Raw genomic sequence first — 118,208 nt, forward strand, 5'->3', positions numbered from 1 at the left:
GTTTTGGGGGTTCATAAACAGCAAGCTTGAAACAGACAGGGAGTTCAAGAACCTTAAGCCAATCTATTCAGACATAGCCTTTGTGGTATTTTTTTTTCCAGAGTACAAGAGCATTTCATGTATTTATCACTTTTTTTCACCTTGAATGGTCCAAAAATCCAAAATCAGTTCTATGGATAATGCATCTTCATTTAACATGGAGCCACTTCTGAGGCAGAAAAGCACATGCACAACAGCTAAAAGCAGGCAAGGAAAATGAGCTTTTGATTCAGGAAGCTAGATAATTTATGTATGGTGCTGTGGGATATTAAATATTCAGAAAAACTGTAATTATCTTTGTTTCATCCTCACAATGTTAATAACTTTAATTTTCATAAATTATTTGGGGGGCTTTTGTTTTCTTGTGGGGTGGAAAAGACCTTCACAGTGTTTTGTTACAATAGGAAAGACCCCTGTACCCAGAGGATTCTGATAACTCAGGAAGAAACACAAAACTTGAGTTTCATGACAAACTTATCTTCACACACACACAGTCAGAGCCATTGTTAATCTGTCCTGAATAGGAAGAATAACACTTGGCACCTCCGCTAGAGAGCCCCTGACAGAATAGCACGTGTGAGAGGCAAGGCATGCAGCAGCCTGTCCCTCTGCAGCCTCCAGACTCTCTAGGGCTCCAGGGACAGGTCACGCAGCACCTGTGGGTCAGCCCCCAAGCCATCAACCTTGTGGTGCAGTTTCGATTCCAACCCCAAGTCTTCACTGATTATTTTTTTTTTCCATTTAGACAAAGGTTGAGGTTTCTCGTGTGAGGGGAACCCCTGTCCGCCGCTCTGCTCTTCACCACCTCCACCGTTGCCCCGTGCAGGCAGGCCGGCGTGGGGTGCAGGCTGCCCCACCACCAGCCTCCTGCAGGGCTGTCCCCCACGTTTCGTGTGGGCTGGTCAGGGGGTGTCAGCCTGGGCGGGGGGCTCTCCTTGGGCCAGGGCTCCCCCCTTTGACAGGGCTTGAGAGCCTGGGACTTCTCCCCCTTTCCCTGCCTGAAGGGTCACCCCCCACTACCACCTCTCCCCCTGGAAGGTGCCCCTCACCTCAAGGCACGGGGCCCTCCCCTCCTTCCACAGCTCCCTGGGCAGGGGGCTCCCGACCCGGGCCCCTTCTCCCCCTCAGCCAGGAGGCGCTCCCCTCCCGTTCCCCAGAGAGAAGGGCTCCAAGCGAGGCAGGCCCTCTCCTCCCTCTGCTGCCAGCAGCAGCCCTCACCCCCTGCAGAAGGGAGGGTCTCTTCCCCTCTCCCCCCACCCAGGCGCCTGCGGCCGGCACTGACCCGTCTCTGCCGTCCTGCTCCTCTCCGCCATATTTGTTGTCATCCCCCCCGCATCCCCCCCCACCCGGCGCGAGACGCTGCCCGCGCGTCGCCATGGCAACACACGTCACCGCCAGGGGAGTCCCGCGCCCCCCCTTCCCTCCCTCTCTCCCCAAGCCGCCCGCAGGCCGCCATGTTGCGGCGCTGACAGGGCCCGGCCCCGCCCCGCCGCGGGGAAAGCCTTCCCGCCGCCCCCGGGGGGAGCCGGGCCCTGAGGGGAGCTCGTTACCGAGGTGCGCGGCCCCCGCCGCCTCGCCCGGGGAGCAATTACAGCCTGGAGGCCCCGGGGAGAGCGGGGCACAGAAGGGGTTAGGGTCTGGGTCGCCCCAGAGGGGCAGAGCCCGCCTGCTCCTGCTTTCCAGGTGGAGCGCAGGCAGTACCTGGAGGCAGCCTTCAGGCAGGGATAGATGTGTGGCCACCCCACCCTGCCCCAAATTCAGTACATGAGTCTGATCATGGGGAAGTTTTTTTTTTTCATTTTTTTAAAGCAGCCCAGTGGGGAGCTTCATTATGTGTGTGTGTGTTACCCGTCTGTTTCCATCCCCCAGACCTAGCAGGTGAATCTGACCATATGGCAAATACAGTGAGGCGTCCAGGGGATGGGAGGGTTTCTGCCCGTGTGTGTGTTCGCAGGCGCACTGGGTGACACTCACCATGTGGTGAATACAGCGATGAAGTCTTTGGTGCAAAGGGGCTAATTATGTGTGTGTTTCCCAAAAGACCCGGCGTGCTGGGTTTGATGATGCATGTCTCACTAATGCAAGGCTGAGATGGAAGCTTCATGGTATGTCCTCAGCACATACAAACTCCAAGTTCTCAGAAGCAAGGCTAGCCATCAGATGAGCATGGTGTTAAAAGTGAAAGCATCAGGTCCTAGAATCATGTATATTTGCATACATGGACAGACATTGGGGGAGATCATAGAACCATAGAATGGCGTGGGTTGGAAGGGACCTACAAGATCATCTCATTCTACCCCCCTGCCATGGGCAGGGACACCTCCCACCAGACCAGGTTGCTCAAAGCCCCATCCAGCCTGGCCTTAAACACCTCCAGGGATGGGGCCTTCACAGCTTGTCTGGGCAACCTGTTCCAGTGCCTCAACACCCTCACAGTAAAGGATTTCTTCCTAATAGCTAACCTAAATCTACCATTTTCCAGTTTGAAGCCATTCCTCTTTGCCTATCACTACACCCACTGAAAAATCCCTTCCTCAGCTTTCCTGCAGGCCCCCTTTAGGTACTAGTAGGACACTATAAGGTCTCCCCGGAGCCTTCTCTTCTCCAGGCTGAACAGCCACAACTCCCTCAGCCTGTCTTCATAGGAGGGGTGCTCCAGCCCTTTGATCATCCTTGTGGCCTTCTCTGGATTTGCTATAATACGTCCATGTCCTTCTTGTGCTGGGGGCCCCAGAGCTGAATGCAGGGCTCCAGGTGGGGTCTCATGAGACCAGAGTAGAGGGGGAGAATCCCTTCCCTCGACCTGCTGGCCATGCTGCTTTTCGTGCAGCCCAGGATATAGGTTGGCTTTCTGGGCTGCAAGCACACATTGCCAGCTCATGTTGAGTTTCTCGTCATCACCCCCAAGTCCTTCTCCTCAGGGCTGTTCTCAATCCATTCTCCTGCCAGCTTGTATTTGTACTTGGGATTGCCCTGGCCCAGATAACAGGATCTTGCTCTTGGCCTTTTGAACTCCATGAGGTTCACACAGGCCCACCTCTCAGACCTGTCCAGGTCCACCTGGATGGCATCCCTTACCTCCAGCTGCACCACACAGCTTGGTGTCATCAGCAAATTTGCTGAGGGTGCACTCAATCCCACTAGCATTGGGCAGGACTGGGACAGGACTGTGCTTATGGCTATGTAAACTTTTATGTGTCTGTTTATTTACATCTAGTAAATTAACATAACCACAGAGACCAATGACCAATTAGTGAAACACTCCAAGCCTAAAAATCAAGGGAAGTAAATTTCTCAATCTAAAATAATCTGTATATTTCTCAATCTAACGTGTTGTTATTTAAACATCACTTCACCTCCCTATCTTCCTGTTGGGTATGTGCTTTTTCTGCTCCAATGTAACTCCTCTTAACAAGGTACTCACTTGGGTAATCCCTGCAGGTTCTACACACCTATATTTTTCTGTAGAGTCTGTTACCTCCTCATCATTTTTGTCTCTCCCTGCCTTTTGCAGCCTCACAGCCTTCTTTCAGTTCATGCTTCTTTGGTTGTTTTTGCAGCATCCATTTTTTTCATTTCTCTTCTGCTGTTTCCTTTCTTTTTCAGTGGCACTTAGGTCTCTTTCCTTCATCTAGTTCTTTTCACTCAGTATATTTCTGTATGATGGCCACAGTCACGAGTTTTCAAATATAGCCACGTTCTTATGCCAATGATTTGAAACACCTATCTAAAGTATTGCACTAAGGACACTTTGTGATGGTGTCAGAAGATTTGTTGGAGCAAGGATATTGTTCTTTGCTTTGTGCCAGCATTTAAAAGTCAGTAAGGGCCACCTTTAAGCTCTGGAAAATAATTTTTATACTTTTACCTCTACAGCCTTCATAGGCTATGGGTGGACACTAGGATATTGCAAAGCCTGATTTGTCTCACAGCTGACAGAGAACTATGGTGAGCCCCCCATCCTCTCCCTCATACTGTTTCCCCAGGCTAGCTGATCACCCAGGCCTTGTTTGTTGCTTGGCAAATGATCCTGGGAGACCTTTCTTCAGAATATGCTGCACGTACACTCTTCTGTTCATTCACACCTCATGGCCGATTGTTTATATTAAATGTTCTGCATATCCATTGAGAAACATCAGCACCAATTCAAGCTTAAGACAGACAAAAACATCTTTATGTTCTCTACTGGAATCTCTCTGTGTATGTGCATCACAGTACCTCCTGCCTGTCTGTCACAAAAACTACAGAACTAACATGATTGCTTGTCTTCCTCTTTATTTGCCTAGCTGCTATCAAGTCTGGCTTTCTCTTTGTCTATGAGAATTTTACAGACCATATCTATCTTAGCAATTAGGATGCTTTTTTGTTTCTGGTCATCCTTTACCATGTCTGTTACAACCCCTTTTATTTAGGTAGCCATGTCTGAGACCTTAAAATATTTTTTCATAATACTCAGCTGTTCATTGTTTTTATCTAAACTTTCCTTTTTTCTTTTTTTTTTCTTTTTTTTGGCCAGGTCTTGCACAGTTTTGTCCAAGTCTGTTACTCTAGTCTGGTTTCTTATCATGTCCCCAGGTTCCCTTTCCCCTTTGTTCTACTTGCTATTCCAGCTTCAGTGTCCCCTCATCCATATTTCATTCCTATCTATTAATACTCTTAGAGCATTTTTCATCTGCAAATTTCCAAGAATTAAGTGCCTGTGGAGAAACCTTCCATTTCAGTTCTTCATATGACCTCTTTATTCACATTTTTCTGAGAGACTTCCTTCTATGGTGACCACAAATATTAATCCAAAGGCCTTTTCCATCCAACTGCCATTCTATTAACTCAGATACCTGCAAGAAAGTGTCTTGAATTCAAAGACATCTGGGGGAAAGCACTTTTTTTCAGTCAAATTAGCTCTTCTGAGTTAACACACTTGAAAAACCTAGAAATGCCACAGTCGGGTTTTTTTTAGTCTGAGTTTAATGCTATGTTATAGTCACCTCACCAAGCTGAAAGGGTGTTAAATATAGATGATATGTAGTCTTTCCAAAAACAGTAAGCTAATTTGACTGGAGAAAAGAACTGGAAAGTTCATATAGAAAGTTCTTCAGAAAAGAGAAGGATACCTGAATGGTGTAACTTAAAGAATAAGGACTGAAGAATGAGGGAGAGAGTGATCAGGAGAAGCACTGCCAATTTTTATTTGCATGTTTTTAGAGCATCTAAAAAGATGTTAGGGTGCTCTTGATTACATAGATGTCTTTGGTCACTGCCCTTCCAGAGCTAATAATCTAATTTTGGATATCACAAAGCAACAGAGAATAACAGAACACCATTACGAAAACACTGCTGCCCTGGTTATCTTCACATTCATTGTTTCAGCCATATTTCTTATTTCAGTGTATCCTTCCTCCTTCAACATCTCAGCAAGCAAAAGCTGCTTCACTTTTATGGCTCTTCACATCTTATTCCCACCCTATCATCTTTTAATATCCTATAGAGAAATCAACGTCTTCCCCCCACACATTTCATTCAGTAATAACTCTCTACTTGTTACATTTTCAAACCAGCACCTTCATGCTTTCCCTCATTGCTGCTTCTCACTCCCACTCACCTAATTTTCCTCCTTCAAATCCCTCCCTAAAAAATCTCCTATGCTGTGATGTCTACTGAAGGAATGATAATGAATAGTCAGCTGTGTGCCAAGATTACTGTCTGTCATGGTGACTAGTGTTGTCTTATTCTGATCTCTGTCTGTCTCTTGCATCCACACCTTGTGCTGGACTGAAAGTGACTTGAGTCAGGCCCCCTCTTTTTGCCGTGTTAGGTATGGGTTCCGGAGTGGACTCTTAAAAACCATTATATAAACAAATAAAAATAAATTGAGATAATGGAAATACAAATGGAAATGCTGGCCAAACCCGGGAAGATTAAGCAATTATTCAGTTATGATTAATCAGCTTAGACAAATTTACATAAAAATTAATGTGACTGACAACTCCATTACAAATATTGAGAAAGAAATTATTTTTCTAAATATGGATTTGTGCTATCTTTATTTATTTATAATCTACAGGGACTTGTGAAGCATATTTTACTTTTTTATTCTTGCTTGTATTTAAAATATTAGGTATTCCATTGTTTTGTTTATCTTTTGTTGCAGCCCATAAGAACATAAGAAAACATAATACCACGAGAGCAAAGGCTGACAGGAAAAAAAAATCTGATCCTTTTTTTTTAAACATGAGGATAATTCAAATATGTTGACGATAGATTTATTTGCATTACGTATTCAATACTTTCGATTCAACTAGAGGTGGCTGCTGTCAATATATATCTGTTGAAACCTGAAAGATCTTCCAGGAAAATCAATAAAAATCCAATTCTACAATCCTGATAATTTCAGTGTTTCAAAAATTTGCAAATAAAAAAGAAGGAAAGAAAGAAAACTTTTTATACATAACAAAAAGCCCACTAAGTTGCATTATGGATTTTTCACGAATTGTTTTTAAGTGACTGCTAAGGCTGGATTAGAATAGAAAGTTAAAGTATTAATGCACAAGTTTTTCATGCTTTTCACACGCCACAGATATAGTTTGGTGTATGATACAGTAATGTTCTTCAAAGTAGGGATTTAAAAATCCAGGTTTAATTATGTCATATAATACTTCTTCTACACTATTTTCCTAGTGTAGAATAAAGCAGTGCATGCATTTGAGTACATACAGCACTTCAGCTTTGAGTTCTGTCAGAAAACAGGCCTCAGGAATGTTTCTGATAGAAACAGGCCATCAACATTGGCTGTGGAGGCACAGTAGAGTAGGTGCAGTCCAAATCAAAGAAAGAAAGAAAAAAGAAAAAAGAAAAAAGAAAAAAAAAAAAAAAAAAAAAAGGATGTTATGGTCTGCAGGATTCAGACAGAAAGTATAATTTGATAATCTGATTAAAAAATAATAAAAAAAAATAGAGTCAAAATGAAAAATCAGAAGCTAGATTGAGGTAACAAAATTGAAGTGAATTTTAAAACATGCATACGTGGTGAAGTGCTGTAATCTTATCATTTGTAAACTCAATCCACTCTTTCTGTTCCCCTAGCATTTATTGGTCCCATTTTTATGTAATGTACAAAAACAGCCTGTAATTTCTTGTATCTGGACAGTATCTTTAATCTATTCTGAGCATGCCTAGTATATCTTTAGATGTTCTATCCAAAAATAATATCACCTCTTGCGTTTTTCTGTAGTATTTCTAAGCATAGGAGAAATTAATATGCAGCTCGTCTGTATAGGTCAGAGTGGGTCTCCCCTCATTCTATGCATGACTAACGAAATAATCAAAAAGTTACCCTGAGATAACTGATGTGAAACATGAGACATCATGATCACAAAACTTGGATCAATTTGTGCCCCTGCTGGCAAAGCACCATCTCATTTCACTCCTGAAAATATTTTTTAATTTTACATTTTATGGATATTTTGAACTATTTGTTCCTAATGATTGTCCTCAAGGATGTGCATCAGCATCATGTAATTACATGGGGAAACAGTCTGCCTGAAGGATCCCACTCTGTAAATTACAACCCTCCTGTGTACAGACGATGAGCAATGCGTGACTCCGGCATTCTTTTCCATTCTTCCACAAGCACTTTTGAGCTTGTAAAAGCAGGGTACCACCAACATGTGGTACCCTTTCTCAAACATACCTTTTTACTCTTTCACTGTCCCTCTAAGTGGTGCAGAGCTATGTGAGGGGTTGGTGTGAATGTATGCCCTGCATTTGATGAGAAAAGGATAGACTTCCAAGGGAAAGGCCAGTGCCAGACACTTGGGTGCAGAACAGAATAAGAAATGTTACCCAAGGACAGGAGCAAACCCTTATTATTGCAAGATCGATATTTTAAAATTATTTTCAGGAAATAAAGAACCTTAATTTTTAAGTACCTATTGGAAAGGTATATTAATATACACAAGAAAAGTGAACTTTATTTGGGAAAGATGAAAGGTTGAGACAGTTCTTTTGGCATCTGAACATTTGCATAAAGACAGTTGAGAAATTTTCAACCTGAAGTGTAATGTATACTCTGGTACTTTGTCGATGTTTCCAAAGATTTGATGTGATTCTGATACAGTCCTTGGAGGAATTTACTTAAGACCACAATAACCTTATGTTAGCTAAAGCGTGGCAACAAATACACAATAAAATCCCAGTACAAGAAGGCCATTTTTAGTTTTCACATTTGTGAAATCTACCAGATCATGGTAAACATCTGACTCACCCCAAAGTGCACTTGTCTTCCCTAGGATTTTTTTTGACATGCTAAGTGACTAGGAACTAACATTTTCTCCTATCGTATAGGCCTATGAGTACTCACATAGCCGTGAAGTAGATCTATGCTAATGCAAGCCACGTGGACTAGCAATGGTCTTTTTTTATTATTATTTTATTTTAAATGAATCCAAGGAAGGAATCCAAAGGCTGCAGGTAGATTGCCTGTGGTAGTTAAATTCACGTGTGGGTTTGAGATCAGTGCACTAAGAGATTCAAGGCTGTCAGCCACCAAGCTCCTAGTTCACCTTGTGCTTTGTTTTTGTGCTGTACTTGCGCAGGAACATTTTTGGTTTTATTCCATAAGTCATGCAGTGCCACCTAAAGAAGTCTTTTTAGTGCAAAATATTATTAGTGTTGGCCTTAATAAAGAAAACTGAAGTCCATAGCTGCACTCTAAGCAGCTTAGAAACAGGGAAATAGCAAGTCAGAGCCATTCCCTCTGGAATCCAGGGTACAGACTAAAGCAAAATATGGGGCCTATCAAAGCTAACCACCTTCCCTCAAGAGTACAGGGTATAATGTTCTCTGGTTAATATAGTCCTAAATACTATCTGCTATGGCAGAAGAATGTGAACTCAAGTGAAAAAGATCATTATGCCTCTAAGGACAACATGGTAAGTGATGATAGTTAGCAAGATAATCAGGGATTAGTGCCCCCATGCAGACTCCAGCCTGACCATCCCCAGATAGGTAAAAATCTGGCTTCAGAGTCATGGGAGAATCAATTACACCAAGACCATGTCCGTAATAACATTTTAAAATCACTATTTTATGTGTTTCAAGATATAAATCATAGAACATCTTTTCTTTAATTTCTTGGTATTTTCTCCAGGTAATATGAAATTCTAGGTATTCCTGAACGCTTCGATTACCAGAGTTGTTTCCCTTATTATAACCAACAATAACCAACAATGCTGAGAAGTGGATATTCGGCAAAACATAATCACACTCTATTATCTGCCTTGAGTATAGAGTCTGGGAAAAAAAAAAAAAAAAAGAGCGAAAATAAAAGAGAGAAAAAAAAAAAAAACTTTTTAAAGTTTGCATCTGTGATACCTTCTACAGTTCACCAAGAGGGTGGTCAGGCACTGGGACAGGCTCCCCAGGGCAGTGGTCATGGCACCGAGCCTGCTGGAGTTCAAGAAATGTTTGGACAACGCTCTCAGACAGATGGTTTGGTTTTGGGGTGGTCCTGTGTGGATCCAGGAGTTGGACTCCATGATCTTTGTGGGTCCCTTCCCACTTGGGATATTTTGTGATTCTATACCCCTTCTTCCCTGAAAGATTTAGTGGCCCTATAGAAGAAGAAGATCCTTAAAATAAGATCTTAAGAAAATGACCAGATATGTAAGTATTTGATCAGAAGCTGCTATTATTTCATGTAATTACTACCTAATGCATCTAAAAATAAAGGATAATTTCAAAATGAAGACATTAGTAATGACATTAGAATGACTTCAAGTTTGGATGGAGGAAGCACACAGTAAAAAACAAAATAAAGTAGTAGTTTATTTCCTAAATGATTTGGTGAAGTGCAGATGTGTTACTCTATTTCTTAATCTTCTGACCCATAAGGATTGGCATTGAGACAGCGTTCCCATTACTACATCTCTCTCTTCTACTTTTTTTACACAGCATTGAGATAATATGTTTGGAAACTCACTGATTCACCTAGGACAGAGGCTTCTACACCTTTCCATATTTTGAGCACACACAACAGTGGCAATTTAGCTCTTAAGAAACAGCACCTGGAATATAAAAGCTCTTAAAATCCTACCTGAAAATCTGACCTAAAAGTCAGAAAGTAAGATTTCACTATACAGGACAGATCAAGTCCAAATATACTGCAGGTCTCATTAAGGGGTGGAGAGAGCACTGGTTGAGACAGCTGACGCTGACAGTTCCAGAAACTGTACCAAAATCAGAAAGGGTGGCAGAGTTGCTCATAAACCAAATGCAGTATCTGCAATGTGGCATTCTCTATAGAGGAGGGTTTTCAAGTCAATTCCATTTTTGTTTAAAATTCTGAACTGAAAACTGCAGGACTGAACAGCAAGTAACCACACCAGCCACTCCATTATGCCATCCTGACAGGGGTCATACCTGACTTTGCATCATTTGAGAAGCCTGCTGTATAGCAAAGAACTGGTTTGGTTTCCCAAGTCTCAAGTTCACCCCACAAACATCAAGACCTTCCTGATGTATAGTTCTGCTGTTTGTGGGGTAAACTTGAGATTTACAGTAAGCAAAAACTTTTAAAGGAGTAACTGCAACCAGTCAGCGAACCAGAAAGTGATAGAAATGTTGCTAAATTGTCCCAGTATAGCATTGCACTCTTACAGAGATTTACACAATAGGCAGGATTTAAAGCAAACACAAGAATAGATGCTATTTAATTAGGACCTTCACAGAAGAACATCTGGTATAATTGGTTAAGGGGAAGTCTATACTCAGGCAACATTTATTAGGATATAAACAATGTCCAATTGTAAAAGCTAATTGAACAGCAAGCTAAGGTAACAGAGTTTGCCTGCATGACTGGGATATAAGGTTTATAAACCATGCTGTTACGGGACAATAGCAAGAACAAATAATTGTCTATCCAAAAAGTCAATTATGCCCTTCTCTTAGTAATAACATGCTCCAGAGGTCAGAGAATACTTTCTTCTTTAAGTAATATAGCCAGTTTTCCATAGAGATTGAAGCTTGATTACTGTTCAGTGTTTTCGAGGAAGCTGAAAGCAGCAAAAACAGCCTGATGGATATTCCATGCTACTCTGAAGTACATTATTAGCCTGTCACTGTGAAGCACTAGGCACCCTCATGCCCTTTGTTCTCACAGTGCAAGTTCTCTGATTTTGAGCCATCTGGCCTATGGTAGATTCTGAGGAACTGGTATCAGTGACCACATATTGTCACAGAGTTTCCTTTTAATGAAAGTTCATTCACAAGTAATACAGATATTTATATATCTATGTATAAATAGATAGATATTTTGTTAAGCTAATGTGAGTTTATTGGCAGTTGCATACACATCCATGTAGCTGCAAATTCATTGACAAATGCATCTTGCAGAGCTTCTTCAGAACTTTTGTAATTGATGGCAGCCTGGGCTTACCTAAGCCCCATGGATTGCCTCCAGGTTATTTAGGAAAGCCTCAAACTTCTGCAGCATCTCTGGCTCTGTTTCTGCTAGGCAGCACCACACCTGCCACAATAACCCCTTCTAATGCAACCTCCATAACGAAGAAGCTTTCTTCTTGCTTATCTTCTTGGTACCAGTGGCATGATAACATCTCTGCAAACTGCAGGGAAAAGAAGAGGTGTAGAGGCCAGGCATATACTCTTCTGTGAAGAGAGGGGGATATTTTCCCCTGAATGTTACTCTGCCCTGATATAATTCATGGGGATTGAGAAGCACCATTTGTACCATGAAGTACCATGAACAACTAATAACAAATTATCTCCCAAAAAGTCCCCTTCCAAACCAATGATGTCCATGAGGGCTTTACCATCTTTCATGTGAACAGTGTTAAGACATTGTTTTTTCTTATTAGCTCTCTTGACTCAGTATAGGCTAAAGCACGTTTGCTGTACTTTCCAACTATTGCCATCAAACAACCTCAGTCTGTGAGAAGGCTGCATACCAAGCCATTGTACGCAGAGGCACAGAAACCTTAAACAGGTTAACAGCCTTTAAAAGCACACATAATTTTCTCAGAAACCAAGTTTCTACAGCAACCCAAGTGGAAAAACTAACTTGAATATTTTTAATGCTTTTTTAATCCACAGCCTCTAGTCATATGAACAGCAGGTATAAAACTATACTCAAAACCATAAATGTTTTCACAATAATTTTTACTTTTAATAATTTAATTTGCTGCATTTTAAGTTTGAAAGTAGCAAGGACAATTTCAAAAGAAAACTTCAAAAACAAGATACAACCAAAGACTTTTTCAGGATGAAAGAACACATGTAAGGAGGATCAAGACCTTACAGTGAGATCAGCTATTAGCTAATTAAATATGTGACTAAAATTCATCATTTTAAATAACAGACATATTGATGGTGAGCAATCTGGTAGGCAAACAAATGATAGTGGATTTTTTTTTCATATCTTCAGAGAGAAACATTTATCTTAATAAGATTCACTATGCCATAATACATGTGGAGTAAGTCAATGTCTACTAATTAAAGGACACTGTCAACCTGATTTTATAAACAGCTAATTAAAATATGTAGCATCTAATAGAACACTTCTTGCAAAGTATGCTCTGTTTAAAAAATACATTCCTGTAAAAGTTACTTGTTTTTTCCATTCCCTTGTGTTTGCTTTTTAATTGGTTTTTCAACATAGAAGGATCTGCTGAACTAAGGGTCTATTTCTGTATCAAGTTCCATTAATGCACACCCCTGTACTTATGCAGAAGCCGAATGATTTGTTGGTCTAAATGGCTATATAAGAAAACAATGACACTAATCCTAAGGATTGCTGTTGTTGCTTTTTCAAGGATGACAAGGTTTTCACTTTCTGTTTCTTTTTTTTTTTTTTTTCGGGGGGGGGGGATTTTAGATAATATAGGTGTTACCTGAAACTGTAAAAAATTCAAGAAGAAATGTGATTTTCATACTGGTGAGGAATCTTTAACCTTCCATTTTATAAATTAAATTAGCTGCTCAGAAAAAGCAGGCTTCTCCATTTCTTATTCTTATTCTGTATGTAGCTTTTTCAAGAGAAAGAAGTTGTTGCAGATCTGTCAGCAAGGCTCTGGGAGTAGGAGGATGTTTGGATTTCCGGCATATTGCAACACAGTTCTTGGCCACCAGCAAAGCTATGTGTGTGAATCTCATTTTATATCCGTTGTTTGCAATACCACATATTTTAAGAGACATTTGAAACAGTGTCTGTACTCCTAACTCTAGATAAGTAATCACAAATCATTCCCTAAAGGAAGCTGAGAAGGCAGAATAAAGATACCTTCATATATCCCATGTCATGAGAGACTGTGGATGACTGATACTGTCATAGAAATAAAGTAAAACCTGTTGTATCTTAAACAATTTCAGCCTGTATTTAAAGTTCTTAGTTCAAAGCAGCCTCTTGTTTGCAATGCTTGCTTCCTCTTTCCAGATTCAGATTTAACGGTATTTTCTATGACATACTTTTTGCCTTAAAACATTATTAGCCAGCTAATCTTATTAGTCCATTCTTAAACCTATTTTAAAATGTGTCTTTTTGTGGTACAGGAATCTAATGCAGTAAATTATTAAATTAGAAATCTGGGTTTGCCAATTAGTTTTATACCTAGAAGTATAAATATGGAGCTCAACTTCACATTTGCCTTTTATTTTTCTCTAGAGATCATCCAAGGCACCACTGCTACCACTTCCCCTTCTCATCTGTCTCCAGCCAATAGATACAAAACATCACCTTTCCAACCAAGGCATATCTAACATCCTTCAGAATACATCACAGCAGGTCCTTAATCAGCTGGAGGAATCACTGGGAAGAGCACAAGGTCCTTCCTGCCCTGGGCAGCATGAAACAAGCTTGGGATTTCCACCAGCAAAGAGGTGATTTTAGCAAGTGTTAACATGCTAACATGGAGCACGTTAACTAACGCATTATAAACACACCGTTTGCTGTCATGTAATATGTGCCCTTTTGTAGGTAAATGCACAACGCATCCTGAATGATAATGAAAGTTCAGTGGCTGACCACCAAGGCTTTGAAAACTTCTACACAAGACAGTAACTTGAAACCAATCCTCCTCATTGTAAGTAATTCTAAAATAAGAAATTAACGGAGAGTTGTATTGCCAAAGGACTTGGGGTCTGAAAAGGGGGGTCTAAAATTCTTTTTACTCTTGTATAACTGTAAGCATTCTGCAGAGTTAACAGGAGTAAAAACTTGGTTTAGTCATTAACATAATCAGGTATGAATCAAAGAAACCTCGGGAGATGCTTGTGTTGCAAAAGAAAATATTATTTTCACACAAACAAGCATTTTTCTCATCCCAACTTCATCTTAATGCATGATGATCTTTAATAAACAAAACCATTATTTTGAATTGTATCAGGAAATTTCCATCTTTCATATTGCTCAAACAAAATATACTAAAATGCTAAAAGCATTTTGTTTTTTTTATACACATATCTAACATGTTCATTGCCACAATGCAAGACTGGAAATGCCAAAAAAGTGAAGTAGTGATCTATAATTTTAAAATGCCAGTGCTTTCCAAGCTGTCACTGATCTTGGAAAATTTCCCCAGTAGCATGTGGAGATCAATAACTGTTTACAGATTTTTCAATCCCAGTTTATAGGGAGTATGTAACTATGGACTATGTCAAATCTCCTAACTATGACGTGAAAGTCAGGTTTCACGCTCAAATCCACCCAAAAGCCCATAAAGCTAAAGAAAGGCAAGAATGATGGCAAGGATGATCCAGAGAACTATTGGCCAGCCAGCATCTGCAACTGTGGGAAAATAATGGTGCACATCCTCAGAAGCAATTTCTGGAGGAGAAGGAAGAGAAGTTGACTAGAAACAGCAGTCAGCATGGATTTGCCAAGGTTTGCCATGCTTGACCAAGCACAATTGCCTTCCACAATGAAATGACAAGATGTGCAAAGGGAAAGCAGTAGACAACATCTACCTTGACTTCAGCAAGGCTTTCAGCACACTCTCCTACTGCATACTTGTATCCAAGTTGGAACATTGTAGTGTAGATGGGCAGACAGACTGCCAGATGGGTGAACATCTGGCTGGACGTTCCTTGGGAGCCTACCCTTAGACCTAGGCCATTGAATATCTTCATCAGTGGCCTGGAGGAGAAGACAGACCAGAATTTTGTCGGGCTTGTAGAGGGCATCAAGTTTAGACACAAAAGAAAGTAAACTAACATTACCATCCTCATACCTCAGAAGCAACTTTAGGATCAATGCCCTGTGCATTCCGATTCTAAATTCCACTGCAACTTAAATGTACCCCATTATCAGAATATACCTCTTACTTGTTTTTTGCTTCCTCACACTTGTACTGCATGTACCCATGTGAAAGTGGGTAAAGAGTTCATTGCACCATGGAACTTTCTCTTCTGGAAATCCAAATGGTTTTCTATTTGATATTTTACAGAAAAGTAATTTTATCTTTATTTATCTTTACAGCTTATTCATCAACATCTTTATTTATGGTAAATGGATTCTCTTCTATGCCCATCCATTTCTCAGTCTTCTGTTTCACCTATTTTTTTATCAGCTGAGTATTTCCCCTGCAAAACTGAAATATGAGTTATGATCTCGTGTACAATGCTGCGTCCATAAATCTGCAGTTCCTGAACATTAATTGGATCAGAAACCATGATGCAAATTGGTAACAAAACATGCTATATCCCAGCACCATAAAGAAATGCGAATTTTGAAATGGTCTCATGAAAAACAAAATCAACTTATATCACTTCATTTCATGAAGTCAAATATAAAGGAGCTATCGTCCTCTTACAGCCTTAGGTTTCATCTCTTTACAATTACGTTCATATTGTAAACTCCCTGGTTAGCAAGAGGAGTCCTCAAAATGAACAATAATACCACAGTAGAGTCACTTGTTACATAATTGAACATTCTAAATGTGACAGTATTTAGCAAATTGTAGAAACATATACTGGAAATGAATCATATATTTTCTTCCTAATTCCTTTAGTAAGAGTGTGTAAACATGTTAAATTGTGCAGTTTCATATCCGAGGTCTGATTTCCAGTATTACCAAAGACTGCTTCAAGGTATTTAAACACTCTTTGTGCTGTACGATCATGAAGTAAAAACTCAAGCTATAATAGAAACTTGCATACAAAATTAAAGTGGACACTGGAATTCTCTAAAGCTTGTCAGTGAAAATGGCATAAAATGTGATCTATAAAATATGATAAATATACAAAATAATTAAGCATGAAGTTATTGCCCATTGTTGGGCAACTATAGAACATGTTGGTGGCCTTTGCCACAAACTAAAGCCAAAGACCAACTTCTTTTAATCACACAAGATTACCACATTCACCTTCCTTTGGTGCAGTACCATGCATATCAACAGAGGAAGCAGTTTGAACCTATTCAAATGAGAAGGAAAAAAAAAAAAAGAGTCCAGAAAGGCAATAAATAAGGAATTTATTTATCCTTGTTCTTTGTCCCTTTGTCCTTGTTTTTCCGCTTCTGTGCAAATCAGAAATTGCAGAAAGTTGGGGTAGGAGTGGAAGACTCACCAAAACACAGTTCAAAAAGGAAAGACATTTAAATTTGTATAAAAAATGAAAAAAGACAAAAAACTGTTATACTGACTGCTGAAGGCAGAGTGAATATGAAGTCATGTGGCTCTGAGGCCTGATCTTTTAAGCTGCTCCTAATTAAATGTGGCTTTGCTCCTACTGGATGCTAAGAGTTTTCCAGGTTACTGACTGTATTAAATGAAAATTAGATACTTATTCAATGTGTCTGTATGAATGTTGCAAAGTTGATTGAAAAAAAAAAAAAAAAAAGATAATGTGTGAAGTCTGTGTTAAAAAAGAACGTTGCTGATTCATTCTAATGTGCTTAGGAGTTCCTGAACTCCTATGTTTCATCAGTACCTCATAGCATAGGTCATAATCCTTAGCAGATAAATGCTTAATCCCAGATAAATCGTAATAAATCCAAATGAGATTAGACCTCTACCGAAATATTCAATGAATGGTGTAAAAACACGTCTGAGTGACTGTGATAAATCAGTGGGAGTTGCTGACTAAATTATGTACAGAACTTCAGAGAAGGTGCAATATTAGTTAACAGAAAAGCAGAAATTTACCGATAAATGCCACTTGGGGGGCGGTGTTGAGTGTTCTTAACCAGTCTCACTTCACAACAATATTCTTCTGATCAGCTAAAGGACTGATCAGAGATGAGTCTTCATGGTTTAAATCAATGTCCTGACAAAGTCACCTACTTTCTGAAAAAAAATGGTTTATTTATCTCTTCCTCTCCACTCCTACCATTCTGAATCTGAGTAAAACCAGCAGGAACCTTAAAGCTAAATCATTCAGCGGGACCCACTGGCATTTTCATCCGCTCTGTACTCAGTAGGTTGCAATAACTGGATGTCTTAAGTATCATAGTGAGCCACATCTTCGTAAAGTATTTTTAAAAATCAAAAAACATTAACTAAAACTGATCGTGCTATGATTGACTATGCATTATGGCTAGAGCTGGACAAAAAGATAACAAAAAATGTTTTCTTTTAATATCTGAAATTGGTATGGAAGTCTAGAATCTTTACTTTCTTTACCTGGAAGAAATTTCAGCTATCTTTGCTTCTGACACAAGTAAAACCTCTTTTCCTGCCCACTGTAAACAGAAAGCTGCTGTCCTAAAGGAGAGGGATATATTTCAGTGGTGTTTTTTTACAGGTTTTCTCTTCTGTACTAATAAAACCTCCAAGAACCTCCAAGAAATCCTATTCTAAAAATCTGTGTTGCCTTACATTCAACATCTATTAAAAACAAACAAACAAACAACAACAACAAAAACACTACTCAATAAATTGTTACATGATGAAGCTAGCCATGGAGTTAATTAGCATTACTGATCAAGCTCACTGTTGTGATCTTGGGATGCCAGCTTCATGGGAGTTTTGACGGTGTAAAGAATTGAAGTTTGTATCTGATGTTCTCAATGCCTTTGATGTGTTTATAGCTTTTATAGGTCAGTTGCAAAGATAAGCTTTGTAATGGGTTTCTACATTTACCTTGAAAAGGAATTGTACTCTCTTTCCATTGCTTAAACTACATAGTTACCTCTGACAACATTAGCTATTTATTCTAAAAATGGTGGTATTCACTAACAATATATTGATTTAGAATGCTATGTTTTAAATAGGTAACTTTATTACCTATAAATATAGATAAGCTATGGAAGCTGTTAGATTTTGTCACCGTCTGACTTCAGTCTTTCTCTTTCATCATAAAGCAAAATTCTGCATTTGGTGTAATGATTTCAGCAGTGAACTAGGTAAGCCATTTGTCATTAGCAAATCACGCCCCCTCCATTCAGTGCAGGTTTCTAAACTTCTGTAGATCCTATTGTTGTTTGCTCAGATTAGACAAAGAAATGGGGCGGATTGTGGGAGGAGTAATATGAATTAGATGCTCAGGTAGATGCGCATAGACAAAGCAACACAGGTGCTCGTCTAATTCACGTGTAGAATGAGCCCTCACATCCTCTGAGTTGAGACTACACACCATTTTCATTGCCTACAACGTAGGACTCATTTTTCTGAAGGAGAAACGTAAGTTCTTATTTTAGAAGGCATTTTTGTTGTTGGGTTTGAGATGTAACTAAGAGATGTAACATGAAAATGAAGTAAATCTTTTCCTCTGCATTGTACATATCTAGATCATGCATTAGCAATATTCAGTTGTAAGAAACATGATTACAATTCACATCTCTTCATATTTGAACAGATCTACTTAGAATTCTCTTTTCAGAATAGCAGTATCAGTCTGTACTCTTCGCAAGAGTACAGAACACTTTCCTATGACTATTTTCTGTTATATTTTTAAAAGGCAGTGAGGAATATCATATGAATCTAAACTTGTATCATCAAGCAAATGCCATATAAGGATCATTAATTGTACAATGCAGACCTTTCGCTAGGCTTGAGGAGAAATATTTGCACTGTAACCAGATCCAGTAGGAACTATTAAGCGGTAGATACAAGGTTTTAGAGTATTAAGGAGATTATTTTTTTTTCAGAGACTTAATAAATCACGGGAAATAATTGAAATACTGAATAGTGTAGGCCCAATATACATCAAATAATAATAAATTTTCCAAGAGATGTCATTTTCTACAGGTATACAGGACTTCAGAATGATCTGATTATAGAAAAAGCTGTTTTCTAATGCGGTGATGCCTTATCATTTAATCGATTGATGATGATCTTTTCTTGGCTGTTGTTTGGAGCTGTAAGTTTGGCTGTGGTTTTGGAGTTGTAAGAATACCAATACCCCTTGAAAACAAAGCTGCATAGTCAGGAAGGACTTCCATAATTCTGTCAGAATATACAGAAAGAAAAGGCACAGTGCACCTACAAGTACAGCAACTCAACTCTGGTTCAGAGAGAAGTATTTTGTTATCAGTATACGGGTAAGGGGTAGAAGATTGTTCATATACTAAGATTGTTAGAATGTACTGAAAAAGTCAAACTTGTTTCCAGAAGGAAAAAAAAAAAATAATAGTAATATCTTAATTTAGCTTTGTCAGTTTTTCTGATAATTGCATTTTGCATCTCCACTTTTTAGGGTATTTATGTATTTTAGGCCCACATAGACAGTATCACAGGTCTTTTCTGTCTGCTAGTTTCTCTAAAACAAGGATTTTGACCAAACTAATAGACAGATGAAGCCAAACAAACACATTGACGCTATGCTAATTTCTGAAACAGATGGATCTGATCCAGTATTTGCTAGCAAATGTAATTCATTGTCAATCTAGCACAGAACCGTGTATGTCTTTCTTTCTGTATGTATAGCATATAGGGAAAAATCTGGCTCAGGATACCCCACCCACAGCTATATTTATACACAAAGAACTGAAAATCGAAGTGCATAAACAAGTACAAATTCTGCCATCCTTCGTGGAAGCAGAGATTAGACCCCCGTTTTGAAGTTTCAGGTACAGATCTTCAAACGGCCTGAGATGTTAGGGCTAGAATTTCCTCACTGTGTGGCAGAAATACCCTTGAAATTAATGCAGGTTGGATATATGGTTTGCAGCACAATACCGCACTGTAAACTTTTAATTTTCTAGAGACAAGATATTTTATTTAAATGGCTGAGATTTTATTACCTTTAATCAAGCTCCCTGAGAAAAAGTCAATAAAAATGTAAATAGTTTTGCATCCAGCCTCCTGACCAGGCCATGCAATGAGACTGTGGGCCTGTTTTCAGAGGCAGTCTGTCTCTGCCGTTGGTGCATCTTCGGCTAAATTTAGCCTAATGTTAAGAATGACCTACACTGCAAGGAAATAAACTGTTTGAAAAAATATAGGACAAAGCTTATGTTTAAGGGAAAGCTTCCCACAATGTTCTATTTGTGGCACACGATCATACATTTGTGTCACATCATCTTATCCTTTCCTTGAGCATTGATTGAAAAAAGAGGCTTTTTAACCTACTCAGAATTCTTCCCTGCACATCTTTATTGGAGGGGGTCACGGACCCGGTGAGAAACAAGGGAAGCACCTCCAAGCAGGGGGTACACACACACTGTATCCTGCCGGCTGCATTTTATTTATTGCCAGTTCCAAACTGCGAGGCACCTGCGTGCGTGACGGCCCCGGGAAGGAGCAGAGCCCACAGACCTGCCGGGTACGTTACCCCCGCTGGCTTCCCTCCTCCCCTCACCCGCCCTCCACGGTCCCCCTGCATGGATCTCACACCGCCCCTCTTCCCCACCCCAGCTGCCCCCTCGAGCTCCCCCGGCTGCTGCCGCCGAGCGCGCAGCTGATTTTCCACGGCGCCTGACGGAGATAAAAAGCCCTTCCCCGCTCCCCCGAGCCCCGTCTGCCCGGGCGCTGCCGCTGCCAAGATGGCGGCGCCGCCTCACGCCGCTGCGTAGTGCCGCGTCCCGCCCCGCCCGGCAGAGCGGGAGACCCCGTCGCCGCCACGTGCTGCCGTCGCGCGCGGTGCTGCTGCTGCCGCTGCTCCCGGTGCCGCTGCCCCTGCCGGTGCTGCCTCGGCCGCCGCCGCCCCCGCGCCCCCTGCACCCCGCGGCGGAAGATGCGCGTGCAGTGTGCGGTGAGCCGAGGGGGGGTGGGGGGGGGGGGGGTGTGATTAAGTCGCTGCCAGCTCCTGCAGCGGTTTACTCCAAGCTCAGCAGTGCTTTATTTCAATGTAGTGTGTAAAGAGGGCAAAAAAAGCAAGGGTGAGGCTTCTGTTGCCTCCTTATATTAGTGGAAGGCCACGTAGTTCTATTTAACAGTGAGGCTTAGTGTGCCAGCGCTTGGCCTGTTGTTGCAAAAAGAATTGGGAGAGCACCTGAGATATATATATATATATATATATACACACACACTAGTAAAACTAAACCTATTCCCACTTATTTACTTAAAACCTCCTGAATACTGGAAACCCTAAATGAGAGCACCTTGCTAGTGGCTGAGCAGCAGCAGCTGGGATGTATTCAGAGCAGAAATGAAACCGATAGTCTAATTTTACTCTCCACCCTGAGTGACATACAAAATAGGAGCCTAAATGATGGGAAGTAAATTAGATTTTCAAATTAGGTAATGTTTGAAGGTGTTAGAGTATTACTATGTTTATTTCATTGTTAATATTCTGAGATGTTTGAAAAAAGTAAGGAAAGATAAATCATACCAAAATAATTTAAATGACATTTAAAAAAAAATCAATTACCAGGTAAGGCTCATTGCTGTGTGGAGGAAGAACCCTTTGCACAGACACAAACCTTTTGCTGTACTCCACCCATGGAACAGAAAAACACAGACTGGGGAAAAGTGTCTGCCTGGCTTCGGTGGCAGGGGCGCCTCGGGGCGGGCTGAGGAGATGGAGGCTCTTGAACCGTGGCTCAGGACCACTCTGGTTGTGTGGCACCAGCATGCGTGTTCCTGCCTGAAGAGGTTTTTCTAAATGTGGGTAGCATCTCTTGTCCTCGTACGGAAGGGACTATATACAAAATTAAACATGTATAAATCTGTATATATGATTTTATGTACTTTTATATATTTAGTCCTCTGCTGAGGAAGAAATCCCTGGAATTCAGAAGCTTAACGTGACTGGTGTTAAGACATGCTGTAGTTCTGCTTGAGCCAAGACCGCTGCCAGGCTCTGGGCTGGCCAGGCCATGTGGCAGGGGGAAGGGGACAGTCCCTGGCCTGAGAGCACGGTGTGCCCACGCTGCCTGGGGCTGCTGGCTCTCCCCAGGCAGCTGAAGGCTTGCATTGGGCTGATGCGTGGAGATGGGCCCCAACAGGGCAGCCCTGGAAAGCCTGACAATTTCTATTGAATATAAGAGTGTGTTTTAAGATGTATAATCCTGGTTCTGCAGCATGGCCGCAGAAATAACTTCCTGAAGAGTGGCTCCTGCTAAAGGCTTGCTACACAGAAACAGTCGGCATTTGCCTAGGCACAGCATGGGGTTTTATCAGCAAGGTTTTGGGGAGACATGGAAGTTGTTAACAGCAGGTCAGTTGGGTGTTTGCATTCAGGCACTGTGGGATCTCTTATTATACCTTTTTTTATTTTTCCCGTGCATACCTGGGGTTACTATGGCTGGGAGTCAGTAAACTTGATTAATTTTCTAGAAATAGTTGCATGGTAAATAAGTTCTTAAATAACTCCATGTCAGCATTCTTCTTGGCTTGTTTCTATCAGCATTAGCCAACTCTTGCTGTTCAAATCAGCCTGGTAACAGTTTTGAAGAATTGCAGAAGTAATCCAAGCAGATGTATTTCCATGGAAGGGTAGTACAGGAGGAAAGAAGTAAAACCTTAATACTGCGAGTTAGATTCCTATTATCTGTAACTGCTTTTTGGCCTTAGGGGAAGTTCATACCTAACAGTTAAATCTGTGTGAAATCACATCATATTTTTATATTGGTCTAGCCGCCTGGATAAAAGGAAAACAGGCGGAGTGTGGCGTTGCTGATGTGGCAATGCATCGGGATCCGTTTGCAGTTAGCTGTGGATTTGTTCAGGGTGAATAGGGGGAGTGTACAGTAATTATAATTCTGGCCTTGTGAGAATTATACTGTCCTAGGTAGGAAAGAAAGTGCCTCAAAACTAATTACAAAATATGCCTGTCATGCGGAGTTAAGTTTCTGTAGTGTTTTCTTCAGTTTCCTGAAAAATTTGGGTGGAAGAATCCTACATCAAAACAACCAAGGAGTACAAACAAGATCTAGGATTAAACAGCAAGCAGAAAAATCATGACTGAACTCTGTAATGGTGACAAAATAATTGTGATCGCTTACAATTAGCCTGTTTACTTCACGGTACCAATTCAGACTTTTCTAAGAAAGCATATACGCTTGTGTTTTTTTAATTAGCTCTCCTTGATTTTTCTTGCATATCTTAATTAAAAGTTTGGTTGTTGTTGTTAATTATGATGTACTTGTTTAGCCTTTTGTTTAGTCTTTGTTCTGTTTATGAATGCTGCCTTCGAACAGCGTTGCTCTTACTCAAACATCTTGCATGATAGTTTTCCTCTGGGGTTACGGAAATGATAATCAGCCTTATGCTTGTGCTGTTTCCAGGTGCCAGTAAGAGGCTCTCTGGAAATGATAGCTCAACAGACAGGCGTTTTGTGTTCTGCCTTGACCTAGCATGGTTTGTCGGAGACCAAATTTTAAAGCATTAAGTGCTGGTCAATGGCCTGAACTGCTGGTGAGACTTTTATGTGTCCACTTTGGTTGCATTTAGAGTATTGGTTTTGGTGGTTTTCTTTTTTTCTTGTGGAAAGAGGCTTATAGTGGAGGATCTAAATGTGTGTTATTCTTCTGTAGCCTTTTATACTTTATCAATTTGTTTTTCTCCTCAAATTGTTTGTAGCAAGTATAGCATAGAAGCACAGAAAACTCCTGACCTCTTGCAAAACAAAATAATATGTCAAATATTACAGTATATTACCAGATTCAGAAAGCAATTGACTTGTGAACTGGGCTTGATGAACCATTTTATTCACAGTGTCTTTTCATTATTTATTCAGATAATTGATGCAGTATTTGAAGTCTCCAAAGTGCACAGAAGCATCTGCAATTTCAATGACATAGTAAACTATTTTTAAAGAAAAATGTACTTTTATGTCCTCACAATAGAGAAAATACGCAGCCCTTGTTCCCATAATGATTTAAAGTTAATGCATGGGAGAGGGAGTTTGGGATTTCCATAAATTAAGGGTTTTTCCCACCTTTCAACAGTTGGTTTTAGTGCTGAAAAAAATACAGATTCTACATGGGTTTGGTAAGAATTCAGTAAGAAATAATTGTTCTGGTACCCCCAAACCCAGTTCAGGTTATCAAAAGTAGTAACTACATTGTTTGTGAAACTGTGCTTGTATGTTTCCAGTTCAAGAGTACATTGAACAGATGCCTTCTATTCTTGTCCACTTCAGTATGTTTACTGTGCCTAGGTCATGTTCTTGTTTTTGTGTTTCTAAGTGCTCCTATAGCCTCTTCCTTCTAAATGCAGTCAGCTGCTCCCTGATTTGGTTTACATGCTCTTAGTGTCTCCCTCGGGTTCTCTCCATTCACCCGTCTTTCACAACAGTCTCTGCAAGCTTTGTTAATCAGCTCATCCATTTGCATTAGAACAATTTTTTTCTCCAGTGCAAGAAAAATTGTTTGCACCCCTCAGTGCTTGCTGTCATTCCTTAGTTTGGAGCAAATCTGTCCCTGCTTCCTGGTTTATTATCAAATATATCACTTGCTGTGCTCCTAGCTAAACCTATGCTTCCCTATGGTGTGTTTTTTTTCTCCATGTGTGTCCACCTATGTTATCTGGCCCCTTGCCTGCCTTTTAAAGAAGAAAAAAAACTTTTCTTCATGATTGATTTCTTCCACTCGGTTCCTTTCATTTTCTTCACTGACTAGTAGTTTTGTCACTTTGGGGATTTCATGCACTATTTCCAACACAGTTGACTTTATGTGAACTGTTGTGCTCCATATTTCCATGCAGTGTATAGCTAAACAGTCTTTGCATCTTGTTGTTCAAGTTTGTCTTTATTTTTAGCTTTCCTTCAGTTAGGCGTACTGGCTTGCTATAAGAAAGCAGCAGGTGTATTTTTGTTTTATGGGTAATACGTAAGTAGTGGGTTTTCCAGCCTTCCCAGCAAGCCTGTTCATGGTGTATTCTTCTTGCATTTACTTCTGCATAAGAAGGCACAATGGCAAATTTCTTGTAGTGTTTTTACACCCCAATTCATGCACTTTGCCATCCTTGCCTCTACTTGCAGTAATCATGTGAAGCTACGTTTGGCTAAGCTGTTGCTCATTGCTTAAGCAGAATCCCAATCCTCTGTGGTATATAAAAATGGTTATCACTTAAGTAGAACCGCTTCCATTGGAGAGGCTTTCTAGGTCAGAAGAGATGGCCTGACACCCTGGGGGCAAGGAAGACTTGCCCACCTCAGTGCATATTGCCCACTAGGACTTTAAAACAGTGCCCTCCTGGGGTTGGTTCTCCTACCAGCTGCAGGCTCCTAAAGCCCACCACTGCTGCAGGTCAGGCTGTGGGTTACAGAAGACTGACTTGCCTCCTCATGCCTGCTGTTTTGTGGAAGTATTAACACCTGCGGTTAATCTGCTTCAGCTTGTTAAGGGATATGAGGAGTGGCTGGCTGCTCCAGTTGTGGAGGACTGATTTTTAATGAAAAAGGGATGACTAAAAATAAACTTGCAGAAAGAAGTCTTGGGACATGACTGGGTGTTTCCTGGGCTGCTGGGATGTGTCCTTGCTGTTCTGTAGTCCCTGGGATCTACATACACTTGCTGGAAAGGTTACTCCTACAGTAGCTGTGTGAGGGGTCCAAGTCCTGAGTAGGACTTGGATGCAGGAAGGGGGAACCTGCCAGAAAGCCCACTGTGCAGTTTGCAGTGGCTTGTTCAAGCTGACTGGTGTGTGGTACAGAGGAAGGAGCAAGAAGATCAGAAGCAGCAAGTGCTGTTTGTCATGCAATTCCGTGTCCTGCTGGGTGCTTTCCAGTCCATCAGTTAACTTACACTGGTTGTGAATGTCAGGAGGCTTATTTCACATGATCTGTGAAGCCTCTTTTTTTCCCAGTAAGTCAGAGCCTTGTGATGCCTTCACACTTGCAGGACAGCCAAATTTCCCACCTCATCAGTAGGACCTTAGAGGAAGAGAAGCTGCTGCTCCACATTGCCCACAGCTGGCAGTGAGACCGGAGGGGTGCAAAACTTTCTTGCTAGCCCAGACATCTTCCTCTGGTGGAGGGCAGAAAGAAACTGGTGCCAGACTTCTCTCCTCTTGTCCTCTGCTGGTATGTGGGGGAAGATATTAAGGTCAGCCCCAGGCTCTGTGTGCTGTGACAGCGTAGGTTGTTCCCTTTACACAGATGGTCTAGCTAATGAGAGTACATTGCTGAGTAGAGTTCTGAATCAGGGTTATTAGCACCCAGAACTAGCTACCCTTTATGGAACAACATAGTTGAAAGAAATCACTAATACCAGGATGCTGGGTGCAGCACAGGCACTTCTTGGATCTGTGTGCCTGTCTGCCTCTTGCTGATCTAACCCTACAGATGTTTATGGGGATGTCAAAGCCCACCCTGCCCTCCCGGAAGGTGTGCTGTCAGTACAATGGGAGGTGTGTGGGTTTGTCCTTTCCATCCATTCAGAGTGGTCTCCTCACAGACTGGGCTGTGGGGGTTTGCCCTTCCTGCACTGGCCCGGAGCTTAAAAACCCCTGGTGCAGGTGGAGGCTGCAGGTGAGGCCTGTTGGGGCTGGTGAGGCCAGGGAGCTCCCCGACAGCAGCACGACCCGAGGCTTCCCTGCTTGCTCGTCTCTGAACCTAACGCTGTGCCCTGCAGACTGTTCTCCTGGAAACCTGTTTGAAGCTTTGCCAGGCTGTGTTGCATATTTAGCATCAAACAGTGCTTCTGGGATCCTCCTGTGGTATGGGACTGTCATCGGCTGACGTGCTTTTTTCTCCTGTTAACCTGTCAGCCCTGCCGCTCAGCGGCTGCACTCTAGCAGAATGGTTAAGCTGAGCTTACGGACAGGAGAGGGAAGTGCTGATGGACAAATTAGGTACACCAGAGCATCTGGCCTGTCCATCTTAATATGAACCTTACAAGCAATCTCTTGTGTAGAAACTGAAGTTTTCCTGGGTTTTAAAAGAGCTGAATAAAGTGAAGTCTTCACTAAGTTTGGTGTTGGGGTTTTTAAAACTATTTCCCTCGGTTTTGAGGAAGCACTTGGAGTAAGATACTACTGTTCACTTTCGTGTGGCTTTTTCCCCAACATTCATTTTTAGTATCTTTATTTTGGTCCGTATAGTTGATGTGACTGTATGTCAGATGTCTTTCCTTCATTCATTACTTAAAATCTTAGGAAACATGTAATAGTGTCCCATTCTGACAGATTTTTTTTTTAAATTACTGTTATGATTTTATGATATAATGGAAGGGTTGGCCCTGCTTTCCACATGAAGCAGTGAGTGATGGGATTCGGGGCATTCCTTGCTTCAGGAAATTCTGCATCTGTCAGCAGCATGTGCAGAAGTGCAGTCTTGTCATGGGTGTTCTGGTAGCCCCTGCTGTCACAGGGTGTGCATATGAAATGTCTGAAGTCATGAACTAATAATGCCAGTGGGAAGAGGGGAGGAAAAAAGGCTTGGTGTGCTTAATGTAATCTGGGTGCTGAGGAGAGACTGCCATGTTCTGTGCTGGTGGCATTGAAGTCTTTGTGCCCTAGCATATGGTAGATGAAAAGTGACAAAGGCAGGAATAAATAAAGCCATGTCATCATCCACCAGCCTGGGATGCTCTCCTCACCAGCTGAAGTGGGTGGCTTCCTGCACAGATGACAGCACCTAAATAATTGGCCTCATTTTCAATGTTGAGCACCTCTGGTCATCAGCAATGTCAGTGGGAGTTACTGGTTAATGGTTTCATTGTGCCTTAAATTTAAATAGTGCTGTTAACCTGAAAGGTCAGAAGCTGAAATCTCTGCTAACAAACCATACCATTTTATGGTGGGCATGTGGATTTGCTATCTGATATTTTAACAGAAAGAAAAAGATCATCCAGACAAGAGAAACGGAAGGAGAGAGTCAAGGGAAAGAAAACAGTTGCATGCTATAGGACTTTTTTTTTCAGCACTCAAGAGTTGAAACTTTGAGATCTTATGCAGCATCACTGTATTTGTCTGTGTTGCCTGTATTAACAGAAACAGGACCTCTGCAACGGCAGAAAAAAATCCCATCTCTTAATTGGTGTCATTTTTTAACAAAGTAAATGTTCTTTGCTCACTAGGTATATGTTGGTCACTCACACTCTTTAAATATTTTTAAGAGATTTTTTTTACTTGATATATATATCTTCTGTTGGCGCTGGGCTATGGAAAATGGTAAAAATAGAGGTCTGTTAGCTTATTGGGTGAGTTTAAAGTTCATTCATTGTTTGATGTCAGAAGAACAATTAAGTTTTATCTGAGCAGAGCAGGGTGTCCCTAGATGCAGGTTACAACGCATCCAGTGATACTATTAAAAGAAAGATTGTTTGTTGTTGCATTGGGGAATCCTTATAAAACATCAGGAAAACTGCCTGGAAGAATATACATGTGTTCAAGCAATGGAATGAAATAACTCTTAAACTGCGGGTTGATGGCCTGTAGCTGGATAGACTTTGAGTAGCTGTTTTGATGTGACTGTTGCTTTTCTCAACACTTACAAATTGGATGTGCTGGAAATTTTGTTGTTGTTGTTGGGCTTCTGCTGCTTAGAGTTCTGGAATTGGCTTTGAGTCATGGTCCAGAGTCGAAGCTTTTCTTACTAATTAGGAAGCATCTAGATTGGAGTTCCTGAAACAAACCTCAGTGAAGATTGCTAAGTGTTGGGCTCTTTTATTTTGCTGAGGTGCTTCTGTGCTTCCAGAGATGAGCTTTTCTGAGTGCAGACCAACAGGGCCTTGCACAATTGGCTTTGTTTAGCTGATAGAGATGCTGTTAATGCAGATGTTTTCCTTGTCTGGTTCCCTAAACTGTCTGAAACTTGCTTCACATTAATTGCTCCTTGAACTTAACTGCTCTGCTGAATTGCACCAGACATTGTATGGTACTGGTCAGAGACCCCAAAGAGGCCAAAGTTGAGATAATCTGCTGTCTAGGAGACTGGACAGGACAGCAGGAACCCAATGGTCAGGCTGCAGTGGCATTGGTGTGACCAGAGATGAGCTCTGGCTGAGCCAGGCTCCCCTAGTAGTCACTGGAGATCGGCTTGATGCATTGCTGGTGAGGTCCAGAGCATGATAACCTAAAGGATGTCTAGAACAAGGTGGGTGAATTGTGCCTCGAAAGTGAGACCACTTCTCATAACTGCTTGTATGAGGAGGTTTGGAGAGGAGAGCCCAGCTGTGGACCTGCATTGTCAGGTGAGGTCAGTCCTTCTGCACTACCCCCAGGCTGCTGGAGTTGGTGTCCTTGTGGACAGATTGCAGATGAAAAAGCAAAGAGGAGGGGGGAAAGAAAGCATCCTAGCTCCTGCTTCACCTCTTTTGCCTGGCTATCAAATTAAAAGTCAGACTGAAGCAGTGAAGCACCTATGCTGATCAGAACATAAACCTGCCCTCGTGCTAACCTGCCAGCTTCTGCAGCTCAGCCCCGCGGGTCCCTGGAAATCCAAGCATGCTGTATGGATTGCTTGAGAACTGTAACCCGAGTCATTTTATTAGGAAATTAAGCCTTTAGACAAGTTTTGATAGCTATAAATTAATTTCAGATAGGTTTCTTTTAAATATATATCGTTAAAAATATCCATTGTTCATCTGCCTTAACTTAAATGAAGTTGAGAATGACCTGTTAAGATATGTCTGACATTGTAAAAGTAGTGTAATGAAGATCATAAATGCACTTGGAAACTTGTAGTGATTAGATAGGAAAGACTTAAGGCTTTTGGATCAGTGAGAGTCATCTAGATTCCCAAGACATGAGCTCCATAAACTGTAAAGAGCAAGAAGAGCCCCGAATGATTTTTCTTGAATGATTTTTCACCTTCCTCTGGCCCCTTCCTGCTTGTGTGTCAGTGCGGAGAGTTCAGAGTCATCCTTGGTCCTTTCTGCAGTTCTGTGCCTGCTTTGTTTTTTCCACCTCTTCCCCTCTGTACTTCACTGTCTTAGTTCTTGTTATTGTTATAAAACTGTCACTTCTGGAATCCAGATCATACAATAAAAAGATGAGTCATGTTCATAAGGGAAATTGCTCCTTGCAAAACTCATTCCTGAGTTTTGGTTTTGGGGTGCACTTGAAGCAATTTATTTAACCCTTAACTTTTTATCTGTAAAATGAAAGGGGTAGAATAAAATGAATGTAGCTGAGAAGCTTCCTGCAGAGATGCAAGTACAAGAGTAAGCTCCGAGATGTGAGATGAGCTTGATTTATGTAGCCAGGCCACTTAAAACTTTTTCTCCTTTTAAGCACCTGGGGTTTGGGTAGTATGGTGATCACTGCTAGGTATGTGATGGGTATGACCCAGGTGAGACAGATTTCTTTAAATGTGAAGTTGTAAGGCTTGTTTACATTCTGCCTACTGTTATTAAAATACTCTATGTAAGTGCCAGCTGTTCTAACAAGAAGTAATTGGGACAATTAATAGCTCTTGACACTTTTTATTGTCTTTATTCTCTTCTGTATCTTCCCTGGCTCTGCATCCTTCCTGTGTAATTGCAAGTTGCAGGAGACGTAACCCTTCTGTATGCTGCTTGTCAGGCTCCTTTGATTCCCACTGCACCTCTTCTCTGATCCGTTCTCCTACCAGCCGCCGTGCGTTCTTCCCCAGATCTTCTTCTGATCGCTGTCTCAAAGCTTGGAAACATCACCTCATTAATCCCCCTTTCAGCTTCTTAGCTTTGTTCTTGTTACCGATATTGTTTGGCCTGAGTGCGAGGCATATAGAGCACCATTACAGATGAGTTTAAACTAGATCCATCAACTTTTCTAAAATTAGGCAATACTGGCTGAAGGACCTTATTCACATTTTTATGAGGGTTTTTGTGCTCACACAGACGCATTAAAAATGGCTGAACTCATGTAAATCTCCGTGGTAAGTCTAGACTTCTACAGTGTCTAGGTCCTTTCATTATTTACAAGTAAATACATTTTAAAAATGCAGTCATAAATCTTTGAAAACTTCTTCATTTGTGCTCGGTAGAAACTTTGCTAACTGTATTACGCAAAATTGGCAGCACGTAGAAATGTTTTAACTCTCCGTAGGTAGGGTTGAATACTGCTTATAGCAATGGCAAAGCAAGCTGCAGAATTTATGATGTTTGCTATTGAATCCAAGTTTTAATATCTCTAAATTTAAAAGGAAGAAAACAAAATCAGGGGACCGAAAGCATTGAAATGTGTATTCCTGAGGCAAAAGTAAAGTAACCAGGGATTGGGGGGAGAAGAATTAGTCATCTCTCGGTGCTGCATGAACATAGTGTATAGGCTGCCTCTTGCTTTGTGGCACTGACTGTGGTTCTTTAAAATGTATTGAATTTTGGCCAGAGGAGATGAGCGATGTGACCGAGGGCTGCAGTGTGTTAGCTGGGAGCCAGAGCAGAGCGCAGGGCTGGGGCTGTGGGGCACTGGCCGCCTCTTCAGGTGGCTCAGGTGCTCACCCTCACGGGATGGCTTTGCTGCCATGGCAGATGCTTTTACGTGAGGAGTAGACTCTCATTTTCCTCTTGCCTTTCTCCTCTTCCTACTAGGTAGGCCAAATATTTCTACAAATTCTCCAGCTCCTGTTTTTTGTCCCCTTTCTTGGCATTGCCTGCTGTGTTCCCCTTGTCGACCCCTCCTTGTTTTTTTCCTGTTAGATTTTACATGTCAGGAGCGTGTGGGGCTGGGAGGGGTTGCTAAGAGCATCTCTGCTTCCTTGCACAACCACACAAGGAGCTCTCCCAGGTTTTCACCAGTTTCTTAGATGTGTGTGCTTATCCACTGCCATGCATGCATGCCCATATCAGTGTGGGTGCCTGGTTTCCAGCTTTGAACGTGAGATGTCTCATATCAGTGAGACTTCTCTCCTGATCAGAGCTATTTACATCTACTCATTTGGTTACCTCTGTGCTCTGCTGTGCCCTTGAGAGCTTTGTTCCAGTCTCCCAGCATTCGAACATAAGTATCCACAGTGGGATTTGCAAATACACACCTTTGGAAAATTGGTGTGTGATACTTAGAGCAGCTATGCAGCATTCAAATTACACATCTCATAAGGCATGAAAAAGGTGGGCAAGCAACATTAAATAGTATATTTGTACAAAAGGAGCTGAATTGTGACTTGTGGGAACTGGGACTGCTTGCCCAAGTTTCACGTATCAGAATTCCTCATAAGTTATAGTCTTATATGTATGTAGGAAAGTCATTTTTGTTTGTGGATTTTTTTGCAGCTTGTCTTTTTACTCCTGGCTTTTTTGAGGAGCTAGGTCTCAACTACTCCTGGATTTTTCTTTCTGGGCACAGATCAAAAAGGTGACAGGCTTGCCAGGTAGATTCATGATGTATTTAATCTCCCCAGCATCAGGAGGAATCTCAGCACAGCTGGTACTACATTGCATCAGCCCAGGGCTTGTGCAGCTTGTTGGTGGGTCCATGACAGGCAGAACGGGAGGTAGGGATGGGTTCCTGCATTCCCGAGGGGATCTTCTAATGAAAGAAATGAATAAGCTCCAAACCACGTTGGTCATCCTTTGTTTCATCTATCGCCTCAAAAAATGTGCAGTATTTCAACTGTGGATCTCTAAACTTGTGGGTAGTGTTTGATTGACTGCCATTTTATGTTTGTCATAGTGAAACCTTAAATTTCTAACTTTTTTCTTCAAATATGTGAATTCACTAACCTCAAAGAGCCCAGAGAAAATTGCAGTGTCGTGCAACATTAGTCCTGATCACACACTCCTGCTTCATTTCCACAGGGCAGCTGGTAAGGTGTCTTATTTTCGTGGTGGTTCTTTAAACTGTTCAGTAGCTAAGTAAGCTGATTTTGTTTGTTTATACAGCAGGTAGTAAGGTGCTCAAGTAAGGAGGGGGGTGAATGTCAGTGTATGTGCGAGTACACTGCTCAGTGATCAGTGTTCATCTGCCCCCAGTCCACCCCACCTCCTGTACACATGCATAGAGAATGGCAATCTGATGTGTTGGACTGATTTTTTTTTCCTGTTCTGAAGTCTGACTCTGGGCCAAATTGTCCATTGCATCTCACCCAAGCTTTTCCACCTGAATTAGGACTTCCAGCATCCCAGAATTGCATGCTTAGCTTCATGTTTCCCTGTGATTTTTTTTGTGGATGGTTTCAAAATAGTTTCTCTGTATGTTTGTAAGGGGCTTGCACCCTGATAAACTCCCTCTGTGCTCTGTTGCTCTTTTTTAGCTAGACTCACGCAGTGAGGTTTCCAGTGGTGTATGTGGTGGATGAGATTTTAAATTACTATGGGATCTGCTGATGAAAATGCTACGTGTGAGCTCAGTGTTGTTAAAGATAGTGTTGATGTGATATCTTGAACTGGAGACTGTTTCTGCAGAGGTTCTTGAATTACTGCATAGGGCAAACCCTAGTGCTTGGATCGTGTAATGTCCTTTCCTAGCCTGTTGTTTTCTATTAAATCACTTGATAGCTCAAATCCACCTCCTATTCTCCCATGCATCTCCTTTGTTCCTCATCTACCTGCACCCTCCCATCTGTCAAACAACAAAATATTCTTTGATCAGAATAAAATACTAACTTTATGATAGAGATGTCTGAGGAAAGAATAAAAACGTAGTTCTAGGCATAAATGTTTAGCCCTCTGGTAGAGTGGGAAATGAGAAGATGGAAAATGCCAGGTTGTAGTTCACAGGCAGCAGCACTTAAATGGTTTGCTATAATCATATTAGGATAGAATTAAACTGAATTCTTTATTTTGTACTGCAGTGAAATAGGACTGTTACTGATCATTTTCTCCTCCCTCTTGCTTTGATGATTAGCGTGGAAACTCGAGCAGCAAAAATTACAGGAGTTCTGCAGCAGTGCACCGAGGAACTGGTGTGAAAGAGTCGGAGTTGGAGTTTTGTGCCCTTGCACATGAGAGCTCTGGTGCTTTCCTAATAGACTGAAAATGAGACTACTGCTGCTTTTTAAGAGGTCTGTTCCAGCCACATTGCTCTACAGCTTGGCAGATGGTGGCATGTGAATGGTTTCATATTGATTGGATGGATTTGCCTCGGGGTAAGAGGAGTGTGGGGCCTTAAAGATGCACTTCTAGCTTTTTTTTCCTTTTTGTTTAGTAGGGAAAAATGTATATTTATAAAACACTTCTCTCAAAATCAGAGGAGTACATAGTAATCAAAGAACTGAAGTTACCTGGAAATAAAAAGTCTTTAAATAGATTATCACAAAGACCAGAAAGCCAAGAGTACTTATTTACTAAATGATTACGCTTTTACATTAGAAGAAAGTGACACTTTTAATTAGTGTTCAAGGCATATGGTGAATGAGAAAATAAGCTTATTTCATGCAAACAGAAATCGATGCAAATAACCTTTCTCCTTGTATAAAAAGGGATGACTTGAAACTCAATACATATTCAAGAAGGTTAAGTCATTACTGCATCACTTTAATATTAGTTAAAGGCCAACAAAGAAAATCACTACTCTGCATATACTTACTCAGCAAGGATTGCTATATATGAAAGAATTAGCTTGATGGTACTTTGTAGGGGAAAAACCCAAAGAAGCCCTTGTCTGTATCATGCTGTTATTCTTTAACCTCGGTAAACAACCTCTTGGGTTCAGCCTCAGCACAGGTAGTTGCCAGACATCTTGTAATTCTCATAGCAAGCTATCCTGGCTCATGAAGACGCTTGATTATCTTGGCTCATTGTTGCTTCTCACACCTCTGGTTTATGCTCTAATCTCATAAGTGTTGTTTCTAAATCCTTTGGTATGAAATGAGTCTTTAAATGTTTGTACAGCACCTAGCACAAAGGATCCCAGTCTCATTCAAGCCTCTGGGTGTTGCTGTAGAGCGTTGGGTGAGTTTATATATAAATATTTTATAGTAATAGAAGTATTCCTTGAGGTATTTGGCCTTAAATAAAGAGGGGAGGAGGAAAAAAAAAAGCACTTGCAGATGTGGGAACAGGGGGGAGTTCAATAAATCAGGAGGCTTACGCACTGTTGAAAAGTGTATCCTTCCCATGTATTTGTCTTGTGCTTTGATGCGTGCAACAGTGATTTCATAAGTGAATTTAAGCCAAAATACGTCATAGCAGTATCTTATCAAGTTGTCTTCAGATTTGCTTGAAGGTATAGTTCCTATTTTCTAACAGACTCTCCCCACATGTGAATTATTTGTACGCTGAATTTTGTGTTTTCGTGAAACAACACTGTCACGCTGAACTTGATGCTAATTTTGTTTCTCCTGCAGTACAGACCATTCCAATGGGTGTGCTTTCCCTTTTAATTTCATTTTGTTCTTGGAACTGATTGGATTTTACCATTTAGTTCATTTTTGCTGAATGAAATGCTCCTGCATAAATGTTAAGGTCCCCTTTAAAAAAAAAATCAATGGTAAAAGTTGAGGTGCTTTTAGTTTCTGTCTTTATTTGAGCTTACTTCTGGGGAGGAAAAACCACAGAACAGTGCAAAACATATATGTATTTTTTTCCTCCGCTTGATAAGCGTGTGGGGAGGGGGGGGTTCTGCTGTATATCACAACCTAAAGCTATTCCAAGAAAAATCTTTAAGATGGTTACTTGAATCTGTGTACACTGCCCACCTGGTGGTTATGGAGTGAACTGTTACTTTAAAGAATAGTTTAAACAACAGCCATGTTTGGGGCAGGCTAATCTTGCAAAGAGAGCAGTACATATAACAGGAGTCTACTGTGTGATAAGGGGAAAATTCAGCTCACTGACTAGATGTTTTAATGTGCGAACTCTAGGGAAATAACATATTGACTATTCTGTTGTGCGCAAGAAAATTGAAGAACCCTTTGCAGACAGAGGGCTTGCAAAGGATTCTTTCTGTTTCTCTTAACCAAAATCTGTGGCAAGATGTTTGAAATCAGCAGGACGCTTAATGCTGCTTTGTTAAATAATGAGGTAATATTTTGTCAGTTTTTCTGGGCAGCATCTGTTTTTCTCCTTTTTCATATGTTTATGAAGGATTCAGTTTAATCTTCTGAAAGTAAGAGATTAAAAAAATCATTCTTCAATTTATCATTTTTCTTTTCCTTTTGATGCTTTTGGAGAATTGGGTTGTCTTTTATTTGCGGTTTCAATCGGCTGCTGTTGCCTAGGACATTATGCCACGTAAGGCTTCTAAACTGCACAGAGTAGGTAGTTATTAACGCTGAATTGGCTTCTGGTATAGTCCATCTGGGCTCTGTATGAGAGAGCTTGCTAGCGGCTACTGATGCTAAGATACCCGCAACCTTTGGGATGTATGCGTGGTGGAGAGGGGCTCAGTGATATGAGATCACTTCTTTTAAGGGAAACTGTCATTAATGAGTCAAGAAACTGCTCATTTATGGTAAGGAGAGGGAGGGGGGGGCTGGGAAACAACCCTGGGATTTCATTTTGATATTGGATTAGCTGTTTAAGACAAGTTTTTTTTTTTGTGGGGATGGAAGATTGCGTTTAAAATATGCTTTGCTGAGGGGCTTGCTGGCTGATTCTGGAGAGGCTGTATTGAGAATTTGATGCTTTACAAATGTGTCACAACTGTGGTGCTGTGGTCAGGCACTTACCCTGAAAGATAAATGGTACTGTTGGAAACACGAGAATAAGGTTGACTTTTTCAACAATAGGATTCTGCCTTTGTCTTTACAGAGGGAGGCCTCTGAGGACGTTTGAGCGTTTGTTTTAGTGTTCCTCGGAAAGCCTGCATGTGTGGGGTGCTTTTTGGAGAAGTGGTCAGTGTGCAGAGTACCTGGATTTATAGAGCGATGAAATAGCTGGGTTTTGAGGAGAGCGGTGTGCAATTATTGTTTCAGAAAAATGGCTGAATCTTTTGATATGCATAACAAATTTATAGCAGCAAAGTAGGCTGAAGTTGGAAAGACTTAAAAATAATTTCTGGGTTCCTTCTTCAATGTTCTTAACCCAGAAAGAGACCGGGTTTAAAAAAAATTTGCATTACAAATTTAACTTTAATATTCGATATATATTTGCACGTGAATGTATGGTAATATACCAGCTCTGTAGCATTTTGATGCCAGTGTGTTCAGCCTAATAGGTCACTTAAATATTTGAGTTAGGAAATCTGTCTTCCAAACTAGTTTAATCTTTGCTAGTTTTTTGCTAAGCTACAAATGTGCTCAAAAAGATGTATGGTAAGAGAAATTCTCTGCAGCCCTTTTACATTGTTCATATTTTAATTGAATTCAGTGCTCGTACCACAAATAGGTTGTATGATGTCTTTTTAAATGCAATTTTCTCCTGGCTTGGTCTGTTTGTAGCTGGATTTTACAATCTTACAATATTTCATACGTTTTATTGGTGTGTTTAGTCTGTGTGTGTGTTTGAGCGTGTCTGTGGCTGAAAGAAATTCAAAATGTACAGAATGTCAGCTCTGAGCTGAGCAGTTCTGAGGGCATATTTGTAGGTTTAAAAAAAAATAAAACTTCTAGAACAGAGATCATATGTGATCACGTATTTTTGCAAGTGGTTTTTGTAGGTGGGTTTGGTTTGTAAGTGGGTTTCCTTTCTCTAGGAGAGAGAGCTCGGTGGGATTGTAACATGGCCCATCCTAGCTTCCTCAGCTTCTAGCTCCTAGGCTTAAAACCATTTGCAGTAATACTGAATTTTTAAGAACCATCTCCGGCTGTGCAGACGGACGCCTGAGCGATGAAATTAAACGTTTCCTTCGCGCGGGTAGCGCGGTACTGGCGGCCGTAGTGGAGGTGAACGTAAAGGCACGGTTAGTTGTGACGAGAGGGTGCCGTGCCGGTTAGTTTGGCCAGCGGGTGCCTGAGGAGAATAACTCCGGCTCGGGGAGGGGAAGAACCGAACGGGTCGCGGTGTGCGGGATCGGCGATGAGCCCGGGCAGGGCTGCGGGATCGCAGCCGGGGGCCCAAGTTGCACTTTGTCCGCGGCAGCCGGCCGAGGGCGAGCCCGCATTGTTCGGCCGGGCGCCTTCCCCTCAGCCCGGGGGCGCGGTGCCGTGAGGGGGGGGGGGGGGGGGCGGGCGAGAAGGCGCCGTTGGGGCGCCCCGGGCCGAGGCTGCCGGGCCGCTCCACGCCGCGGGCAGCGCCCACCCGCTCTGTGGGGCCACGCGGTTGCCCGGGCGGGGCGTGCCGGGCCGCGAGGCGGCGTGGGCCGAGGGCCGGCTCTCGGCTCCCTTCACGCGGGCCCGGAGCGGCTGAGGCGCGGGGCGCGGGCGCTGTGGCGCGGGGGGTCAGGGAAACCATGGGCGCTGTCAATCTGGCGGCGGCCGCTTTCAATAGCACCTGATGTTGCGGCGCCTCCCCGCGCGGCGGCGGCCAATGAGCGCGCGGGCGCCGCTGACAGATGGTGCCATAAAGGGGCGCGGCGCGGGGCCGCCGGCAGGCAGCGCCAGCAGCGGGAGCGCGGCCCTGGCCGTCCCTGCCCGCCCGCTCCGCTCCGCGCAGCTCCGCGCCCGCTCCGCGCCCCCGCGCTCCGGCTCCGCTCGCGTCCTCGCGCCGCACACGCGCTGTGCGTGGTGGATCTCTAACAAACACCAATAAAAATCAGTTCCCTGAAACCTTAGCCAGTCTGTAGAAGAGTTGAAGCCTTTCAAGACCCAATATTTGCCATTAAGAATGGTTATGGTAGGTATTGGTAGATTTAAGCTCGATCGTAGCGGTTTGCTCTAGAGGTAGCTGTAGAGGCTAACATACAGATTTCCCCAAATCTGCATCATTCTCAGTCTGTGTTTTCACATGGGTTTGGCTTGCTGCTGCTGTGTTTGTACATGATCTCTCCCTTTTTTTCCCCCCTCTCTCTCTCCTCTCCTCTCCTCTCCCCCTCCCTCCCTTTCATATTTAATGTGTGCGTGTCCTTTAATAAAGGATGTACTCGGTCGTTTTAAGGTAATTGTGGCTTCTCCCAGAATAAAGAGAAAAGCTCGTTTCTGATGCGAGGCTGGTATGTGGCTAACCGAAATGCAGAAGGAAGAAGAGGCTTTTTTTTTTTTATAAGGGGCGGGGGGGGAGTTAATTTCCACATTGACATTTTGGAGATACAAATGCGGAGCAAAATCCTTGGGAGGGGGGGAGGAGAAGAAAGGGGGGGGGAAGCCTCAAGATTGGTAATTTTCTTTTGGTGGACTGCGCAATAGGTATGGTAATTTTAAAAGCGAGTGATTTATATGAGCTTCAGTAAATGCTGCATATTGTATTTCAAAGAGTTTCCTGTCATGACCTCATAAAAAGAGGAGGAGGCTTGTGTGTGTTGCAGCGCCTAGTATATGTCGATTTTGTTGCATCGCTGGGCAGCCGCGCTGTAAGAAGGAATGTCAGCTTTTACATAACGCTCTCTTTGCTTCCGACTCGGTGAGGGGCTGTGAGGGTCCATCTTGGTGAGCACAGATGGAGTGGAATGGCTTGAAGATGGTAAGTGAGCGCGGCCGGCCGGCTCGGGGGCTCCTTTGTCCGGGGTGGCGGCGGCGGCGGTGGGGCTCGAACCGCCCCGGCCCCGCCGCCCGCGGGAGATGCGCGGCCGCGGAGCGAGGAGGCAGGGAGGGAGCGAGCCCCGGCGCGATGGCACCGGCCGGGCCCCTCCGCCACCGCCACCATCACCGCTGCCACCGCCACCACCGCTCCTGCGGGGCCCCGGCCGGCGGCGGGCGCGGACCCCGCGGTGAGGCGCAGGTAGCGCGGGGGCTTTGTGGAGGGAGGGGGGGTGGGGGGGCAAGGAGGATGGGGGGGTCTTTTTTTTGTTGTTGTGTATTTTTTCGTGATTTTTTTTTTTTTTCCTCAGTATGCCGGGAAGGAGCCCGGAGGCATTTCTGTGAAAATAGTATTTCTATTTTTAGAGCGCTCCGAGCCGCTCGCTTCGCTCTTTTGTGCTCGTCTTCCCCCCGCGGTGCGTGTGCGCGCAAAATGGCACGGGCAGGGCAGGGGCAGCGGCAGGGGCAGCACCGCTCGGGGCCGGGGGGGAGGCGGGGGGCACCGCCCGCACAGTGCCCCCCCAGCCCCTCCCCGGTCCCCTCCGGTCCCCCCCCGGCTTCCCCCCCCCCCCGCCCCGGGTACCCGGTGTGAGCGGGGAACAAAGCGGCGGCCTTCTCCCATTCTTACAGGATTGTCTTTGTCTAGCTGCTTGTTGTGATGGGTGTAAAACAAATAAGATTAGACTGAGCAGCCGAACTGAAAGCGATAGCTGGGAGGAAAAGCCAATGAAAGGTTGCCGGGGAAACGAGCATAGGGGAAGCTGAGTGGGGGAGCAGGTGGCAATCATGTGGGAATACTGCAAACAGTGTAAAAAAAAAAAAATCTAAAAAAAAAAAAAGCAGGGGCTACCTCGATTATCTTTGCTGTTCTTTGTGGCAGTCACAACTTTAATTATTCTTTATAAATAGGTGTTAATTACATTTCTGGCTCAGGCTTACAGTGATTTCTAGAAATCTGTTTTTAAGCATCTGTTCTTTCTCTGCAAGAGGGGTATCTTTTTTCCCCCCTTTTTTTCCCCTTCCCTGCTGTGAAATTGTACGTGCAAAAAATGGCAAGGAATCCTGTGAGGCAGTATAAAAAAAAAATGTAAATTATATTGAATGAAGTTGACAGAGGTATAATAGTGAACTCCCACAGCTGATAGCTTCTGCAAATCATTTCTTAGATTTTTCCAGCAAATGTCCCTATGAGAACAGTAGGTAGAATGAATTTACCCTAAGCAGTGATTTTGTGTTAAGTGATATTGGTATTTTTACAAAATCAGATGGTTATATGGCAGAATAATCAGTTCAGGGGAGTTCACCATATCCTGCAGTTTATGTGCTGAGCAGAATTTACGAAAATAACGAGATTATTCTCCTCTTCGTCTCCAGCCCCACCTTTAGCCACCGTCTATTCTCCATCTGCTGTAGCAATACCCACTTTCAATGGCAGGCTCCTTGTGGCAACTTTACTTCTTAAACTGCAGCCGAATATTTCGCTAATTGTGCTGGTCTCTCATTGTGGTGGTGAACAATGTGAAATAGCAGAAGTGCATCTTTAAGGGAGGCTATTGGTGCTGAAGTGTTAAAAAAGCGTAGTAGACTAGTAAGTGATAGACGGTAGCGTAAAAGATATAAAAATGTGGTTGCCCAGAAAATGCTTATCTATCACACATCAGGAGGCACGAGAGAAGCAAAGCAAGAATACAGAACACGCCTTTCTTTCTGTCTTCACATTTCCAGATTTTTTTTTACTTTCTTCTTTTCTCTCATGCATGATTACTCCGAATGCAAATCGGAGCAGGGATGTTAGTGCTCGGTTTAAATAGGAATGAAAAGAAAACAAATCCCCCTTCTAATTTGCTTTGTTTTATGTATAGCTTCTGCTGCAATCCTGCCTGTAAAGAAGTAGCTGAATGGCCCTCTGAAAACTGCTCTGCTTGACAATGTAAAGGGGAGAAAAATCTTCAGGGTGTGTGTGCAAGTGTGAAATTGTGTGCTTTATAGTCTGTGCATGTGCACAGATATATTCTGATACGTATAACAGTTGTACGTGAGTACAAATGATTTTCTTCCATTCTGAACAGAGGTACTGTGTTCTAAATCTGTTAACTTAGTCATGACAATAAATAAGGGTGCCTTTTATTATACACAGCTGCATTGTTTGCCTTAAGAGTCATCAGCTAGTAGTTACATTTTCATTTTCTGTTCAATTTGGTATTTTTACAAATACTTAAAAATAATGTAATCCTTGTTTTATGGCGCACGTGTTCCTGCCCCGATCTTCCTCTTTTCTTTGTTTTACGAAGATATTAATGAATACAGCCTGCCTGTACATGGTGACATTCTCTTCTTGCATGTAAGAGACCGCATTGTAGAGCCTCCTATAGAAAAAAATAGCTGTTAAGTTGGTGAAATTAACAGCTAGCTAGCTTGGAATACCAAAGAAAGATTAAGACATAGTCTTGCTTTTTAGATATAAAAAAAAAAGGTAGAGGAAGTGTAGCTGTCTTTAGACACGGTATATTTTAAGTATTGTTGTCTTGGTGAACAACTAGTCAGGATGAATTTTACAATTAGATATTGATGCAATGTGAATCCCAGCCCTCAGTTTAAAATCCTGTCTCCATGTACTTTGCTAATCAAGTTCCCATGTTAGATATAGAGATGCCTCTCTACTGTTGACTGGCTTGGTTGCCTCCTTTGCTTTCTCTTATAAATTTTGCCTTTTTGAGCTCTCTGATAGTGAGCCGAGCTGTTGTGACAAAGGATGGTTACACTGAATTAGAAGGGGTATATTTAAAAATCCCATTTGAATGGGTTTGGAATAGTCTTCCTCGTCTTTATTTGGTCCTGTTAAATATTTTGACTCTATTGAAAGAAAATCCAAATGGATCAACCTTACATATATTTAATGCATTGTTTTTGAAATATCTTCTAGGTTACAGTGATTTTTTTTCTTTTATTATTTTTCATCAACCTTTCTACTTCGTATGCTGCAAATGTATTAATTAAATGCAGGTTGTTTTGTGTGCAATTGCCTACTGTTGGTACATAACCTAGAGCCACTCTACACCCCAAGGTTTTTCAAAAGAAATAGTCTGCTCTCATCCCACGTTCTGGCAGGGGAATTTGTTTTCTTTGGGAACTTGCACTTTCAAAATATTTCAGTAAGAACCCCAGGCAAGAAATGGGCAGTGGCAGAGAGGATATTAGAGCAGAGAGGGAGAGAGATGCTGATAACTTGACAAATCCACTTGTCTGTTTCGGCAGTCTGCGTCCACTAGACAACTAATTTACATGCCTGGACACATTAAAATGTACATTTGTTTGTCTGTGGGACAGCTGACTGGATACACTTGGATGCACTGGCAAATACTGCAATGCAGTATTTTTTTCAATGTCATTGGGGTTTGGGGGGAGAAGTGGGCGCAAACAGTCTTTTTGTGAGTGAGACGATGATAAAAAGCATGGCACCTTTGTAACCGATGGGCCAGATTTTGCAAAATTTGCTAATCCGTGGTGGGAAGTCACCCCTCCCCCATTGCACTCCTCTCTCCCTCGTTCTTTCTCTTCTTCTTTCCGAGCAGGATGGAGGAAGAGATGAGTGTGCATGGATTCTGTGTGTGTGTTCATGCATGTGCATCTTCCCCTCGCATCTGAGCGGATGCTAAAGAAAATACTGGGATTGGGATGAGAATGGAAAGGGCACTCCCGTAAGGTAATACTCTTGAATCGTGCGTGTAAATGTCCGGTTACCGAAAGCATAGGACTTTGAGTAACTCAGACAGCAGGACACCTTTTTCCTTTTCTAGAGAATTTTGCAAAGAATAGGGTAATGTGTCAATTCAACAAGTAAAATAGATTTAACCATAATAAAATCGGTACCTAATGCGGACTTAGCCTTTGCATTTAAGTACGTTTAACCATTTGAGATGATGCAGAGTGAAGATGATGGAGAAATGGGCGTTCAGTTCCTATTTGCTTGCTTGCTTTTTCTTTCCCTCAAATGATCCATCTTTACTTGTTAAAATACTGGAATATTTTAGGTACAGGGGGCTTTTGTAGGTCACTAGCTTTACAGCAAGAAGAAAGGAGGGAGAAAAGGTCTCAATGTGTCAGAGGCGGTAATTGTCTAAAATTAGCCATCTAGAAAAGGAAGGGAAGGCTTGGAGGAAAGAATGAGGCACAAATACGTGAAACTGCACTGTGCTAGTCAGGGAGATAATGAGTGATAAATCTGAACTGGTGCAGTGGTGTGATGCCCATTAATTTCTCAGAACCTTGACTTTGCAGGTTTGTTACTTACTTTGTTGTTCACACCTTTAATTATAACCAGTTTTGGATGATAGCTTGGGGCACTGAAGATGAGACCTTTTTGTTTGTTGTTTACTTACTTGAGTATTCAGACAATTTGCAATAGTGTTGGAACATCACTGTAAGAAATCAAATGCTTTCAGATGAGATTATAATAAAAATGCAATTAATTTTTGCAACTACCTAATGCCGTCTCATTGGTAGCAGTTAGATTGCTTGCATGTATTCATAAAGAATTAACTCAATAGCACTGGTGGTAGGTTTATCTTTATTTTCCATATTGGTAATCCATGTTTTTCCTAACAGTTTTGGGTCTCCTAATGCATTATCATTGCTTTAGGGCCCCATAAAGTAGAGAGCAGGAAGCTGAGCATCTTTCTTACCTATTGTTCTACCCTTGATTGCGTTTCTTACGTGAGGACTTTCTCCTTCAATGAAGAGAATCCGTAAAAGTCAGGAAATGCTGTGAACCAGCAACAAATCCTTAATTAAATGGGAAGTAAAAATAGAGTATTAAGAAAAAACACTTAAGGGGAAAAAGATGGCTAAACCTTTGTGTGTCCTTTCTGGAAATGGGTTAGTTGCACGATAAAATGCAAGCCTGGCTTTGACAATATTTAGAGTCGTGATGTATATAAGATGCTGTAGTACGCCTTTGTTGCTAAGGCACACGCAATTGCGTCAGCGATGCTGTTGTGATGGGGAATTATGCGTCCTTGAATTCTAAAAAATACTTTTCCTTAGGTTCATTTCTTAATAAGAAATTCATTTTTACTGCTATGAAATCCCTCATATGTTACAGTTGGTGTTTTTCCCAACGCGCGGATTGTGCGCCAGCGTTTTTTAGGATGGGGGCTGTAGAGTGTTCGACTTCTGAACATCCAGAAGTCTTGGAGGTAAAGGCAACACGATATGTTTGTTTCAGAGCAGATGCGAATGAATACTGGAAGTTGCTGTGTAATTCCTTGCTTCAGGAAGGTTCTCTGTGTAATGTCGGTGCTTTTTGGTGTTGGCAGAAGGCAGTGGTGCCACTGGAGCCCTTCCAGTAGTGCCAGTCCTTCCTACCCTGTTGCTCCACCATGCGACTGGGTGTGCTGGCTGATCTGTGGAAGGGAAACTAATGGCTCCCACTGGGTCTCAAGTCATCAGGGAGAGTTGGTGAGGGCATGGTCCCATGTAGAGACTGGAAAAGATGGGAAGGTCACCGCACTGCGCCTGGGCCCTGTGCGCCAGCTTGTGATTGCGTGCGTGCTCGGTTGGAGGAGCTGATGGCTCTTCTGTATTCACTCCCAGGTTGAGTGCTCCTTAAAAGCTTTTGTAGGTACATGAGGGATGAAGGAAGCTTGTCCTCTTTTATTTTTCCTTCCCTTATGAATCTTTCATAATTGCGTACTTGAAAACTGGCAAAGACAACAATACTCACAATTCATAATTTAAGCTGGATCTGACTCATCCCGTAGTGTTGTGTGCGGCTGCCCAATGAGAACGTGGAATTCCAGGAGCCGACTGTCACGTTATCTCTCGCGGTGCAGATGAGTACAGTTGCCAGAAGTCCACATTTTTCTACAGCTATTAAAAGCAAAATTGGTATCTGACTCTGAGAGTTATCATTAGGCTAAATTTGCTTGGAAGATTCCACATCGGGGATTCTTTTGTTTAATAAACAGATTAATTTAAACTCTAAATGTGTGTTATGTGCTTACAGCGGGTAGGAAAGGAACCTGTTCAGAGCAGCTCAGGTTTGAGAGGTTCATAGTAAAAACCTTGCAGGCAAAATACTAACAGGGTTCTTTGAGTTGAATGCTGACTTGTGGGGAGGAGGCTGTGCCTGTTCTCTGTCCTTTGGAGCTGATGTGGTGTGGGCTCCACAGACTTCAGCAATTCCGTGCTTGATTGTACAAAATTCACCACTCTACAGGGTTAACCCATGTTTAAGCTCCTACACCGTGGTGAAGTGTTAACACATTCTGCACTTGGGAGCAGAGATCTGGGGATATGTAGTTCTTCACTCAATAGAAAGGTTTGTAAATGTGGTTATCGCCTGCTGTCCTTGTATTCACCTTCTCCTGCTGGTATACCTGGAGCTTCAGATGGAGGTCGGTGCCTCTGCTCTACAGCGTGCAGAAGAGCTGGTGGGCACAGACTCGCCCCTTTTATTTCTGCAGAGCAGAAGGCGCAGTCACGATGCCGTGGAAGTAATAATGCATGTAAACAAATACTCCTTAAATAAAAATAGTTCTAATACCGCTCCCTGTATATCTTTGTTCCAAATGAAGTTACTGGCAGTAGATGAGTAGGGGGAAGTTGATTTTTAGCAGAAAGCGTGAATGCTGGAAATTCTTCCTAATGTGCGTGTGCCAGCTATTCTGTAGCAATATTGCTGTTGATTTCCTTCCTGTAAGAGCAGCTGTTCAGGGAATTAATCTCATTGCTCGATGCAGAGGGTCCTGAAAAATGCAGTGCGCAACTGCTGTGGTGGTTGTGGCCATTTTTTAGAGTGGCCACCGATGGAAGGTAGCGCCATGATCCAGCACAGTCGCATATTGTTCTTTAGCCTAACTGGGCCAGGACAAAATTACCATTTTCTCTATTTCGTGTGCTCTGTGAGAGATTCCGGAGTGCACTTCAGAATTTGACATTGTGTTTGATAATTTATAGAGCACAGTTTATATTTAACTGTAGACACACTAATCCAGGAAAAAGAGTAGTGTATTTTTAGAATCCTTTTTTATTGTCTCTCCTTGTCATTACCCAACTACTGAAAGTGTTCATAAATGTAGATGCTCACTGGGATAGAAATTGAGCTTAATCTCCATGATTAGTCTTTGCTATATGCAAAAAATCAAACATTATTTGTGCGATGATACTTGGTTATCAAGAAGCTTTGCAGCCATTTTGGTAGGAGCCAATGTGCTCCCTTCCGAGGCTCCTGCCCCAGAGTGGACTATTGCACCTAGGCTGAATGCCCCAGCAACTGGAGATGCTTAGGTGACTTTTTTCCTTATTTTTTGCTTTTATAGTGACACAAGGTCATGTCTTCCGTCATTGTCTTGAGCTTTCCTTTGAGGTGAAACACTGGACTGGGTCCAGCTCTAAAGAAGCTTTAAGTCTGACTGGTGAAAGAAGAGAACTAGACAACAGAAATGGTGTTAGCATAGTTATTTCGTGTTTTTTTTTTTTTTTTTTTGCATTTTTATTATTTTAAAGTACTTGTAAGATGTTTTTCGTGTTTGGGCTATTAAGATGCTTCTGTCTAGTAATTTCTTAACGGTGCTGCTATTTTTTAATGGTTACCTATTGCTGTCTGGGCAAAATGTAGTGCATGAGGTTGGAGTTAGTATTCCATGGTGGCCTGGGACCTGCCCTGCCCATGAGCAGGGGCCGAGGCTGGCAGGGTTACTGGCATGGGGCATTAGCCTAACTAGGACTGCTAACCATGGACCCATTCCCTTATTTTCAGAGGGATTTTGAAATATTTTTGAGTGTGTTGGTACCTAGGGTACATTTGTTCACTGGAGTAAGAATTTTGTGAATTTGAATATGAATTTGGAAACTTCAGGAAGAATCTCCTTAACTGGGATAAGGAAGATGTTTGGTTTGGCCCGGGGTATGTCTCTTATTTCAAACACTGTTTCTGCTGTCTAGGATAAACCATTATGAAGAGTCTTTTAGCCTGAGCTGTGACAGATGGGTATGTCCTTGATATTTTGTCCTTTATTGATGAATAATGCATTATTAAACTGTGGGTAATGGTCTTTGATCTCAGCATAGGTACTTTTCTGCATGAGATCTAATTCAAATAAATATTATTATTTGTCCCATCCATACATTAACTTACTTCGTTTAAGCCATTATGTAGATACTTTGTGATACCATCAAAGTAAACATCTACCTCTGTATATTACAAGGTTGCTTCTTATCACTCTTCCACCAGAAATTTCTCAAATCCTCAACTTAAATTTTCTGTTCATGACCCTGAAGATAGCGATGGGCATATTACTTTGGAGTAATTAATTGTAACTTTGTCTACAAGAGCATGTTACAGAAGCAAGAATCCCTATTTTCATGAAAATATTGTTCCCATAAGCAACACCTGTGGTACAGGGCTGTAGACTGGCAGGTGAATTGCAGAAAAGCTGTAAGTGTTCATTTTTGTTGCTAGTCTAGTTCAGTTTAAGATCAGGTGAGGAAATTGCTTACTTTGCAGTAAGCTAACACCCCTGATGAAGGGGATGGAAATTCCCATGTTCTGTTAAGTCTTTGGGGTCTGTCTCTTAGACCTGTGAGCAGCAGTATCCATAGAGATGTTGCCAGCAGTTGAGATGTACACATGTTGATTAGTGCTTCCTAATTGCATTTACCAGTGTCTTCATTAAGGTCCTGTTGAGGACAGAGCCTAAAATACCTTGGTTGTGGTGTGTGTCTTGTGAAGCTATGAATTTCTGCATAATATAAGCACTTTTTTTGCATGAAAAATGTATGGGCAACACTTTAAAAAAAAAAAGCGTGTGTATATATGGCTTAGAAGCTGAAATCCTACTGCAGTGAACACTAATGATTCTTAAATTACTTAAGGGCTTTTTAAAATTATAGCTTTTGTTTCTAGAACTTTGCTAGTAATAACAGCAGTGGGAGGTTGGATGTTCCTGGGCTTCATGGAGAGCCTGCTCTGGCCTTGCTTTGCATTGCCTTCTGGTAAGTAGGCTTCTGTAGTGTTTCTTAATCTTGATCCAGTAGCATGGTTGTACAGTATGGCTTGTAACACAGCTTTCACTGTCTAAACTTTCAGGTTGCGAATGATTCTAGATTATTTTCTTAAAGGGAAAAACAAAGTGGAATTGTGACAGGTCTACAGCAGCTGAAGACTTGCAGCTGTCTGCTTATTGCACTTACATACACGTACCCGTGGGAATCTGTGCATGAGTACACAATATGACACACGTATTCCCAGGTTGGTTAATATAGTTCAGGTATAGATTAGCAACATGCAACTTGGTAATATGGTCAGGAAACTAAACAAGTAGGTGGTGATTAGGAAACAAAACTCTGAGCAGAAATCTAGAAAGCAAGAAAAACTATAGAAAGATTCTTAATTCACATTCCTTTTGCTTCAGTGTATTTTTAGGTTGTATCTCCTTCACACTGAAAAGCTGTTTTAGGTGTTTGTCTCTAACATGCTCTTGTATTATTACTATTATGTAGTATTGAGGTTTTTGAGAACCTCTCCAATCTTTCAGGGTTTGTCTCAAATACTTAATGTTTTTGGTTTTCTTTTCTGATCACCCTGCTAACACAGACAGTTAAATACAGTTTTTGTTTGTCCCTCTTGAAAAAGAGATGACTAGGCAGTCAGAGGGAGACCTCTTACCTTTGTGGCATCTGTCTGATAAAATGCTGTCCATGGTGGAAAAAGATGCTTTCAGCAAACTTTGGCTTGTAGCATCAATCAAAGAAACATGTCATCTTACTGTTGAGGTTGTTTGTTTTTCTTCAAATCCCTTTGGCCTTTGTATGCATCTTGAAAGAGTAAATAGTAGCTCCTGACTTAGGCTTAAAAAAAGCTAGGAGGGAATAAGGAACGATACAGAATGATTAAATAGGCCCTCATGAAACCTTAGCTTTGAGTGATCTGACACAAATTTGGCAGAAATAAGATGATTGAAGAAGTAAATGTTCCTTCAGAAGGCAGAGCTGGACTGCGTTCCCTTAGTTCTGGTTTCAGAAATGTACGGACCTTTGAGCAGAGGCCACCCTAGGGACGTGGGGTGGGCAGGAGCCATTGGTGGCCCTGTCTTGGCACAGAAGTAGGACAGCTCCCTGCCACTGCCTTTGTTCAGGTCTGTGGGGGGGGACAAGGAATCACAAGGGGTTTTGACCTGAGCTGATTGTGAGGCCCACCAAGTAGGCCAGGGATGCGTCCATTTTCCTCCCTGGGTGTTGTCTGTGACTCCTCTCTCCAAAGCTGCATGCCAGAGCTGTGGCTGAGTACGGCGAAATCAAGGCTGTATTCTCCTATATTTTCATATGTAAATCAAGTTTAATGGCAGCAATGATTACAAGCAAATTCCAGTGAAACCAGTCTAAATAAAGAAGCTCTAAGTGACAGGCTTACAAGAAGTTGGTTTCCTTTAGTGAAAGGATTTAATCTGGTGCAGGGGTAGTAGGCAACTTTTGTGGCCATTGCCTGTTACCCTAGTTACTTTTCCACCTTGCCTTCACTTGGTGCTGATAGAACAGATCCCTTCAGTTGGAAGGGACCTACAACGATGAAGTCGAACTGCCTGATCGCTTCAGGACTGTTGAGCACATTTGCTGTAGACTTCCCTAGATGTTTGGAGAACACTGAAGAATAGGGCCAGACGGTGCTGAGGCTTATGGGATGTGTGCCTTCTCTGTAGCCATCTCAACGAGCGAAGAAGCTGGAAACAGCAATCAAGCCTGGTAGAAGCTCATAAAGAGCAACAAATACTGTGAGTTGAGGTAATAAATATGATAAATCTGTAATTATATTCTGCTTCTGGAAGAACATGTAATGTTTGTCCTTAGGAATGTGCACTTTATTGTGCTTCCCAGAAATTACTGCACATGAAGTGCTTGCCTGTACGTCGCTCTCCATTTCCACGTTTTCTGTAGGCTTGGGGAGGTCTGAACGGCAGTACCCTAACTGTAACGCTCCCCCCTGCATTTCCTAGCCCCAGAATACCTGCAGTGGGAGTAAGAGACCATACAAAGTATGTACTGTTTGTTTACTGTCTCTTAGCAGTTATTGGACACGGAGTTCTGAGCATGGCTTCCTCTACTTGCACCTTAGCTATTGATGAAATGTTTGAGTTACTTCAGTGACATACCTTTTTTCTTTAACCTAGTCCCTTCTGTCATAGAAAGCAAGTCTACATGCGTCAGAACAGAAAACTTTTTTGAGTTTCAGATAAATAATGTAACTTAGTGCGTAATAATACTGTTTTGCTTTTTCTGAGGTTGTGAGGAAAGGTGACCCTATGACTAGGTCGGGTTTGTGCATAGGCTGTTAAACTACTAGAGCTGTCACAGCTTGTGATATGACTTCAGTGGTCTGCTTTCCTCTAGTTTGTCTCCCTTTTGTTTTTACCTTCTTCAAAACTTGAAATCAAAATAAGAGGGTTTGCCTTGCTAGTTCTTACTGTGCTGCTGCAGTGAAGGCCCTGCCTACCCATTTCTATAGCATCCAGCCAGCATGACTTGATGCTGGTATCAGTTCTGTCCTTCAGACATTGCTGTGATAATAGGTAATATTGCCAATAAACTTTACATTCGCTGCACTGCAAGTTGGGGAAAAATTTTGCTTCAGCATATTCATGCAAAAGCATATAATGGACTAGATCAAGATAAGTTGAGCTATTAAAGAAAATTTTCTCATTTACTTGAACTGAAGCTCGTCTCTTAAAATGAATGCATTTGTTGTTCTCCATTTGGATCATTGGTGTGCTCTGTACAATTATTGGGGCACACAACAAATGTGAACTCACTGAAAATGTTGGAACACCATTTCAACTTGAGTGTAGTGAGTGCACTCTGAGACAGATTTCCGTAAGGCTGTAGCCTTGCTGCCGGAGCTGGTGACTGCTCATTTTGAGCTGAGACTTTCAGCTATATCTATATTTAAGATATTTAATATGACTTCCCCTGGAAGAGAGGGAAAGAGTATGTGAAAGTGTATATGAGTGGGGAGTATGTCAAAATATGGAGGGTTTGATAATGATTCATTTCTGGGATATTGGATTTGCCTTCAGGCAGATTTGCTCAAAAGCTTCGTTTTCCTTCTTTCTTTCATGTTCATGATGTATTTATTAGGTAAATAATGGCAAAGCCTAGTTGTGTGGTACATAAGCTTTAATAAAAAAGTAATTGACAGTGAAATTTGACAGTTCTGTTAGAAGAAAATCTGTACTGGAGCTGCACACAGAGCATCTGCCTCTCTGAAGGTCAGTTTTGATGGAGGCACACAACGTGCCTGCAAGGTTCAGGTGTACCAATTGCTTGCTCCTGCTGGAGTTGAGGCTTTCAACCAATGAATAGTTAAAAATCACTTTTTAAACACTCCAGTGGGAAGACATGATTTGTCCTGAAGATCTTACCATCCAGCAAAAATCAACAAAAACACAGGTGATGGGCTTAATCGCACTGCAGTGAGAAGTGGCAGCATTAAACTGGGGCAGGGGCATACAGCTGCTCGTCCTGGGCTGAAGGGCCTGATTGTGCAGGTCTTTGTTCCACTCGATACCTATGGGCCAGCCTTATGGGAATAGCCGTGTCAAAGCCAAGTGTGGGAGCAGATGGGAGGCCTGTGGTGGATTTCTCAGGCAGCTCCTACAATTGGGCCTTTACCACCTGCAGGAAAGTCCTTGTGCGACCCAGACTTCTGTGCCATCCTCACTTCCTTGTGTTCAGAAGAGATGCTGAGAGGTTTTCTTAAAATTTAAAAAACAAAAACACTGACTGGTGTTTATTTTGTTGGAGAGGTTTTGTTTGTTTTTCCTTTTGTCATCGTTATTCAGGAGATGGCTGTGGGACCTATGCCATGGCACCATTTGTTTTCCCATGTAAAAGCAAACAACTTGCAATGCTAATTAAGGAGCTTTTTTAGATAAAGTAAGAGCTTTGCATTATTTATCTAAATTCTTTTTTATTGGAGAATGTTCTGAGTTTGTTCATTAATGAACACTTAGAAATAATATAAAATTAGACCTCATGAATTGTTCATGAGGTGTAATTTACCATGATCATTTTTCTTGGCATTTAGGTGCTGTGAACAGTTTATTATTCATAGATAACATTTCTGACTTATGTGGACAGCTCCATTTTAAGGACTCCTGAATCCTTCATAGACTTAATTTTATTAATTTTGTTGCATTTTCTAGGAAGACTGTATGTTTCAAACAAGTCTCTTTGGTGCCTATGCATATACTTAATTTTAAGATTTCTAATTGCTGCTGGATTTTCTTCCTCATCTCAAATTCATTTCTCTTCATTGTGGAAAATGGGCAGCAGAACATATGTAACTCGGATAACAAGAAAGGGTGTTAAATTATTTGCTGAATGCAAGCTTCTCACAGTGTATGTATGTGACAGCTTTTCAGTCCAATGTGCAGATCTTCTTTTAGACTACTGAGAACAAATCTTGTAAATATACAACATGTATATTTACATTTATGGAGCCATTGGCTATTGCTTATGCATGCAATAGGAAGATAAGACTGTCTTAATCAGTCTGTGGGTAGTTTTCTAAATGATTCATTAACTGTGCTTTGTAATGGTAGATGGATGTCACACATTCACTGTAATAGCAACTGAAGATTAATGTCAGTTATTGTGGCTTGTTTAAGCATTGTAATAGTTTTGTTTATACATACAGGTATTTGCATTATTATTGGAGCTAATACTTGAGCAGGAATAAATTGAAATTAATTGAATTGATTGGAAAAAATGTATATGAAGATATGGCAGGAGTATTTCTGAAACGTTATTTGGAATGTAGGAGTTGCTGTAATGGGTATTTGTTGCTGATATTTTGTAGGAGGGGTTATATGAAGCCTTTTGGTAAGCAGTGTTTTGCAAAACACTGGCAAAGCTTATGCTGTCTTCCTGAGCAGCAAAGCTTTTCTTTGTGAAATCTGTCAAACCAAAATACCTTCTACTTGGCTGATGCATTACCATACTGAGAAAAGTAGTACACCAAGAAGCAGTTTTTATAAGCAGCAGTGTGATGAAACATCCACAATTTGAGATACGGGTTGCCTTTGTTTAACTGACAAAATAACAGTCTTGAAATTCTGCCTAAGTCACAGATTAAAAGTAGTAAGAATAATAACGTTATGAAGACAGAATATACAAATATCGGTGCTTAAATCATCAGTGTCTAAAAACAGCAACTATTTTTTTTCTTCAGAGGCACTGTTAACCTGTATATAGAAAATAATGTTGCAGTATTGGAAGTCTAGCAAAAAGAAAAGAACCTGTGCTATATCAGTAGCAAGTACGTATCAGCACACTTTTGTTCTGCAAAATTTCTAGACCAGTAGTAGCTACCTAAATTAGGTTCGAGAAGGGCTACAAAATCATGAAAACACTGCTAATTTTATATAGCATATGTAGAGGTGTAATGTGAATCTGCAAGGAATAATAGTATATTTTAAATTTTAAAAATAGATATTTGTGTCAAACTACTGTTCAGTTTCTATATTTTGTTAGTATCCAAATAAGCTCTTGATGAGCTAGAGGTAGATTTATAGCCTCCTTTCATACTTTTTTGGAATTTAATTGCGGCACAGTATTTTTTATAAAAAACAATAAAATAATGTTATTACCAGTAATTAAAGCATAATGAGAGTGAGCTCCTGGAAACTCCAGTATCAATTTCAGAGATGTCAATGTTGTGATACAAGTATTGAATTAACGATCTAAATCTTACTGTTATAAATCAGGAAAAAGTGAACAGCATATTAAAATCTACTCTCTGAATAAATAATGTAGTTCTTACGTAGCATGCTGACTGTGGGATCAACAACACCGTAATATTAAACAGTTACCAACCAGCAGTGTCCTTGTGAATGCACGTTGAACTCCGAACAATTTGAGGTGGCTGAGTAGGAGACAAGACAGTGCTCGAGAAGGGGACTGGGACTTAACCTTTTTGTTACCATTAAGTCTTTACTAATATAATTCAGTATGCACTGCTGAAATAAGTATTACTCCTTTGAGACCACAAGAATTTTGAATGCGTGCTCCGGTACTTACCTGTTTTTACATAGAAATGACTCAGTAAAAAATCTAATAAACACTAATAGCTCTTAACAATTTCTCTCTATCCAATATTTTTTCTTACATAGCAAATCAATTTTTAGTAACCTACAACTTTGTAATAATTTGAAGGTCAAATAAGTGATTTTTTTTTTTCCTTTCTACTATTGAAAAAAAATCAGGAAAATCTAACTGGAGCTAGGAGTAACTAGGAAAAAAAACCTGGTGCAACACAGGCTTATGCCAAGATACTCAGAAGTATATGAGAATCTATTTGTTCAAGAGCAGATCTTTCCTGAGCAGCTTACCTCTAATATTCAGTATTTGTTAAATATCGTAAATATTTTGTTTATTTGCATGGAGTGGAAGGTAAGGATGCTTAAAATGCAACTAATAAGAGTTTGCAAAACGTGTAAGTAGGACACTAGCCAGCTTTGAATTTTGTTTGCTTCAATAGACTTTTTTTAAAAGATCATGGGATTTTGTTTATTGTAGGAAACTGTACATAGCTTTTGTTCCTGTTGCTAATAATAGGTGATGTACCTTTTCTCATTGAACTGTGCTGAAGTCCTGCTTCTGCTGTAACTGAAACCAGGTACAATCTTCAGTTTGCTTTAGAAGGGCAGGACCAGTCCCCAGAATTGCAGTTTGTTGTGTCGTTTTTATAATAGAAACGATCTGGTGAGATGACTTAAACACATGGCTGCAGTTAACCATATCAGCTGTCTTACTGTCACCTTCTGACTGCTGACTGTACCTTGTTAATTGCGAGGCTTTCACTGGCTAAGGGAACGGGATTTGAACACAGACATTAGCGTAAAATATGCACTGTCCTGCTGGAGCACCTAGCCTGGAAGCTACTGTATGAAATGGAGAAGGGATGAAAATTTGCTACAGCATATGAAATAATCACCTTCAGCCCGAAGGCAATGACAGCTTGGTGGTGGTGGTCAGTGGTGCAGGACAAGCCGTAGTGCTGGAGCAGGCCCGGTCCTGTGCGGTGGCGGCCTCCATCTTCTGCTTGGCTCAAGGGAGGGACACCAGGCTTCATCAGCATGGTGCTCAGGGAAAACCTGAACTGGATTTCTTTTGTTTTAATTAAACTGATACGGTATATATGAGCATGCTGAGCAGTGCCTCGCAGGATGAGCGTTACCCTTAGGGTGAGGAGAACATACCCGGGCAGCAGGTTATTAGCGAGCTTAGGATTGCAGTTAGTGTCCGCTGTAAGGCTAGGGATGCAGAGATCAAAAGATTATCTTCCAGATGGACTTCCGAGCTAAAGAGATTTAGAAGCATCCAAAGCACTTAATATGTGTGAGTAAATACATGTATGAAATCGGATTGGAACAGGGAATGTGGCTAATAGCGGGTGAGACAGAAGGCCCTGAACACTCAACGCGTGGGGCCGGTGCTGCCCCACGGAAGGTGTCGGCCGTGGTGTGAGGCTGGCCAAAATCAGCTGTGGGCTCCTGACTCGGGTATGCAGACTGCTTCTAGGAGGTTGCTGTTCCTGGGGAATTTATATTCAAAAGGATCTGGCTTTGTGGCTGAAGGCCTTTCTGTTGCTACACAATGTGGCAAGGTTTATTTTTATTTGGAAATTGCTATACCAAGTAGGTATTTCTGGGCCAAATAATCAAAAATAATAGTATTTCAAAACTTGTTTCCGTTGATTAAAGAGGAGGGTTATTCTGTAAATGAAGCTTTAAAGCAATACCAAAGCATTTCAAGTTGAAGAAAATACCACCACTGACCATATAAGCTATTTAGAAACTTAACTGCTGTGATGCAGTTTATTTTAGAAGAGACTCCCGTGTTTGAGTGCCATACACCCCCCCAAACTACAAGCCTAACTTGTTGCAATAGGTACCTCCCTGGCTTTAAAAAAAGAAAGCTAATTAAGTCATGAGTAATTATAATAATTACAGGATGAGATGAGCACGAGGCTCAGGGTTGGTCGCTCTTCTCCGTGCCCATCCCTGCAGCGCACCTTCCTGTGGCTCCAGCCTGCACTGTTGTTTGTCTGTCCATTGTTGTCTGTCTATCCCGTCCTAGGGATGGGCTTCAACAGATGCCAGTGCAGCTGCACAAGTGCCAATCTTAGAGCAGACAGCAAAAGCTGCCGTTTGCATTGCTTTGGTTCATCCACATCCGTGACTGTGTCCTTCTGTGGGCAGCCCCCGACAGGCTGGGTGCTGTGGGTGAGGCAGATACCTGGGCAGTGCCCAGGCTCTTGGCGTTTTGTCCACATCTCTGCAGCTTTGTGCTGTAGGCTGTGGTTCTCTGGCCCATATCCTGCAGACATCTGCACCCACATGGCTGAGTACACTGACAAATGGGGCCACTGTCAAGCGTCTGCTTTGCTGGGATGGGTTCTTGTGTGATGTTTTGGAAAAATCTGAGTATCTTTGGTGAAAAGCAGAGTTCTGTGTTTCAAGATAGAACTGCTTGTTAAAATTTCAGTCTGTTCCTGATAAGCTCTTCCTGATTAAACCTTTCTGGTTCCAGTAAATATCCAAAGACCTTTGTATCTCGGAAGATTGAAAATCCAGGGCTTTATTATTTAAAGAGGTGTCAGTTCGTTAGTGGAAGAAAATAACTGGAGAATATAGGTCATCACTGTAACCACTAAGTGTTATGTCTTGGGACACTGAGTTTATTAACCAAAGGCAGTCCAAACGACAACACTTTGCAGATTGACTGTGCCTGGTTAATGTTGTTGTCGTTGCACTCTGTGATACTGTTATTAAATAGGTAAAATATTTTACCTTTTCATATAGAGCCATACACTTACTTAATCTGATTTAATGGAACTATAATTTTAATTATGATTATTACCTTAAATTATAATTAAATTTATGTGGTTTAAATATACATTTGTGAAAATGGCTGTGTGATGAAAGCAGAAATCAGCTTCGCATTAACAAAAAAGAAGGGTTTTTTAAACTGCATCTTAGTATATGCTCACAGCCAAAGACTAGCATGACCTACTTTGCAACAATAACAGAGGAATCAAGCAGGGTTTTTTGTTGAAGTATCTAAATTGGCCATGAATGCTACCTACTCATTCGTTTGTAAGTATCTTTAAAAATAGCAATTGTATCTATGAAACTTAAGGCTTTTTTTCTTTTCCTCTTATTTTGATTTAGATAATTAGCACCATGGAGCCTCAGGTGTCGAATGGCCCTACTTCCAATACAACCAATGGACCCTCCAGCAACAGTAGAAACTGCCCTTCCCCCATGCAGACGGGGGCTGCCACAGATGACAGCAAAACCAACCTCATAGTCAACTATTTACCCCAGAACATGACCCAGGAGGAGTTCAGGAGTCTCTTTGGGAGCATCGGTGAAATAGAATCCTGCAAGCTCGTGAGAGACAAAATCACAGGTAAGCTCTCTAGCATCGTTCACCTTCACATACATCAGGGTCAGTTTACATCTAGGGTCAGTGAAACCCCAGTGCTCATGTTACAAGTGCTTAGTGTGGGACTTGCTGCAAATACCACCATAAATTTCTTCATATGGTAGGCCTTTAATTTTCAGTGATATACATTGGATCTAGAACAACTGTAAGAGAAGCCTTATGTTTCTAGCCTGTGCACAGAAATAAGGGGAGGAACGAACATTACCGGTGTGTATGCATATAATCCTTCCTATGTAGCTTCTTGCAGCAGAGCTCAGACAGTGATACTGCATTCCTGATCATTCATAAAACAGCCGAGCATAGTCTAAATGGCTTGAGCAAACTGACAGTTCATAATTCTGATTACTTCTTTTGAACCTTACCATCCTTCATCAAATTTTTCCCTGTTAGCAACACTTCTTTGTGTCCCTCACAGCCCACTTACCATGCCTTTCCGGAGCAGCAGTGGTCTGTAGTTGGGGGCCACTGCTCTCAATTTCTTTTGGACGTTTGTGGATATTGGTTAATGAATTTAGCTTTGTTCCTGGAAGACACTTTAATTTGTGATGACCCCTTCCTGCGTGACATGGCACCCGTTGGTAGGTGTCCTCAGAAGGAGAAACGTTTCCCATTACAGATCTTCTCTCAAAGAGCAGAGAGGTGTCTGTGCCATTGCTAAAGGTGTGCACAGGTGCCAGTGTGCCTAATCTGCTCTGTGTCTTTGCTGCCACAACCAGGAAATCACTGATGCACGAGACAACAGCAGGATGAGCAATGACTTTTTATAGCTTGCTTTATAGGTTAGTTTTATACGCTGTGTGTCTACTCGCACTGTAGGTGGGGAACAGCTGAAATTTCACTGCTGATCAGTGCATCACCAGTGTTATGTTTAGCACAAAGAAAAGCAGCAGCCTCAGGAAGGAAAGGGTTCCAGAACAGGAGCCATCTCTTCTCAAGGGTGCACTCTAGGTAGCTTGGGCATGCATCCTGTGGGAAAGGGGCACTGCAAAGATGAAGAATTTGAAAGACAACTCTTCATACCTACCCCTGTAACAGCCTGGCAGCTGTTTTATTGGCAGCATTAGGAAGATCTGCTTAGTGGTTTTAAACATGCAATGTTTCTTTTTTATTTACTTCCTGACATACAGCAATGTTCTTGTTTAATGCAAGACACATAATAAATGGCAGTAGCCCCAGGGCAGCTCAAGTCCTCAGAAGTGTAGTCCAGAAGAGCTTTCTTCTTGCACATTGACCATGATGTATCTATTTCAATATATCTTCTGACTGGGACGCGGCTTCAGGGGTATGGAAAAAAACAGATTGAAAAATGGACTTGACTTTTTATTTATTCTTTAATTTTTAATTTAAAGGAAAAATCACTCATAGTCTCCCTATCCAAAAAATTCCATGTGAAGAGCTGAAGCTCTTCACTCTTAGAAGCCTAGCTGACTCAATATCTCAGTATGACATACTGCCCTTGATACCTGCTACAAGACTAGTTTAGGTCCATATATTTTCTTTTCATTTAAATATGATCTTAGAAATTGAACCATAGGTTACTTCAGTTATTTCAGATGGAAGTGAACGACTAACCCTTGCCTACAAAAGTCTAGTGTGCCTAGCTTGAATTTTGATCGTGGCAGGTCCTATGTTTCAGTAGCTTTTTTCTTCCCATATGCCTTGAATTCATGCGGATTTACTTGAAATAAAACATCAAGATTTTATACATTCTGTGTTGTTCCCATGTAGAATTGGCAGCCTTTGTAAGTAGAACCATTACTTCATCTGCTAGGAACAGTGTTCTTCTTGTTCCATTTTATCTCCGGGCTTTTGTCTCTTCATTTGAAGATATGAGAAATTGGCTATATGATCTTACGGACGTATTCCTGGGTAGTTTTTCCCCTATATTTGTTTCCATACGATGTGCATAAATGGTTATGATCAATAAAATATTTCATAACTATTCTTAAAAATAAAAAAAAGCTTTGAGATCACCACCCCTAATTGATTTTGGAGCCTGCATGTTTTAAGAAGTGATGCAAGCAGATAAGAACCAAACCAAGTTGGGGAAGGAGGAAAAAAACAATGATAATTGTCCTCCAAAGTGTGGCATTTTTGCAAACAGAACTTAATCTGCTAAAGCTTCAGGCCTGTTATCAAGGTATTGTGCAACATTACTAAATTTCAGAGTGTGTTCCTCACACTAAATTGGAGTTACTAAATTGAATGGAGTTGTCAGCCAGAAGCAGTTAATAATCTTCTGATGTTCTTAGAACATAAGGAGTAATAAAATGGAAATGTACTGAGGTCATACCCAACTCATCGTTCAGGGTCATAATGTAAGTGAGGCTTATGGGATTTCATGTTTTTTTTTTCATTTTTGGGGGGTTGGGGCCAGCAAAGCATGCTAGCAGGCTGTTAAAGGAATGACTACCTTTCCAGGGTTCTTTGCTCCTTTTCCTTAGTAAAAATCATTGTAGATTTATTTAACAGCGAAGTTGTGTTGTAGAAAAAATAGCTTTCTTAAGTTATTTGAGCTGAAATGGTGAGGACTGAAACAATTAGTTTGGTTTTGTCTGCTTTTGAATTTTTCATTGTTTGTTCAGAAATTCTTTTAATAAATCACAGCTAAGTGTATGCTGTTTTGTGCTGCTAAACAAATGCTTCAGCATCTGTTTAGAGGCATAGAAAAGGTCACAGACCAAATCATCATGTTAAATAGCTAGCCTGGCAAAGCCATATTAGAAAAATCTTGAATGTATTTCAGAGGCTGGACTGAAACGTTTATGAGAACCAGTTAAATTCTGCATTCCCTGTCCTGATATGCAAGTTGTGCAGATCTTGTAAAATAATATTTAGGCTCTCAAAATACTTTTATTTTCAAGGAGTTCAAAGCTAAAAAAGTCTAAATATATAGGATCCCTTTGAGAGAATTTATGATCTGAACTGTTTTGTTTTTTCAAATGGATTAAACATCGTATGTCGGCAGTAATCACCTGCTCCAAATCCTTTTGCAGGTCTTTTAGAACAGTAGCAGGGTTTTTTAAGAAAATTGATTTGTGATGTTACCCCTCGCTTTGGAAAGACACATGTTTAAACAAGCATATTCCTTTACTAAAAAAAATATGCTAATTTGGTAGTACACCGTACTGAGTTGAATAGGAATGACAGCTTCTAAGACAGCCTTTAATTTGGTATTCAAAACCAAAATTGTAAACTTCGGTTTTGTTTGGTAGCTTCTCAGAACAGGCAGGATATACAGTAGCATTTTTAAAAGATGCTAATGACTTGAAAGAGGAGATAGAAGTCAGGCATACATTTTAATTATGGGGGAGGGGCTGCAATAGAAAAATGTTTTTTTTTCACTGCAGAGATTTTAAGGTAATGAGACAAGGAAAAACAGACTGAAGATAGTTGCCTTCATTTGGCAGGGGTGTTTAATAAAAGCAGAACTTGTGGTTGTAAAGTGTGCTTATTAAATTCTTCATTTACACTACCTAATTAATTCTAGCATTTTAAATTAACAGTGAAACTGGTCCCTGCTGTACCATTTCATAGCTACAGCATATTTCGTCCAACAACCCAGTTGTTCAGGTTTAATCAGCTGCTCTCAAAAAATGAGAGGAAGGAATTTGAGTTTTAGAAAAAACTAAATGACACAAACATTTTAGAACAGTTTTAGATGAAAGGAGATGACTTTACGGAGGAGGACTATGTCTTCAGATGGATGCGAGGCTCAGTTCTTACAAGTGACGTTAAACTGTATAGCACTGCAGATGCACTCCATTTCTTCTTTTGCCCAAAGAAAGCTAGTAATAAATCTCACTGACTTAAGCTGAGGAAGGGAACAGCTTGAATTCGTTAGAAAATTTTCAGAAGAAGTGCTGAGCTTCTTTTGCCCAAGATTGAACAAAAGATATAGTCAGCATAGTGTCCATCAGAAGCGTTGTCATTGCTGCTGGCCAAGTGCGTTGTCCTTGTTGACTAAATTGGCAGGTGGGGAAAAGATGCATGTTATAAACTTAATTGGTGTGGTGAGCGGAGCTCTTTCAAATTATACTTCTGTTTCTCTATAGCTTGCACAGAAATTTGTAGCCCCTGATCTTCAAATGAGCATCATCTAAAATTTTTGGATCTCAAATCTTTTGTACCTTATAATGATCCAGGCGCACTGTAAAGCAGAATATTTATTGATACAGGATTTCTGTGCATCACTTAACATATGACAGAGTTTGCATATTCCTGCTGTGTGGTGCAATTTGATGTTCTTTGCATGCATAATCAGGAACTTCATTGCTCTTCTCCCCCAAAAGCAACTGTTTTAAATTGTTCCTTTTGAATTCCTTTATGATTATACACAAAGATTTACATCTTTCATTTTCATTTCAAGTAATTATAACAGGACTGATATAGATTTAAGATTGTAGATCAGGAATAATGGTGGCATTGTAAATGTAATATAAATATTGATGATCCCTGTGAAAAGGCAGAAAAGACAAACAATCAGCTTAAAGCAGTAGCATCTGTGTTAGCACATGATGGAAGAGAAAAAGTACTGACTGCCTGTAGTCCTGTCTAGAAGTAATGGATTGTCCGTTCCTTACTCTCTGGGTGTTGAACCACATCATCCGAGAACCAAAAGCTAACAATGTTGGAATTGAGAAACAGTACAGCATTATGAGAGTGTAGGAGGAGTCTTCCATGTGAGCCGTGTTCGTTGTGTGCTTCTCCAGGCACCAGTCAATTCCTAGTCTGCAGTGGAGGATGCTCTGCCTCTGCTCCCAGCAAGCTGAGCGTGCACCCATTTTGCTCCAGAAATACGTCTGTGAAGGGTGAAGCTGGTATCTTCTGTCCCTCTGTATTAAAAATTATTTCTTCCTAGCTCCGTGCATAACAAGGGCTTACCAACAAGCACTAAGAGGTACTGCTGTAAAAATCATGGCACAGATATTTATTTAACTGAGCGTAGGCGGTGAATGGTGCTGAACTGGTGGTTCTGTCTGGAGTGTTCTGTTCAGAGGTTGCGTATCTGGTCCCTTCTGAAATCTGGGGCCTGTTTAAGCAGTCTTAATTTCGGCTTCCAGAATCAGTGACTGTTTCTGAGAGCCTTGCCTGGAGGAGGTCTGTATCCTCAAGAGAAGCCATTAATTGGCACTGCAAACTGTGGCAGTGACCCTAGGAGGCAGGAGGGAAGAAAGCCAGGTATAATCATGTTGCCTAACAGTAAGGCTCTCCAGGAGGGAAGCTTTTGAGTCTGACAAAGTATGCAGTAGCAAGAAAATGCTACTTACCTTAGTAAACCAACCTCTTCTATTATTGCCCCACTGCTTGCAGCAGACAACAGCTAAGCTTTATTTCAATGTGAGACTTTGCTGTCTGATAGTGTAGATGGGAGAGAAGTCACAGTGCCTATCTTGGCATCAAGAGGGGACTCTGAAAGCTCCAAAAGCAAAATCATAATGAAAAGTTGCAAAGCAAAATCAGGATTAATGGTTAAATTTAACTCTACAGAAGAGGCCTTGAGGTAATACAGTTCATGACAATAGGTAACAGATGATGAAGTCTATATTTGAAAGCCTCAAGTTGAAAACTTAGTTATTAGTAAAATTGTTTCTTTATCACTGGGGGGAATATCTAATTTTTCATTCAGAAAAAAATAGCTTACATATGTTCAGAAACTGCAGATAGAACATCTATTCACTGAAAACTTTACATACAAACACTTTTATATAAGTTTCTTCTAAGAATTCAGTAGAAGGGCATACCAGAAATGGTTCCTGTTGGGAAGGAAAAATAGGTGTATGACCCATATGCAGATATGTATAGCTCACTGTGAAACCCAGCTTTAAGTTACCCCATCCTAAAGTGACTAACTCTAATCTGGGTATAAACTAATCTTAAATTTGATGTCCTATTCACTGGTGGTGCTCTGAAAGTTCCTTCCATTTTGAGATACTACTGGTTCCAGCGGTTTTGCCCACTCAAAATTACATGAAATAGATAGGATTATAGAATGCAGGGATTATGTTAGATAAGATTTCTAAAATGTTTAGAAGGTATGTAAACTCATGCCTCGTGGCATAAGCCGGCCTAATAACAGGGTTTACAAGAGAAATACCTTGTAGAGGTAGTTTATTCCCTTGTTGACTTGGAAGGGTATTTTAGTAATTCTCTGAGGCAGTGATAACTAGTCACTGATCTCTGATCACTTATTTGGTACAGATCTTGTTAGGCTAGTCTGAGCATCAAAAGCAATTGCTTTGCTCCAGCAGTAGATGAGAATTAACGGAATCCTTCAGAATAGAAAAACACTTGGTACTGTGGTGTTCACCGTTTACAAAGTGAATACAGTTCTGGTTTTTGGTTCAATTTGCGTTTAAAGGCAATATTTAGTAGCACATGCACAGAAAGTGTGGCTGGATATGAAATGCCTATAAGTATTTTAATTTTCTTGTATTTCCCTTCCTTGAAAGCACAGACTTAATATTTCCTGAAATACAGGGAGAAAAATAGATAGTGCTGGCTCTGCATATATATATATATATATATATATATATATATATGGGTGGGTGTCTATACACGTTAGTTCTTTTTAGCTGGAAAATAATGCCAAATTTGGTGACTTACCTTAAGTTGTTCAGGAATTGACTTGCAGATGGGTCTTACTGTACTTCAGTAGATAAAGGAGACTTGTATGAGTGGTATTCTTGTGTTGAGTCCATGGTCAAAATGCAATGAGGAAGGAGTGGTCAGAGTAGTTTAACTGTAGCTGCAATTCAAGTGCCCAGAAAACCAGAAGTCTTGCAATAATGTGTTCTAGAGCTGAAAAAGGAAAAGTCTTCCATGAATCAGATAGAATACAGAGCATGCTTTAATTTGATTGTAATCCTTTTGTTTGGTAATTCCAATTGTGTGTGAAAGATTTAAAAAATAATAGATGGTAAAAAGACATGTCAGTCTTTTTAAACCTAAAATCTAGAATTATTTTTAAGCCTAAATATGTGGTTCTGAATGTCATTAAAGACTTTGAATAAGTTGATCTTAATTTGGTGGCCTAGTTATTTTATTTTTATAGCTTTATTTCCTGAAGTATATTCTCTTCTTGAGCAGAGAACCTAATTTCAGTGTTACATATCCTTTTGTGAGGGCTGCAGATCGAAGACGATCCCCAAATATTGATCATCTAAATCAGTGTTTGGATTAAGTACCTGAACTAAACTCATTAGCACTGTGGGGGAAGGAACATAAGAATAGTAATGAGTGCCTTGGTGGATTTCTAAAATGTTTGGTATGATTTGATGTCTCTTCTAAATGCAGAGGAAAACGATTGAATTTGCATCCGTTGTTTTCTTTATCGCCTCTCTGCAGTTGTCTGGTGCATTTTCTGCATAGGCGAACAAAAGAATTTTGATTTCTTGATTATTTGGAAAACAGCAATTGAAATGAGTGTTGGGGCAAATAGGCAGAAAGCAAGAAGGCATGGCCCTTGTGCTGAGAAAAATCTTTCTAATTAACTTTTTAGCAGTTTCAATTCTGAGACCCGTTCTGGAGAGCATTAAATGCTTTTAATGCATATTTAGTTCATCCTTCAGTTTAACTACTTGTTTTGAGTAAGTAACATTACCTTCCCATCAAGTTTAATGAGGAAGGATTAGAGGTACGGTTTTCTCAACAGCACAAGCGCACCCACAAGTCTGAAAATGACCTCCAGATAGATGGCTACTTAGGAGGCTTTTCAGTGCCTCCGCTGACATTATACTTTGAGATGTTTTCAGCCATTTGTGTCTGTGAGAAGATACTCCATCTACCACGAGAGTCAGCTGAAGTAGATCTGCTGGTGGAGCCCTCTGTTTGACAGAACATCCTTGCCTCCAGTGTTTTGCCCCTTTTCTAACCCACTGTGCCCTTCTATCTGGGAGCACAGAGCCCAGCTTCCCTTGTCCCTAACCCTTTTTCTTTTCTTTCGTTTTAGCCCAAGGAGGACAAAGACAAAGGGGAGGAAAGGAAAATTCCATGAAAGCACTGGGAGATTGGCAGCGGTTTCTACTAATAATGCTGAGGCAGGGCCTTTTGTGGCAGCAGTAGACAGCACATGAGGAGATACCTCACCTTTCAGGGCACTAAGGTTGGCTTTACCAGCATTTCATCTGTTCACTTCTACTCAAGACCTTCTTCCCTTCAACAGAGCTGTGCTGCAGCTGTTACCCCTGCCCATCTCCCTAGTTCTCTTGCTAGACAACTTGTCCAAGAACAAAAGTGACCTGTACAAAAACACTAAATGGCTTTGAAATTGGCTTAGCTTCTGCTCTCTCAGCTCCTGCTCTCTTTTCCCAAGACTGCTTTTTCCTAACACTGGTAGGAATTTCTTTTTGGCTATAAGATGGTGTTTTGGTGACCAGGATTATTTCACCTGCCTGCGGTAGCTTTTTCTCAGACTTGGTGAGCCAGAAAGTACTTGCCCCTTTCTGCTGCAGAGCGGATTCATCATGACTTGACTTCCTAGAGTGCAAGTGTTTTTTCCCACAGCCAGAAGAGCCCTGCAAGGTCTCCTTCACTTCAGCTTCTGGAAATAGTCATCCTGAGACCTTCCAATCCAGATTAGGATCTTCTGCCCATGGGAGTCTACATCTTCAGCGTTCTCATCCTCTTCTTTGTACCTTCTGTTAGCACAGTTTACATGTACACAGTGAAAGACGAAGCCAACTGCCTCTTCAGACCCCATCCACTCAGACCCCATCCAACAGATGTTCTCTGCTTTTGGAGTCTTCTCTGCTTTTGGAGTACCCTGTGTCTGATTTGAGTGAGGACCTGTTTATGTGATCAAGCTAACCTGTTTACTACATGCTTCTCAAGTGAGGGACCCTCTGCAGAAGGTAGTGTTCCTTTTGGAATACCTGCTCAATGGAGGCTTTGCCAGGCCTTACATCCTTTCCTTCTCTTTTGCTTGCAGAAAACTTCAGAGGTTCAAACTCAGTGCTTTGAAACTTAGGATATCATCATCTTAATTTAATTTACAGCTAAGGGGTTAATTTCTAATCAAGTTATGTCATTACCTGCAATAATATATTGGAGAGGAGGATTTACTGCTGTTTTCTACACCTGTGCATCCTTAATGGTGCAAAACCATCTTTTCTCATTTCTTAAAGGATAGTTTCTCTTGCTAGCTGAATCGGGTGTCCAACAACTTTTGTGTGCAGCTCAACAGTAGTCTTGTGATTGTAATCAGTGCTGATAACTCTCAGTAATCCATTGTCTGTTGGAAGTTGCTCTAATGCTTGTCAGCTGACAAAAGCCAAGCATATCTTTTGTGTTTCTCCAGACTCCTGATTCACGTCCTCTTCTCCTGGAGCAGTCCTTGGTAAGGGTATTGCAGCCTCTGACTTAAACTATGGATGGTAAAGCCCAAGTCTTGTTCAGGCCTTTCAGTATCTCTGCCTGCTATTTCAGGTTTTGGAAGGTTTCAGATTTCTGTGGTTCCATGGTCTTGGCATCCTTCTTTTCACTGTGAGACTTTAAGAATAAAAATGTAGAGAAAGTAGAAGACTTGGACTTCTGTGACATGATGCTGTTTCTTTGCCTCTGCTCACCAGTTCTGTTTTGGCTGACTCACTACTTTGGTTTGTTGGACATGTTCACCTTGAGCAGGATTTGTCACTGACTTTGCAGGTGTTTCTGCTTATGTTCCCCCCTAGGAATTTCAGCACAAGTTACTGATCTGCAGGTGCTGCTGAAGGCAGGATATTGGAGTAGGCAGACCTCTGCTCTGACCCAGTACTGCAGTTCTTACGGCTCTCACAGCATCTGTTTAATCAGTGGAATATATCAGCTTGAAGAAAAAACTGAACTCTCATTATTTTTATTCACAAGAGCCCAGAATATTTATTCAATTAGGTGGTTTTTAAGGGGTGTTGCAAAAGCAGATGGATGAAAAGCTGCATCATGCTCACCTGGAAGCAAACAAATGGCAGCATCCCCAGTATGATTAATTGTTGCTGTTCTGGAGGGGCTGCTGTTTCTGCAGTGGAAGGTGTAGTGTCCCTGCTGTCCTATACAGGTAGTCTGTGTTCGCACACGCTTTAAAGCACCTGAAATTAGCTATCAGCAGGCTTCTTGTTATGGCATCCTATAATACCTTCCTCTTCCTTAGAATGCTGTTGGTTAGATGTAGGGGGAGGTTTTACTTTCCCTGTTGGATGGTAGGTAGGGCAGGGTAAGATAGGACATATAACAAGGAAGAAGTATTCTCCAGCAGTTCCTTTTTTAGATTCCTCTGTTCTCCTGCATACTGTATCTGTGTCATTTCTATTTACCCATGCATCTCTCTTCCCCATTTTTCTACTTCATTTTTTTTTCTGCTCTGGAAGTTTCAGTCTTAAACAACCCCAGCCCCTAATGTGAAGAGCTTGGGAACCAGACTGATAGAGCATTTGCCCTGGTGCTTTCTACTGCATTGGAATAGCTGATTTGTTATCTGGACATTATTTGTAGGATTACGGTATGTACTTGCTCAAGGTTAAGTGTTTTGCCAAACTGAAAACAAAAGGAAGGAAAAATGTTTATATCCCTCATGATTACCCACCTACATGTTTAACATTGTGAAAAGTAATGTCTCCTTACCAAAGTCATGTATTGACTACGTATCTATACCATATTCTGTGGTGGTCAGCCAGCAAAAACAGCTTGTCATGATATCCACACCTGGTATGTCCAGAGCCACATATATAGATAGAAGAAGGTATTGACTGATACAGACAGTGTGCCACCTCTCAAAAGGAAAAGGTTTACTTTTCAGTATGGGAAACTTAAGTGATGAATGTGTTCATTCTAATATAATTATAATATTCTTGAGAATAGTATGTTGAAACCCGTATTTTAGACCAAAAATGCGATTACTGAGAACTGGCTGCCTTTTCAATGAAATCATCAATAAATTTAATGGATAGAACCAGTTGGTATATGCTCACAACAAAGTCATAACGTTTTCTGCTTTAAGCAGTTTGCTTTTCATTACTTCCATTATCTGCAAGTATCTATATAGAATATTATAAACACTTGAAACATCTTTTAGAAAAGTCCTGTAATTTTAAAGTTCTTGAAAGTTCTGCCTTAAAGCTGAAGCAAATTTAAGTAGGCTTGCTACAGTCCAAATACTTACGGATAGCAAAATTTTATAGGTAGTGCATTTTGGAACATGATGAAGTAGCTTCACTTTTCTCAGCATCTTTCCAGATGCTATGTGAAGTAATCTACGTAAATCTAACTATTATAGACCTAACCTTTTTAGATGTCAGGTTGCAGCTTTTATTTGTTTTTGCTGATCAGATTAAAAATGCTGCAGACACAGGTTGTGTTGTTAATATTAAATTTTGTATTCCGGTCTGTAATAAATGACTTTCCTCTGTGCATTGGAAAAACTAGTTAGTAGAGCTTAAAGAGTTTAATTAGTGGGCTGTTTGAGACAGAATAGGTATTCTGAGTCATTGTTCAGAATCACTGAGATTTCTTAGTGTTGTGGTGGCTTTTGTTTTTTGTTGTTTGACAGTCTGTTTAGGTACAAAACCCTAAACGTTGGTGAATTAAATTGTTCAATGACAAAATTACCAAGGCATTTTGAACTTGCAGTCAACCAGGTTTCACATATTGCTGCTGCATTTTATGTCCTACATAATATTCCTGTTTTGCAAAACATTCAGTTCTATGTGTCTCTGCCGTTTCCTTTAGACTGAAATGGCTGTTATTTCCACACAAAATGCTCCCAAGCTAGAAGATTCACTGCATTCTTATATTTCAGCTTGCCTTTCCTTTCCTGAGTCCTCTGGTTATGTAGTTTCTCTATAGGAGAGCACGTTCTTGCCTTCTGACAAAAACCTCTCCTGTAAACTGTGTTCTGTGTCTTAAGGCAGGATGTCCTTTGCTGTTCTGATTGTCACAAAAATTGGAAACTTCTTCAGTGACTGATCTGTCGTGATTCTCTTTCTGCCTTTCTTCTCTCCACCATGCACTGCCATTGCCTTCTACAGCAGCAGGTTTTCACCTAGACTTCACCTCTGGATGCCACACATCCACATTTTGTGCACGATGTGGTAGGATCATGATACTCTGGAGACAGTGTCAGTTCTGCTTCCAGTTCTTGCCCCCTTGCTCAGTATTAAGTTTTTGAGTTGCCATCCACTCTGTTCTAAAATTCAGAGATAAAGCTGCTGGAATGGGATGCAGGAGGGGAAGATGCATTTGCTTTGATGAAGCATTTACCTTGCTATGACTGGCTGGTTCCTACTACTGGAGTACATCTTATCTTAGGTTTCAGACCATAAAAATTATACTTTCATAGTGTTACGTGTAAGAAGTTAAGTAACACACTTTCTTCTCCAGTCATAATCTTTACACACTTGAAACATCTGTAGGCTTTTGCATTTTTTAGTCACTGTTGAACCAAGGGTTTTTATTTATTTTAATGTTGGACGCCTCTAATCTCTCATCTCACATTGTTCTCCAGCCTTAAGTCATTCTTGATTTAAATACCTGCTGGTCACTGACTCTTGTCTTTAGTTTGTTGCTGTCTTATCTCCATACATTCATGATTGCAGTTGAGTTGCATCTACTTTTAGTGTGCCACTGTCCAGCAGTGTCATAGCCTCTCTCCATGATGTGACAACAGCCTATTTTGAATGTGGAAGGCTTTCTACCACAAATAACATGTATCATCTAATTCAACAACTCCTTTAGTTGCTGTTGCAAATTTCTTTGCACACTGCTGCTTCCCATTCTTTCGTATTGATTTTTTTCACTTTAAGTCTGTTTTCACCTCTTACTGAATATTGTTATAATTTAGCCTGTACATTTCTATATTCTTGTGTTCAATTCGTCCCTTCAGCATTGAATGTACTGTTTGGGATAGATAAGTCATTGCTGCTGCTTGTCCATTCATGCCTGTCTCCAGAACAGTGGATTTTTATAGTACAGTCTCTGTTCTGTTTGGGGACAAAGCGGGGAGGAGTGCAGCCTTGCTCTTCTCAGAACAGCTGCTAATTCAGAGGCTGTGTACTCCTTAAAGGAAGGCGGAGGAGAAGATGAAAAAAGGGAAGCAGGAGATGTCAACTAGGGGGGAGAAAATCCAAATATTTGTTCAGAAATCGAACTCCGGTTGTCCTATGTGTCAGGAGCTGTGGCTTCTGAAAACAAACTTAATCAGCTGCTTGCAGTACTATGAGCCCACCCATGTTTAAAATCCATTTTTACATTTAAAGAAACTTGATAAAAGCAGGAAAACAAACAAAAAAAAAAGGCTAATACATTCCACAGCATGAAATGTGTGCGTTGTTTACAAGATATCTCAAGCCCAGCACAACGCACAAAAGCACTGAGGTCCAATAATAAGGTTACTGTCTTGGAAGGAGGTGAATACAGCTTTAGTTTCCTGTTCTGCTAAATGCTAGTCCGTCCATGGTCCAAGTTCTTTGTGAAGATCTCGATGTCTTTCAGTTTCTATTGTCATAAATAGGAATTAAAGTACTTTCCTGAAAGTGGTGTTTGTGTTAGAAAGGTGCATTACAGAGATAAAAATGCTTCCATGCTACTGTAATGGGAACCACAGAGGACTCCAGTCAAGTCAGCAGCATCTGTCTCAAACTGACACTTAAGCTTTGCATGCAGATTAGTCCCAGCCCTCAAGTACAGTAATTACACAGCTGACTTCATTAGAAATCTGTATAGGAGCAGGTAAGAGCAAGGTTCTCTTTCAGATGAGATGCAGGATATCTGAAATGGTAGAAACCTTTATAATACTTGAAGGCACTATTTGCAAGAGTAGGCATGCCTTATATCACTGTTGTGGTCAAGTTTAAAATAGAGTAATTGCGTATTCTTTTTTTGAAAGCCCTCCTGAAACTTCAGTGGAAGCAGGCTAGGATCTACTAGTGGTGCCTAGATAGTAGCAGGCCCTGTCAAAGCATGCTCCATTTTGTATTTTCTGGATGGGAATGCAGGGGCAGGGCTACCTCAGAACAAAAATGTACCTCATACCTCAGAATTATACCATTTTGATGTCTAATTTTGAGGAATGGCAACTATATTGTCAATTGGTATTTAACTTCCCTAAGAACTACTGCTTCAGCATCTCTGAAAATCAAGACAGTAAGTAACATTGTCTTGCATTAAGGGATTTGTCAGAACTACAGAGGACAAAACTGCTGTTTTAATCTTCTCTGGCACTGCCTGGTGAAATCAAGTTTTCTGACTTGGCAGAGTGTTAGCTGAATGACCTTATTTTCTGTTGTGGGGAGTTTGCAGTTGTTTTTTTTGGGTTGTGGGGGCTCTGTTTCATTTTTGAGGTCACTATATTCAGGTGCCAGTCATTACTTTCCAAATGGAGACAAGATTCAGGTAGGTACAGTAGTAGTTAAAGCAGTCAAACAATTAATGCATTTATAGGACTGTTTTCACATTTTGGGCACCAATTTTTTCCTTTCCCTTTTATTCTGCAAGGCCTGTTGTCATGGTATCTGGCACTTCCCATTCAGATATTAAAATTGAGTGAGTGGTGTCTGTACGTCTGGTTCATTTTTTCCCTCTTACCGTCTCCCCAAGGGAGAGTTTTACGTGGGATGTAGCACACCGTTTGCAAGGGCTTCCTTTGGGGGATTTCAGTCGTGTAGCAGTGCACCGGTTGGAGAAGGCCTGGTGCAGAGGAAGCCCCTTCCTCTGGGGCTGTGGAGCCCTCTGTGTGCAGGGCTCCCAGGAGTGTTTGTGTGATTCTTGATTCAACCCATCACCCCCAGAAATACTTGTCACTAGCACAAACAAGCTTTCATCTGGGTCTCCTTGGCATTGCCAGGATTAAGGCGGTGACAGAAACTTTCTCCCTACAGATCTGTAGGGAGGGCCTGGCTTTGCTAGTTGGGGATCAGGGCTTTGGGGCCTTATGGGAAGCGTTTCCTGAGGGATCTTCTCCTTTCTGAGCAGGGCAGCATGCACGTGTTCACAGGTGTTTTAGCTAGGTTTAGGCTTCAGCCTCTGTAGCAGACAGGGATTTTCCATGAGGGTTTGGGTTTAATTTTGCTTGTTTATTCATTCCAAAAACTCCAAATGTCATTTTTTGGGCTATCTGTTGCGAGGGTTTTTCCCATGCAAGTATAGAACCTGCCTTTCTTCTCTATCTTTAGAAGAAGGATCTTCCACTGGTACTCAAATTTTGTTCATAACTGTGTTTAAGAATAAATAGGGTTTCTTGACTGTAGGTGCACTGTAACATCAAGGCACATCTGAGGTTCTAGGCTAAATTGTATTTAAATGCAGCTAACCACCTAATCTAGAGGAGCATCTTTTTTGAAATAGCTCATTTTTGCTTTAAGAAAGACTCCATATTTTTCCCTTAATTCTTACAAAAGTGATTTGTGTTATGATCAGGGGCAGAGCTGCTTTCTTACTCTTCATAGACAACAGTTCCTGAATAAATCCTAGTCTGTACAAACAAAATGTCTGTATTAGTTCTAAAACTGTAGACTAGTTGGATGCTATGATAGATCTGCACTAAGCACAGGACAAATTACTTTTGTAACTGGATTATAGCAAGCTGACGGTGATGGCCTTAGTTTGACCATTTGGTATGAACAGGGCTGTGTGCTGAAGTTACTTCCCTCCTGTTTTGCGTCTGTGACTGCGGTGTGCATTGCTGGGGTGACAGCAGGTCTTTCTCTTTCATAAAGTGATGGAGAATGAGTAAAGTGGTATTCTTACAGAAAAGCATCAGTCCTATGATTAGATTACATTTTCTGTTAGCCTGAATTTTCTCTACTTAGTTTACCTCCTTTTTTTTAGGTAAACAGCTTTATTTGTTGGTAACTGTCATAGAAACTTAAAAAAAAAAAAGGCAATTCACTTGACCTTCTTTGTATATTTTAAATGCATCTTCTCAGTGGTGTTTATGTAACCTTCTCCGAAAGCCCCTGCTTCATAGAGCTTTTCATATGAGTTGCAGTCATGCTTTTGTCCTTCCAGGAACGTGTTTAAAACACTTCTGAAATGGTTTGGAGGCTTCCAAGGTTGTGCTTTGAAACAGGGCTACCAGCTGGAGTGGGACTTGCCTTGAACATCACTGAGTCTCTTCTTATGCTCTTCTTTAGAAGATGGAAGGAGTGGCAGATTTTTCATTGTGCCATCTCACTTAACTTTTCTTCTCTAGCCATACTTCCATAGATGATATTTTTAGGAACATCCCTAATTAATAAGAATCATGGGAGAAGGTTCAAGACCACACACAGATGTACACGTGTGAAGTTGTATGTAGGCTGAGCTCAACTGTTTCAATTGACATGTTCACCCTGGCAGCAGTTTCTTCCCTAAATGTTGGCTGAGGTTTAAATGGGTAAAAATTGGAGCTCGGAGCCTTGGAGAATTCATGGTGACTGTTTTATCCTTTGGTCCCAAACCTGGAGTGACTGAAGGCTGTTACAGTCTGACGGCTTCTGCCTGGCTAATATGAGATGAGCTGTCAGACTTGGCCTAGTTCTGGAGGAAGATACCATGTCACAAAGAAAAGCATCAGCACTCAGTGGCAGTCATGTTATGGCTGTCAGATGGGCAGCTTTAATTAGGTTTTACATTTGGACAAAAGACACGACAAGACCACAATTTGAGTTAGTGTTGTTACTGTCCCATTCTCTGCCATTCTCATGAGTAACTCTTTGTAGTGGGGACCACAGCTTTAATGTGATTTTACAATCTGTAGTACAGACATTACTCAAAAATAATGTGCTTCCGTTGAACACTGTTGTAGTGCTATTAAGGTTTGTCTTGACCTTTTTTGATCAGGCAGGCTGATGCCCATCATCTTTCAGTCGAGAGTTTCAGTCCTAGTCATTCCCATGGCTATCCTCTTCGCCATCTCCAAGGCATCAGTGTTCGTGAAACACGAAGCTCTGTGCCCAGGCCTCGTGTACAGCCACTAAGAATGCAGCTAACTCAGATGCAGTGACTTCTGTTTTTTCCTCCATTCAAATGCATGCTTTTTAAGCCATGAAGGATCACTTTTAATCCTTTTGGCAGCATTATAAGCTTGATGTGGTTGATTATCTGTCCCCTATATGAGTCCTTCTCTTGCAATGTAAGTCCCTGTTTGGAAAATATGCTGAGGTTCTTGGTTTGTAGAGATGTAATCTTGAGTGTGTGCTACCTAAAGGGATGTGGTTACTTGGAGTAGTTTGCAGAGGAGCTTAAATTACTTTGTACTTGTGCTTTGTCCTCTTGCTTCATTTCCTGTCATACCATTCTTCTGCTGTCTGCAATATTCGCATCTTCTGGTGATTTCCTATTCACGATTCCCAGTTTGAGATCTGTCAGATGACTTTTAATCCATTTAATGTGTACCATGTTAATTTTTAGTCAATTAATAAGCAGTACCAAATCAAGTGCTTTATAGAAGACCAAGTCTATCAATGCTATTACATCGACATTCTTAAAATTTATAAATCAAACTTGTAATCTCATCGAGAAGGTTGTCAGTTTAGTTTGACAGAATCTATTTTCCATAGAGCTAATTTGATTGACATTGATTATATTACCCGTCTCTAATTCTTTATTATTAGAGTCCAGTATCGGATATTCTGTAATTTTGTCTTGCTCAGTATTAGGCTGATGGACCTGTAATTACTTGGGTTATCCAGTCCTCTCTTCTTGAATTTCAGTGTAAAAGTTCTTTTCTTCAAGCCCCTGGAATTACCTTAGTGCTTTAAGAATTACTAAAAATCACAAGGGAGCTGTTTGCCCCTTACTTTTGAGGGCTATTCTGTGCAAGTAGTCCAGATCATCTCATTTAAACACATGCAATGCTAGGAGCTATTGCTTAATGTCCACCTGAGTTACTAGTTAGGAGTTCATACATTTTCTTTAGGTATACACTAAGCATCTGCTCTGCTATATTACTCTTACCATCCACTGGTGAGTGAGCGTGAAGGTATCTTTTCCCCTGTAGCCTTTAAAAAAAAGGAAGAAAAAAGGCTTTTGTGATAGTGAATATTCTGAACTTTGCTAGTCAGAGACTTCTCTGGGTTCATTTCTCTCATTTTCTGAGGATTTTTCTGATATAATTTTTATTGCCATCTGTTTCCTCTTCATCTCTTTCTATTTAAATGTGGAATTGGCTCAAGCAGACTGGCTGATAGAGTAATGCAGGTACAGGACTTGAACTGGCACAGCCTATTTTATAGTTGCATGTTTTGGCGCGTGTGGTTAAATGTTGTAAACACGGTATGTTTGTTTTTCTGCATTCCTTATCTTGGTGGTTCTTGATCATGTGGTTTTCAGCTCTGAAATGGAGCCTTCCAAAATACAAAATATGTACATTACAAGCTTGGACTTGTCTTTGTTTTTTTTGGTTTGTTCTAAGTCGGTCAAAACCTGTTTATTTCTATCATGTTATCACGAACTTACAGACATGTTCTTTACCAAATCACAGGAGGTCTCCTGCACGCTTTCTGCAAGTTACACAAAACATTCTGAAAGAGCAATGGTATTAGTGCTACAAAAAGGTGGTGTTTCAAGATCATCTAGAAATATCTCTTGCCTACCCTACTGAATCACAGCATGCGATGACCTATTAGATTCCAAATAACAAAATATTTACTATTTACGGTGCTGTTCCTGGGAAGTGTAGCATGGGAATGAACTTCACTGTCTGTGTAGCATCCCACTGAGAGGTCCAGCTGCTTGCTTCGTGTTGCCAGATTGCGTCCAAAGAAATGTTACCCTTTTCGAGTGCATGCAATAAGAGTACGAGGGGGGGGGATACACTGAAAGTTGATATTTCTTCACCGTATTCTGGAACAAATCCTTTTCTTTCTCTCCCAGTAACAATTTTTAGTTCTTTCACATCAAGAGTCTGTGTTTTGTCTGACATAAGGTGTGTTGCTCTTGAGAGTAATTTGAAAATAATATTTTTAGCTGGATATATCTTTTTTTGTTGCTGCTTAGCTGTAAATGTTTAGCACACTATAACTTTATGATGTCTGCCAGCAGTCGTAAAGCTTTTTCACAAAATGATTTTTTGTTCTGGGTTTATTTTCTTTTCCATTTTCAAGGTTGGGCGTGGGGGAAACAACACCTGTCTTCATTAAACATTGGCATTTAGGGGAGATGCACTGCATATTAATACCTGAGAACACGAAGTAAACCAAGCAAGAGATTTTTCTGAAGTGACACGCTCTTAACAGGAAGATTTTTCTCCCTTCAGCTTCACTGGTACAAAGTGAAGCATATGGCAACACACAGCAACAGGAATTTGCTAATTGAGGCAACGGCACCAAGACTTCAGTAGGCTGCGAAGGGTGTAGGGTTTAGATTTTTTTTATTGTAAGCTTTTTTTAATTAACAAATTCAGTGTTCAGAATGCTGAATAGACTCATCCTGTTTTCGTTTGAGAATGTAATACAGCCGTTACTGCAATTAATGTATTTGATACAAAATCACAACTGGTACCTTCTGGATCACAAACTTCCAGTTTTGTCAAGTGTTAGATATCCGTGTTCATGAGTATATACTATAAATGTAGTATATACATTTCTATGTACCTGTTACTCTAAGCAGAGCTTGATGACAACGTAATTGTGTTCTTTGTGTGCCTGCAAAACTTGGCTTGCAGACAGCTTTGGTGTAGTGTTGGTACTCCTTATCCTCCACCTTGGAGAGAAATTTGCAGTTGGTAGGGAGAATGGGGGATGGTGATAGCTGAATAACCTGAACAACGGGACTGAAGAAGTCCAAGGAAAGGAGTACAAAAAACGTTCCCCTATTTTCCTGTAATTAAGAATCCTCTATTTTAGAGGTTAGTCAGTCCCTGTGCCTTGGGAATAGCACCGTCAGGACATTGAAGCCTGTGTTCAGACAGGTTGATGTTAAGTCCCGGTGCCTCGTTGCTACTCATGTGAGCTGCGTACCTCTGAAGGTCAATATGCAGCTGAGGAGAACGGTGGGCACAGGAGGTCAGGGTATCCAGGCCTTGATCCTTGCATCTGCCTCCCTTTGTCTCCCACCAAATGAGGTTAGCCTCCTAGAGAAGGGCTCCCTTCTCCCTAGGACTGTTCAGAACAAGATACACAAAGGAAGTGGTTAAGTTCAGATGCACAGGAGTGGGGCTGTATGAAGTACCCTAGGTAGAGGAGGGGGAAGGCATAGCAGGAAAAGCATCTTTACCCCAATTTCTGCTCAGTCAGACTCCCATTCTTTCTTGGTTAATGTCGTGTAACTCGGGTAAGAATAGTTTTGCTGGGGTTAATTCAGCTCTCCAGGAGGACTGGGTATGTTTTTATACTTTGGTCTGAAGTTAAATTGATTGGATGGAATTGCTCCCTCGATATATTGTAGTTTAAAACAGCCATTTCGTACCCAAACGCCTGCATGTGGGCATTTTAGGAATGAACTGCAGTGTTTCCATGGATTTTTAAGGTATTCCATAGCATAGTTAGCAGCTTTTAGTGCTTTGATCTGATTTTGTAAGACAGAAGCGCTCCCTGTATTTGTGTTACTGCAAACACTGTATTTTTGGTGGTGTCTGAGAAAGACAGATGCTTTTTTGTAGTCCAGGAGACAAAGAAACAAAGCCTTGTGCTGGGGAGGGAGGCAGGATCTGTGCCTCCGGGGTACATCAAGGCACTTCATGTGCAGCTGCTTTCACAACCTCGGCTTTCTCCTGGTGAGAAGGAGCTGGGTCACTGTTCATTGCTGCCGTGGATAGAAATCTCCTGGCAGGCCACGTTCACAAGTGCTGCCATCCTCCTCGGGAGGGATTTTTCACATTTTCCTGCTCAGCTGCCTGCTCGCAGGATCACTTGCATCCCCTGCACGTCTGTGCCTGGAGGGGCACAAGCAGCAGCGTGGCCAAGGTGCAGGAGACGCTGCCTGCCCGCTTCCTTTTGGAGTGAGATGATCTCTGTTTATGCACTCCTATGTACGTGTGTCCGAAGGTGGGAAGAAAATGAATTCCTGTTTTTTCTGAACATAGAAAATTTCAGGAGGAAGTACAGAAGGAAGGGGGAAGCTGTGGTCTCACGTTGCATTCAGAGAACCAATGCTGCAAAATTGGTACTTAAGATTTGGGAAACCTGCCTTTTCGATACAGGCTTTCTTAGTGCATTTGCAGACGCGCAGCTTTGTCCCTGCTCTGTGTGGATGAAGAGCTGTGGCGCTGCTGGTGCTGTGTTATTACCAGCTATTAACCAGGTCTCTTCTTTCTATTGCAAACAGATCTTGTAGTAAACCAGAAGCTGTTGAAATGATTTTTGGCTTCTGAAGTGGGCTCCTGCCATCCTGTGCGCAGCAGCAGTTGTGCTGTTTTGCTTTTGCCGTCATCTCTAATACACTGAGGAAAGCTTTAATGCAATCTCCTATCCTAGTGCAATTTGAGCTGTCCTTTCTCCTCCCATTTCCTGGCTGCTCACCCAGCAATAAAATGAGATGGAAAGGTGGCTGTCTTTTTCAGTCAGCTGCTTTTAAGGTTCATGTTCAAACATTGTTCCCTATCTTTTTCCTTTTAAACACCTATGGATTTGTTTATAAACAGTGGCAAGATTGCATGTTTGTTTCGAAATGGTGACCTCCTTCCTGTTCTGGCAAGTCAACCAGTTACACTTACTGAGAATTTGGCACAAAACTATTATATAATTCTGCTGGTGTCAAGCCTTGTACACTTTTCAGTAAACTCTTGGAGAAGCATGGAGGCTTGCTTCATTTTGTTTTTAAAGGAGGATCTTCAGAAAAACAGTTCTAACAGTGGGGAGCCAATGTAAAAATTAAGATGATAATGAAATGGTGAAGAATGGCATAAAGACCATAGGGGAAAGGAGTGATGAAAGGAACAGTAAAAGTGTTGATCTTATTCTTGTGTTTACAAAAATACTGAGTCCATTTTTCTTTGTTTTGTCTTTTAACAGGGCAGAGTTTAGGATATGGATTTGTTAACTACATTGATCCAAAGGATGCAGAGAAAGCCATTAACACTTTAAATGGACTCAGACTCCAGACCAAAACCATAAAGGTAAGACAATACAGAAAGCCTTTTGCTCAATTCGGAAGAGGAGAAAGTAGTTGAAACAGATTATGGCGGTTTCATCACTACTTTAATCTGCTGTTGCAAAGGGTATTCAGCTACAAGGACACACAGGAGACAAAATCTCTCCTCTAAAACCTTTCTCTAAAGTTAAAACTACTGTTAAGGGGGAAGAGGTAACAAGAAGCTCCTTAAAATGTTGCAGTAGGACTTAAATGTAGAATAAAATAGCCATAGTGATACAGTTATTCATAAACAGATGTAAAATACAGGACCATATATTCATAAATTACATGTTTTCCTGTGTTTTAATGGAAGTACCTTGATGAAGAATCATTCTTCAGTGATATTCCTGTCATTATCAGGATCAGGTATTGAAAATAGGCTTCAAGTTAAAATGTTTTTTTTTAAAAAAGGCCACTCAATTTCCTCATCCTTAGTTTGATTTATTCTTCTTAAAAACTGGAGGGATTAGAGATCCCACTGAAGTCTCTCATTTCATTGTTGTAATAGACCATTAGTTATTCAACGACCTTTTTTAGTGGTCTCACAAGAAAAGCAAATTCCTACAGTCACGTTTGTTGCTGCATGGCTGATGAAGCTTTTTTTAAAAAGCTTATAGAAGGTTTCTACATTCTGAAATCTAAAAAATAGTACAGCTTAAGGAATGCAAATGAAAAAACTGAAGGGGAACAAACAGCAAATCTGACTCAAATTATCTGAAATGGCTTCGATTATTTAAGATTGCTGGCCTTTGATTTGTACTATTTTTCTTAATTTTCTTCTGTGCTTCATTTTGCATTTCAAAGCAAAAAATGTTACAGAATATAAAAATTTTTGCTTTTGAAAGCATCTGTAGAAAACTTAACACTTGTGTCTTTTTGAAGATATTGTGTCATCAGTACTCTTAGTTGTACTTACCTTTTTATTACTAAAGATTTTTTTTGCCTTAAGGCAATTATTTGTTGAATTCTTTTGCATCTTTGAGGATCATTTTAAGCAAGCCTTTCCTGGTGTGACTAGGCAGGAGCAGAGGGTCTGAGTTGAGGGTTAGTAGAGCAATTGCAAGGACCATGTAGAGACTGCTCCTTCCAAGCATTCCTTACACCAAACAGGTCCGTGCCACAGATATGTATGTGGGTCATGTTTCAAAATGCTCACAGTATGATTTTGTACAGTTAGAGAAAAATTCATAGGAGCATGTACAGCAAAAGCAGCAGAATCTAATGTCTTATCTGCTGCTGCAGGTGGAAATACGCCACTTGGGCTCAGCAGTTTCTGCGTACAGTTAAAAGTTGAGCAGTAAGTTGCTCTTCAAAGTATTTTTATGTAGTCAGGAAAAAATACAATATTTGGAAATTATTTGCCTATCTCTTAAATGCATTTTAAAAATTTCTCTAGAACTTTAAAAACCTAAATCAAGTGTTGCTTTAAAAACCAATCTGTATGGTGAGTAATACTCAACATTAGCAAAAATATAGTACATCTGTTGTCCTGAATAAGTACTTGTGTTCTTAATTTTGAGTCCCAAAAATGTTATTGTTGCTGTGACACTCTGGGGTTACTGGACCTGTATAAGCTTTAAAAAAAAAAAAAATCAAATCCTCCAAAACCTCCCCCCATTATTATTTTACATTTCTTTCTGTGCTGAATTAAATGGCAAAATTAACTATTACACCTTCCCTTTTTACCTTTTGTAGTGAGTTTTTTGTCTTAGGCAGGAACTTACAATGCGAAGCATTTCATGCAGATTTTTTTTATTCATTTCAAATTTCATGAATACCAATAGTTTATTGGGTTAGGGTTTATTTCATGATTATTAATAGCTACTAGACTTTTATAGAACACATGACATTTTGTTGGGCTCTTGAAAGCTGTTAAAATTTAATAATAAGCAAAGAGATTAACCTAACCTACATGCACCGGAGCTGCATAATTTCCTCAGTGGTTGGGAGGAACTGTGTAGACTTTAAGTGTTTTCAAGTAAGGATTAAGAGTCACCTAAAACCATGCCTAAAGGAGCTTTCTCTTCAAATAGCCAAGCCTTGAACACAGCAAGATCAAATCGGCAACTTCTAACTCAATTTTTAATTCCAGAATTGCTTGCAACTCTCACCTTACCCAATTGGGTTTTTATTTTTTTTAATTATATAATTGCTCTTTAAAAAAAAAAAATGTGAAAAAGCCTTCCAAAATTGGGTCTGCTTCCCTGGTACTGTGTGGTAGGGAAGGAGGCTTTCCCCATGTTCGCACAAACCAAGTGGTGAATCATGTTTTTGCTGTTCCCAGCAGTGTCCGTGTTGCCGGAGGAGACATCCCCGGTTCCCAAACTGTTGCAGAGCCATGCTCTGCGCTGCTGCCACCTTCCCCGAGCTTGTCTGGTGCCCCCACGCAGCCCTTACCAGCTCGCTGTGATTCATTACCCCGTTCTGAAGCATCCTAATTCCTGGAATTACTATATTTAATTATTAGAGCTGATTACTTTAGTCTAGCTAGATGCCCTTTACAGTTATTAAAAATGCACTTCCATTGCATTAAAAAAGCCTCACAAAGAATGTATAGAAAGGGATTTGGTGGCATATAGTTTGTAGCTTACAAAAATATTTAATTAAATGCTAAAATAACATTGAGCTGGAAAAGTACCGAGCATTACTTTATGCTGTTGTCCTTACGAGCCTGGCTTGGTTTTGTGCTGTGGAATGAATCTAATGCCGCAGTGATGGATAGATTGAACCTTTGGCCCCTGCCCATCTGCGGGTGCTGGGTGGCTACAGCCCTGCAGTAGCATTTCTTTGGCTGTGTTTTGTTTGGGAGCTGTTGGGATAGAAAGCTCACAAAAAGCTTTTTGAGGCCTTTTACAGGCATAGATTGCTTCTACGCCCCAAGGTCACCTTGGTCCTGCTGGCCAGCTCCCTCCTATCTCCTTGCTCCAGCCGTTGTGTGCCCCTGCTCCTCAGCTGGACGTGAGCTGGCTCCAGGGGCTCATATCTGCACTTGATTTTTTTTTGACCCATAAAGCTTAATTCCTGTCTATGGAGGAAAAAAAAAGATTTTAAATAGCTCCGGGTTCTGCATGTGTCCCCAGATCCTGTCCTTTTCGCTTCTGTAACATCTCGTGGCAGCCGAATGTTCCCTCCTGCTCCTGATGCCTTGCAAAGCAGCCATGCAGGCACCAGAGGAACTAGTTTATAGCAGGATCAGCAAAACAGCTAGGCACAGTCTGCTCTCAAATGTGCAGACTAAAATAACTGAAGAAATGTTCTTTTTGTTATTTCATTGTTACAATAAATAATCCCTTTCCACTGAAGCAGCTAAAATATTTATGTGCATTTTATTTAAGTCAATGATGCCCTTTCAAGTCAAAGTCGAGAGGTGACTATTTACAGAATATCCGTTTGGGAAAGCACTGAAGGAAGTGTTATGTGTTCGGTGGTAATAGGTTATACACGTTATGTTCCTCCTCAGCTGATCAGAGTGCATATCTTATTTATGCCATTCCATGGCATCCTCATCTTGTGAGGCAAAAAGGGCTTCACTTTATTTTTACAGCTAAAGCTTGACATAATTCTACAAAATAGTCTAGAATGAGAGATGATACAGCATGTGTTGAAATAAATATATATTCCAGAAATTGAATCTATTTTTAGAAATTAAATTTGCCCATCCATAAAAGCATATGAAAGGTCACTGCTGCTGTTGAAGATTGCCTAGCAATTCAGTTGCATCAAGTATCTGAAAGCAAACAAGGTGTGATGCATGGGGCACAGACAGCTAAAACTGCTGCTCTGCCCTGAAAAAATGCCCAGCACCAGAAAGGAGGGAAAGGAAGTGTTCTGCAATTTACATGTTGATTCAGGTGACCTGGCTTCACATCAGGGGATGCTGCAACAAGGACGGAGCAGAATTTTAAAAGCAAGTTTGAAATCAAATAATAGCAAATGACCACCTGAAGTGCGGTCTTGTGTTTCCCTCTCCTTCTCTGTTGCCTGAGAAGTAGGTTGGTTTCCTTCTTCTCTCACAAGAGCAGGTAGCATGCTGTGACAGCCACTAGAGCAGAAAGAAGTCTCTGGTGAGGGAATCTGGGTTCTGTGAGCCCTTGATTTCCTCTAGTTTTTATCTCACAGGTTTGATGGATTTAGTAACAAACAAATAGGGTCATTCCTCTATGGTCAGAGGCTGCTTCTGCATCTTGGGTTACTTCTAATTTTCAGTTAAATTAATAACTACTGTGGAATATAGCTACTACTATTTCTCAGTTGTTTGTTGAAGTGTTTACTTGTACTTTATTCTCTTATTTTCTGATCAATAGGACTGGATGGCACTAGTTTAAAATACGGTGAATAGTTCTTGGGGAGAAAACACTCCTTTATTTTCTGGAGATGAAATAGCAGCGTTACTACTTCCTTTGCTATTTTGGTTGCTCTGGTATTTTTTTAAAGACCAAGTATTTCTACAAAATTCAGGCTCTAAATCTGTCCATGCTAGCTTTTGTGTTTGTGTGCAAAGCTACAGCCCATCCTGTCACTATAGGATAGCCAAATAACAGCCACTGCAGACTGCCTCTGTCCTACAAAGCCATTTCTCAAAAGCTCACCTCTTGAGTCGCGATGAGATGAGGATGCTGAAGCACAAAGTGGGAGGAGGGGGAAGAGGAGGAAGGCTGCAGGAGCACGCTGTGGGAAGAGGAGCTGCACCCGGTCCCAAAGGGCTCAGGGCTTGCTGGGGAGAAAGGCCAGCAATCCAAATTCTAGCCAGGAAAAAGTGGTGTGCTGGTAGTGACAGCAGCAGAGTTTGAGTGTTGCACAGCCTCAGTGTGATGTTCTGCCCAAGACCTAATTCTGATTTTTTTTCAGCCATATTCTCCCAGGCCTGCTTGCAGCAGCTCCTCCCAACAGGGAAACAGGGTGGTGTGCCAGGCTGGGCAGAGAGGTCTGGGGATGCTCTGACACAGACGGGGAGAACAAAAGGGAGAGGAGGCACAGAGCAGGCACAGGTACTTTGTGACGGAGGGGAGGGGGGTATGTGGAAGATGTCAGGAAGAGCTGAGCGTATGGGTGGTGGGCTTGGTCTGCCTTGTGGAGTTAACCACATCTGCAGTTCCAGAGGGCAGCTCCTGCTTCACTCCTTCCTCCTGTGAAAACTCATATTGCAGGTATGTTTGGTATTTGAGCTGCAGGTTTGGGATGTGGTGGTTCTGTAGCTGCTGTCATTGAGGTAACGGCTTGTTCCATCGTGTGGTACCTCAGGATCCTTCATAAATGACAGGTGTCTGCTGCAACTGTGGCACCTCGGCGTAAAGCCTTGGAGAGGAGGCCTTAAGGATGCCACAGATCTGGAAATCCTTAATTAAGTTAACTGACTTCTTGCTCTTCAGTGCTATTTAAGAGCCTCTGTCTGTGTACCTGCTTGGACTTCGGTGCTGGTTAACAAATCCCTTTGCCTGGAGTGATGATGTGACTCGCAGGACCTTTCAGTGGAGTGTTTGAAGGTTCAAATTTGGTTCTGCTGCTTTCAGCAGGCACCAGAGAGTCTTTACCTGTTAGTTTTGTGCATCTGCTCTTAATCGAAATGTCTTTTTTAACTGCTTCGCATTTGCCAATGAGCTTCCTTTTCATTCTACAGAGCCAGAGCAATTATTTCTTAGCCCGGCTCTTGCTACAGCCAGAGGGCTTCTAGGTTGTTATCTATGGATGTCTCCCCTAAAACGATGGGACAGACTGTTGTATCTTACCTGCAATCATAATTAGTCCCAGTACCGTGGAGAGATTCAATGCTGCTTTGACGTGCATTGTCACTCCCCTACTGTCCCCAGCCCTGGGCTAGGAGAAGAAGAATGTAGTGCCCTTGGGGATGTGAAGGCATTCTAGACTTTGGTCTTCAGTGTGGAACAGAGGGTTTTGTGGTCGTTTGTTTTGACAAAGTATGTGGCTTTTTAAGGGAGGGTTTCTGAATTCTTATACAGAATTAGGGCATGGATGAGGGCCTGGAAGAGGCTCTGAGGAAACTGCCTTTTCTGGCAGTTTCATTTTTACTGATCTCGTATGTGGGGAGAAGGTGCTTGCTTACACATGTGAAACTCTTTGCCCAGCTGTGCTAAAGCACTTGCAGTATGTACCAGTGAATAAGTAAGAGGCAGCTGGCGCAGGTCAGTTGTGTCCCCATTTTGAGTGTTTGGACCTCGGACAGATAAAACAGTGAAATGACTCAGCCAAAATCACGCAAGCAATCCTCTATCTGAGAGCTTATCACGCAGACAAAGTGAAGTCTTCCGAAATTATTTTTAAGGTCACAGTGAAGCTTAGTATTTTTGAACATGTTACACAAGGATTTTCTGAAAGATGCCCAGGGCATTGCTTAACAGCAACTGTACCTCATGTGGTGGCAGCTGGTGACATGTCCGGGGGGCTGCAGGAACTGTCCACGTGCTGCTGGCCCAGTGGCTGGGGATGTCCATGCTGCTGTGCTGCACTCCGATTAAAGGCTTCTGTCTAGTCCTGCGTTCCCCAGGTGAGCAATGATATATGCCTCTCACTCAGCACCTAGCATCTTGGAAAAGTTTTTAGAAAGACAAAAGCTCTTAAGTGGCTTGTCAGGAGATGTTTTGGCTAGGGCAGGGTGGCTCTGGTCACAGAGGCATTGCTCCAGGTAAGGATGATGCCTGACCTCTCTGGAGCAGGCAGCAACTGAGACATTGTTCTGGCTCGCTTAACAAAAACTTATTTCTAGAAGACTTCTGAAAATGGGTTTAATACCTGAGAAGTCCAGGATTAACGTGTGAGCTGAAGGCATCTTTGAGCAGCAGTGAAATGGTTAAGAGTGTCAGTGTTGAAATGGTGGCCGATAATGTCCAGAGCCTTGTCTTGTAAGACAAATGGGATGCGTTCATGCCTCTAGGTGCCTTTGTGGGCTCTCTGACTTGGAAAGACCAGACTGCATCAATTTATGTTCTGAAAAGTCTCGAGGTTAAAAATTTTTCAAAAAGTTTTCTGCATTGGAAAAATGAATAGGAAATCAATAGGGAAGATAATTGCTTTAACTGGGTGATTCTTCTGTGTTCATGAACAAAAATAATAGTTCATTACCATGGAAGATACGAAACTCTGGACTCTACATCTCACTGGTAGCGTTTGGTAGTGGCAGTGCAGCCTCTTGAGGGAGGGCTGCTCATACTGGGGAGAAGCACTTACACGGGCTGATGTTCAAAGTCAGATGAGAAATATCCTTGCTAGCATGTTTTCCCCAATTATTTTCCCCAATTACTGACCTTTAATGTTAGTTTCTGTAAATATATATATACAGTAAGAAATAATTATTTAATAAAAAGTAATTCATGAAGTGAATTAATATTTTAATATCTTCCTTGTGAAGGACTGAACTTAAGTGAAATGAAATATTGTTAGACCTCCAACACACAAGTGGACAAACACTTTGGTGCTAAAAAATGCATAGGTCAAATGACAGTTTGGCATACTCTAGCTCATATATTCAGATTTCTTCCACTGGTTGGGATTTCCATATTCTTTTTGTTTTCAACAAGCAGTTCCATTATATGGCATTAACACTGCCATGAGCAAAAAAAAAAATTGTTCTTAACTGTGAATATAAAGAATTAATGCAGCATCCCTCCTGAGTGCTTCATAGCTCAGTGATAAAATGGGAGCTGGTGTTGGCTCCCATTTTAACTTCCACAGTGCCAGCTGCTTCTGGTCAGGTGGAGGGTCAGGATGGATGTCTTCTTCCTTTGGTAGTTAATACATGGGAAGACATCCTGTCCTCTGTACTAACTGAATAATAGCTTGAAAGCAGGATGGTATGGTCTAACCAATCAATTTGTCATTGGCTGACCTGTGAGAGAAGATGAAAAAGATTCAAAAGGAGATAAATAATTGACACTGCTAGCCTTGCATCCATTCAGCTTGCAACCTTTTCTCCTTGATATTAAAGACAGCTGAGTTGCTTTTGGCAGCTTCTTTCTTTTGGCCTGAGCTCCCCTGCAACCTGAATGTTTGATTGCAGGAGGAAATAAAAATTAGATCTGAGCGGTGATGCATGTTTACATGTGCTGTGAGTAGATGAATTGGAGACCGTGCAGGCTCCTTCTGTTTCGTATCTGCATGGCCCACAAGAACAGAACAGGGCTTTTTTACTTCCTTGTGTAGAAGTGTGTGTGTGTATTTCTATATATAAAATGTCAGGCACTCAGTGCTCTGGGAAGTGGTGTTTTTTGCATATCCCAGTACTTTTCATCTTCCCTGTAATGTGGCATTTGGTTAATGAATGTGCCAGAGTGAGAAAACCCAAAGGAAACCCCTGGCTGTTTTCCCAGGAACTTTATTAATTTTGCAGCTCTCAGTTTTGAGGAATAGGTAAGGTCCCTCACTCCAGAGAGGCTCTTAAGTGTTTCTTAAACTGTTATTCCTGAAATAGGTTAAGCTGTAGGTGTCTGAACTCTGGTGGCACCCTCTCAGTGTAAGGCACTTGCGGAGTGTGGGGACATTGTGCTTTTCCACATGCTAGGGTGGTTTTGGCTGCGTGAAGTGGGTGAGTGGGTGGCACCTCCCTGGCCTCAGGAGATGGGATTCAGTCCTGGGCTCTGATGTGCTCTTGACATGGGGCTGACTGTGATCATACCGGCCTGGCTGGTGCTGTGAGGTGATGCCCAAACTGCCCAGGCCGCACCCAGCCCTCACGCTTGGCAGCCATGTTTTGCCCATGTTTCTCATCTCTGGGTGACTTGAGCTGGACTTATTGGTCTTTCAGAGCCTGCTCAAAATCACATAACTTTTCAGCAGTGCCCGCTTGAGGTATAAGTGAGAGGCCACCAAACCAAGCATGGTAATGCAGTGATGTTAGGTATGGTATCTGTAGACAAAAGCGCTGTGTAGTTACCCCTGGTTTTGTGTCCCCAGGCAACTGTCTCAGTTCATTAGCTAGAAGCCAAGTGGTGCCACCTGAGCTCTGTCCCTGGTGCCTCAGAGGGACTCTTGGGACCTGTGACCGAGTGCCATGGATCCTTTAGCTTGTGGGCTGTGTGGCTCCAAGTTGCTGGGGCATAGGACAGTTCCACACCAACATCCATCTGCTTCCCTTACATTGCTCGTCTGCAGCTGGACGCTTCCCTGCTTGTTCGGCCTGCCTGTGCCTGTGTGCTTTGCCTGAGCTTGATCAGTTGATGCAAATGTTGTAGCTAACCTCCTTTTCCACATTTCTTCCCCTGAACCTTTCCACCTCCTCTCTTTAGCTTTCTCTTGAAATGTTAGTTTTAAAAGGTTATGTATAAACATGCAAGTTAAAAAGAAGTTGCCAAAAACCTTAAAATCTAAAATCTTTAGAGTTTGTCTGCTATTATACGCAGAAGATTGTAGAAGCAAATATTAGTCATTCACATCATTTTCTGTGTTGAGTCAACATCTATTTTTAGGTGTGGAGCACATAAAGACAACTCTTTGACACATAAAACACAAAGACATCTATTTGACATCATTTGTGTTTGGGCTAAGGCTGGGGAAGAGGGGAAGACGATTGCTGAACACATTATTTTTGTGACAAGACCCCCCCCCCATTTCTTCCAAGAGGCATTTTAAGACACGATACAGTAACATACCGATCTGTTTATATTTAAATAAATCAGGATGAAGTGCAAAATATTCAGGTTTAGATCTGATGCTATTTCAGATGTGCTGAGAAGTAATTCTTCGTGATCTGTGCTGAATACTTGCAATTAGGCCTTATCTGGAAGTATTTTTTGTTAAATTTGTGTTATTCTAAGCGAATATATTAATAGTGCAGGAGGCTTTTTATGCACATATTGTAATTATAGATCTGATTCTTCTTTTAGGTCTGGGTTTATATTTCCATAGGTAGAAGAGCAGTTAAAGATTTGATTTAATAATTTTTTTCACAGCGTGCATGCAATGCCTCAGCTTGCTTTTCTTGTTTATTTGGTCATAATATTTTATGGTCTAGTTTGGGGCTTACAGTGCAAGGGAACTTGTGATAAATTGCAGATACGACAATGAGTGTCAGTATACAGTTCCCTGAGCAGATGTTCATTTAGTGTAATTTCACCAGTGCTTTGCTGTTCATCCAGAACAGATCTTGCCAGCTCAGGATGAAAACACAGAGATGGCACAAAAGATCACTCTGCTAATAATCTGATCTGTTTCAGACTCTTGAAGAGAAGCATCCTGGAACTTCAGAATGCTACGTATATTCTAAGGTTATTACATGTTAGATACAGTAAATCATCCATACACCCACAACCCATAGGGGTAAATTTACAAAGCCGTGCGTAGGAAGTCACACGTTAATCTACCTCTGAACAATAGTTATTTTGTGCCTGCACTTAAAGAACCCTTGCGTTTGTTTTCAAGGTCTCTCTTGTGTCTCTCTTGCTTTTCCTTTGTTCTTCTAACTTTTCCTGGGTCTGTTGGTTTTGCTGAAGAGGTAGTACCTGAACTCCAGGGTTATTTAAGCAACTGAACTCTAAGGTAACTGAACTCGAAGGTTTCTTGCTTATGGAAAAAGAAAACAATCTGTCTGTTTAAAATGTAAAGGGCAGCTCTGCTTACTAATATGCATTTCCTTTTCTTAAATCCATAGGTGTCATATGCCCGTCCAAGTTCAGCATCAATCAGAGATGCAAACTTGTATGTCAGCGGCCTTCCGAAAACAATGACCCAGAAAGAATTAGAGCAGTTATTCTCACAATATGGACGCATCATCACCTCACGGATTCTGGTTGATCAAGTCACAGGTTAAAATAAGTCTTTCCTAGATGCTTGTGTGTTTTTCTGGAAATAGCAGAATTATAAATTCTTGCTGGCAGTTGGGTTTTAAGACTGATTTTTTTCAGTGTAAAATGCATGCCCGGTTCTCTATAGGTATAACTGCTTGGGATTGTACCTGCTTCTTTTTTAATGAGAGATTGCAAAATGCAGAATGTCACTCCTTTAAAATGATTGTGTATATGGTAGGGTCTGATTGCAGAGAACACAGCTGGGGAATGGCATTTTTCTTTATTATAGGACTTCTCTGAATTTGCAAGCTGTGTGTTCTGTTACGTCAAACCAACATTGTTTCATCGTTACACAGACGAAGCTGTTCCTACATATATTCATTTGTTCACATGTTTTTACTTCCCAGGTGTTTCTCGAGGTGTGGGATTTATCCGTTTTGATAAGAGAATAGAGGCAGAAGAAGCCATAAAGGGACTAAATGGCCAGAAGCCTAGTGGTGCTACAGAACCAATTACTGTGAAGTTTGCCAATAATCCCAGCCAGAAAACAAGCCAGGCACTCCTTTCACAGCTGTATCAGTCTCCCAACAGACGCTACCCTGGACCACTTCACCACCAGGCTCAGAGATTCAGGTAATTACCTGGAAAAAAACTGAAGTTCTACCAGTGATGATGATGTGGGGCAGGTGCTGCACAGGAAAATACTCTTTAGTTGCATAGGCTGACCTGATTTTCTTTGTAAAATTAAATATTCTTTCCTGGAGAATGAGGAGGAAAATCTGCTGACAGCAGTAGTCATGTTGTATTTACTAAAAGCTGAAGTACTGTACAATCGGATCTCTTGAAGCCTCATAGAAAAAGGGAGGACAGAACAGAGTTACACTGATAATCAAATGAGCAGTGACTACCCTGTTCTTCCCAATTTTTTTTTGGTAATGCTTTTATTTTCTGCTGTGTTATTACAGTTTTGATGCAACCTAGACTTTGATGTTAATGACAGTGGATTCGTAGCAGGAAAAAAGCTGAGTCTGTTCCAGTCAGCAGCGGTATCATTAAATTTATTAGCCTGAGATCTGCTCTTACTATGAAGAGACCTTGTATTAGTGTTCGGTGTGATTCCTCAGATGCTTTTGGGAGATGTTTTATGTTACACATTCTGAATATACCATTTCCATCTGATCCATAAGCCAGTGTTTGCAATACACTTTGTCCTTGTTAGTTTTATAATAACTTTCAGGCAACTTAGCATTCAATTAAAGGTCTCTTTTTAAAGAGCATATATTTGCATAACTGAGTTGCATACTGGCTTTACAGAATTATTAAAAAGTGATTCTAGTTTTTTGGTGACAAAATGCTAATGAAGTATAAGATTATAGCAAAAAGTCAATCATCTGACTGATATATATAAAAGCAAATACAAATTTAGTACATCTTTGGCATGCAGCTGTGTCCCTTGAGGTTATAATTTTTTATTAGTCCATCAATAAAAGGACTTAGTGTACTGCCATGGAAAGCAGATAATTAGTCATTTTGCAAAACTTGGTGGTCATTTAGATTGATGTATTGCTGAGGATAATTACTGAATGCATCCTAGTGGTGAGAATGTATATAGTTAAAGTAGTTAATCAGGAACTTTCCCAGTTCCATCAGTTTTTGACTGTAACATTCTATTTCAAAGTTAACTGTAAGTATGAGGTGAACAACTGTCTTAAAAAAAAAAGATGAACTAAAAGTGAATCTTTTTAAAATTCAAAACAAACCATGAAAATTAAGGCTTTGTGTAAGACTTTAGATGAGTTAAAATTACTTGAAATGCTGTGGTGGAAATTTAAGCACAATCTCAAGCTTAACAAAGCAGGCCACGAGTTGTTAGACTCCTTAGATGTGTGGGAAACTTGTTGAACATTTCTTCTTTGAAAATGGAACGCTATTAATAATAGTTCCATTGAGCGATCTTGCCATCTGTGAGACATTAACCCAAAGACCCTCCTTCTCTTTTCAGGCTGGACAATTTGCTTAATATGGCCTATGGCGTAAAGAGGTAATTAGAATTCCACAGATTGCCAGATGTCCGTGTTGGCACAGATTGGTGCTACAATTTTTTTTAATTCACTAACTTTATTTTTTTTTAATTCCTTTTCTTCCACCAGCATGTCAGATTCTTTTTAAGTTTGGACTTCAGTTGGTTTTGTTACTTTAAAGGCCACACACACATTCTGTGGTTTTTTCAACTTTTTTTTATTTACAGGTGGGGCTCTCAAATGGTTTAGGTGCAACAGCTACAAGCATTCAAACTCCAGTTGTCGTGCCGCATGGCACTTTGTCCAGAAACAGTACTATTAACTTAAGTTGTATGTTATTAAATCAGATATTAGTTAAAAACTTAACTGAGAGATCTGGACAACAGCAGACTAATTCTATTTTCAGCTGTTAAGACCTTCATTCTGTTACATCTGGCTTCACAAGTTTGACTTCCAAATATAGCTGTTTGCACCTTAATCAGCCCTAAGTTTCTTTTGTTACAGGTTTAATGCTTTGAAATTTTCTTGGTGCTTGGGATTTATTTTTTTGTTTGAAATAGCGATGTATGTTTGTGTATGTACTTGTATGTGTGAAAGTTCAGCTGATTTATAAACATTTATGCCATTTCACCAGTACGTTCAATGTTTGATAGCTAAAATGAGTTGACATATTGTTAGTGTTTCTTCTGTTGGCACACATCAACGCAAGCGACCCTTACAGCACAATAAGGCAGTCTTACTCCTGATGTAAGATGTCCAGCCATCCCCACAATTAAGATGAGAAAACACTTAACCTTCTGAAATGGTCTGCTCACCACAGTTGAAAATTGTTTTGAGCTTTTTTAACAAAGCTCATCCTGTAAATGGTACGGTAAGTATATCTTTAGCCAGTAGTGGATTTTAGCGTACATCTTAACTACTGCCATGGTAGCTGTCGTACAAATAAATTGCAGGTCTTAAGACTGCTTACGAAAGTGAAGGCAGTGGTCAAGACAGAGGTGGCACACCTCCTCTAAAGTACTCCTTGTGCTTGTTAGTATGTTTGTTTCATTTGCAGTATACTTAGTGGTGACAGTAATTTCTGAGTCACTATCACCACCTGAATTTATTACATTCTGCTCCTCCTGTTTTCTCACCTCCAAGTTGTTTCTTGATATATGACAACAGTGCAAAACTTAGCCTTGAGTATCTGTCAGGTGCAAGAAACTCAAAGATGGTGGTGTTCAGGGAGTTGTCCCTGGCTTTTAATTTCTTCCCCAGAATTGCACTAGCATGTTGTGTAGGACAAACAGTGCTTGGTCCTAACCAAGCTTGGTCAGGAGTTTTGAGTTCAGATTTTGTATCACCTGCAGAAGGAAAGAAAATGAGTTGTCTGCCTTCATGTTTTGATTCTGCAGTATTAGTCTTAAATCACAACAGCTTGTGGTTTTTTTGAACAGTTACTGTTTAGGCATCTTAAATTAGCTTTGTACTCCTCCCAGCAAATCTTAAACTGTGATAGCAAACTCCTTAATTACAGGCATAAGGTCACCAGAAAAATACTGTACTGATCAAAACTTCAGGAGTTGCCTCTATAAAATATCTGTAGTGTACTGTTTCTGGGTTTGGCAGTCAGTTCTCTTCCTCATGTTAAGTATGTGGGGAAATACAGATAGAAAATGAGCTGTGCAGGTGTGGGACCAAGGTTTTATTGATCAGTAACTTCCGATCATGTGCATAACTCAGTTTTGCTGCTTAGCAGTAGCTTGCGTTGTACTTGTCAGTAAACATGTACTAGTTTCATGCATATTTTCTTGCATTTATAGCAGCACCTGTGCTCATGGTAATGTAGGTAGTTGAAAGCTGCATATCTCCAAAAGGTTTCCAGGGAAAAGCTCCTCTCTAATGAACTGTCTGAAACTTTAGCCCTTAGTGTTAGCGCAGCATTTCTTGAAAAAAAGCTATAAAATACTGTTTGATATGCACAGCTTTGGGCATTGTACAGATTTCAGTAATACCACTTATAGGAAATGCACGTATTAGTGTTATACTTCATGTTAAGTTTAAACATTGCAGAAAACGTGTGTTTGCTGGCTTACATAGGTTACTGGCACAGTTGGCACTTGGCAGCAATGGGCTTGATGTCCCATCTTCCAAATTTCAAAGGAATGTGAAGCTGTTGGCTTGTACAAGCTCTCAGTCCTGGCTGCCCTATTTACAGCTCCATGCTGGCATGTGGTGGAAGGAGCAGAATAAATCGGCCCTATCCAGCCATCTCTGTTTTCAGAGCTACAGAAATGCTGTAGGTTAGCAGAACAATGCTGAACTGTTTTTCTCCCACATACTAGGAACTAAACAAATGTTGAAGGTAGGATTTGTAAAAGTGAACTTCAGTAGGAAGATTGTCATATATTAAGATCTTTTTGCAAAGCTCTGTGTATGTCTGAGGATCCAATGCTGTTAGCATTTACAAACTGTTCATTTATAGTGTAGCTACACTCCAGTGATACTCCTCAGCTCAAGATGGATATTCCAAGTATCTTCCTCAAATATACGTATAAAGTGCTAACAGAAAGGAGTCCAAAGAAGCAGCCATCAAGTTTGTAGTTTCTTATGGTTACTTAATACACACTACATAATATTGTGCAGAATGCTAACTGTATGGAAACACAAGAAGTCTAAAAGGAGAAGCTTTGAAATGCATAAGAGCTGTCTTCTCTTAGCTACACTGTGGATTCCCCCCTTTATTGCCTCAGTCATCACTCAGAAGATCCAGAGGAATTATTATTCAATTCTGGTATTAAAACTCATACTGAAGGTACATGTGAAACTGGATTTTTATTAAGACTTCCTCTGCGCAGTTGTTATTTTAAAACATATCCCAAAGTGTAGCTTCAGAAATCATGTCATATTTTTTTCAAACTGATGAAAAGAAAATTATGTTGATCCTGAGGGCTGATACTGCTTAACATCTTCATTAATAACCTGAGTCACGGGCTGCAGTGCGCCCTCCTTGCATTAATGGATGACACTGATGTGGGGGAGTAGGGATACTCAGCATGCTGTTGGCTATCTCCGCCTTTGGGGTGACCTTGAAAAGCTGGAGGAGAACCTGGTGACATTCAGGAAGGGTAGATGTAGTGTTTAGCCACTGACTGCTGTTTTCAACTACCTACGAAGGCATTAGAAGATGAAGTCAAGCTGTTCTCGGAAGTCAACTGCAAAAGGACAAGAGTCAACAGTAACAGGCTGCACCGGGGGAAATTCAGCCGAATATAAGGGAAAAGTCACTGACACTGAGGATGGTCAAACCCTGGAGCAGGACGCCCCAGGAGTGGAGTTCCATCCTTGGAGACTTCAAAAACTTTCCTGTGCGAGGCCCTGAGCAGCCAATCTCACTTCAGTTAGCCTCGCTTTGAGCAGGAGCTCGACTAAATGACCTCCACAGGTCCTGCCCAGCCAATGCTCTTCCATTTCAGCTTTCAGCTTCAGCTTTTAATTCAGGCATTCAAATAAACAAAACAGGCCCCAGGAGATGCTGGGGGAGAAGTTAGGGTTCTGTGTCAGATTTCTAGGAGCTTATCTTTCTACGTTCACTATCTGAAGAGTCATGGACATGGAGTCTCGCAGTATGAAGGTATTAGTTGACATATGCTCACTAATTATATTTATGCACTGTTTTACTTACTGTACGACTGCTGCATAAATCTTTAATATATTTGGCTGGCTTTAGGACTTTTTTATTAACTAGATTTTTTTTCTCACTGTCTGTCAATTAAGGACTGTTAGGAGGAGAAATAAAACCTATCACTTAAAGCTCTCTGGTAGTATCTTCAGCTAAAAGAGGCTACTGTTTCACCTGAATCCTGACAATGGCATTTCATACTAATCTTTAAAATTGTGAAGGGTTTGTGTTTTTTTTTGTCACAGCAAACTTTTGAAAAGTAAAGGATTACTTTTCCATTGCTCTGAAACAGTATTTTTTGTAATGGAAATACGTGGCAAATTCCTATAGGTCTTTTTTAATGAACTTGTATATGCTGCCATAAACACAGGGCCCCTTTTTAACTTAAAAGAAATGCTAAAGGACAATCTATCAGATCTTTGTACGCATTTAAATAGGGCTTTTCCTTGAAGGGAAATGCATTTATGCACAGATCTGGTCTTCTGCATGTAGTACAGCTCCCCTCCACTCAAGTAAAAGACCAAGGTGGCTATGTAGTCATCTTCCAGGGGTAGGACTGAGAACCTGAATTAACACTGGCTTGATTATTTTTGAAATCTTGGTTCCATGTAGTTTGTGCCAAGAGATATATTTAGAATAGACCCCTCTTTTTACTTGGTAGGTTTTCTCCGATCACAATTGATGGTATGACGAGCCTTGTCGGAATGAATATCCCCGGTCACACTGGGACTGGATGGTGCATCTTCGTCTACAACTTGTCTCCCGACTCAGATGAGAGCGTGCTGTGGCAGCTGTTCGGTCCCTTCGGAGCGGTCAATAATGTCAAGGTGATCCGCGACTTCAACACCAACAAGTGCAAGGGATTTGGCTTTGTCACCATGACCAACTACGACGAAGCTGCCATGGCGATTGCCAGCCTTAATGGATACCGTTTAGGAGACAGAGTATTGCAAGTTTCCTTTAAAACCAATAAAACCCACAAATCCTGAATTTCATATCCTTACTTACTAAAATATATATATATAAATATATATACGAACAAAACAAAACAAAAAAAACTCTTCAAGGCTTATATTCAACCATGGACTTTATAAGCCAGTGTTGCCTAAGTATTAAAACATTGGATATCCTGTGAGGAACAGGAAAGGATTTTATAATGCTTAGAAAAAAAAAAAACCTTTGATGCATTGAATGTTCTTTCATAGCTGTCGTTGTTGAATATAATATACATAGATAACAATGTGCAGGGATTTTTACCCGGCCAGCTAGTTTTACTACCTTCCTTGAAGGTGGGTCTTTTTAAGATGACCATTCACTCATTTGAAAAAATAAGAAAACAAAAAACAATTTTTACAAGCTAATGGGATTAAAAGCGAGAAAAAAGATTTTTCTTTTCTTTTCTTCTTTTCAAAACATTGATCCAATCAGATTGGTAAACCCCCCACATAAATTAAAGAGGAACAATAAAAATTGCAAAAAAGAACATAATTTTGCAACTTTTTTTATTTTTCCTTTTTTCTTTTATATCATGTGAACTAAACAGTCTTCTGTTAAGGGAATGGGGTAAAGGGGGATACCTGATGACATAACAATTTAAATAACATTAACAATGTTGCCAAAGAGGTGGTCTCTTTGCTGAAAATGGGTTTCAAGAAAAATCTATTTTTATAAAATATAAAGAATTTTTACAAGAGAATCTGGATTTGAGAAAAAATATTTTGACTGGCTAATTTAGGGGAAATTGACAACTTTGTCATGTTCATACTGCACTGGTAACTTTTTAGAGATCAAGATGTGTGTTTTAAACTGGATTAGTAGATTGTTTTTTGAAGGATGGGCTACAAACAGATGATCTTCGTATCTTTTCATAGCATGTAATAAAAAAATATTAAATACAGTACGGGAGAGTGTTCTTCCCAGGCACGCAGTTACCCACAGTCAAAACCCAAAAGCAAGGAGATGAGTTGCAAGACGGTTTTTCTTTAAGTCATCAGTATGGGATATCAGCAGAACAAAAGTTTAAAAAAAAAATTAATTTTTGATCAAAAACTTCCTTGGTTTGAGCAGTAGGTGCTACGAAATTATTTACATATCTTAGTATCATAGTTAAATGTAATGTGTTTAGAAAAAATACATTTGCTTTAAATTTGTTAAGAATTTTCAAATTCACTTTATAGCCCATGCTAATATAATTGGGCTGTGTTGGCACATTTGGAACACTGTTTATGTTGCTTGAAACACTTATTTATTTAATTGCCGATGTGATGCATATGGCCAAAATCAAATATAGCTAGTTTGGCTAGTCTACTTATTTGTTTACTTAAACTATGGGAAGAAGCATATTATTGTGTCATTTTGTTGTGTGTGTATGTGTATATATAATATAAATATATATATATATAAAGTTATTTTTTCTTTTGGTTAATTTATTATAAGTTGTAACACTTTGCTAGTTTTGTTTGTATATGTCTTAAAATGTTTTCTTATGATACTTAAGTGACAGAGGTATCAAGGTAACTTGTGTAGAAATATTGTTTGATATATTGTCATGTTTGTTGTGAATATTTTTTCTTACTGCACAGTAGAAAAGAAAACAACTGGGTCTTTATTTTAATGTAATTCAGATTGGGGAAAACAGAGCTAAGGGAACAAAATGACTGAGGGGGGTGCTCTCCCATGTCCAGTGCACTGATCATTTTAGTATGTTTGTGCTTTGTACGGTTATATATTTAAAACAAAAAAGGGTCATGCTCTTCCCTGAGTACTAGAAACAGTTACTCGCTATGCATAATCTAGTTGATAGTTAAATTTGCTATTGCTTTTCTTGTCTTGTTATATAAAATCTTTTCAATACAAGTTTAGTCTTAATGGTAATAAAACGTTATGGTTATTTATAACTTGTGCTTATTTTGTGCATTTTTTCCATGCTATACCCACTAACTGCATGTAGACTAAGTATTGTTTTTTCACACTGAAGAGGCAAACTTTTGTAGTAGACAAATAACTAAAGCAAAGGCTGCATCATAATTTTATCAGTTTTTTACTTTAACAATGTTAGATTTTAGTTTAAAGGAACACTCATTCAATGTTCAGGGAAACCTTTATACATCATCTGCTATGAATGAGCGCAGTTTGCTGGGAAAGTTTTGATGCATTTGCTAAGCATTAGTGGGGAAGGCATGTCAGAATCTTTTCTCTACGATGTGTTTTACTATCTGAATAATAATAATTTAAAAAATCTTTCTTAGGACCAGGCAGTTGTATACTTTAGTTATAATGAATGACTTCATGTTATAACCTTGCTAGTTTAGATCATTTCTGAGGGAAAGTATTGTAAATGTTTTTTTCATAACCTTGTTGTGTTTGAATTATTTGTACTTTAATTGTCCAGACAATAAATGAAAGTGTGTAGAATGGCTATGGACTTTCCACCTTTTTAACTGTGTTCAGCTGTCTTAGTGATCCCAGCCACACCTCAAAGGAGGGAGATGTTAGTCTGATTTCAGAAGCAAGGTCGTGGATACAAATGTCTTAGTCAGACCAGACTAAGCGTGTTCATTATTTGTGGTTTTTCCTTCTGAAGGATAGAAAGAGTCTGCCATTTAAGGTACCATTTAAGACACCAAATACCAAATTGTAACTGTGAGTAAAATACCTTTATTTGAATGTGGAAGATACTGAAGGATTTCTACCATATACAGTGTTCTTACACAATGAAAATATTAACTCAGTCAATATCAACATTAAACAAAAGTAATAAGAAAATTTCAACATTAATACAGTTTAAGTCATTTAGTTTGACTTTTCTATGAACGTGCTATGAATGTCACGCGATATGAAAGTGTACATACCTGCTGTACAACAGTATATTTGACCACATTCCCAGTTTGATTCTTTTCACCATGTGTTATAACTAGAGTTGGTATTTCTTTCAGTTGACTTGTTTGAATCCCATGAATACAAATATTCACTTCATGTTTATGTTCTGTAACACTCACTAATTGAGAATGTGTACCTTGTAAAACTGCAGCATTGAATCTCAACAGATTAGGAAAAATATATCAGTGGGCTGGATGGGCTGTGCAGTTCTTCAGCTCCTTCACCTATTAATAAACTTGTGTTTTTGTGAGATTAAGTTACCATGGTGGTTATAATAATTTCTGGCCACAAAATGAGTTCGTTCTTAAATTTATGGCTTGCTTAATCAATCCGTAAATCAATCTGACCCTTCACTAGTAAAATACAGAAGTCAGTTGCTCGGTTTAAAGACATGGCTCTGAAAAGTGTCTTCCATCCATCTATCCATATATACGTACATACACACTTTAGAAAATCGTATAACATGCCCCAGTGAGTTTAATTAAAACTAAAAAAACTGTTTATAAAAAGGAGGGGGGAGGGCTCAGGAGATGGTGCCTGTAATAAAATACCACTAGGTCTGCTACACCATCTGTTAGCTTCATCTATTGTGTTCCCCACTTTCCTTTCTTGTGTCCTGTACAGAGTCAGGACAGGACTGAGGTGGAAGCTGCTGGACACTGCAGCTGCTCTTCAGACAGAGCCGTGTCTGTACACAAAGCCCTCTTCTTTCTGACTGCAAAGGGGACGAAACTTTGATCCAGACGCTTTCTGTACTTCCACTTAATCCAAGCTCAGCTGCTGTTCTTCAACATCTCATTAACATAAGGTGTCTCTCTCTGTTCCATACAGCTCTCATAAGTGAGCTTATGTGAGCTGTGCGAAAGCTCACATGCACATATAACAAAGGCAAAAAGCTTCCGCCAGTGTTAAGGATCTGGTACGTAAAGTTCTGACCTGCTTAGGAGAGCACCACAACTGTGTGCCAGATGAAAGTGGTCACAGACAGTTCCTTTGCTCCCTGTACCCATCCTGCCTGAGTGTTTCTAAAAATTCTTACTGAAACACCAATTCTGCCCAGCTGGGATCAGAGCCGTATCTCGCTAGCACTCACTCAAAGTAATCAAGTTTTATATTTCTTTCATGAAAGGGTAATCACTCTCTCTGCAATTAGCGAGCCTGCTGCACAAATGGAAAATCACCTGGGGGAGGGCGGTTGAAGAGCGCTGAAGTCTCCCACTTCAGCCTGGGCGCCGCGGTGGAAGCGTGGGGGGTCCGGGGCAGGCGCTGGCTGGGGGGGGGCTCACGAGGGCAGCGGGCGACTTTGGGTTTTCACGTTGGGAACTCAGCTCACGCAGCGCCATGGTTTTTAGCAATCACACAGCCAAATGCTCTGACACTTAGCGGTTTCCATTGGTACCACCGGAGCAGGGCTGGATGCTCCCCACCTAGCCCCGGTGTTACCTGTGCGTGGGATCAGCCTTAGGATGAGGATGGGTGAGAGGAATGCATGGAAGGTGCCCCCGGGAACCACCTTTGCCATCTCCTGTAGCAAACGAGGTTGTTACACCTCGCATGTCCTGCTTCAGCGGCTGCAGGTAGCAGAGCTAAAGCCAGGTCAGCTTGCGGGGACAGAGAAGGATTTGTTCCCTGCCCTAAAGATCTCACAGCCCGAGCTCACTGGCAGTAATTCATTGTACGTACAGAGCAAAATGAAAGGTCAAATCCAGCGTAACTTTACAAAATCTCTGACATCTCAGACTAATCCAGTATCTCTTGTCTAAAAATAACTGACTTCAGAATCCCAGAGGTGATGGAGCCAACACGGGTGAGCTTCAGTAGATCACAAAGGGGCAAAGCAACAACTTCTGCAGGAAGAAAACAAAAGCAAAACCCAGAAGGACACTCCCAGCCCCATGCTAAAAAAAAAATTGCTGTTGTCCCAGGTGTATTGGTAGTTATAGCAGTCAGGAGAATATGCAGGCTGTTGTCCAGGCACGTCTGAGGCCTTTACCAGAAACCACATGCTGGGAGAATGGAAACTTAACTACAAAAAGTGTCACCAAATTCAGATTGTTTCTATACCCACAGACCCGAAAATTGCATTTAGAAAAGCCTGTTCTCTGTAAATCTACCAGGACAAGCATTCAAAACGGCTGTAGGAAGGAAAGTAACTACAAGGACAGGTCATACAAAGTCAAATTAATTTAATTCATCCACATTTGAAGGCAAGAAGGCAGACCGCTTCGTTCTGACAATCACATTAGCAAGTTTCTGAAATAACCTTTCAGCAGAAAAACTGGGAAGATGTTGATGTGGACACACAAGTACGCTACATACAAGTAAACAGCTGCTTTTCAGACAAAGTTGGAATTTTGTCATCCACAAGCCTGTAACATCTGTAAACACTGAGCCAGCACACTTTAAAGGGCCTACACTATTTCATATCCAATTTTCTTCAATTTTAAATGTTAACGGGCTGCAATTTTTTTCTTGGGCAGTAGCATAAAAAATAACACCCTGAATCATTGACCCGCTCCACTCCACAGAACACCTCCGTTCTCACCTCAGACCACTGGGGTCTGTGGCTGCCAGCAACCCTGCCCCAGCTACAGCCACTCGCTCACCCACGGGCGAACACAACCCAAGGCCGGTTCCCTTCTATTCCCCAGGGCTAAAGCACTCCAACGTGCTAAGGGCAGGGCTTGCCCGCCAGAAGCCACCGGCATCACACACTGCTGGGAGGCAGGCGTGAGGGACGGTCCTGGTGTGCTTTGTCACCAGAACACGTTTTGGCCCCAAAGGCTTCAGCCCCCAGTCCCGGGGACCCTCATGTGACTGCGTGTCCCACCAGCAGCCCCACACGCCAACCCTGCTGGCCGCAGTGGCTGCACGGATGCCATGCCCCTGCTCAGCACCACGGCCTCCAAGGCGCTGGGCTTCCTCCTGGAGGCTGCCGACGGAGGCCCCATAGCGAGGCCAAGGCAACTTGGTCAGACTGGGAGGAAGCAAAACACCGAAACGCCCCTCAACTTTGCGAGTGACTGTAGGCAGCGCCAGTAAAGGAGCAATCATTTTCAAATAAATCCCACCTAGGAAAGGAACACGCCAAAGGAAAAGGGGCTGAAATCGGCAGCCGTGTCTGTGCGGGGTGTTCGTGAGCGTTGGGTGCCCCCCCCAGCAGCCTTTGTTATAGCAACATCTGGGAAACTGGCACTGAGGCCCAAAACCCTCATTTTTCTTTAAGTGACTTTTAAACACACCAGATCACGAGCTCGGCAGCCCGCGTCAGGGCTACCAGGTGCTGCCGCCATGCATTTGCTTTAAAGAAACACTTGGACTTTTTGTCCTTCACATTTTGCTTGGATTGCACAGGTCCCAGCAAAATGATATGCAAGAATTAGCTTTTTATGAACAATACAATTCTGATTTTAAATCAGCACGAGACACTTAATTAATTTTGTAGGATAAGGAATCTGTTGCAAATATACAGCAGTACACCCACACATCACCATCTGCTGTGGAGAATTAAATGTACAACTCACAAATGAAATCCTGCAAAGTTGGTGCAAAAAGGTCCTTGCTTGAATTTAAACAAGGCTGTGGAAACCTGCAAACACATTGCTAAAGATCATGAAAACAATAACAAATTTGTCCATCTGCGAGTCAGTTCTAGCAGGGTTGGGTTTTTGTTTTGTTTTGATGTCAGTATATTTGCAATAATTGTTGCAACTGACAATGCAAAGTCTATGAAGTGTACTTGAAGTCTTCTCCTGGCCAGTCGCTCGTGGCGGCATTCCCAGCGGGCACCACCACTTTACACCAGGTATTCTAAGTTTAGGGGGGAAAAGAAAAAATAAAAATCCCTTTTCTATTAATTGAATTTAGCCACAATTTTTAAAATTTGGCAAATCTCGCCATTATTGTGGATGTTTTATTATTAGAATTATTAACAAACACTGTTCTACTGAAGTGAGGGAAAATAAACATCAACAACTGCTGCCATGAAAAAAAAAACCTAACAAACACAACTCTCTGTATCCCTTTGACTTCATTGAAGCCAAGCATTCATTTTCTAATTTTCCCGCCTCCTTTTTTTAACCGACCAACTTAAACTGTGCTCTTAATTTTACACCTGGTAGAGCCGCACGATCCCAAGTCCCATATCCTGAGCTGCCGGGCTGTGGCAAGCGCCTTGATGCAGCGTCTGGGCTGTAACGCAAAGGTGAAGCTCCACTGGTAGCCAAGAAAGGCGACAAATCCTTCGATGAAACCTAGTAGGTACCGGGGTGCTGTGCGGATAGGTACAAGAAGGCGAGAGCAGCCCAAAAGCAGGGCTCAGTGAATCATGAGCCCAGCTCCCATTCATCATGCTCACACCAGCTGTAAACCTCAAAAAAGTCATCTTTTGCAGCATTGTGATGGTGGCTGCAGTGAGCAGTAATACCCAAAATACAGAATCCCTTCTTTTTTTCTTCTTTTTTTATTTTTTTCCCTTTTTTCATTTTTTTTTCATTTTTTCCCTTTTTTTTCCCTTTAAATAGGGTGCGATGCTACCAAGCCCCTCATCAGCTGCAGTCTACACGCGCAGCCCCGGTGCCACAAGGTTAGGTAGGAAATACAAGACACCGCTTTCCTCTGCCCCAGCCCAAAAGTGCTCTGGGCTGGTGTTCTTAGGAGGTTTAGCTTGGAGACTGGTTTTGGGGAGGAAAGCGAGATTTCCTGAACCTTTTCTGAGACTTTTTGTGTGCTTTGTAACACGTCTTTATCCCCTCGCACACCTGGGGAGGACTCAGTGCACACACCGAGTGTAATTTATGCTAAGGGGCCTGTTATGTGTTTTACTCAGATAAAGTGCATCAGTAATTAAGAAACGCAGCATCAGAGGTACAACGTGCATGTAAATGTGCAGAAAGGATTCTATCAACCGAACGCATCCCACTGAAGAGCATTCAAAATCACAACCTAATCAGAAACCTACGCATATATATATATTTATATCAGTATCACAAACCCTTTGACATCCTCAGCACTGCTAACACGCTGACGAGAAGCCGACGGAACACAGCTGCCTTGGGCAAACTTGCATGCATAAAAAATGAAGTGACTTGATTAATCAGTTAAAGTTGCTGAATCATGGGCTTGCAGCCATGCCTGCGTAGCCTTGGCTATCGACAGGAAGCAGGGATTTAGATGAATTTCCATCAGCTGGTCCCCAGACCTGTATGGCCCTTATCTTTGCCAGCATTTTGATGAGAAATAGAACCTCTGTCCTGAAAAATGAGCCTTGTCACAGGGGTGGAAGTGTGTGTACGGGAAGGGAATCCAAAGGTAAGCATCAAAAGGAAGCAGATCTGAGAAGAAGAGGAGGGAAAGCTGTGAGCAAGAGACTCCTGACTCGCTTGGAAGGCACCTGCAGCAAGGGCAGCGGCTGAAGGCAGATCCCACCCTGAGCAAACCGACTGGCCTTCAGCAGGTGCACCAAGGAGAGGGCAGCAAGAAAAGGGAACGTGGGATGGCTGGGATGGGAAGCAAAAGCAACCAAGCAGCCCAGCTAACAACAAGTTGCTTTCTCAGAGTCACTTCAGCAGCAGCAGTGCAGCCACGACAGGAAAATGGGAGCACTTCTGGGCCTCCAGGGCATGGATTGCCTTGCCATAAGTTTTCAAAAGCCAGAAAGGCTGAAAAAAATACTTTTCATTAACACGTAGAGAGCAATTTGTCTGGAAAAAAAAAAAAAAAGGGAGAGAGACAATTTCTAGGGAAAACATTTATTTGACACTGAGTGTGGCGGCTCACTGCATGGCACATCCTACTCACCACAGTCCCCACCCCACCTCAGGAGGACAGAGGCTCTGGGACGAGGGGCTGCCTTCCCATGCCAGCCACATGGGAATGATGCTTTTTGTTATTGAGTTCAACCCCCTCCGCCAGCCGAAGATGTAATCCCTGGGTTGGATCCTTAGGTGACATGAACTACCGCTGCTCCTCCGAAGGGCACTGAGGCACTGACCCAGCCTTTTTGCACCAGGACAGCAAGGGACATTTGGTTAGAGAAACCACAAATCGTCAGCTGGACCCTGGTGGGAGCTGAGAGCCAGCTCTTTCTCCACCACCCTTCTCCTGCTGCCCACAGCACCTGGCAGGCCGAGGATGAGGAGGGGAGGAGAGGCCCTGGGGACCCGGTCAGGCAGGAGAGGGCACCAGGGCTGTGCCTCTGGTGCTTGCTTGCCCTGCAGACCAGGGCAGAGGGACTCAGCTGCCAAGTCCTCCCTGCCAGGCAGCTGGTCAAAGACTTTGCTTTTTCAGAGCATGAGTGAGGTCTCCTTGAATCAGTGCGTGGAGTACAGGGAAACGAAGGACAAGCAGCCTTTGTGCCAGGCCTCTTAAGTGTCTGCCACACTTTGACCGTGCTGCACTTGTGAATGACCATATCAACGTATATTAGAGGAGTTCGTGTGCCCGTCATGGACGAAAATGTCAGACTACAATATCCTATCTATGAAAATGGCCAGAGCAATAATATTTGTCAGCTAAATTAAAAAGAAGATGCTGAACAGGTTGCTCACTGCCTAAGACCAGTATCTCTTTGGTACATACGTATGCGCTTCACTCTGAACTGACTGTGTGTATTTTCCAATATTAAAAGATAAAATATAGTTCTACGCCAAGTTATAAACTAAGTTTGTGCATTGGAACAGATTTTTACAGCTAACTTAAAACCTCCTGAGAAGAGGAGGTTTATACTGGAAATGCTGACAAACCCTTAACTAGAGCGCTGGGATCTCCTTTGCTGTTAAGGCCAGGTAAACCAACAAGGTAATTCAATGTCCTGCTCCAGCTCCGAGACACTAACGTGCTCCTCCTGGTCCCAGCTGCTGGGGGGAAGTTAAATATAAACTTAATGAAAGTGCAGCGACTGCTGCAGTGTGGGGTGGCTGGAGAGGGAATCTGCCCCCGGGGAGGGACCGGCTGGATCGGGGTGAGCAGTGCCTGGAACCTTCTGAAGTTCTGCTCAGCTCAAGGCAAGGGGCCAGGTGATAAAGCCAGCAGAGCTGCAAGGTGCCAACCCACAGGTATCAGGGCCAGAAACAAACAGAAACGCAGGGGACTTGCAGTGGGGATGCTGAGAGCATCAGTGATGCTGACGGGGCTGTGGGGCAGGGGACAGAAGAAAAAGGTGGCGGCAGCAGAAGTGCAGCGCCTGCCGTGCTTTAACACCCAGGAAAGACAGCTGCTCCTTTTTGTGATGTATGAAATTACCGAGACGACGAGGAGGAGCACACACTGCCTCTCCCTACACATGAAATCCTGAGCAAACTTCCTGAGGTTGGTGGGCTGGTAGCACTGCCTATTGTCAAGACCATCTGACATTTCCAATTACAAGCCCCTACTTTCAGCTGCTTATAACTGTCATATTTTGACCAGTAACTTGTCATTTTCCATCCTGGGCATCTGCCTCAGGCTGATTTTTTTTGGAAAGCTTCGGCCAAAACAATATAGCTATTCCCAAGGGCAAGGCCAGGGAACAATGCACTGTTTTGTAATGGTAAAAGAGAAAAAGAACTGACATCCGCTTCTTTAAGATGCGCCACGTCTCCTCGCGCTTTGGACAGGGGAGCAGAAATTTAGTCAACTTGTGACCTTTGCATAAAGGATGGGCTTTTCGTTACTGCTGTGGAAGTCCAAGCAAGCGTGGCCAAGTGAGAGCATTTGGAAAAAAAAAATAAAAAAAAAAAAAATATCCAACCCGACTTCTTCGGTAAAGCCTTTCTGTCACGGGAACTCTTAGAACTCTGCAGATGCTGTCCTGCTGTGCTCATCTTGCCCTTCGGCTCATCCAGAACGGGGGAGCCCTTTCCAGCCCCAAGGTGAGCGGCTCATTCCCTTGCAGCACTGCCTGCAGCCCAGGGTCTCGCACCTGCCACCATGGGTTATCGGGGATACGTTAACTGATGGGCTGTGCAGACAGGGGGACCAAGCAAGAGTGCAGGGGTGGGAAGCATTGAGAAGGGGACTGAGCCTTGGGAAATGAACCTAAATGGTGGGGATTGGGATCAGCCCCGGAAAGACGGAAATCTGGAACAAGGATGAGATGCAGAGAAGGCAGAGTGATTTGCACCCACCAGCCCTGCTGGCTTTCCAGGACCGGGAATGGGCTTCTGCATCCTGAGTGTCACCATCAGGAGGCTGCCAGGTCCTGTGCGATTCTGCCCTGCTCAGCAGGCAGCGACGGCTCTTCCAGCCCCCAGCACCGCGTGGCTCTTCTGGGTTCACATCTCAGCAGCAGGAGCTGCAGCTGGGAGCACTCCGCATCCTGGAAATCAGGTGCCAGAAAGAACAGCACACATTTAGCACCGCCATGCAAAACGTCTGGGTTAACCAACCTTCCCAGGCTTACAGCGCAGGCTTTGGGCAGCAGCCAGTTCTGCAGGGCACCATTCAGCCGTCTGAACCAGGTCTCTTCCCGTGCTCGCTGCATCCTCACAGCCCCCTCAATTTCCCCAGCACACGAAGCAGCAACCTGCAGCAAGAACCTGTGACACTGAAACTTCAACGGGATTTGCATGCACAAGCGGTGCAGGCGGCTTCTGCTCAGAGATTTCCTAAATTTTGCACATGGGAAATTCCAGTCCTTCAATATGTCCTTTGAATATGGAAATCTGGGCGAGGGAAAATGGAGGGTGTTCTTCTCCAAAGTTGTTGTTAGATGATGCACCCTGGCTTTACAAAAAGCTGATGTTTACTACCACAATGCATTTATTTTGAAACTCAGTTCATCTGCTGTAAGAAATTACTCAGACCATTAATTTTGGAAGCCAACGCCGAGAGATCACGAATGTTAAGAATTCTAATTATGTTGGGTCTGGGAAATTTAATGAATAAAAGAGACTTTTCATAAGCATCTCAAGCTATAATATTTTAATGCTATTGGCATTAATTAAAATATCTGGAATTTTTAAAGGAACCCCCTCTCTTTCCCTTTAAATTTTTTACTTCTACCACCAGACCAGAAGCGTCGTTTTGCTAAAGCCATGAAAAATAATGTTCTTTGTGGTTGATCATCTCATTTATAATCGTGTCATGCCAGGAACAACCTTTTGCTGAAATTTTGTTTATGCTTCAAAAATTTCCCCCTAATAACTTCTTCCCCATCCCCCTTCCCAGGCACCAGCAGGCCTGGATTTGTCTCCCGCACAGGGACGGGGAGATAAAAGTCCAGATGATTTGGCACCGTACGAGGGACTGAGCTCTCATTGTTTGACAAATGGTGCTATCCATCTTGGAAGGTAGCGATTCCCTCCTTTACAGCTGTGGGGAAAAAGGGACTAACCTTTGAATTCATACTGCATCATCGTCCTCTGGCATTTGTGGCTTCCTGCAGGCCAGCGTGGCCGCAGCTCCCACGCCATGCAGGCAGCACGCTGCCTTTCTTCCCAGCACTGAAAGTGAAGGGGGCACGCGGTCTCCTGTGGGCTTCTCTCCCGGGCAGGGGGTCCCGATGAGTTCGCTGCCTCCTCATAAAAGTGGTGGCTTTTCTAGGGGCCATGGGTGCTGTGCGGGATGGGCAGGTAGCGGCAGCCTCACTGCTACACACGACCAGTCACAGCAGTGCTGAATGCAAAGGCCGGCGAGAGCTCGGTCGCGGCTTTGTGAAGTGGACTTACTGCCTGACTTGAGAGCTCAGATGAGCTCAGAAACATAAAAGGCTCTTTTTGTCTCTGATCTGAAGCTGGCAGGTTTTTATTTGGATCTTTTCTTTAAGGATCTATATAAATTGCTAGTTATTAATAGCAGGACCTCACCTTATTTGATGCTATTCTCACTTCTTGGAGTGTCTAATTAAAGGGAGGACACAGGCACTGCCATGTGCTGCTCAGCCTTTGCTTGATTGATAAAAATGGAGCTTTCCAGCATCTGGAAGCGCCGTGGGCTGCCTCTGGTGTAACCGGAGCTGCTGCCATCGCTTGGTCAGGGCAAGGTCAGATGCAATGAAACATCTGGCGTGGCAAAGAAGCTGCTGTGACTTCTAAGGCACTTAAACAGGTATTTTGTCTTGCAAAGGCCAAACTGTAGCTGCCTTCAAACCAAAAACAGTATTTTGCAATGGATCAGGGGAAGCAGAGTTTCCACTAGAGCAGCAAATAACAAAAAGAGGAGGTTGCCTTTTATTTCCGCTGAATTGGGCACAGTCTCCTCCGTCTCCGAGATGCTGGCACAAAACAAAGCTGCTCCTGTTGGGAGGCTACACGCCGGTGCATTGCAGAAAGGAGGCAGGTCACTGCTTCCTGGCAGTCTTTCCTCCTCCACGGCAAATAGGCCGATTCAGCAGGCTTCCCAGCTTGCCTGTGCTTCTTTCTGTGCTGGGCACAGCCAGGTGTCACACAGGTGAGGCCGCACACGGCCATACAGGAGGCCCAGAGGGCTTTTATCTATTTTCTGCATGTGGCTGAGAGAGCACTCAAAGGCACCTGCTGATTTTGTATGTTCGGTGCCGTGGAGAAGAAAATCGATGTGGGAACTACAGATGGCTTCGGTGTTGCAGGGTAATCCAGGCTGCCTTCCGGTGGAAACAGAGCTGATTTACCCTTAATGGCTTAACTTCACAGACCGTTATATTTTGTGTCATTATGCAAAGGCAAACACCTAACAAGCATTCCCTCAACCTGCCCAGTTCTTTCCAGTGGAAGGAGGTGAGAACCATTTGTGCATCCTTTCAGACCTTGTTTTAGTGACTTTGCACATTTTCAAAAAGCTTTTCTTCCAAAATATATCTGATACTAAGCTCTCTTTAACAGGCCTCTTCTTCTTCTTCTTTGTCTTCTTTTTTTCCCATGCCTTGGGATCCAGTATCATTTCCTTGTTTACTCTGCACTCCAGTGCTATCAGCCATCCTCAAGTGTTTGTCTCATCGCCTTCAAGACTGCACCCCTACCCAGGAAAACAGCGAGGGACAAACTTTCTGCTCTCTGCAAGCTTTTCTCCCAATAAGCCAGAAAATAATGTTTATCTGGCTCCTATTCTTAGCCAGCGATGGACTCCCCACCGAGACCCCCTGCCCTGTCAACTGCTGACTAATCGTGCCTGCAGCAGAAGTAATCCAAACTAGGGAGCTATTCAGCAGCAGCAGAAGGAGCCATTAAAACAGATTATGCTCTCTGCTGCCTTTCAGTACTCACATGAGAGTATTGGCGTGCTGAGGCGCTGCCCCGGGCCACAGGCGCCCAGCAAAGCCACCCTGCAGTGTCCCCTCAGCGGCTCCGCAAGGCTCGCGCCTGCAGCAAATGGCAAAATCCAGGCCAGCAAAGTCCGTGTGTGCCCAGGGACCAGGGCTGAGAGGTGATGCTCACGGGCATAGTTCCGGATGCTGCTGGGATTTTTATTTTTTAGCTTTCTTATCCTTGGCACGCAGGCAGCAAAGCAGCTCTGTATTTGATTTGAATGAGTCCTCCTCTGAGACTTCAAGGGGAGCAAACCCTTGGATTCAGTTTGTAGAGGAAAAAAAAATAAAAAATAAAAAAATCATATTGATGTCCTGGAGGTAATTCAGCCTTGAAACTCAGTGGCTACCAGGCACCAGGAAAGGCCCAGGCCTGGGGCGAGGGGTGAAGGAGGATGTTGGCCACAGGCTGCTGGTGTATGCAGCCCGTCCCCTTAGAGCAGCTCAGTTCCATGTCTGTCCTGGGCACGAGGCCAGTCCTGTGGGTTCGGGTTCCCCTTTGAAGACTCCCTCTCGGGTTCAGCTTCATCCAGGTTTGGTTTTCTGGAGGTACCATGCCTCTGTCTCTCCACCAGCTGCATCAGGTGTGGATGCTGTGGTGTGGTCTGCTTCTCCAGCTTGTCTTGCTCAGATCCAGACTCCTTTTTCACCCCTGGGGTTGCCCCTCTCTTTCCAAGGGAAGCTGCCGGGGCTCTTCCATTCGGTGCCTCAGCATGCCCAAGTGTGGCTCTAGGCATGATTTTTTGGGGAGCACGTGGTGCCAGTCTGACTGCGAGGTTCATACCCTTCCCTCCAGGAAGTGCTACAAAATAAGCATGCAGTCCCCGTTACACCTGTGAGCTTAACGCAGACGCCTCCAGCTGAGCTATGGCCACTGCTAATAATGCATGGCTGCTCAGCAGTGTCTCAGAAAGGGACCGTGGCTGACACAAGCTGGAGGACAAAGGACACCAATAAAGCAGTTACCTGGGTTGGACAGTGAATGAGCCACCCTTCCTGCTCTGGAAAGCCCCACGCATGGTTAGAGGCACGTGGCTGCACCTTGCAAGGCTTCCTCCCTCCACCCTGTTTAACTGTGTGACATGAAGGCTACAGCCCCAGTCAGTAGGACAGGCACATGCAGAATGTGGCTATTTACCTTGCAGGTTTTTAAACCCACAGAATTCAAACAGGTTATGTAAAGCAGCAAAATCTACACAATTTAAATTGGCCTGACTTCTGAAAGCTGCAGGATCCAGGACCTGAAAGAAAGCCTGCAGCTAGACTGAGTATCTGAGGGAGGTCCTTTCGGCACACAAAGATCAAGCACAAACTGAAATTCAAACATACCTTTACACCTAGTCTTTATCTAATTTCAGTTTCACGCAAAATAATGTTGCCCTAGAAATGAAATCCCCCCATACGTCTGCCACGGCTCTACAATGGCCATTTAGTGGCGCGGTAAAGCGAAGCGCCAGGTACGTGACAGCTCTCTTTGTGTCACTCGCAACATGCCTTCTAATTCTAGAGAGCCGCTGGCATGTTCTCCAACAGGGTTTCTTTGCTTTCCTGAAGCAGTTACATGACTTAAGAGTTTGGTCATCTTTTCTGCTAATAAGAGCTGTACAGAGGAATGGGACACAAGTAGGAAGCGCTGCACGCTAAAATCCAGCCAGCTCAGGACACCAGAAATAGGATCTACGCAGCTCTGCAAAATGAATTTTTATGATTTTCCCAGCTTAACATGGTAGCATTAATATTTCATTACTAGATTTCACTATGATTTTGGTCCTGTTACTGTCTCAACCAATTTATTGCTTGAGAAGGTTATTTTTAATCTTCAGCGCTAACTGAGAATATACCCTCAGAAAACCTTTCCCAATGTGGAATTTCTTTGCTGTTTCGTTACAATTGAGGTGATGCTGTATCCCACAGCTCTTTACAAGAACAAAATATATACGGCATTTTTAAGTGGGTGGGGAGGGACGCCTAGCTCTCAGTTTCTAGCTCAAAAGTTTGTGTTACCCACTTGTCTTAATTTTTAATTATAGAATTTCAGACACTAAGGATGGGGAAGATGAGTTAAAAAGACGTGGTTTCATACAAAGAGGCTGACTTTAGCTCTGAGCTCTCCGGCCGGCCGGCCTCTAGGGTACTGCAGAACTTGCACCAGCAATATGCCTTTGAAAAACAAAGGTGTGTGTCTGGGCTCTACCTCCAAGAAAGCTGAGGGTACAAAGGCACAGGCAGCGTTAGGCCAGATTTGTTCTTCTCTAGGTTTGTGATTTAGGGCCCTGTGTCTTAGAGGCAGTCCTGGCAGCCAGGGAATTAGAAAAGGTCAGAGCCTGCACAGGTTATTGTCCTGAATGTTTTGGGGATAGATAAGATGGGAGAGGGGTGCAGAGAATCCTCCACCAACCACAGACATGAAGCATAACAAACCCTTCGCTGTCCAGGAAACCCAGGTGGTTCCCAAAGGGACAGTGGGAGGCAAGAGGCAGTCAGCAGGCCCCATGAAATCAGGTCCCATGAAATCAGAGACTTTGCCTGTTTGTCCCCTTGGATATAAAGCCAAAATGTTCCCCTGCATGCTGGCAGGTCTCCACAGAGCCTCCTCCTTCACGGTCTGCGCAGTCTTCCATGGATTCACCTTGGAGCAATACAGTTGTGCACAGTCCTTTGTGCGTGCCAGGATGACACACCTAAGCCCATGCAGGTACCCGTCTCTGAAATGTATCCTCACCTGCTCAGCCACAGGGAAAATGCAGTGTTGGTACGGTGGTAGGTGTAAGCCTGACAGAGCAATATCATCTACAGACAATTTTTCATGACCCAGACTCAGTGTGACTTGGTGTAACAACTTCACCCTTGTCTCTCTGAACACCACTTCATCCTCCTCCTTTTCCAACCCCTGCATGAGCCTGAAGGATGACTCTTTCCCCTCCTTTATCAGCTTATCTAGAAAATATCTGTTCTTCCCCTCTGCCATGTCACCACAGCTACAGTCAAAACAGCACACTAACCCAAAGACAGCCTGAAAGGATAACTGTGTTACACGTCTACAAACAAGCCCAAGTTTCAGTGCCGTGTATTTAACGATAGTGACATATGTCAACAGCACTCTGTCAGATCTCGGTACACATAAGGCACCTGCATTCTGAGGTTTTTACTGTTCAAGCACTTCTTCTAAAAACCTCTTCCTTGGCAATCATAGCTTTTCTAATTTGGGGACTTAAAGCTGATTCAAACAGAAACACAGAACACGAATGTTTCACTCTGATATTTCACACTTCTCAAAGATCTCCCAGCCTGCTGGTGAGTGGCCCCAAACAGAATAGATCCAAATGAGTGCATCAGTGTTCATAAAAGGCTGCTTGGGGGAGAAACCAGGAGGTGGGCTCACAGTTATCCCTTTAACGGACTCCAGAAATGACACTATTCCAAATCAAATGGTCTAACTTTGACACTTACAGCACCAAACAACTTGTAAAAGCCTTCTTAGATTCTAAATATTGGGTATATTCTTCACAGGGAAGATGTGCAGCAGAGTCAGACTTTCCAGTGAAAATGTTTTCTCCTGTAATCTTTCCTGAGCTGAGAATTGTAACGAGTGCAAGGAAATTACAAGCTGCTATAAAAATTACAGAGACTAAAACTACCATTTTATCCTGCATTAGAACAATTTTAACATTGTTAGAGGAATACATCTTAGCAATTTTAAATTATTTGAGTCATGACAGAAAGACTCACAACTGCAATATTTATCTTTCAGATTCATCTTAGGGTGTTCCTGAAGACTTGTGAGATGTCACATTATATAGCATTTTGTGGGGACTGGAGAAAGTCACTTTGACAAGTAAAGCATGTAAATTGGAGCCATTGATTATGGAGGATTTAATTTTATCTATTCTGTATTCATGGTACGATAAATAAAAAAGATTTCAGTGGTCACTGTAGGACTGCAACAACTTCTACAGAAATGCAATTTATAGTTGCATATTTTTTAACTGTGAGCTTTGGCATACATTTGATTAAATTCTGCTTTCCAGAGCACTTAATGAGAATTCTAATTCTCTGGAGATTTCTACAGGCATGACAGGTAGAGAGGAGTCTATCAAGTCATAGCTGTGATTGTTAGTGCAAGGAGCTAGCTCCTTTGAAGAGAAATAAATTTCATAAGCATACATGCATATCTTTTAATATTGCCAAGATGCATATTGGCAGAGCAATAAATACTACAAAGATTTATTACCCACTCTATTTACCAACATATACAAATCCAAGTGATTCTTGTGAGGTACAACATCTTTCAGGAATGTGCTTGAACCGAGTGGCTCGAGAAAACCATATCTATTTTGGGTTCTGTCAAAGAATTTGGGGTTGATTCAGTCTCTAACATTCAACAAGTCATCCCAGACTTCAAATTAAGTAAGGAGATTAATATTTTACGCCCACTTTTCAGATGGGGACCCAGAAGCATACAGGCAAGAGATCTGCCATGGAAAATAACTGGGCTACCAGTTAAACTGGGAGAAGAGTGCAGAGCTTTGAAGCTGTACCCCAAAGCTCAGCCATCAGGTCCCAGTATTACTTTCAGGTGAGTATACTTTTCCTGCTGCCATTACCGTTAGTCCTGGAACTAAACTGGAATCAGAACCCCCCCAGAAAATATAAACACACATAATGAACCTTAGTATTTATTATTTCAGTTCTCACTGTTTCAAGTTGCTGGTTTTTAATAGTGGCCTATGCTCAGTACCTAATTCTTACACTGGAATTAAAAACAAAACAAACACAAACATGCACACAAAACAAAAATAAAAATAAAAATACGGAAAAAAAAAAAAGGCACATGAAAAGAACAGATTAAATATAGCTTGTGCTTATGCTGATTTTCAGAAATAGGTTAATAAACACTGCCTGGATGAAAGGAGCCTCAAGCGTTAAAGAAAGAAATCAGAAGGTCTCACTTAAGTGATTTTTTGGCAGGAATCAAATTAACGAATATAATATGGATTGCTGACAAGGTGCTTGATCATTCTCTGCAGTAAGGATTTTTTTTATGTATATATTATATTTATTTATAGATATATATGCATGAGTTTGTGTATGAGTTGATTCCATTAACACTTCATTTGATAATGATAAATGGCGTTTTTATTTAAAAGCAAAATATTAAGAAGTCCTGATTTGCAAGAGCAAGTCAGACTATGTGCCATTACCATGACATGCTGCATTTTCGTCTCCTTTAAAAAACACAAGCCATCAGTGTAGGACTTTGCTAGTAGAAAAGTACACAAACATTTTATTTCGGCAATTTTCCTCTAATTCAATCTGCAAATGAGACAAAGTTGTTGGGTTTTGTGTGTGTGTGTATGTGGGTTTTTTTCTTTTTCTTTTTTTTTGGAGGAAAGTGGAGGATAAAATGAAAAGAGAGACACAAAAGAGACTTAATGAGATCATGGAACTCTTTCTTAAGCAGTACAGCATCTTAATTTCTGGTAAATTCAAGCAACCTCCATCTGGGGGTTGATTCTGTCAGTCTGTATCTATGTCTGTCTGCCTTTATCCATCTCTCTAGGCATTCATCGCTGTGGCTTGGGAGCACCACTGAAGGAAAAAGGAGCGCTGCATGCAGCGTAGCTGCAGAATCCAGTCCCTGTTTGACACTGATCGGGACTGACATTGACAAGCACTTATACCCCATTCTCCGGCTCTTTTTGTTTGGCCTTGGATACACGTGTTGTCTGGCAAAAGTTAAAAATAAAACATTTAGGGCTACGCTGTGGTCAGTTCTCGTGTGCCTCCGCAGTGTGAGGGGGAGGGAGGGGAGGGTGGAGGCAGCCAGGGCTCAGCCTTCTGCACCACTCGCAGCAAGGTCAGCCAGAGCTGCCGCGAGAGCAGCTGGTGCCACCCACAGCACGGGGCTCCCCATGAAAGATGTTTCCCTCTCAGAAGTAAATCTCCTGAAAGAGATGCTAAGGCATTGCCCCCACTGATTCAGGCAGCAGATTTAGCTGGCCACACCCTGAAGCAACCAGCCCCTGAGCCTCAGGGCTCTCTGAAAATTTTCCACTGAAACTTTCATGGGAAGTATCTGATTTCCTCGAAAATGTCAGCGTGTTTTTATTTCATTCTGCTAGACAAATTGAATAAGGGAAATGGAAGAGATATGAGCAGAAACACAGAAAACATAATGGCTGGGGGAAGGGAAGGCATTCAATTTGTCAATGAGAAGCCAATATTTTCAGCTAAACATTTTGGACTAAAATAACGACTAGTCAACAGAAGAATACCTAGGGAAACCCACCTCTTATTTATGAGCAGTTCCATTTCAGCTCGTTATGGAGTACAGTTGATTGCTTCCCTTCTCAGTGCTAAGGGAATAGGTAAAACATTCCCCCCCCCCCCCACACACACACACACACACCGATCCCAAATTTGCTAGGGCTGCAGGATCTACTTGCCACCCCAGTCTG

The 118,208-nt window shown here is 41.7% G+C and overlaps 2 protein-coding genes across 19 annotated transcripts in view; one reads left to right on the top strand and one right to left on the bottom strand.

The window, feature by feature from the left end:
• Positions 1–1,403, bottom strand: part of BEND5 (BEN domain containing 5) — a 921,457-nt gene extending 920,054 nt beyond the window's left edge. For all 7 annotated transcript variants that reach the window (XM_035333426.1, XM_035333424.1, XM_035333425.1 and 4 more), the window contains exon 1: positions 1,322–1,403. In XM_035333426.1, coding sequence (XP_035189317.1) covers positions 1,322–1,364 — 43 coding nt within the window. In that variant the 5' untranslated portion in view covers positions 1,365–1,403. The remainder of the gene's footprint in view (positions 1–1,321) is intronic.
• Positions 1,404–21,144: 19,741 nt separating this feature from the next.
• ELAVL4 (ELAV like RNA binding protein 4) lies at positions 21,145–100,806 on the top strand. Of its 12 annotated transcripts, none has more exons than XM_035332618.1 (7): positions 21,145–21,177; positions 57,957–58,197; positions 80,133–80,236; positions 90,851–91,004; positions 91,394–91,619; positions 92,989–93,027; positions 97,312–100,806. In XM_035332618.1, exons 1-7 carry the CDS (start codon positions 21,160–21,162, stop codon positions 97,658–97,660), a joined length of 1,131 nt encoding a protein of 376 aa, XP_035188509.1. In that variant the 5' UTR covers positions 21,145–21,159; the 3' UTR covers positions 97,661–100,806. The 12 variants fall into 12 exon arrangements, with proteins under 12 accessions (XP_035188509.1, XP_035188505.1, XP_035188502.1 ...); XM_035332614.1 differs by lacking the exon at positions 21,145–21,177 and adding an exon at positions 35,941–36,199; XM_035332611.1 differs by lacking the exon at positions 21,145–21,177 and adding an exon at positions 36,490–36,629.
• The last annotated feature ends 17,402 nt before the right edge of the window (positions 100,807–118,208 follow it).

This window comes from Oxyura jamaicensis, chromosome 8 (assembly GCF_011077185.1).
Source record: "Oxyura jamaicensis isolate SHBP4307 breed ruddy duck chromosome 8, BPBGC_Ojam_1.0, whole genome shotgun sequence".
Lineage (NCBI taxonomy): Eukaryota > Metazoa > Chordata > Aves > Anseriformes > Anatidae > Oxyura > Oxyura jamaicensis.

Bases quoted from the DNA above. Each gene is read 5' to 3' on its own strand.
- ELAVL4 (XM_035332611.1), top strand. From the start codon at position 36,513: ATGCTAAGATACCCGCAACCTTTGGGATGTATGCGTGGTGGAGAGGGG. The intron at 91,005-91,393 runs GTTAAAATAAGT...TTTACTTCCCAG, and splicing joins TCTGGTTGATCAAGTCACAG to GTGTTTCTCGAGGTGTGGGA. The intron at 93,028-97,311 runs GTAATTAGAATT...TATTTAGAATAG, and splicing joins ATGGCCTATGGCGTAAAGAG to ACCCCTCTTTTTACTTGGTA.